Source organism: Papilio polytes, unplaced genomic scaffold, assembly GCF_000836215.1.
Source record: "Papilio polytes unplaced genomic scaffold, Ppol_1.0 DF823510.1, whole genome shotgun sequence".
Classification (NCBI taxonomy): Eukaryota; Metazoa; Arthropoda; class Insecta; order Lepidoptera; family Papilionidae; genus Papilio; species Papilio polytes.
Genome location: NW_013525694.1, coordinates 1,293,212 through 1,437,390, shown reverse-complemented (window position 1 = coordinate 1,437,390; position 144,179 = coordinate 1,293,212). Strand labels below are relative to the sequence as shown.

General features: G+C 33.6%; 14 protein-coding genes, 1 long non-coding RNA gene and 2 other non-coding genes across 18 annotated transcripts; 10 read left to right on the top strand and 7 right to left on the bottom strand.

The window, feature by feature from the left end:
- Positions 1 to 21,530: 21,530 nt before the first annotated feature.
- Positions 21,531 to 21,603, bottom strand: Trnat-ugu. Its single transcript has one exon. It is a non-coding gene; the product is annotated as a tRNA-Thr (tRNA).
- Positions 21,604 to 24,344: 2,741 nt separating this feature from the next.
- On the top strand, positions 24,345 to 24,417 carry Trnat-ugu. The gene has a single exon. It is a non-coding gene; the product is annotated as a tRNA-Thr (tRNA).
- A 10,481-nt stretch (positions 24,418 to 34,898) lies between these two features.
- On the top strand, positions 34,899 to 37,777 carry LOC106104574 (histidine-rich glycoprotein-like). The gene has a single exon (XM_013284649.1). It carries the CDS (start codon positions 35,175 to 35,177, stop codon positions 35,892 to 35,894), a length of 720 nt encoding a protein of 239 aa, XP_013140103.1. The 5' UTR covers positions 34,899 to 35,174; the 3' UTR covers positions 35,895 to 37,777.
- A 3,560-nt stretch (positions 37,778 to 41,337) lies between these two features.
- On the bottom strand, positions 41,338 to 42,658 carry LOC106104687 (putative inactive cysteine synthase 2). The gene has a single exon (XM_013284818.1). The coding sequence runs from the start codon at positions 42,442 to 42,444 to the stop codon at positions 41,437 to 41,439; it is 1,008 nt and encodes a 335-aa protein (XP_013140272.1). The 5' UTR covers positions 42,445 to 42,658; the 3' UTR covers positions 41,338 to 41,436.
- A 741-nt stretch (positions 42,659 to 43,399) lies between these two features.
- Positions 43,400 to 45,178, bottom strand: LOC106104579 (cysteine synthase-like). The gene has a single exon (XM_013284655.1). It carries the CDS (start codon positions 44,993 to 44,995, stop codon positions 43,979 to 43,981), a length of 1,017 nt encoding a protein of 338 aa, XP_013140109.1. The 5' UTR covers positions 44,996 to 45,178; the 3' UTR covers positions 43,400 to 43,978.
- Positions 45,179 to 49,672: 4,494 nt separating this feature from the next.
- LOC106104685 (esterase E4-like) lies at positions 49,673 to 52,284 on the top strand. The gene is made up of 3 exons (XM_013284815.1): positions 49,673 to 49,986; positions 50,412 to 51,709; positions 51,966 to 52,284. The coding sequence occupies exons 1-3, from the start codon at positions 49,717 to 49,719 to the stop codon at positions 52,129 to 52,131; spliced, it is 1,734 nt and encodes a 577-aa protein (XP_013140269.1). The 5' UTR covers positions 49,673 to 49,716; the 3' UTR covers positions 52,132 to 52,284.
- A 522-nt stretch (positions 52,285 to 52,806) lies between these two features.
- LOC106104686 (esterase FE4-like) lies at positions 52,807 to 55,992 on the top strand. Its single transcript, XM_013284816.1, has 3 exons — positions 52,807 to 52,981; positions 54,079 to 55,385; positions 55,604 to 55,992. Exons 1-3 carry the CDS (start codon positions 52,853 to 52,855, stop codon positions 55,767 to 55,769), a joined length of 1,602 nt encoding a protein of 533 aa, XP_013140270.1. The 5' UTR covers positions 52,807 to 52,852; the 3' UTR covers positions 55,770 to 55,992.
- An 89-nt stretch (positions 55,993 to 56,081) lies between these two features.
- Positions 56,082 to 58,695, bottom strand: LOC106104673 (esterase FE4-like). Its single transcript, XM_013284797.1, has 3 exons — positions 58,290 to 58,695; positions 56,891 to 58,179; positions 56,082 to 56,396 (listed from the first exon to the last, which is right to left on the bottom strand). Exons 1-3 carry the CDS (start codon positions 58,422 to 58,424, stop codon positions 56,237 to 56,239), a joined length of 1,584 nt encoding a protein of 527 aa, XP_013140251.1. The 5' UTR covers positions 58,425 to 58,695; the 3' UTR covers positions 56,082 to 56,236.
- Positions 58,696 to 59,063: 368 nt separating this feature from the next.
- On the top strand, positions 59,064 to 62,466 carry LOC106104569 (esterase E4-like). The gene is made up of 3 exons (XM_013284644.1): positions 59,064 to 59,625; positions 59,899 to 61,196; positions 61,330 to 62,466. Exons 1-3 carry the CDS (start codon positions 59,497 to 59,499, stop codon positions 61,493 to 61,495), a joined length of 1,593 nt encoding a protein of 530 aa, XP_013140098.1. The 5' UTR covers positions 59,064 to 59,496; the 3' UTR covers positions 61,496 to 62,466.
- A 2,457-nt stretch (positions 62,467 to 64,923) lies between these two features.
- On the top strand, positions 64,924 to 65,530 carry LOC106104667 (10 kDa heat shock protein, mitochondrial-like). Its single transcript, XM_013284789.1, has one exon. The coding sequence runs from the start codon at positions 65,077 to 65,079 to the stop codon at positions 65,386 to 65,388; it is 312 nt and encodes a 103-aa protein (XP_013140243.1). The 5' UTR covers positions 64,924 to 65,076; the 3' UTR covers positions 65,389 to 65,530.
- Positions 65,531 to 66,026: 496 nt separating this feature from the next.
- LOC106104666 (glucose-fructose oxidoreductase domain-containing protein 2) lies at positions 66,027 to 68,122 on the bottom strand. The gene has a single exon (XM_013284788.1). It carries the CDS (start codon positions 67,918 to 67,920, stop codon positions 66,718 to 66,720), a length of 1,203 nt encoding a protein of 400 aa, XP_013140242.1. The 5' UTR covers positions 67,921 to 68,122; the 3' UTR covers positions 66,027 to 66,717.
- Positions 68,123 to 70,389: 2,267 nt separating this feature from the next.
- On the top strand, positions 70,390 to 75,250 carry LOC106104582. The gene is made up of 4 exons (XM_013284658.1): positions 70,390 to 70,624; positions 71,615 to 71,702; positions 72,886 to 73,030; positions 74,867 to 75,250. The coding sequence occupies exons 1-4, from the start codon at positions 70,525 to 70,527 to the stop codon at positions 75,227 to 75,229; spliced, it is 696 nt and encodes a 231-aa protein (XP_013140112.1). The 5' UTR covers positions 70,390 to 70,524; the 3' UTR covers positions 75,230 to 75,250.
- Positions 75,251 to 81,376: 6,126 nt separating this feature from the next.
- Positions 81,377 to 98,162, bottom strand: LOC106104626 (arf-GAP with dual PH domain-containing protein 1-like). 2 transcript variants are annotated; one of them, XM_013284722.1, is made up of 8 exons: positions 97,489 to 98,162; positions 89,856 to 90,081; positions 88,157 to 88,330; positions 85,972 to 86,064; positions 85,491 to 85,667; positions 84,799 to 85,034; positions 84,133 to 84,327; positions 81,377 to 82,571 (listed from the first exon to the last, which is right to left on the bottom strand). In XM_013284722.1, exons 1-8 carry the CDS (start codon positions 97,568 to 97,570, stop codon positions 82,507 to 82,509), a joined length of 1,248 nt encoding a protein of 415 aa, XP_013140176.1. In that variant the 5' UTR covers positions 97,571 to 98,162; the 3' UTR covers positions 81,377 to 82,506. The 2 variants fall into 2 exon arrangements, with proteins under 2 accessions (XP_013140176.1, XP_013140177.1); XM_013284723.1 differs by lacking the exon at positions 85,972 to 86,064 and having other exon boundaries at positions 97,489 to 98,153.
- LOC106104627 lies at positions 94,798 to 97,141 on the top strand. The gene is made up of 2 exons (XR_001225687.1): positions 94,798 to 95,092; positions 96,916 to 97,141. It is a non-coding gene; the product is annotated as an uncharacterized LOC106104627 (long non-coding RNA).
- A 526-nt stretch (positions 98,163 to 98,688) lies between the features above and the next one.
- Positions 98,689 to 104,668, top strand: LOC106104526 (WW domain-binding protein 11). The gene is made up of 10 exons (XM_013284603.1): positions 98,689 to 99,224; positions 99,311 to 99,436; positions 99,627 to 99,724; positions 99,901 to 100,047; positions 100,842 to 100,952; positions 101,598 to 101,753; positions 102,059 to 102,294; positions 102,754 to 102,914; positions 103,387 to 103,740; positions 104,420 to 104,668. Exons 1-10 carry the CDS (start codon positions 99,161 to 99,163, stop codon positions 104,632 to 104,634), a joined length of 1,668 nt encoding a protein of 555 aa, XP_013140057.1. The 5' UTR covers positions 98,689 to 99,160; the 3' UTR covers positions 104,635 to 104,668.
- Positions 104,669 to 112,055: 7,387 nt separating this feature from the next.
- LOC106104628 (ATP-binding cassette sub-family G member 1) lies at positions 112,056 to 139,850 on the top strand. The gene is made up of 10 exons (XM_013284725.1): positions 112,056 to 112,292; positions 124,997 to 125,061; positions 130,610 to 130,730; positions 131,442 to 131,699; positions 133,025 to 133,211; positions 134,791 to 134,905; positions 135,709 to 136,089; positions 136,590 to 136,754; positions 137,754 to 138,010; positions 138,573 to 139,850. Exons 2-10 carry the CDS (start codon positions 125,007 to 125,009, stop codon positions 138,912 to 138,914), a joined length of 1,881 nt encoding a protein of 626 aa, XP_013140179.1. The 5' UTR covers positions 112,056 to 112,292; positions 124,997 to 125,006; the 3' UTR covers positions 138,915 to 139,850.
- LOC106104629 (serine/threonine-protein kinase RIO1) lies at positions 139,846 to 142,554 on the bottom strand. The gene is made up of 4 exons (XM_013284726.1): positions 142,394 to 142,554; positions 140,923 to 142,077; positions 140,376 to 140,571; positions 139,846 to 140,064 (listed from the first exon to the last, which is right to left on the bottom strand). Exons 1-4 carry the CDS (start codon positions 142,457 to 142,459, stop codon positions 139,907 to 139,909), a joined length of 1,575 nt encoding a protein of 524 aa, XP_013140180.1. The 5' UTR covers positions 142,460 to 142,554; the 3' UTR covers positions 139,846 to 139,906.
- Between the last annotated feature and the right edge of the window lie 1,625 nt (positions 142,555 to 144,179).

Here is a 144,179-nt window from a genome sequence, read left to right as displayed (position 1 = left end):
CACAGATATAAAACAAAGTCTGGAGTACACATGGGATAAGCTTCATTCCCGAGAAATGTCCGGTTCCCGAGGGATACGTAACTTTTTGTAATTTATATAGTTTGTATGTTTTCTAATACCACGCGGCCGAAGTCGCGGGCAACAGCTCATACATATAAAAATACGAATCTTTCCCCTTTATAATATTAGTATAGATGTAGATAACTGTAAAGTAATCTAAATTCTAAAGCATTTAGACACAAAAACACAATTTTGCTAAATACATTATCTGTGCGAACACGTGCACTCGTATAAGTAAACAATTTGTTTGTAGGTCGTACCGCGTCGGTCGCTGCGCGCCCTACTTGACCGCCGACCGTCTCAGTCGCATTATCCTCGCCGTCAATTAGACCTCACATTTAATCAACGTAGATTGAATCTTTGTTTTGGTTTATTTATAATCTTGTAGACGTTTTATAGTTAATCTTTGTGTTACTTTTAAGGTAAAAATTACGTGTTTCTTTTTGATTACTTAATTTGTAATCAGATGATTGTACAGCGCTATTTATCGAGTGGTGTACCGTATCATATTTGAAGTGCACGTTGAAGAAAAATGAGGCAATTGGCACGAGTAGCGGTGGCGGTGGCTGACTTAGGGTTGGCGACTGCGGTTCGCATGTCTACCGTCGCTGCATCGCCTTCCTTGAAAAGCTCGTCTTCATTTATTAAATTGCGAAATTTTCAACTATGTGTAAGGATTGTAATTAATGAAAATTGTAATATAACTTAAAATCTACCAAGCCACACTTGCTTCTGTCTAGTTACGTTACAGTGTTTAATTATCTATTTAAAATATTACTTAAACATTAATATTCATCCTAACAGCTATCCCTTGTGTGATATAAAATATAGTGATGACATAGTAATACAAAGTTGTGGCACGTGTACGACTAAACGCTACAGACGCGTAAGCATTATAGGAAAGGCGTTTACAGAAATAGGTACAATACTATTCAAATTATATAGCAGTTCCACGCAATACAGTTTTAGATAACAGCGATACGTGGGACAGCCCTGTGCCAGCTTTGCTCCACACGCATTGAGCTTTCTTGACACCTAGCTGTAAAAACTTGAGCTCGGAACTAACCACGAGCCGCAATAAATTTTGAATAGTATAATACACAGGTGCGTAGCTGCTGCGGCGCCAGCGGCTGTGGGAACTTGACCCGCTATCTTTTCCGCTGACCGCTGTACTCTTACAGTTGCTGTCGCCAACTTAAACGCACAGTTACAATCATTAAGTACAACTTGACACTTTAATAGCGGTTCGATTCCCGGCTGAAGCGAAGTTTGCGCAATATAATTCTATGGTCTACCAGTGGATTAGACTTGTAGTAGGTACTACATTGATTAAGTATCGTTTTTAAAAGGTTGAAATTCAATTAATTGGCTTGCGTCAACTATATTGGAAGGTATTGTGGAAGGGCTATGTCCAATAGTGGACAAAGAACTACAGAAAAATTAAACAAGAAGTGAAAAATTTTGATCTTTTATTGTCTTATTGATGAAAGCACAGTACGTCAAAAGACTAGAAAATATAACTGACTTTATCTCATTTCGCTGCTGCAAGCACCTGGCTTTAAAACTAACAATGTGGCGGATAACCATCAATACGTAAGTTAGGAGCATTTCCTAGTATTAACTCAAGATCAGGAATACATAAATGGGGTATTGTACATTATGTAAATGTATGTTAAACCAGCTGTTGGTCATTGCAGTCTCTCTTGACACTAAGTACTAGTTTCAAGCCCTCAATGTTCAGTATACATGGGGCTAAGCTCGCTCGCAGGCGGTTGTTGCGATACCTAGAGACATTCAAATGCCATAAGAACGATTTATTTTATAACTATTGTAATGTAAATTTGACTGCCGGTGGTTTGACATACTTTCATCGCGAGAATTACACGGTAATACAGAACGAAATTATAAAACACTAGCTTTTACTCGCGACGTCGACCGCGTGGATTTAAAACAAAAATGTCATCAACAATGCCTATGTTACTCAGTGTTACCTTTCTTATTCTGAAAGAATTTTCTAAATCAACCTAGTTGTTATTTCAATATAAAAATACAAATCATCATCATCATCATCATCATCATCATCTCCTTATCCTACTCCCGTAGGGTCGGCGCGACAGGTTTTTGTCCTCCACATAACTCTATCATACGTCATCTCAGTCATCACTCCCTTTTTGATCATGTCACCTTTTACACAATCCATCCATCTCTTTCTAGGTCTACCTCTACCGATGTACCCTTCCACACTCATAACTAACGTTCTCCTTGTAACATGCGATTCATCCCTCCTCATAACATGCCCATACCATGCTAACCTTTTACTCCTAACCTTCTCTACTATGGGGGCTACTCTCAAACTTCCTCTAATATACTCATTTCGTATCTTATCCATTCGTGTTACCCCACACATCCATCTTAACATTCGCATTTCTGTCACATGTAGTTTTCTTTCATCCGTCCCTTTTACTGCCCAACATTCAGAACCATACATCATGACAGGTCTTACGACGGCCTTGTAAATTTTCCCCTTTAATTTAAGTGGAATTTGAGGGTCGCATATTACTCCTGTGACCTGTCGCCATTTCATCCATCCCGCTTTTATTCTATTTGTCACGTCACGGTCAATGTAGCCGTCGCTTTGGATTAATGAGCCGAGGTACCGGAAGTCGGAGCAAACTGGGAGATAAGCGCTATCTAAGGCAATCGGGATAAAACTGGATAAGCCCCCGAAGTCACAGAATAACTGCTCCGTTTTTGCTCTACTTATCTTTAGTCCGGCTGTCTCCAGTTTATCCCGCCATCTCTCCAGTCTGCTCTGGACCTCAAGCGCATCTTCCCCAACAAGAACAATATCGTCGGCGAACAGCATACACCAGGGTGCTTCCTCCTGGATCTCCACGGTTAACGCGTCGATAACCAGGAGGAACAGATAAGGGCTTAAAGCCGATCCCTGGTGCAGGCCCACAGCCACACTGAATCATTCCTTATAATATTGGATTGAAATGAGAAAACTAAGGCCCTATTGCAGACAATTTCCAACGGAAGGCACGTTTTATTTAATTTTTCGAATGATTAAAAAAAAACAAACAACAATAAGCGCTTAAATTTCTCAACTGCCAGTATTAGACAATTAAAACCTTCTTTTGTCTGTGGTCAGATTTAATATGTGGCGTCGTGTTACATTCTGTGCGGCCAGCGATGGCGCCGCGACTTGACCCGCGACTGTAACGTGACACTGGCAACACATCGCTTATTGCCTGCCCTGACTGCATACAATACGCTCCTCAAGTTTATGTTATGCCGTCAAGATCGTATTGCGCGTTTGAATAACAAATACGTACGGAGAACCCATAATATTCGTATCAACACCAGTTCCCATTAGCGTTACACACTTAAACGTATTTTCTATAAGAAAAATATGACATCGGCTATAGAAAAACCCACTGGTATATAATTTATAAAATCGATTTTCTAGAATGTACTCCCATATGTAATCTTTGGAAGTCAAGTTTCAAGTCAATAAACAAAGATAATATGTTTACAATTATGAATGATATACCACATATTGTTAATTTTATATAAGTCTTCATTATTAGAATTTGAGACAATTCATAGTAGAGATGTTCTTATCTTAATGCTAATTTGTCGATAAAAAATGTAACAAAATAATTAGTATATATCTAACAGAGATACTTGTCAAATTAACAAAATATGAATGAATGAAATCCGATCATCAACATCTCATGTGTACATTTGTATGTTTACGTTATGTAGCTATATTTTAGGACAGTATCTCAGTTAATTAGACAACTTAGAATAGTAACATTTTGTAGTCTTTACAACATTACAGTCATAGACAGGAATTTTGAAGTATGACCATAAACAATCGATACTAATAAATTCCTTGGATAGTTTATGGTCATATCGATAAGATGTGGATTGTCCCCGGCCTAGCGTCTCGGCGGCTGACCTACGATAACCCGCGAGGCGCCAGCGTCCTCGGCGCAGCTCCATTCATCGCTTTATTGCAATATAACAGCTGTTTGTGTCGCGCAACGATTACCACTAATTGCTCACTTTATCTCTCTTGCTCTTTTATTACGTCTGTATCTATGTACTCATAGAATATAATCGATTTGAACGCATTCTAGCAAACATCATTTTGACTTATTTCTACATGCATTCAAGGCAGCGTACAAAAAACTTTAATAATTTCTAACCTTTAAAAACAATTATCAGCATTCTAACTTATAGGTAATAAGTAGTAAGCTATAGTAATAGGTAGTAAGTAGCTGATATTTTTACAATTGGTAGCCATTCCTACAGTTGCGAAATGTAAAATAGTCTCTTGTATGGAATTTATATACGAGGAAGTATCCTCGACAATCATACGACATTAATGGTCAACTACTCGCCTGACATTGGTGCAGTGACCTCCGCATAGGTCGTATATAAGACAACTTCAATACGATCCGAAACCACTACCATATATGGCGAAACATAATGTAATATTGGAAGGATACCAAGAGTAAAAACGTTATCGTGGTTTATTTTGGAGTTTGTTAGTTACTGCTGTGTACTAAAGTTAACCCCTTCTTAAATTATAAAGGTTATAAACCGAGATTTTTGTTTATTTAAACTTAAATTCGCTGTATGCCGTGAATATTTTTATAGCGACGAGAGTCTGAAAACCAATGGCCTTTGCATAAAAAGAGACCTAATCAGATTTCTGTAAACAATGAGCGTTTCGATTAGTTATAGAATAGTAACCCTACACTGCGAAGCCGAGGCTCGTACGTGGAACCCAACAAAGGCTTTTGTTTCCACTTACAGTCTCGGGGCCGCTTTTTAGCTCATTTATTTTATTCTTATTGCATTCCCAAAGTGCTGACCAACAGTCAGCGGTGACTTCGAAAACTGGTTTCCAACCTTAACGTGCCTTGATAACTATAATTTAGTATGCATAAAACATTTGTATGGGTACTTCAGTTGTTAAATTATTGCAAATTTAACATTAGCTAACAATGTCATTAATAAGGCTATGAAATCGATTATGTTTTAAAAATGTGAATAGTAACCGAAAGACACACTATTATTTATAGATAAAAGATTTGTATTTTGTATGTACATACTATATACATTTTGAACACAAAAAACTACCTTTTTAGATTCCGCGCAAATGAAGTCGCAAGTAAATGCTATCACATTATAACGTTCAAGCAAACAAAGACTTTTCTATAATTTTAAACACTAACGTCAACGAAAATTGACACGTTTAATTGGTGTTCTACATTTTGTGCATACGCTCATCAGTAAACAGTAGTTTCGCAACGATATTGTGCTGAACAACATCGGATATATAAAACAACTATAATGTTAGAGAAATTAATTTTGTATGATGTAATTGTGGTGATCGTCGTGGTTGTGTTATTATCATTAGGCGTGATCATTCTTAAACAATTGCAAAGAGATTTCAAGAATTACATTCAGAGGAAAGTGAAGAAAGAAATTGACATCGCTGTCATCGACGGAAGAGTTGTGTAAATTGCTATGTAAATACATGTGTTTATGATAATGCTATTGTTAAAAGTAGAAATGAATAAAAAATAAAAATATCTACAAATGTCATTTGTTTATTTTAATATTCGCTTTAGTTTATATAAAAAAACTTTCAATTTCACCTCAGTTTAAATGATTTATTTATTAGTGCGTTTTTGTGACCTTATTTATCATTTTCACAAAGATATATTTAATGTTTAATTATTAGTAAAGTAATTTTACAGCAATAAGTTAATTCTACAAATTCTGTTCTATACGAAACAAGAAATACACAGGTGCGTGAAGCTAACCATTTGTGGTTTTAGAACAACATTTTATTAGGCTATCAAATTTTAAGTTGGTATTTATACGAGTATCTAGTGTTACCGCAACTCTATGTTGTCTATAACAAACTTCCTTTCTATCTGTTGCAATCGCAGATCGCTTGCAATGTCCGGCACAATGGCTGGGTTTCTTGCGTCGGTTGCTTCACTGCCAAATGCGATTATAATGACGGGTATTGGCTGCAATAAACAAACACGACTAAAGACAAAACAGACAACGTTTACGAGCAAAGCGTCATGTTTTCTACAACCACTAATAATAGTAATTTCAAATGCAATAAACTATTTGCTATTGTAATCATCAATACATGCGAATATTTTTTTTGCAATATTCTTCATAAATATGTACTCTTTTTTTGTTATTGAATTATCACCAGGCATAAATACAATTACCAAGTGATTAATTCCTTAAAAATACATGTTTTTTTTTAAGTTTTGCTTGATTTTATTACCATTATTAAAATAGAAATGATAACGTACTTTTAATACTTGCAATTGAATGTTGATTGTCATTTTACATACCCAAACGGTAGGCGTTGCGTTGGGTTTCTGAACGTAATTACGCGCCAACGATCCGCGCTGGCTCCCTGCACAGATAATACCCAGATAAACCATACCCGGTCTGCGTTATAATCTACGCACCTTATTGAGATAATGATTTGATATTATTGCACATTTTAAGTTAACATTAAATGTAATTTGTGTTTTAATTGTCCACAATCTAGTCTTTAATTTAACATCAAAGAGCAATGTCGTGAAATATCATTCTACAGAACAATACGTAAATAGTTTGTGCCTTTTATTTGCAAAATTATCTTCACTGCTATAGATTATATTATCTTGTTTACTTCGAAAAGATGAGTAAACATTACCGTTTATAGTCATTAGTTTTATCTTAAAAAATTCTGATTCTTCCTTTACGACACAAAATGATTTTTAAATTAAAAGTGCCGACTCTTATAAAAAGTAAAAGTATCTTCATAGAATGAATTATCCTTTGAATGGTAGGTACTAAATGCGTTATAATAGTGGACATTATGCCCACTAAGATATTATGATAATCGAACTTGATTGCAGCAATCAGTCGACTAAGACATCCTGTTAGGGTGGGCACACACCAGAGTTCCTTCCCCAACGTCTTAACAACTCTCTGGTCGTTATGCGAATCATTTTCTTTGACTAAAGGGTGTCTACACACCGTGATTCCTCGCCACACCTTTTTTATTCATACACCTCCGATACGCTCCGGTACTTTTTGGTGAATGACCGCCGAGAGTTGGTGCGGGAATGGCAGGATTCATGGTGCTTAGGCACGGGACGGTCGACAGATTTTCTTTGACCGGTGATGTTCTATATGATATCGTTTTAATAGCACCTGTGGAAAACATCTTGTGAAACGTGACGGTTGCTTAATTTTTATACTTCTCTTCAGTAAAGCAACGTTTAAAAAACGTAAAGATGTATCGTTTTATAATTTTTTTATTATTAAGAGAATACATAAACTGTTTAATTTCAAATGGCTTATTAATTGGCGTGTCACGTGACTTATAAACATTCAATCATCGTATAATTTCCACAAATGAGGTCCGATTACGCGAAGGCGTCTCGGCCGTCAATTAGTCGTCGTCGGGCAACTGGCGCGGGGGAAGTGGTCACGAACTGAGGTCCTTACTAGGCAAGATACAAGCTATTACCACTGATCTATCGGGGTCAATTGCGATATTTCGCAGCGCCCACATTAAGCTTCTGTTATAGTTCTTATCTTAGTTTATGAGCTTATTGTATGAATCTTTCCTCTCGTTAATTTGACTTATATATCTGATAGACGATTGCTATTGTTATATTTTAACCCTTTACTATGGACCCACGGTTTCGTTTAAATAAAAGGCATGTAAACGCTTATATTTGTTTACGTAGTATAAAAGAATTTATTTATAGTTTTTTTTTTAATTCACGTGTCTTATAGGCTCTATTACTTGTGGGTATTACTATTGTGTCACCACTCAAGTGTAGTTACCACTTAATTTAAGACAGCACAATATTTTTTTTAAACATATGAGAGACAATCCATACATTTCTCAGTCTATATTAATTGTAATGATGTGGGGTGAACATTGAGTGTCCGGGCAACCGGAAGCGGGCTAATGAGGAAGTAGTTACTGCGATGTCCTGCTTCAACAGCTATTATGAACGTCGCCTTCGCGGGATATGTTCTAGGTAAACTTGTGTACTGTAAGAACTACGAGTATGACGCGATTGTTCTCTCAATGTTCACAATGATTTTTTTTGTAAAGAAAATTTAATAGACACATTGAATTAATTTGACCGCTAAGGGGCTAATGTATTAACAACGTATTCTGTAAACCATAACATCCATAATGCCGTGATGAAACAGAGATAAATCCTGAAAACAGACCTACATGTTGTCTGATAAATCTGTTCCAGAGATGTAGGTATCTCTAAAATTCCGAAGTCGGCTAGAACCAAGCTTAATGATAACCCTGCAAGTTATAGGCGTGAGAGAATTCTTTAAATTTCCGTTACATCATTAAATGATTAGTAGAAGATTGTATTAATATGCATATTTTTTCTAAGGCAACGGTCATCCATGGTCTGTCGAGTGCGGAACTTTGTAGACGTAGCCATTGACCCATTGCACTGGGACTTTCTTGACCTTAATCAGGGACCACCTGTTTAGGGGAACTACGGAGTTCCTTGGGGAATCTTAATCATGGGAATAAATTTTATTATGAGGGGACACCGCGAATGTTTAGTCAACTGAACTATGAACACTCATATGTGAATATTGTTTTGTTATAGTTTCTTAAAATGTCTATCGAGTTTACAATATTTTCACTGAAGTAATAAAAGATTGGGAACTTATTTGCACGTAAACGGTACTTTCTCCGGGAAATATTATGATTGATGATGATTATGATTTCCGGTATTTACAATCAATTACAACGGGGACAAGGATGTACTTAGATGTTTAAGTGTAGATGATTTAATTTTTAATTAACACTTAAACAACCGGTTAATATAATAAGAAAACCAGTGTTTGGTCACAAATTCTTATGCGCCAAATTAAAGGTATGAAATGAATAGTCTATGCAATTCTTCCTGATTATGTGCTACTGATGGCAAATTTCATTTACATTCTTTAGAAGTTTTTGAGATACTTTCAACATCCATCCAGCATTAGATGTATTAAAATTTTATTAAGACAATCTTAATAAAATCTAAAGATTAGTATAGAGCTGTAATTACTTGAGGAATATGATAAAATTAATTATAACTAAAAATTGTCCCGCCAAATTTTTCGCGGCAATTTTTTCCCGCCAAATGGCTCGCAGTTGTCAATGGATGCGGCAACAAAGACTTCATTCATGCGGCGGACACCTGTAGGGGGGTTCCCCACACGTGGCAACATATGTGTTGCCTCTCACCTGGCAGAGGAAATCTCGCCCTTCGCCCCTCGAGCATGAGGGGTAGGTTTTGTTTTACTCGCACATGTCACCAGCGGCTGCTACCGACAGATGCTAAAATACGTTGCCGCTGACATCGATTTCATTGTTATCGTTTTGATTTTATTCTTTATCGATTATGTTAAAAATAACTCGCGAAACATTAATTAGTTACAGTAATTTAAAACATTTTTAATTATGGCAATGAACTCACGTTTGCATTGTTTTTACAAGCTTTAACCATAATTAAAAATATACAAAAAAATTGGCAAACTGTTAGGTTAACTTGGTGATTTTGACATCTTAATTCACGTAACAGCATTGACAGTAACAGAGTTTATTAACATATTCAAACTCTCGATTGATTCAAATGTTCTGCTAATTCATCGAAAGTGATTTAATACAGTTATGTAAATATTCCTATCACATTAAGAGACTTTTATTGGTTATCATATATAAGAATATTTTGTTAGAGTAATAATTATGTTAATCAAAACTTAATGTCGCTGCTAAAACTTAACTTGTGATTAAATATTTTTAGCTAATTTCACTTTGAAATATTTTGTACTAGCTTTCGCCCGCGACTCCGTCCGCGTGAAATTAAAAAAAAAAACAAAAGTAAGTAGCCTATGTGTTCTTCCAGACTATCCTTTACATGTATACCAAATTTCATTGAAATCCGTTCAGCCGTTTAGGCTACAAACTCTAACAAACATCCATCCATCCATCTAAACTTTCGCATTTATAATATTAGTATGATTTTCATACATTTAGTACAGATTGACGAAACAATTAATGATGTCGAACTCTAAATATGGCAGCTGTGTGCGTACGCGTAACATCTGGGAGCGCAGTATTGTTGCGTCCGACGTTACTTTGTTTACATTGTGTAACGCTACACCCTTTCTAAATGTCCGTTTTAACAGAACATTAGTCAAAGTAACAGTAATAAGCTGGACTTATCTAATTCGACAGCGTGGTTGAGCACTATAAAAGATTTTTACTATGATTAAGTGCTCGAGAACAAATATTTACATTAAGTTGCGTGCTAATTGTAGTTTGGATTCGTGTTGGTGTTTAGATCTAACTAAGTAGGAAACAAACGAAGTTGCTCACTTTTGTAAGTAGGAGCAGATACAGCTTAAATAAAAACAAAACTAAACCTAGACAGTTCTATAGAAATTAAGTTGTTTAAATTTCTGGAAGATATGATATAATTTAAACTTCTCAGGAAAACAGTGCGTGGTGCAGTTGTTCTATGGTTTGGGATGACTTCACAATTCTTTCATTTAGGTTATCTTCTGCGTAAACTTATCATCCAATCTTTAGTTTTACTTTTGCAAAGTTTGAGTGTGGGATGTTTGTTAACAAGCCAACTAGTTCACTATCTAGAGCACGCCTACGCTTGATTAAGTATAAATAACATCATTGTTGTGTTATTTCAAACAGTCAAATTTTCTCACGTTGTTTTTGTTTGGCGCGGGAGAGGATGTCCGCGGCCGGACGACCGACTCATTGCCTCCGGTCGGGACCACGGTCTAATGACGTCACCATTCAACCGCGTAATTGCCTCGTTCACAATAAATTACCAATAAATTGGCTACCTGCTGTTTTTATTAAGTTCATTTCTTACTTCTTAATTCATGTGAGACCCCGTGAAGAACGAGATTTCGAATCTTCTTATTGGAAAACATTGACGGGCACCCAATTGCTTTAAACTCAGTCTGATCCGGATCCGGAACACGGTGAAGGTATAGAAACCAAGTGTCCTGATGCTAGAAATCGCACCGATTTGGGATGAAACAGTCAGCAGATCCTGGTGCGTATGACCTTCAATTACCCCGCCAATCTGGTCAATGCAATTTTGTCTAGACTCATCTAATAATTTCTTTATTCCTACGCATTATCTTTCTACACATTTCAACAAACTTATGTTGCCTCTAACATTACAATATTTATTTAACTCGTCGCTTTTCAAATGGTACAAAAGCTGCAGTAACCATATTGTTTGTGCGTGTAACAATCAGACCACATGTAACAGTACATAAATGGGAATGTTTTACCATTGTACGCGTAGTGTTATTTTTTCAACTCCATTAAAGCGTTTAAATCGAACATCTTGTAACGTAAATGTATTTTCAGTACTAACAGTTTAACAGTGTTAGGGTGTATAGATAGTGAAGAAAATTGCGAAGAGAATTGTAGGTTAGGATATTAATTAAATAAGTGAGTAAGGTAAATACCTAAAAGCCGCTAGTGTTCCAGCAAGTCATAGTTAAAGTATACTCCACTTTATTAATGATTCAGATTTTAAATCCTAATTCAATCAAGTCATTACTAATGCTTCACTACAAGAGTTATGTAACTACACTAATGAGTATAAAAAAATATCATACCACTATCATAGCTCCGAAACACTCTAATTTTAAATGATAAAATTTTCTAGTAGCATTCACGTATGGTAACAGTGAACACTCACCTTTAGCGTGGAAATTAAGCGCGGACGCACACCGCGCTGTGGCGTGGAAATCTGCTGTGAAGTGAGGTATTTATAGTATAGGAAACAAAAGTCGAATGCATTGCCCCAGTCCGAGCAGTTTGTGCGTGCTCATGCAATGCGTGTGGCCGAGACTTGCTGCCCAATGATGTACAATCAACAAAATCAATGAGTACTTGAAACACTAATGATACCGGTCCATAATAATACACCTTACTTAAATCATTAATGATCTACAAATCAATGATACACTGAGCAACTTAAGAAAATAAATCAAGAAGGTCGTATCATTTCTTCGTGTAATTGTATGTAACGTTTTCTACAATTTCAAAAAAATTAAGGACCTATTCTACCACTGGCTGATAGAGGCTCAGATAGCTTAAAAATGATGTCAATGTAAGGTAATTAAATCCGATATTTACATCGTATATTTTAAACGTTCGATTTTTATCAGACAATTTACAAAACCGGGGATTAATACCCCTCATGTGTTCAACATTTTGATTTTCCACTACGGAGTTTTCGCACAAAAATAACTTTTTAAACCTTCCAGTATCTCCATTGTAATATACTAATAGATCTTAACATAATGGTAATGAAAGTCCGGGGTTATTTCTGACAGTATTTTCAAGACAATGGTTGTATCAAGTTCGCGAAACGTAATGTATAAAAACGAGCAGTTCCATTATAAAACGTTATAACGTAAAACGCATTCCGCGCCATACCGTTATTTGCAAGTCTAATTGTAAATACGGCACGTAACGTGTCGATAAATGTTACCTAGCGCATTTACAATTAGGTTAGTTTACATCCCGCGACCGTTGCGTTGGCAGGGCAAATGTAATCGACTCACTATTGACGTCAAATAACTCGAACAACGATATCACTGCTATAAACAACCTGCAGATATTCGAAGACCAATTTTGATGACTTGACTTCCTTAAATGCGATTACAATTGACTAAAAAGACTTGACGCAAAAACTACTTAGCCGAACTTCAAAATTATTTCACCTCTAGCTTTCGCCCGCGTCTCCATCCTCTTGGAATTAATACAAAACAAAAGTAAGTACCCTATATGTTCTTTCAGTATATCCTCTACATCTATACCAAATTTCATGGAAATCCGTTTATCCGTTTAGGCTACAAACTCTAACATACATCCATCCATCTATACTTTCGCATTTATAATATTAGTATGATTACAAAGGTAATTTATCTGTGAGTAATATAGGCTCTGTTTTATATTATTATTAATTTTACGTGGGCGAAGTCGCGAACAACATCTAATACCGATACAATACATAAAGGCATCTCCTTATTTTCTTAATTTTATATATTAAAAACGTCGTTAAATTGACAACGTTAGTCATGTTATCGTCTTTAAATTGACATCGTTATATTTAAACTATTTCATTGTGTTAAGTATTGATTTGTCTTAATAATATTAAAATAATAAATATTTATATAACACTAATATTCGAAACGGGTAGCATTTTATGTATTTTCGTATCACAATTAGTGAAAGGATAACACGAATCAACAGATCCGGTTACATAAATTAAAATCTTTTATTAGTCTTGTGTTGCCGGAGTGAATAATTAATATTTGTTTAAAACAAAATCATTTAACATATACACGTGTATTATTTTTCGTTTCATGTCTTACAAAATAAGATAAAAGCAGGAACTGAATCAAGGGATAAATTAAATACAGAGGTTAATGTATACAAATACTATAAAGTGGAAAGATTTGTAATTTTGTATTTTTGAATGTATTGAAATAACTCAAAAAAATTTCAAAATTCTTTCCCTATTAGGAAGAAAGAAGGTAATTTATCTGTGAGCAACATAGGCTACATATTTTATTACTTTTTAATTTCACGAGGATGAAGTCACGAGCAACAGCTAGTAAAATTAAGAAAGAAAGGAGCTTTCTTATGTACAGGTATGTTAATTAGGGTTATAAAGCTTAAGAATAGATTGCTATTAAAATTAAGTAACTATTAAGAACTACGCACATGACTCAGTATTGAGTAATACGGTGGTAAGAATACGAAGTTATTAAACGCCATTATCTTACCACAAAACATTCTCAGGGCGCACAATTACATTCTAAGATTATCCTTGTTTTCATTAAAATACCTATATAAGAATGAGAAATGAACAAGACGCGAAACAATAAAACATAGCCATTCCGACTTGTAATGTTAGGTACTGTAATAATGTTAATTACGACTTTAACGATTAAATTTATACTCTATGAGTAAATCATAAGGTGCACGGTTTGATATGCACTGTACATGGTGTGCGCAGGCGCCGTCACCTGCGCCCCTTCCCACGCTGATTCACTTTATACATAGATATGGAGGCGCTACGGATCTCTTTATTACTGAGATGACTGATTTATATACTTTACCTGTTTAATCCATATAGTTTCCTTTTACGATTAATGTGTCATTTCTGTTGTCTTTTGATAGTAATTGTTAAAACAGCATTTCTTCGAAATGTATTTAGAAATTTCATCTAAATTATTATAGAATAAGGACGTAAAATAAGTAAGATGTTAAATAAGACGTAAAATAATTTACGTTATTTAATAATTAACGACGTTAACAATTTTATTTCTCTCAGTCTTATACATGTCTATTCAAGTTTGCAATTCTATGGGACTGTCCCACCACTGCCTGATAAAGGCTCAGATAGCATAAAAATAACGTCACTGTCAGATAACGTAACAAAATCCGATATTTCCATCACACATTTTACATATTGGATTGTTTTTAGACAGTTTACAATTTGGTGGGACAGACCCTTATTGTTGAGATTGATAATCTTGATTCTTGATTGACAATTACTAATCAGCGCCTTTTTAATATTTCACCTAACTATATATAATTTGTTGCGAATTGAAACGATTTGATAACTTCTTAACTATATTTATTAATTCCAGTTCTGACTTTACAAATCAAAATAACCATAGCAACCTATTCTATGTAACAATCAAAGAGTATCAAAATCATAAAACCTGTCATAAATTAAAAAGCTTATTATCAAAGAACATTCTACATAACACTACATTCATCTTTTCTGACGAGTTGTTAGTGCATTTAAGTCAGTTAAAGTATAAGATTAAATAAATAAAATAAAACAGTATAATTTCGATGTGTAACACCGGCTGGCATTAACCTGCGACGTTGAGAATAAATAAAAACGGTTAACATTATCTAGAAGTTGTCTGCGCGCACCTGCCATTTGTTCTCACGATTTATTCTCTTTTGTAACTGTTAAATGATAATTATGGGAATCAAAGATTTCTCTCACATCAAATGTAAACAAACCATTAGGAAATCGATATGTTATGAATTGTTCGCGCGTTTTGATGTTTCACCATTCCTGTCCTCATGACATACAAAGAACGGCAAAGAAACAACAATTGTAGGGGGGAAACAATAATTAGAATATCTACATTTTGTACATGAATACGTAAAACTAAAGGTATATCAGTCTCTATAGCGCAGCGCAGCGATTGGAATCTTAAAGTTTTGAATATCCCGCTGAAATGAAACCATTTCACTAAACGCGTGAATAATATTCATTACTAGCTGTTGCTCGCAACTTCGCCCGCGTATAATTGAAAAACATTTAATAAAAAATAAAGCCTTTGTTACTCACAGATAAATGACCTTTCTAATGGTAAAAGAATTTTTAAAATCTGCCTAGTAGTTTTTGCGTGAATCAAATACATATAATACAAAGAATACAAATCTTTCTCATATAATATTGGTATAGATAAACCTAATGGTTTGATATTTCATAATATTCAAAATTTCAAAGACTTTTGAATCCAAAAAGGAAAATATCGCCACAAGGTATCAAAACACCAATCAAAAGTATATTGCTGATTCGATCAAACAGAAATAAAATATTAAACGTAAAGCTTAAAATTCTTGAGTTTATTGAACATTATCAACATCCTGGCGGAGGCTCTAATGTATTGGCAATGAATAAAAAACACATATATTGTGTAACAAACGTGTGGGAACGCGAGACAGGTGCGCCGCCGCTAGCGCCTCCACGCCGCCACTTCGCAAATCACAACCAGCTTCTGTTCGCGGACTCAACTCATTTGCTCTATGATTTATTTATAATCCGACACTTCGTTATTGATTCATATTCCTTGTAAGTCCTTCTTTTTCTATGTTTTTTCGGGAACAACGAAATGAATATCGACGACCATAGACATCCGCAATACCAAAGGAACTGCATATGCTATCCCGGACTTTGTATGTAACTAGTTGTTACTTTCTACCTCGCCCGCGAGTGTTAAAAAAATAATTAAAAAACACAAATGTTACTCACTGATAACGTAGCTTTTATTGGTGAAAGAATTTTTGAAATCGACTCCATAGTTTTTGAGTTATTTCAATAATTACAAAATTACAAATTAATCGTCTTTATTATATTTGTATAGATTATTCTATGCGACTGCAATTGATTTTCAACCGACTTTAAAAAGCAGTAGACTTTCAATTCGTCTGTATGTTTTTTTTTTAACTTTGAATCATGGCAACTTATAGATGCTGCTGCTGGTAGCGCTTTTTGTGGGCAATTTATGATTGTTTCCCAAAATCCAGTCGATAGTTAATTAGAATGGTTCAATAACATACAGATTTTTGTCACATATATTTTAAGACATAAAATGAAGGCCTCAAATATATTAATTAAAATTCTCTTATTACATATTAAAGCGATAACAGATCAAGTTCCGTCTTAAGGTGGTCTTATTAATGCGTACGGCCGTTAAAATAACGCGGTAATGTATTTAATGTGGACGATCGGCGCGGATTCGAATCCGGCACACCTGCGCGATGTTCCCACGCCGGTCAGCGGCCACTGAGCACCCGGGTGTCAGTACAACGCTCTGTTGACATCCGCCTTCCTTACTTTGGTTCTTTTTGCTTAAGTTTTTATAAGCAGATTTTTATGAAAAAGTCATAACGAAGTAAGACTCTTTTTTACTTTTTCGCTAATCAAAAAGATATATTTTACCTTACCATACGTATTGCTTTTAAATAAATAAACGAACAATTACAGCCACAATATCAATTACTGGTTTATACGCCATTATCGCTGCTTTGGAATTCGCTATACAGAAAAAATTACGCAAAAACAGTCGCAAGACGTGTTTTTTCAATTATTTAGCATACACGTACTTTAATGCTATTTTTTTTATTCTCTCGTATCCGTTAACTTGTACCGTAAACGCGGACTGGTTTATCGAGTATTCATATTTTTTAAAAGAAATAAATGTAATTAGCTACCGTACTCTTCGAGTTGCTGTACGGTTTTTTTAGGACAATAAGTGAAGAAGGCGACTTTAATTAAGTGGTTAGAATACACAGACTTTAAGGTCTTAAAATAAGAAACAATAATTAGATTGTAAAGGGATACTTGGAGGACTTTATTATGACACTATGCAAATTATTAGCACAAATATGACAGTATCTAAAATTTTAATTTAGCGTAATTTTCTTTCAACCATAGTAATTGTGAATCCGTGGTTTCTTACATTTCCTGCAATTAGTTTCTTCTGTGGTCCGAAAATGAGTTTACAAGACATTTCAGATAACAACTGATGTAATGACACGCTTCATGAAATTACTAAGTAAGGTTATGTTTTACAAAAGTGTTCATGATTATTCTGTGCCCTGCAATACTACGTTGGGGTGTAATTTGCTCTTACTTGTGCTTGCAACAATGTAACAGGATTAATGAGATAAGACAAGCCCAATCGATTTTTTGTCTTTGTTTTAATTTTATCAAGACTTATATTAAGAGACAGCCCATAATAACGTGTTTAACACTAGTGAAGCTGTACGTGCTAATTAGGAACGAGCTCTCGATTGTCTAGATTGTTCTTGTCTTCATATTAAGAGAATTTGTATAATAATGGTTTACAAAGCAATTTGATGTTAAGTTTAACAGATCATCAGTTCATCAATCTGCATATGCGGTAAAAGGAGAAACCTTGAGATCGGAACTTGTCTGGACATGTAAACCGCATTGGACCACTTCGGCGACATCGTCCTTTTGTATGTTTCGATGCAGGTGCGTGCTGACGTCACTCATGAGAATATCCCAACAGTCGCCCTTCTCACGCCTCCACGACAATCGCAAACCAGTTCCCCACCAGAACGACCGCGTAAATGCCGTTAATGCAACTCTGTACAAAAAATACAGACATCTTAACAGGTTTAAATACAACAAGTAGACTAAGATCTAGGAGACTGAAATAGATACTGATTGATGCCGTCAATATTGATTTTGATAAGCGCCATCTGGTAATATACACCTTAAACACAGGGTGTAGTCAAGAACTGCGGATAGAGGGATATAACCCGTAAGGGTATTCATAAAGGGGCAAGAAACTTAGCGCTATTTTTTTAAATATTATAAAGACAATATTTAGGACTAAATGTTGTCTTTGAAATACATTACATTTACTCCATGTACGACTTATTTAAAGTGTTTATTTTTCTCAGTTAACAGCGAAATCTCATGGTTGTTCTGTAATCAGGAATCATATGTCTCTGTAATTTCAAACGAAATATCGATAAAACTCTCACGGTTTTTCAAAACGGAAACTTGTGCTCCATTGTGACACACAAACAAATAAAATTTTGTAATGAATTAAATTCACCCTGATTTACAAATTACCATAAAATCAGTCCCATGACTCGCCATAAGCGGGGGTGCCCTCTATCGGCGCACCCGCGGAAGTGTCAGTGATGCGTGTAATTTATTCTAACTTTGACGCAAGCGGTGTTAATTGAAGTTAAATATACCATGATTATAAAGTTAATGCGAAATTCCCGTAAACTCAGATCATGATCATCAGTTACTTTGTGCGTTTAGTTAATCATACTTCTTATAATGTCGTATAAATGCGAAAATTTAGATAGATGGATGGATATTTGTTAGCTTGCAGCCTACACTGCTAAACATATCTCGATAAAATTTAGCATAGATGTAGAGCATACTGTGGAAAAACACATAGGCTACTTTTTCTTAATTCCGCGTGAACCTAGTCGCGGGCTAAAATTAGTAATTACATCCGATTATTTTGCTCGCTTCCCGTTGGTTGAAATTGTTTGGATTCATTCATTTTCTTTATGTGCAGAAGTGACTTTTTTAATGATATTTATAGGTACAATATTCCATTGTTGTTAATATTTATAAGATGATTAAGATAAATTATCCCTGTATGCGTATATGGCTATTTTTTTATTTAATGAATAATGTTTTTTTATATAATTATAACGATATAAATAATACATTAATCAGTAACATAACTAATGACCGCTTGGCGGCGCTGCGTTGCTCGTGACCGCAAGATGCAATTAGTGTGACAATTACAATTTATATAAACAATGCAACCATGATTCATAATTGATTACAACACTCGAAGGACGTGTATTTGCTATGTATTTTATGTATTTTATCATACGTAATACAAAGTATGGTATTTACTTTAAATGGCTAACTAGTGTATGTTTTTAAATTTGTAATTAATTGTGTATAGATAGAATTCATCATCATCATTTCCCCTGCCTTATCCTACTCCTGTGGGGTCGGCGCACCGAGTTTTCGTGCTCCGAATAACTCTATCATCCGTCATCTCAGTCATCACTCCCTTCTTGATCATGTCACCTTTCACACAAACCATCCATCTCTTTCTAGGTCTACCTCTACCGGTGTACCCCTCCACATTCATAACTAACGTCCTTCTCGTTACATACTATTCATCCCTTCTCATAACAAAACAAATAAATAAAATTGTTTGTGTCTTTTTGAATGTTGAAAACATCCCTTCTCTTTTTACCATTTCATTTCACTGTGTGACTACGTAACTTACCTTTCGTGTTTTTAGTAAAGTTTACCTCAAGAACTTGATCGCTTTACGAACCTCGTATTTAATTAAATAAAAAATTATAATTATATTTTCAACTAAAACACTTTTACCTTTATTTAACAATGCAGATTTGTGTTAAACCTCCAGAAGAAATGAAGGATGAAATTAGGACGTGTACACACGCAATATGCCGCTCTTTGATCGGTCACATGCGAGGCGTGGACATCGGATACGACGTCAGCTGAACCCCGCGCGGCCTCGCTCACGGCGCACTGGCTGCGCTTGGCTGAGCACATGCCGAGCTCGTGACAAGCCTATGAAAAAATATTTATCTTTACCTTAAAGCGAGGAAAACGCTGATTTAGATTAATACCAGAAACTAAATAGTTCCCACATAAACATCACTAATAGACAATAAAAAAAGTTAGCAAAAACAGTCGTCTTAAAAGTGTATATGTAACATACATAATACTGGCTACACCGGCTTAACCAGATAAAGATCAGTAGCACAAAAAATGAAAAAGACAAAAACGACCAATCGCCCATACTTTTATAATGCAAAAGCTATTATCTGTATCGATAGTGCTGCCAGTAGCAAAATGAGGTATGGTCAAAGTCGAGTTAAATTAATTGCAAGTCAGAACTGGCTATCGGGCCTGTCAGTTATACGCGCTGATATAGCGACGCTGCAACTGGAGCGTGGTGTGCACTATGCTTTATGACTGAAAGATTAGCGTGGGACAGGCTGCGTTATGTGGATATTGTTCCCTGAAATATGTCCTAGCTATTTAATGTACCTTCGGGCCTACGCACTTGTGAATTGTGAATCACATCTGTGGTATGTGGTACTTGAACAAAAAGTAAAGTTAACGAAGGAATGTTTGTACTTTTAACTCTAGTTACTTTCTCGCTGAATAATGATGTAAAAGAAATAATGTCATGCAAAGTGGACACGAGTCGTTCGTTGAAACCCACTCGTCTGTACAGAGTACCGCCAGCAGACAAAACGTTACTAATTGCTTCCTCATTAACTGGACTGTCTTCTTCCTGTGCCACTGCAATGACCACTATAATTAGATGCAACAACTTAATAAAACGTTTGACAAAACAATTTTTCAATTTAGAATTTATTTAATTAGTTACAGTAATATACGAACAAAAATATGTTGTTTATTTCAAGACTTTAATATAAAACTATTAAAAAGAAAAAATAACACTGGCCAGTATAATTTTATGCAGATAATAAATACGAAGCCGCGAAACAGCTAGGTAAATTAAAAAAAAAAACTGGGTACAGTTACAGTTACAGTTACGTATGCGGGTAGCGCGTGACGTACCAATCGCCCACATGCTGTACCAATTAAGGCCGGTCGATCGGCCTTAAAATAAATTTAAAAAGGTAACAAGAACATTACCGGTACGGTAAATTATCGGTTTGCAGTATAGAGCGCCGGCGGCGCTGTACCGGCGCCATAACTGGTGCCGTACCAGTAATCATCGATAATTTCGGACATGCATAGATGTTGAGATCAATGTATGGTAATTCTGCCAACAGAACAACGATCTTATCCTGAATTTACCTCGCTTTGGAAGCGAATTCTTCTTTATTGGTATTTTTGAAAATGAGAATATACGCGTAGTTCTTGTTACCTATTGCCTCAAAAGAATAAAACTAATTTGTTGACGTGCAAAAGTATTTAAACAATTAAGATTCGATTTGCCTCCAGAGAGATTTGAACTCTCGACCCCTGGTTTACAAGACCAGTGCTCTAACCCCTGAGCTATGAAGGCTACGTTGTGTACTAAAAAATAGACCGATTAGCCAAAAAGCATTATTGAATATAGAAACAATTGAATACTTGTCATTACAAGGAAAGAGATCGCAAATAAGAGACGCACAAATAACAAAGACTAATTTTTGCCCGCGACTCTGTCCGCATGACATATAAAAATAAAGAAATGAAAAAACATAGTCCATGTTACGCACAGATAAATTTCCTTTTTAAAGGTGAAAGAATTTTTGAAATCGGCCCAGTACTTTGTGAGCCTATTTATAACAATCAAACAAACTTTTCCTCTTTATAATATTAGTATAGATATATTACTATTCAAGCAAACTTGCGCAAAGTGGGGAAAGTAGCAAGCTGTCTTAGTACGTTTTGATTACAAAACGTACCAACGTCCGTATTAACGGACCATATCTCAGGGGAAATCATTTAACATTTTTGTTATAGTTACGCTGTCGGAAGTAAATACGCAATAACGAAATATCCACTTCAATAACGGTAGACGCTCGTAATTGCTGGTAACTGAATTAAATCCATTACAATTATTTCTATTTTATAGTCGATTTACGATTGCGATCGTAATTTTAATAGCTACCGTTAACATTTAAATGTTTTTTCATCTATCAAATGTTTCATTTACAACTATTATCAATGATACATTATTTTAAAGACAAATTGTGTTTAATGTTCATCGCATAAAAAGTTCCGTTAAAACATTAAACTAGAGTAGAAGCAAACTACACTCATCATACATGTTTTATTATCAACATAGATAAAAGTATGCTTTACTCTTTTTTTGGAGATCAATGATTTTTTAAAATGTTCATTAGAAGAAGGGGAATTTTGTCTTTGAAAAGATATGTTTATCCAATGTTCATGCTACTCTTATTGTTTAAGAAAGAGAGAAAAGAGCTGGCATAATCTTACAGCCGCGTAAAGTTTAAAGATACGAGATTAGAACATTCCCACAACAACACAGTAAACTGGCGATAAACCATAATGGTAACCTCCGAAAGTTCAACTTTTAAAATGAACAAATCAATTTCAAAGTTATATGCAATGTCCGTATTGAACTCTCTCAATATCGATTATGTCAACCCACGAACACCCTATATAGCTGTGCTTGGGTTTGGCGCTTGGTTCCCATTTTGGGTTGAGGCATGCAAAATAGCGCCAGTCTACGCTTTTGGGCCGTGTCCAGTCGACATCTGTCTTGGCCCATGCGCCATGTTACTTAATATCCTATACTTTATCGTAACATGATCCAAACTTGTTTTAGTAATATCGTTTTGGATAAACTAATCCGGTTTTACGCAAGCTACTGATAAATGATATAGAAAAAACAATGAAGTATTCTTCTATATAACATAATCTAAAATTCACACCTATTATTACGATTACTAACACAACTTAAACTTAATATTTAAGGACAACACATTAAAGCACCAGATTATCCTCGAGAATGGAATACGAATGTAAAACCCGTGTTACATATCCTATATGTGATTCCAGCGTTCATTCATACCCATTCAGTTTAGAGTTTGCAATAAAACATGTTGTCACTAGTGGACATTAGCATGTTGTACAACAACTTGTTAGTCAACATTACGTGCGTATTTTACTGAAGGAGCGCTGCACATCTGGCCATGTTGCGTAAGCGCATCAGGATTACGTTATACTAGATTTATCACCAACACCAATCGTGTGGCGAATATTAAGTTAGTTATACTTTCTGGAATAGTCTTATTTACCTAAAGTTTGTGGCGATGTATCTGGCAGGCGAAAACCTCGACCCGCGTGTCAGTTGTCGAGGAGAAAAGAAATGTCATTAGGACGAGACGAGTTAGTAAGAGAAACGTATGTAAATAAAGTATTATAAACATATGTGTCTTTAAGTTTTTTTTTACAAAATTACATAAACGAAGTTAGTAGATTTTAGCTTATTCCAATGATATAATTGTTCCAATTTCATTCCGATCCTTCCAGTCGTTAACCATGTAACCATCCAAACATTCGAATACATTAAGATAAGAATTATTTAAGTCCTTGGCGACACTAAAACTAGTTTTAAAAGAAATTTAAACTTATACATTCATGTCACATTGGGTTTCCCCAAGATGTCGTCATTTCGTAGCATGTTTTTATTCGGCATTATTTTCGCAGACTTATTAGCATAGCTATAATAAACTTTGTTAGAGATAACGCTTATCAATAAATTATTCAAATTAAAGCATAGCAACATTGATCACAGTAAAAAGCATTACTCACGTTACGTTTAAAATGTACTCCAAAGTATGGCATCGGTTTACTATTTGACTAACTGTTCCCGTGCGGCTTCATCCGCATGAAACTATAAAGACTTTATTTCATTTGTCAAATTTTCAATTGAAAATTTCAAATGCACAAATGACAACGATGGCAATTTTCTTCCTTGATATTGGCAGCTTGTAATTTATGGTCCCATTCCCACATGAAGATTTTTTCTGATTTGTTTAGCCCCTAATAGCGTAAAATATATAGCCTAAAGAGTGTCGTAATTGTTTGGGTTTTGTTTTCTTATTAAAGATAGAATTATTCAAAAATATACTGTGATTGCTGACATCCTACGCCACAAAGTAGTGTGTGTGTACGCTTTATTATTATTAGTATAGATATAACAATTTAAATCGCTTATTTAAGTAAGTCTACTACTCATACTATGACTATCAACTATTTGAACTATATTTTCTGACGTTGCTAAGCGTGGCCTCCATAGCTCAGGGGTTAGAGCACTGGTCTTGTAAACCAGGGGTCGAGAGTTCAAATCTCTCTGGGGGCAATTTCAAACATGTTTTTTGTTTCTTTTTTTCCATGTTTACTAATTAAAAATAATATTTACGTCCTTACGAATGAAAACTTATTTTAAAATTCGATTACTTTGATTTGTATTTGAAACAATTTTTTTTAATTGTAATTTAGAACAATAGATAAAAAGAAATCGTAATAAATGCAAACGAGTCGTAATGTAAAAGTAATTTTATGTCTGTTAATATTAAAGTAATAAAATGTCATAAATTTAATTAAATTTTTAACAAAAAAAAGAAAGGTTCCAACCGAGTGAGCCCCATTTTGTTAAGATTTTGAATCTCTAACAACATCTTCTTTGCTCTGAGCAACGCTTAGGGTCGATACCAAACAGGTCGAAAACCTCCCCTATGGCACCGAACCCGGCCTAAATCCATCACAATACGACGCTTTCCGTCCTATCTCCGGGGACTTTCCACAGGATGAAGGAACCATGAAGGTTCTGCATGTAATCCCGATAATTGTACTGGTCGGAACCCAATAAACACTTTGTCCTAACCGTCGTATATATGCTTGACTGTAACAAAAACTTTAATATCGTGATTTAGAACCATTATCAAGTTTTAATATATTTTTGTTTTTAACATTAACAACTATTTGTTTATTTTAGGCCTTAAATATTTTAAATTACACTGAAATTAAAAAATAAATATGACATAATTGTGTGTTTTAAATATCGTGAGTTTTTGAGAATGTTATGAATCAGAATATTACAGCGCCATCTCTTAAAGCAACACTAAAACTCAATAAAAAATGATTCGTCACGATGTACTTCGCGTTGGATTAATTTTTTAGTATGAATTTGAAACTAATAATGTTTTTTTTATTTACATTTTTATATTCATGTCATATTGTTTATGTATTACGATAAAATAATTGCAAGTAAAATTAGAAAATCAGTTTGAATTTCGTACAAAGATGTTCTTAGGTTTCCATCTCGTTGCGATGTATTTCTAAATAACTTTTAAGACAACGGAGCAAGATTAATAAACTAAAAAAAATTATTGATAAAAACAATTTGTAAATGAACATTTCTTGTAGAAGATAATTTAATATGTGAGTTGCAAAATACAAAAAGTCTACTTAATTATGATTCAAGTAACGTTGTTATATTTATTTACATTTGAAGACTTTTTTTAATTATAAAAATAATGCTCAAATGGAATGCAATTGTCGTGTGATTTAAATAATGAAAAGTCACTTCATCTTTATCGTAAGGTCATTGGTCACGGTAAATAAAAGTTAAAAAAACAACAGCGAAACCTTCTTGTGTTTATTTTATACAATTTCTTGTTTGCTTTTACCTGACGAATAAGAAAAACATAAAAAGTAACAATAAAGGCCATAACTCTCCCGTCTAAGGAATCTCAGCGGCCGTGACAAGCGTAAAACCCAACTTTGCTGTTCAAGGTACAGAGTTTTGAATAGTTTGTTTGTTACATCCGTGATCAGTAATGAGAATGTTATTTAAAACACAAGTGATTTACAACCTTACGTCATTACAATAAAGTGTATTTTAGCTTGTTTGTATCGAGATGCGCAGACGCAGGTGTTCGGCCGCCAGATCGTCGCCGCAGCTCTACTCTCGGATATGGTATTCATTTATTAATTTGCTTGCGCCGAGCGAGACACCGCTATCCGCGCGACACCGATGACGCCAATATCAGTGCAAATCTTTCGTATTCTCATTCACCTCACTTTGTACGGTGAAAGGCGAAGTAGTCTCGGAACTGATTATCTCTTATGGCTATTATTTTTTTATGTACTTCAAATTTAAGTTGCGTAACACGGTTACTATTACATGGTTTACTGTATAGCAAATTTATAAGCTAACAAAGCTATATCTTGATGTTAAAAACATAACGCCGGATTTAAAAATATTAAATCATCTGCTATTAAGGAGTTCTTACAGTTTTCCGTTTCCTGTTTCTGTCACCAGTTTTCATCACAACGATACCAACGCCATCTATAACAACATCAACACGAGTTTGCAGTTATTCATTTCATAATCACAAAGCCATAAATTATGATGAGGACTGTTAACTGTGAATGAGGTATATGCAAAAAAAGGTCAAATAAAATTAATAAACAAAACTGTAGGCTGTTAGTGTGTTCCTTTTTTTTAATTTTCTTTACAGTAAACCTGTTCACTTATCTCCTAGATAACGCACAGTCACATCCTTTCTATAGATCAAATCATTTTTTATGTTAAAACTAGTAACGCTTTACAGTTGTGTTACAGTCGACCAAGAAAGTCAAGTAAAAAGTGTTTCCATTCTTAGTGATTAAATTATTGCTATTAATTTTTGACAGGCGTTATATCATTTATTAGTTTAGTAATAGAAATCTAGTAAGTTAAGTAACAAAGGGTCTATAGTAAAAAAGGTTAGAATGACTTAAAAGATTTGCATATATTATTTATGACATTATTAATTTGGATAACACTGAGTTTATTGTTTTGTTTCCACTATATGCTGAATTGAAATAAGATGTAATAAAATAAATATATTTAATTTTTATAATAAACTAGAAAATTAAATACCGTTAATAAAATATGAAGCTTATATATCGCTTTGATCCAATTAACATAAATATCTGACGAAATAATGGCTCATTAAAATATAGAAAGATAAAATGTCTCGAACAGCGGAGAGCATTAAAATTATCATTCGATGAACGCGGTGGACGAACCTTCCAGATCATTTTGTTTTGTTCAGGCATTTTGAGACCACCCACGTTGCCGAAGAGATAGCTTCAATTTCAAATTAACATTAAATTAAGGATAAGTGAATGACATCCTGGGTATTAAATTATTTCAATGATTCGTACCTCTTGTCGTCATTAACTGTTTTCTGGTTGAATTTTTTTTACCGAAACATACGTGCAAAAATACCATCATTCATTTTTCTTTTAAAAGTCAAAGATGTAAGATATAAAAAAAATGTTTTTTTTCAATAGGTCACATTTCACGGTCATTGAAATCCGTATAAATAAATACTATCATAAATAATTTTTATAAAAAAGATAATGCCATATGATAAAACTGACAACATTAACGTGGTGGATTAGTTTGTCTGTAATGATAGTGAATTTTGATATAAATGCATAATATGGCAGTAGTATGAAATCGTATTCAAAGATTTAAATGTTGTCACACGGCTCATATAATTAATCTACATTATACATAGATTTCTATAATTTTTTTCATTAGTTTTTTAAGTTTGCTTAATAATAACAAAGAAGAAATAAAGATCAATACAAAATTCTTCCAAAGATTTTTATACAATTGTATATTTCAATTGAAAATATTTTTTATGCCCATTTATCAATTATTTAAATAAGATGTACATTGTGATAAAACCTTATCGTAATTATAATCTATTTATTAATTAGATTACGTTATCAGTTTGTTCTTTAATTAAAATACAGATAAACAAATATAATGTACAAAAGTGCAATTAGACAAAAATAACTCATAGGTATAATCTTAAACATTTATACTAAAATATTTCAATACTCTGTTTGCGAACTAAACATTTTTTAAAGATTTGCATCGATGCATTATAAATTGCCAGTTCCTTATAAATGAGTAACGGCCTTCTAACTTTACCATTTTTAGGTTAGTTTTAATTAATGATTGCGTTAATTTACTATTTATATTTAACTGGTCGATGTTTGTATTTAAAAATTGTAGTTAATTTTTATCGTGACGGAAATGATATGAGAGCGTCGGTGGCTCAGTGGTTTAAGCACTTGACCTGTAATCTACAGGTCTTGGGTTCGAATCCCGCCATGTACCAATGTGATTTTCGATTTTTCGAATTTTCATATGTACATAAATTAACCGACGTTCTTACGGTGAAGGAAAACATCGTGATGCAACCTGCACATATCGGCGAAGAAATTCAAAGATATGTGTGAAGTCGACCAACCGGCACTTGGCCAGCGTGGTTGACTATGGCCTAGTCACCCTTACTTAGGGTAGGCTCCGAGCCCCTCGGTGGGGACGTATAGTGAGCTGGTGATGATGATGATGAGTGACGGAAATGGTCGTTGACACCTATCTAATCTTACTAAATGCGAAAGTTTAGATGGATAGATGGATGTTAGAGTTTGAAGCCTAAACTGCTGAATGGATCATGATGAAATTTGGCATAGATGTAGAGGATATTTTGGATCACATATATTACTTTCTTTTGTTTCTTTAAATTCTATGCGAGTGGAGTCCAGGGCGAAAGTTAGTAATCTATAAGATAAACAAGTTTTTTGTGATGTCACACATATACGCAGTTTCAAAAGAAAATCTGAAATTTATTTTGTTTATACAAAAAGGACGTCTTATGTCTGAAATGATACCTTAATTTTTAATAATAATTTTCACATCTAATAAATAACTCATTTCATATTTCAACCGAAAATCTATCAGAACTAACGTCAGTCGAATATGGACGTCCAAATTCTTTAATGATTTGCACATTTAGATAGGTTTTTACGCTAATATGATTATTTCTTTAGATAACATACGTCAATACAATTTACACTTATATACATGTTCAAGAATAATACCATATTTGTTCATTTGATATTCACAACGTACATTAAAAGAACAAATAGATAAGAAAATATGCATTTACTATGCATCGCAAATGAATTCCTGTATTTACTTCTACTCTTATCAAGTTGAGGCAAACTGTAATATTTAGTAGCAACGCACATATTAGTGAACAGATATGAAATGTCTATGTCCACGCTGAGGGGCTAATTGCAAAGTTAGGGGTATCTAGGACATAGATAACCACGCTGGACTAGAGCGAGTCGATTTCACACATATCTTTGAATTACTTCGTCGATATAAGCAGGTTGTGACGATGTTTTCTTCAACTATACGTGATTACGTCGGATAAATGTGCATACGAAATTCAATAATCGAATACAAGGGGGAAATCAAACGTGGACGTATAGATTTTGATCCAGTCCGGTGAAGCTCCCACAACACTATTTATTTGTGTGTTCAAATAAAATTCATGATTTAAAAAAACTCACCAATAAAAATACACGGTTAATTTTGCAGGAATATGGGGAGCAATAATTTTGTATTTTTTATCTACTAAATGTCTATATACTAAGGTTGTGATTTTACATAAATAGAAATCAGCTGCATAATAAACACGGCAATAAAGTACATTCATTGGAAGCATTCGCCTCGACCGGGCCCTTGCCCTTTGACACGACGAATCCAAAAAATACGTGGGCGGCCATCTTGGAATGTGTAAACAGTGATTAAGTTAAAAAACATGTCTCCTGGAAGCGACTAAATTGTCCATAAATAACGTCTTAATGCTTTAGTACGTGGCAACAGGCTTCACCGGATTGTTGCTGTTGCCACAGACTAGTCTCAATTAAACAGAACTGGAGAGTGCGGATGTCGGTGTTTAGCGCAAACGCCGTTGACATCGTCACGATGAATATTCAAATGAAGGTATAATTACGCTTTACATAGAATTACGTGAGTGAAATCAAGTATAGAAAGAAATCAATACAGAGTTGATATTACCACCGATAATGTTAATTCCAAATAAGTCCCTAAATTAGTTTATTCGACGGATAACGGATCTTAATAGAAATATTTAGAAGTGTTTTCTTTAACCTGTATTTTCTACATGTTTAATAAATCTTCCTTTTTTACGGCTTGCTTCAGCAGAAATATATGCACAGTCAAATATTCAGCTCTATATTACTTCAAACCTAAAGTGTTCGTTTAAAATTCAGTTTGCAAGATTACGCGTCGACCGGCGTCAGGATGTGGCGCAGTCGAGTACCACTCGACAGAGGTAGTTGCCATCACTGCAACCTGAGTACCAACTCTGTAATGACAATCTATTGATATCAAATTATGCAATAATTACACAACAAAATGTGACCTAGAGGAAGATCGCCTATGAGATGGACCGACCTGATTAGAACGGCTATGGACGTACCCTTGCATCAATGTGCGAAAAAAGCAGCATACAGGGAGGAGTGGCGGCGTCTTGTGAAGCGGGTCATTGATACGTGATAACCACGACGAGTCTGTAAAGACTCAAGCGACAAAGAAGAAGTTTACACTTTTTACAAGGAATGGTATTTTAGAGCCTGTCCCACCACTGACTGATAGAGGCTCAGATAGCTTAAAAATGACATCACTGTCATAAGAGGTAACAAAAGACGATACTTACCTCACATATTTTAAACGTTGGATTGTTATCAGACAATTTATAATTTGGTGAGACAGGCCCTTAGCCTTAAGATTTTCAGTCTTGTCTATGAGTCGCCTCCTGGTGTTTTGCCAGCGTTACCAAAAAAATATGTGCCAAAAAAGAACCTGGAAAATGTTATAGATAAAGAAAACTGTAAAAAAAGTGTTTTAATGTTTACAAGTGCGGCAGACTGGCATAAAATAAAATGTTGAGTAGTATATGTTTGTGTGACGATTAGATACGGCTTGCTTATTCTACTTTCACCATTATCTAAATAAAACCCATCCTTTGTCTAACTTAAAAACCGCAAATAAAGTTGTAACTTACGCCATCATTACATAACCCGATTTCTTATACTTTAAAAAATAGTTCTATTATCGGTCAATAACTCGTTAGAACGTTCATTTTTAAGGTTAAAGATTATCGTTTGCTAAAGAGTTAAATGTTATCGCGACAACGGATAGATACAATTGGTTAATTGTCGAACGGTTAGAGACAAAGGTCAATATAACCATAGAGACCTTTGTCGTGTATCGCACAGAGATATAATTATGGAAAGAGCGGACGCACCTTTGACTAAATGATTGTTGTGCGATTGTCAATTGTTTCGTAGCAAATTCAACTGTTTAGTTGTACAACTAAAAGTCGAGTAATTTCCACACCTCTATACATGATCATAGGAATCAAAGCGAGAATAAATAGTTGAGCAATAGGTTAGTTTCAGGTGTGCGCGCGCTCTAAGAGTAACAGACACTAACTACCCTTTGTCCGCGAATTCGTCAGCACATTTTTTTTAGTAATTTAATAGCCTGTCGTACTCAATGATAATGTAGCTTTTTGGCTAAAAACTTCTCGGCGTATTTACAACATTTTTTGCTATACCTACAATATTATAAAGTTTTCAGTAAAATACTAAAATAGAGTAATCGCCACTAACGTATTAAATAGTGTTTACTTAATATAAAATGTAGATTTTATATCTTAATAAATACAATAAATGTGATATCTTAGATGGACGGATGGATGGATGTTTAGTGGAGTTTTTGTGGCCTAAACTGAAGTCATCTTGATTAAATTGGTCATTGAGTGTAGTCTGGAACACATAAACTACTTCTTTTGTTTTTTTTTTTAATTCTACGCGTAAGGAGTCGCGCGCGAAAGAAAATTAAAAAAAATTATAACAACTGTTCATCGAATATCAATAAGTAAAATCAAGATAATTAGTATAATTCCTAGATAAGTCGATGTTTGACGAAACCTGACACCTGAAAAAAAAACATATTAGCGATTTTATGTAGCTCTTGAAATACTTATCAGGTAATATCTGTTTTTGTATGTTACGAGCATTTTTCCAAAATATAGATAACATGATAGTAAGGAAAATCAAGACGCAACCGCAATAAGTTGTTTAATTTTAAATTAAATATCTTGTCACATATTTAAAGCCTTTGCTTAATTACAGAAAGTCGCATATAAAAGTGGGGAAACAAAAAAAGAAATATTAAAGTAATGGCATTCCTAAAGTTAACTAAAGTGTGTTATTCCAGACTATTCTCTACGTCCATGACAACATTCATTGAGATCCGTTCAGCAGTTTAGACTACAAACTCTAACAATGCATCCATCTTAACTTTCGCAATTATAATACATATTAGTAAGATATGTGTTGCCCTTGTTTCCTGAATTTAATAGTTTCTTTTATGTAGTGTAGTGTGCCTTCCAGAGACACTTAGGGGAGAGTATTTATTAAAGTAATAATTATATCCTTTCTCCGCCTCCATGCCTTAGAAGACATCCGGTATACGAACCGAAATGCAATTACTGATGACGTGTAATAAAATTTATAACGCGGCATCGTTTCACTTCGATAAAAGTCGTAGCAAACATTCATTACATCCTCGATGCGATAGCAGGAGATGCACAGGTGTGGCAATCACGGCCAGGAATGCAGCAGGTGAGGTAGGAACAAGCTTTGCCTCAGAACGTTCAAATCACTTCTAACCGCAGGACTATGACCGACCATAGACTTAAGAAGGTCACGAATGACCATTCAATTGATTTTGTAAAATGTTGCTAGCAGAAAATAATAAATACAACCTTGTATTTATGACAATTAACTTGCTTTTTGGCAATTTAATTTATTGTATTGATATAATTTCGAGTGAATCGCGAATCTGAAATTGAATCGATCAATGAATGGACAAAAAAGGGAAAGTCTAAACGTTACGTCTTCGAAGGACGAGTTGCAATAATACTGTCACATTGCATTTAAATGCTGGTGAAATGACATGAATACTATTAAAAATGCATACGTAGATTCTTCCAGATCTTAAAAACCGGCTTATCGGTATCGTATCAAATTAAAAAAATATTTCATTTTATAAAATATGCAACAATCCTATTCACACTTGTGTAACGAATCAATTTCATACCTGATAAAAATGTAGTACACTTACAACAAAGGAATGTGAGGAAATTAAAACTATATTTCACAATAAATAGAATATAAATATAACTTTATTGATCTCAATTGCACTTACATAGTATCTTTTTACGTGTCCGTTAAACAAACCCTACTTTTACCACCGGATACACCTGACATTTGGTAAGTGTGTAATCTAAAATACACAGATCAGTTCAAAAAAACAAAAAGAAGAAATAACACAACTAAAATTATTGCTTAAATGTCTGTTAAGCGACAGGAGAGAAGTGTGGAACCTTTGCCTCCTGACTTGAAATGGTAGTGCGTCAAAATTAAACTAAATGTCTACTTAAATTAATAATTACTACTTAAATTAATACTTAAAATTATCTGTCTGTAACTTTCTACAATCTATGGTGTTCAACGTAATTCTAGACGGCTACGTATATGGTATGGTAAGTAAGACGATTAAAAAGTGCCGCGACAGGTGGCCGGCTGTTAGAAAAGCGTTAGGCTTAGCGAACTGGCTTCGTTGGGCTCGCTCTAGGATTTGTATTGAATTAGTGATGCATTAGAAGCCATCCATACGTGTTCAGGAGCCGATAATAACTATTATATTGAGTTAAAGGCGTCTAAGTTTAACTCGTACTACCAACACCTATTTATCTATTACTGTTTTATTTCCTTTCTACATGCAACCATGTTAATGAACTCTCCTTTGACGTATAAAGCTCGTACCAGGTTAAATTTGTTATCTGTGATTTCCCTGGTCCGTATGTTATCTGCTTCTGGAGAAAATAAACTACCAACAAGACACACCCCCCGAACAAGCCATATCAACACCACGGTTTAAATATTCTGATACAAATATTTATTCCATATCAAATATTATCTATTCCAATCCATTTTATTTAATCAGTCACAACTATTTTCTATTTTACTTAATTAGTTAGATTAAATTCTAAGCTTCTGATACTTAAATTTCAACTAATACGATAAAGCCCTTGACCACTTGTATGTACTTATCATATCTTATTAAAGTTAGAAATCTCAGCACGACTCGATAACAACGAAAAAATAATTAAAACTGATAAAAACTACAATCACTAATTTGCATAGATAAAAAATGGAACTTTTCTGCTAAAGACATATTCAAATAAATTATTAATTTAAAATCTCATTGTGTATTCCGTTCGATAGTGTATTTAACACAACAAGCATCTACAAATTCCCTATCTCTGAACATTCGGTGGTACAAAGCGTTCTTGGCCCGTTAGTTGCGTGTCAATAGATAAATGTACTTATACGTGGGCGCCTCGCACCTGCCAGCCTCTAATGATCACGGAATGGACTCTCTAACAAGATTCTAATAGGAAACGCGCGGCGCAGGCCACCTGCCCGACTCCTCCAATCACGCACCGACTCTGATACAACACCTACAGTTTAAATGAAGCTCCATTGTTACACTGTCACTAACGAATTTATTATTAAACCACGTACCAACTTGCTTTATGGCGTAACAAAAAATTGTATCTACGAAGAACAAATTGATGTTTCATAAATTGCTTTCTTAGTAGCAAATATTGCCTATTAAGAACTAAAAAACTAATTTAAGTAAGTCGTAATGTATTCGGTGAAAAGATTGTTGATTGGCGGAGATTGTTATCGAGAGAGATTTTTAAACATGTTTACATAGTAAGCTATAATCGTAATAACACCGCAAGGTTAAAGAAATATATCTGAATAAGTACAATGTAACTAAATACTTTAGATCAAAGCCTAAATAACTTATGTGTTAACTGTTCAAATAATAGAAATCATTACAAACGACGGTAACTACAAAAGTACAACAAAGCAAAAGTGAAACATTTTGGAAACATCAACTTGTAATGCAACGATACTGAGACTTTTTGTTAACTGTCCGTGAACTGGTGCAGGCGTCCATTGCGGCATTATATTTCTACATCGCCTGAAAATCTATCAACTAACTAATATAAATTAGACAATTTTCAAGCTGAAGTCAGTCACAACCGGACTTCCGATTGTAAACAACCAAGGAAGTCTACTCACAAAATGAGGGGTTTGTTGGTGTTAGGAGTTGTCTGCCTCGTGGCGGCTTGCTATGCTGAGCAAGCTGAGTCCGACATGGCCGTGGCCGAGACCAAGGGCCACCACCACGAAGAGGGTGGTGGACATCACCACCACGCGCATCATCACCACGAGCACGGTGGTAAAGGGGGAAAAGGCCACCACGGCCACCACCACCACCACAAGGGAGACGCCGGTCACCACGGCAAACATCACCACGAAGGACACCATCACGAGCATGGTGGCGGCCACAAGAAGCACTGGGACGAGCACGACCACCACGGTGAGCACCACGAGCACGGACATCACCACAAGGGTGGCAAGCACGGTCACCACGAACATCACGACAAGGGTGAGCACACCGACGGCTACCACAAGAAGTACCACAAGGACCACTTCCACAAGGACCATCACTTCCATGACGGACACCACGATGAAGGCAAACACCACAAGCACGGTCACCACCACGGACACCACGAAGATCATGGCGGTCACCACAAGAAGGGTGGTCACCATCACTCCGGACACCACGAGGGTCACCATGGCAAACATGGCCATCATGATAAGCATCATTACGGCGAAGATCATCATGACCATAAGGGCCATCACGGTCATGAAGGTCATGGACACCATCATGAAGGTCATGGCAAGAAAGGAGGTCATGAGGACCATAAGCACTGGGGATTCCATCATGGAAAACATTAAGAAACATATATTTGTAAACAAAACCTCTTCACAATCGTATAACTCTAATGGGGTAGTTAGATGTGAAGGTAATATCAGACGTCTAAAGCCAAATTTAAGCAAAACCAATGAGAAATGCATGACACGTGGTAACCATTTTAATGTTTTTGGTGACACCAAAGATGTTTTATCGTGCGACATTAAGAAGGATCATCTTACGCAGAGAAAACCACTCCTTTATTTTAATTTTAATTTTATAACTTTTACAATGTGACTTGATGTAATGATTTTGTATTGTTTTTATACTGTTTTTATACAAAAATATACGACTGTTGAAATGTTGTGTTACATACAGTATTTCTTTTATTGACTCATTTATGATGATAATTATTATTAGATGAATCCATTATGAACATCATTTTTACTATTACATGTTTTGTGCACTTCACAATCTACGCATTTAACATATCACGAACAATCAAATTCATAAAATAAGTTTGGTTTAACCAGGAAATCATTGAATGACGTTGCAAAAACTAATGCAAAATGAACACAGTACGTCGCTCGGTCGACAGCTGTTCGTATCACAGACAGAAAATGCCCACCGAACACCTGCCTATGTCAGGAAAATGACAATTTTCTCGGCGCGGAGAAATGCCCGCAGCCTGCGGCTTAGATCGAGAGAAATATAATTCAAGTGCGTCTGACGCATTAAAACCGACGTGAATATCGGTGTAACGAGAAAAAAATTATTGCTTGTGATCCCTACACAGATTACAGAATAAACCAATTTCTTTCAAAGAATAGATAGACCTGTGACTATCAGTAGCAGATAAAAATGTCAGGGATCAGAGAAATGTATCGTCTCCGTAATACCTAATAGTCCATTTAATGCCATTTCATTTCTTCTCTTATTTAGCTTTTCATATTACTAGAAAGTGAAGTGAAATATCTGTAAACATAATTTTTGAAGACTTATTTAAAGCCATTTATCTGATTATTTGGTGAGCCACCCACTTCATCTATCAGATCAACACATGTTTATTGTACTTAAAAATAGTTTAGGGCAATATAAAAATAATAACACAGAGAAATGTAGTTGAAGCATCGATAAAAGCGTTAAATTGTATGCAACCAAAGCTCGCGGCTTCAATTACCATGAGGTATGCAAGTTGCATACATTAAAATAATACGATAGCAGCGCAACGTGAGATATTAAAACCCGCGGGCGATACGTGACCATTAACAATGAAAGTTGGAGAGATTGATACAGATCGATGCTCGATTACAAAATGTGGAGGAGTGACACGCGCGGCGCCGCGGGGCGTATCTAGTTGAATTATAAACTACAAAGTAAAGTACCGTACGCGTGGGATAACAATGATGAAATTGTTAAATCGTATTCGTAATTAAGCCCCCGTAGCCAAGGGCTAAGAATATCTTACAACACAGGCGTTTGGTCTACGTTGGAAAAGTAGGATATGACTTGTATTAATTCAAGATGATTGTTTTGTTAAATGAGGGAACTCTATTAAGGTCAGTGTCTAAAGAAAAACCTGTCTAATCAAAGAACTTCATGAGGCTTGAATGCAAGTTTGTTAATAGGATCGAATTCTAGAAGCACATCTCTTCACGACCGATTATCCTTAGTAAAAACCTTCTTCTCAGTAGGGGTAACAATGATGGATAAATATGTTAAGCGCAAAACTCTAATTGATTTTTCGCATTCCGGAAAGCAAATCTAACAATAGTCCGTCAGTTTAATGGGAGATTTGTCACAAACACATTAGGTACAAGTGTTTGCAGGTGTTCCTTGTAAGTGGCCAATAAACTTTCGTGTGCGTTACATATTTATTTTAGTTTTAAACTTTTAAACGGCCACCATATACAGGTTGCTCGTTAGTTTACATGATTTTGAAAATAATAACTATTATTAATTCACATTCTATTAAATAATATTTTTATTTTCGTTTGCGAAATGAAATTTTGTGAACTGTGCTGAGCAGTATATCATATCATATTTTAATGAAATTATTTTAACAAAATATCTTATACATAGGGATATCTAAGTTTATTGACACGCGGTGGATCGATTTATTAATAGTGTTGAGTAACTGCCAATTATTTCTGACGATTCATTGGCAAGGTCTACTTTCAGCGTCACGTGAAGGTAATCAATTTCACTAATGATATATATACAAAAAATAGATGTTAGTAAAAACATTTTTGCGATTAAAACAAAACACAATGGAATTACAGATCATGCTCTATATGAGAAGAAGTCAGGGGCCACCTGTGCACACTTTGTGATTCCCACAACGCCTCCGCGTCAATATTGACACAGATTAAATCAATTCCATGGATGCTCGCTATCTCACGTCACAGACCTGTCCGAGGAGGAAGCGCACCGTTAACGCGCCCACGCACAGATTATCGAAAACCAAATAAAAAACTAAACTAGGCACAGGTGTCCATTGTGACATTCTTAAATCAATAATACTATTCTTGTTTAAATACCTTTAAAACCGATTTTAAAAGTTTCAACTCGACTGCATGTTTTTAAATACCCAAATTAAATAATTGATTGATGTTTGTTAGTTTGCCTAAATCGCTGAACGGATCTCGATGAAATTTAGCATAGATGTAGAGGATAGTATGGAAGAACACAAAGACTACTTACTTATGTTTTTTTTATTCCACGCGGACGAAATCTCGGACGAAAGCTTGTATTATATAAAATAGTTCGTAATACTACACTTAACATGATTAGTGCTATACTTATCCTAAATAATAATTATACATAGAGCCCTTGTCGATCATCCTGGGACCTAGGAAGAGTTAATTTCGAAAAGTTTTCTTCACCCTTTTATCAAGTCCTATTTTATACATCATAATAAAATTAAACAAAAATAAATTTTACGACATACTGATATGCATTACCGTCATAATTGAGATAGTGTTTTACACTCCTGAAACTATAAAAAAATTGTTTTCTTGATAAAATCGATAGTACTTTAATAGCCCTAGTGTTTATTGTTCTTTTAATAATAGTGAATATTATGGTTCATTAAACAATAAATAAATATAAGTTAAGCGAAGGTGAAAAACATATATTTTAGTTTTTCCTTATTGAAATAAGATAACGGCATGCTTTACAATTTAAGGATCACTATCTATCTAATCTATACTTCTATACCATAATATAATAAAGCGTAAACACACACTTCTTTGTTCCCTAAGATGTCAGCAATCACAGCATATTTCTGAATAATTATTTTTTTAATAAAAAGCCCTACACTTAGGTCACGCTTTAGGCTATACATTTTCACACCATTAAACTTAGGAGTAAATATTTTGGATAAAAACCATAATGTAGGAAAGAGACCATAAGTTGTTGCCAACATCAAGGAAGCAAGGTTGCCAAGGTCTGACGTCATGTCATGTCATTTTGACATTTGCAATGATAATTTGACAAATGTGAACATTAAAATGAAATATTTACAATTCTATGCGGATGAAGTCGCATGGAACCAGCTAGTACCACATAATTGTATTTTAATAAAAAATAAGTTCCATTTCTATTTTGTTATAGACTAAGGAATTAAAATAACGTTACCAGTCCCTTGTAACATATTAGTTATACGATAATATGAACGTCTGTATGTGATTTACTCTAAACGTATGGGATTCAACGCCAATAATCGTAAGTAGAAAATCAAATAGATTATCAAAGATTGGTTTCACTAACCTCCCCAAAGAGTCTCGAGGCACGAGCTCGCAAATATCGATGGAAGGACGATCTGTTCAAATACAAGGAATTATACTTATTATGTATTTCGTAAATGAATGTGTACATTCTATTAGTTTTAATTTTGTTAACGAATTTATTTAATCAATGTAACATTAAGATAAGGATTGATAAAATTCATAAAAACCTCTTTCTTAATGAGTCATGAATTATGAAAGTTCAGTGTGTATTTCTTGATTTTACTTCTATCACAATTTTCACGTTTTTTAATAAACAGCGCCTGAAATATTGACCTTACCACAATTAAATATTGTGAACTATTTCACAATTAATTCAACATGATAACAATTCAACACCAACCCTTAGAATATTAATAAAAATGGCGAAGATTTAAAATTGGCATCGTTTACTAAAATATCTTTAGGTCGTAAATTTTTTAAAGGAACGCCCAACTAACAAGCGGATATCGTTTAGTGAACAGCTGCGAATAGATCGGTTTTTTACGATTCCGCATGGACATCTCTAATGGCTTGTTGTGAAATCAATGTTGCTAAATTACATATCGGAACCACTTTAGTCTCTGTCGGAATCCTTTTCAAACGTCCGGCTCGTTCGCATTGTGTTTAGAGTGTATAATTTTAGGCACGTTAGTTATTTCTATCTAATTTTTAATATATTTGTTTTATTTCAAACCCAATTTATATGGTATGCTTAGGGTTGTCACACTATGAATAATAAATAGCAAAAAAAAACTACTCCAAATAATTTTCTTTTTTTTTCGTTAAAAAAAATTAACATTTGTCCTGCTGATAACTATTATATCTCTTTAAAGGGGGAATCAAACCTAAAAAAACTAATTGAAACAATTCTCAATTCGATTAATTCAACAACTACACCGCGATGCCAAGGTCGTTTTCGACAACCGTGGCCCAGATTTACCTGTCGATCCGTCACTTTTTTTGTCGCGCTAAAAAAAATTAACTTAACCCTGAGTTTTCACTGCCTAAAATAATACAAAACGTATTAATAATACTCAAAATATAACAAAAAATACTTATCGCTTATTGAAATGGATTCATCACTTGTCAATTTTGATCTTTAATAGGTTCCTAATATAAAAATAATCACATGATACGAATCACATACTCGTAATTGGCATTATAATACTCTAATTATCCCATTTAAATAAACCGTCGTGAAACCTTCTTATGTCGGGAATTGACTGACGCGATGAGATCGCAACAAATATAGGCAGGTGTGGGATGTTTTCTTAATTAGATTTCTGCGAAAAGCATTAGAACCTTAGAACTTTTTAACCCAACAAAAGTTTTTAAATCGCCTTTTGATGTAAGTGGTTATTTATTTGTAGTTTGCAACTGAGCCGTTGAGGTTAATTCAGAACTTGTTATCGTATTATAGAATTAACATAAATTGACACCTTTGTGTATGTAAGTCCAATATTGTCTACACCACACATATATCGGTTATTACAGAAATGTATACAATCTTTTCAGACGTATATATCATATCGTATGATAAATTTGATGTATTCTACATATCTTAGTCAACTTTAAATCACTCTTCAAAATGATTATTGCACATTGCAATTATAATCAGGGTAAAATAAGATACAAATAGATATTATAAAAAAAAATAAGTATTAGATAACAACATTTAAATAACATTAATTAAACATTAAAAAAATGAATAGTCTAAAAACATTACTGGAATAATAATAAATAACATTTTATAATTATAATAATATACTCTATTGATTAAATTAGTATTAAACCGTATAATCTGTCCTTCAAACCTCTATACACATTCAGCGGGTACAGGGGTATATTTTAATCCTGTGTCGTTTAACGTAGTCACCACCCACGCGTCTTTTGGTACCTTTCCTGACTGCAGAAGATGCACAGCGGCGGCCACGTTAGCACCACTCGTGTAACCGACGTACAAACCTTCTTTCTCACCAATTAAGTTCTTGTACTTTATGACCTCTTCGTCTGTAACGCTAACTGTGCCATCCATATAGTCAAATTTAAAGAGATTTGGTACACACCCGTAACCAGATCCTTGAAGTAAATGCAATGGTTTCGTGATTTCCTTTCCTTTGATAGGCTCCGAGCCGGCTGGTTCCACTACAAAAGATAGTAAATTTGGATTCTTTTCTTTCAAATACTTTGAGGTGCCCGTGAATGTACCGGCGGTTCCTACGGTAGCTACGAAAACATCTACGTGGTGTCCTGTTTGCCGCCAAATTTCAGGTCCCGTCGTCGCGTAATGTGCATCTGCATTAGCTTCATTATTAAACTGGTTTACAAAGTAGGCTCCGAGCTCATCGACTAGCCTCATCCCCTCTGCTTCGGCTTGTTTGACATCAGCTAAAGTGACATTACCGTATGTGCCTTCCACTTGAGGAACCCGGACGCACTTTGCGCCCAAGGCTTCCATATGTATCGCTCGTTGAGCACTGTTACCTTTGGACATGGTGAGTGTAAGAGGATGACCGAGCACAGCGCATACTACCGCAAGTCCGCAGCCTTGGTTACCAGAAGTCACTTCCAGGACGGATCCGCCGGGTTTTAGCTGTCCGCTTTCTAGCGCCTTCCGTATCATGTACAATGATGAGCGGCATTTAATTGACGCGCCCGGATTCATAAACTCGCATTTTGCCAGAATACGACCAGGACCCGGGTACAATCTGTCAAGAGCGACAATCGGAGTTTCGCCGATGAGGTCTAGGGCTGATGCTTTGATTTCGTTAGTGACACCGTTTTCACTGATCACTCCATTAACACCGTTAACAGCTGCCATCATTTGTAAGACTGTATATAATAAATTGTTTAGTAATAGTAAATTACTCGAACGTGTCTCAAATCAAACTGATAGTTGCTAACACATGTGTTTGTTTAAATCAAAACGGGCCACGAAGGTCGACGAGAGTGCACACGGTTCCGTGGAGTCGTAACTACACTCGGGCGCAAAATAAGCTGAAGCAATACTGAGCCAATTTAAAGCGGAGTGTACAATGGATATATTTTATGACTCCGATAAGAATAGTGGCGATTACGGCAATACAAAACAATTTGTTAATTAATATACATACTCATAATATTATCTCGTCGTCATTACGTACGTTCGCGACGTAACCGTTTCACATCTATTCTTGATAACAATTAAAAACAAACTCTTAGCCAGTCCGAACGAACAAGCTGCCAACTGAATTTTACGAAATGTCAAAGCGATCGATGCCTATAGATGCGTTGCCTACCTTTAATCTAAGTGGCCCAGATATACCTATCGATCCGTCAGTTTTTTGTCACGCAATAAAAAGTACTAGTAAGTAGTTTTAAGTACTAAGTACTACTAGTAAGTACTAGTAATTAGTAAATTGGAATATTATTTAACCAAGGGTTTTTCACTGCCTAAAATATGTTGTTTCTGTCCAAATTAACATAAATAATGTTTTCCACTTGTGACGGATTCATTACTTGTCAAGTTTTACATCTAATAGGTTTTAAATAATAAAATAATTACATAATACGAATCACAAAGCCATATTGGACCGTTAATTATCCCTTTTAAATACTGTCGTTATATTTATGGCCGGAATAGGGAATATGGACATGTCTTTTGGCATATATTATTGCTATAAAACATATAAGATTTACACTTTTTTCTAAATATTATTACGATTAAATAATGAAATTTAATTATTATAAGTATCTGTTTTATTTTTTTTACTTTTGGTGGCCATGTGCTAAAACATAAAGCTATTAGTGGAAGGTCCACGTTGTCCTTTTGACGCTGTGTTGCCAATACAAAGTACATATCTACTGTAATTATTTTTTTTTTGATAAATTCACTATTGAAATGTTTCGTTTATTTATTACATAGGTCATCACCAATCAAACACTGATGTTCACACCGAAGTGACATGAGCGGATACGGTTGTCAATGACGTCACAGAAGCCGGCCGCGCTTAAGTGGCACGAAAATGATAAAATTTTTTTTACATTTAAATATACCACATACTTTATTAAATCGATATATAGTTAATTCCTTTTTCTGACGTATAATTCTAATTGCATTGTTTTAATTCTTTTTTAAAAATCTACGCGTATTGTTCAATTTTAAATCACTTTCAAAATAATAACTCTACCTTGAAAAATTGTAAATTAGAGTTAAACAACCTCGATAAATCGATATTAAAAATCAGTTATGAATAACAATTTATACAACATTTAAAAAAAATAAGAATATCAAGAAAAAAATTAGCCCAATCACTACTTTTACAAGAATAATATTACAATGCATTATACAAGGATCACATTATAACCTATTATCTGGATTACGCAGTTTCCTCGGGTACAGGGGAGTATTTTAGTCCCGTGTCGTTCAATGTAGTCACCACCCACGCGTCTTTTGGCACCTTTCCTGACTGCAGGAGGTGTACAGCGGCGGCCACGTTAGCTCCACTCGTGTACCCCACGTACAAACCTTCTTTCTCACCAATTAATTTTTTGTACTTTATGGCCTCTTCGTCTGTGATACTAACTGTGCCATCCATATACTCAAATTCAAATAGATTCGGTACACATCCATATCCAGATCCTTGAAGTAAATGCAATGGCTTCGTGATCTCCTTTCCTTTGATAGGCTCGGACCCATCTGGTTCCACTACAAAAGATAGTAAGTTTGGATTCATTTCTTTCAAATACTTTGAGGTTCCCGTGAATGTACCGGCCGTTCCTACGGTAGCTACGAAAACATCTACGTGGTGTCCTGTTTGCCGCCAAATTTCAGGTCCCGTCGTCTCGTAATGAGCCTCCACGTTTGCTTCATTACAAAGCTGGTTTACATAGTATGCTCCCAGCTCATCAACTAGCCGCGTTCCCTCCGCTATGACTTCCATAACATCAGCGAATGTTACTTTACCATATGTGCCTTCGACTTGAGGAACCCGGACGCATTTAGCGCCCAAGGCTTCCATATGTATCGCTCGTTGAGCACTGTTACCTTCGGACATGGCAAGTGTGAGTGGATGACCGAGCACAGCGCATACTACCGCGAGACCGCAGCCTTGGTTGCCAGAAGTCACTTCCAGGACGGGTCCGCCAGGTTTTAGCTGTCCGTTTTCGAGCGCCTTCCGTATCATGTACAATGATGAGCGGCATTTAATTGACGCGCCTGGATTCATGAACTCACACTTTGCCAGAATACGACCAGGACCCGTGTACAATCTGTCAAGGGCGACAATCGGAGTTTCACCAATGAGGTCTAGGGCTGATGCTTTGATTTCGTTTGTGACACCGTTTTCACTGATCCCTCTGTTAACACCATTCGCACCGTTAATAGCTGCCATCATATATAAAACGTTTTTAATACTTTTAGTAATAGTAAAGTTAGTCGTGTGTCAAATCAAACTGATGCATGTCAACACCTATGTTTCTTTAAATTAATGCAGCCCACGAACGACGATGAGAGTGCACGTAAATCCGTGGAGTCGCCAAAAACTTTAAAGGCGCAAAATAAATAGAAGTAATGCTGAGACAAATTTAAAGCGGAGTGTACTGGGTTTGTTTGAGTATTTTATATATGTCTCCGATAAGATTATCTATAGTTAATCTTCAATATTCATGCTATCTATAGCTATAGCTTGCATATTACTATTACATAAATGATTGATTGAATATTGATAGTATTTCGAATCTTGTATATGGATTTCTGTGTACGTGGGGAAGCAATAAGAAAGGAATTCACAAGTTCATACACTAACGGTCCAAACGGTGGTATGTTATTTCTTCAGCAGAATTATTTGAAAATTGACACGAAAACTTTTAGGTGTATCGGTAACTACATGTTTTAATATTTTTAAACACCAAAAGTTGCGGGAAACAGGTAGTACCTATACATAAAATATCGCGTAGTCATTATGATCGTATGCTACGTGACCAACGTATAGTATGTATGTGTGATAGGAACATCAAGAATTGTTTATTAGATCGTGCGTTTCATTTCTAAACTAAAGACATACATGTCAACAAATTACATTATGTTTGCACCAACTGGCAAAACACACAAAAAGTGCAAATGTCTGGCCACCCCTCGGCAGCGGGCGATTATGTCACAAGTGGCAATTCAGAGATGTTTGACATTCTGCTATTTTGATTCAGACATTCAAGTACATTTACATAGCTAAAATGTGTTTTATTGCAACGAGAACACGGTTTATTTTTATTCATATCCCTGCCAAATTCAATTCTTATAGACTCAAACAAAAATAAACTCTCTGCAATTTTGTTAAAGTGCAATTTTTAAGAATCAGACAAATAGATTTGTTCTAGTAGCCTTGTTAATGTGCACAGAAGACCCACCAGATGTCAATACGAAGCCGGTCTATTGTTAACAAATATGGGTACAATTGTGAACAATGCTTTACATTATTGTATTTAGCGACGGTGAGGAGGCTGAACAGGCCAAATGTCAGCTATTTGATAATTGGGGTGTTCATCGGTGAAAAGCACCAATATGATGTTTAAAATATAATTGTAACATACCAATTTCAACTACTTATTGGTTTTTACATTTTTTACTTACAAACAAATCGAATTAAATGCAACCAAATATACCTGACGAAAGTTTTCGTGACTGCTTCTTAGATATACTTACTAGTTTTAAAAGTTTAATGTTTGACGACCATTAATGTCGAGTTTCCTACATTATAATTATTGAAATGGTATCTACCACCCAGTAGCTTTAACGCCTTATCTATTGTGAAGTTTTATGCTCTTATTCTCCTCGTATATTATTGGTTGTGTTATCATTAGATATCTATACTAATACACCTTACAAACAATTAAGAAACTTAACATACAATCTTACAATTTTTTTGACAAAACTTAATCTTAATAGAAAAGTTTAAATACATGAATAAAAATAACTTAATAAACACTCCAATTCCTTTGTAAATTCTTCTTCGTTAGAACTGAGAAGTGTTAATTAAATAACAATCTATACTTATTGACTTTGGAGTTATGATAATAAAAAACAAACATATTTAGAAAACCATGCAATGGGAAAACTCCACGGATATTGCAAATATTGTAATGTAATAAATAAACATGGCGGTTGAAAACCGTGTGCAAAATCGACGAGCATGGCAAATATTGAATCTATTGTAAATAAGAAGACTCTACTCGGCACTAGCTAATCTACATAAACTTTTCAGTACTAATTGCAACATTTTTAAGCATGATTTACTCATATTTTTGTGGCAAATAGAAACGAAATACGTATGTGTCGGTGTTGAATTACATTAAATTAATCAGATAAAATTCGTTCTTAGTATCGGAAACTAGCAACCAAAACATGTAAAACCAATACAAAAAAAATATAACTAATAGGTAATTACCATAAATCGTTGTTAGCTTAAGTTGTATTCCATGTCGTACATACATTGTGTCAAATAATTCATTGTAAAAAGGATAATTTGTTGAAATGCGAGCCATTACCGCGCGGGCGTAGGTACGGAACAAGTAACAGAGAAGACAATCCGAGCATCATTCCCACGGGCACGCACCTGCGCGGACACATTCTACGGTACAACACCGATATATTGTACAGTGACCATTACGTACTCAAAAACAGGACCTGTGTTCAGAAATTAATTAGCAATGTGTCATAGCAAATTTTAAAACGTTAACACAATCACGCTCCCCTTAACAAACTATAACATACTAGCTTTCGCCCGCGACTCCATCCGCGTGGAATTATAAAAAACAAAAGTGAGTAGCTTATGTGTTCTTCGAGACCATCCTGTAAGGCTATGCCAAATTTCATTGAGATCCGTTCAGCCGTTTAGGCTACAAACTTTAACAAACATCCATCCATCTAAACTTTGCATTTATAATATTAGTATGATATTGTAATTTATTTCTTAAATGTAAGAAGCGCTTTACGTTAAAACAGAAACAATATGCAAATAATTGAAGAAGTGGAAAACAAAAGATAAAATCGCAAGTTTTTTATACTTCGAGTCTGGCTGTCCTAGTAATTGGGACCGCTAATCCTTGACATTTTTAGAACTTAACCGTGGACTCTTAAGTTTGTCTTCGAAGGGGATAAAGTCTTATATTTGTATGGTCATCCTAGTATAAGCCCGCATTCCTCGTCGCCTACACAGCGTCAGATGAGCGCGGCCGGCCCGGCGGGGCATTCAGCATCGGATCTCACGCCGCACAATCACTTGCTTTGGAACGCCGACGTAATTTGGGATACGTTTTCATTAAGCTAAGACTAAGACTTCTCACGATCTTTTTTGCCAAAATGAATATGAATTGTGCTGAAAAGGGATGAACTCCATTCATTATTAAATTAGGATCGATTATCATATTTACGTTTTATAATTATTCTTATATTTATATCTTGCGCATTTCAAAGCTATGTTTATTGAATGCATGAACTTTATTATATTAAAATATCGATTCGTAATTAAAACATACAGCTTTGAATAAAATATCAATTTTAGCAAGAAACATTCTTAGCTAATTAAAAACACAATAAAACTTAATTTATTTAAATGAAATGATTAACAATAAAAATTTTACATTATACATTACTAGCTTTGGCTCGCGACTCCGTCCGCGTGGGATTAAAAAAAATAAAAGTGCCTATGTGTTCTTACATCTCTATCAAATTTCATCGAAATCCGATTAATCGTTTCGGCTACAAACTCTAACAAACATCGATCTATCCATCCATCCATCCATCCATCCATCCATCCATCCATCCATCCATCCATCCATCTAAACTTTCGCATTTATAATATTAGAGTAAAGTATGATAGAAATATTTATTTTCCACCTTTGATTACTCTGTGTTATTAACGTCGAGCGCCTTGCAAATATTGGAAAACAAATTTGCCAGTATCTTTTAAGCAGGGACAGATAGACGAAAATACTTAGAGTAGATAACAGTAAAAAAATACTTTCAAATTGTATAGTACACGATATATTATAGTTTTTTCGATATTCAAATGAGCTGTGATTCGAAGCGAATTTTTCTATAATGACATGGAAGTTATTCTGGTTTTATCTTCTTACAACATTTACAAATGATTGTTTCATAATAATAGATTTTAAAAGTACTTAAAAATAGCAGTATATCACAGGAAGTCCAATTGACGTCAGTTGTCCAGTCAATCTATACAAACGAGCGTATTCCTGTGTCACATTGTTACTCCAAATTACATCAATTTATAACTAAGGGGATCCCTATTATTTCATATCTTGTAACATTCTATACAAATAGACACATTATTCGTTAGATTGCCAATAAAAAGTAAACATTCAACATTTACGATACCTTGATTGATACGATTCTTTGTCTTTGCAACGATCAAATAGTTTTACAATAAGAGATTAGAAAAGAGAAAGAAAGAGTGGTGTGAAATACGTATCGCAACGTATCTCAAAGATTACAAATAGAATGATATCAAAGTGTAAATACTATGATAACAATGTCCTGCCACAATAGTTATTACAATTACTACAAATAAAATAGCCTTAAAAATATCTATCTTACATAATTTAATTCCAATATTTTCTTGCCTAGAGATTTTATGTAATCTCTGTTTAATAGATCAGTTAAAAAACATCCATCGCTACATTTAAACGTTCTTATTTATAGTAGAAATCAAATCTTCTTTGTAAAGAAACAATAGCAATCTGACCTTCCTTAAAGCGAATGGTTTTTATAGTTAAACATTTCCATTCGTATAATGGAACGCACTGTATAAATCCGTAGGCAGGTTAGGATGCACCTGAGTATTTCACGGAGCGACTCGCCGGCGCCGTACGCCCTACAGCTTGACCCCAAGCCGCCCACAGACCTCAACATCTCGTCATTAGACATGACATACTTAAAATATGCAAGAAAACTTTAAAAATTATCACATCTTTACACCGACTTGAACAGCGAGCATAATTACAGCTAATTATACTCGTAAATGGTTGGCTCAATTAACTTATAATTCAAAGTCATGATGATTGTCAAGTTTCTGAGTCAATTGATATTAAACGAGTATATATGTTTTGTTACATGTATATTGTTGCACTCTCATTCCAGCTTGGAATAACTACGTACTCACGAACAGTTAATAAAACTTTATTGTCTAAAACTTTGTATCGTCAAAAAAAAAATAGTGGTTTATTTGCAAATAAGTCAAGGATGGCGACAGTTTTAATACATCAAGGCAAACTTCGAGGAAAGAAATCACAGAATAACAATGGATTTGAGTATTATGAGTTTTTGGGAATACCCTATGCAAAACCACCAGTAGGAGAACTCAGATTTAAGGTAATGAAAATTTTGTATAATTTTATTATGTTAATATGCACATATGCAAATCAACTCATACTATGAAGTTTATGAATTACAATTTCGACTTGATCGAGCGACTATAAAGATTCATAACACTCGTATTATACAATATCTGTGGGACGCATCATACCTATCTGTTTACAATAACTATTCAAATTAAACATGAACATATTTGTTATTTGTTTATATAATAAATATTTCTATAGCTTCATATCATTTATTTTCCAAATAAGCAGTCGATAAATACAAGAAGCAGTGAGGTAAATTAATATTTTACAAAAACCAATGCTACGAGATAACAAAAAATGCATTTCATGCTTACGATTCAATTCTCAATATAATATACTAGAAGCTAAATACATAATTACAAACACAATTTAACTTTACTTTTTTTATTTAAGAGTCCACAATCTCCCGAAAAATGGGTCGGAGAAAGAGACGCTACAGTGGTTAATGAAAACAACATATCACTGCAACTTGATATGAGCAACAATAAGATTGTCGGAAGCGAAGACTGTCTGTATCTTAACGTATATACTCCCAAGATACCTGATGGAGAATCCGAATTACTCCCCGTAATGGTATACATACATGGTGGGGGTTTCGTAGTTGGAAATGGTATTTTAGATAATGTAAATGGACCAGATTTTCTTATAGAACACAATACAGTCATAGTTACAATCAACTACAGATTGTCCGTTTTAGGCTTTTTGTGTTTAGATATACCTGAAGCAGCTGGTAATATGGGATTGAAAGATCAAGTCAAAGCTCTCGAATGGGTGAAAGATAACATAGTAAATTTTGGAGGCAACAAAGATAACGTTACTATATTTGGAATAAGCGCTGGTGCTGCATCTGTTGAATATCATATGGTGTCACCCAAAGCCAAAGGTCTATTCCATAAAGAGATTTTACATTCTGGCTCCAGCCTTAATCATTGGGCAGTTAATTATGAACCAAAGAAGCTAGCAAATCAACTGGCCGCAAATCTAGGTTACAAAGATACTTCAGAAGATGCGAAAGCTTTAAAAGAATTTCTAATGACTATCCCAGGACCAGATCTAACAGCATCTGCGACACAAGTGTACGAAAATGCAGAAACAGGCGGGATTTTCTTCGGTTTTGTACCAACTGTCGAAAAAGATTTTGCGAACGGAGATGCATTTCTTACAGATCATCCGTATCGCTTACTAAAACAAGGTAATTTTATTAAAGTTCCCGTTATCAAAGGATTCTGTAACAGAGAGGGTTATTTAACCTATGTGCTTAAGCCTAAAGCAATATCAGATATCCAAGAGAATAAAAACTTTACTGACTATTGGTCATTTGAATTAGATTTAGATGACAAAATTAAATATAAAGAACAGATGAAGAAGAGTTATTTGAAGAGCATTAAACCTGGAGACGACGAAGACAAAATTGGAATAGATTTCTTCAGTGATTTTGATTTTGTATCTGGAATTTGGACCAGTGGCAAGCTAATGGCTCGACAAGGGGTGCCGGTGCGATTTTATGAATTTTCTTATGAAGGAAAAATTAACTTTTTCAAACTACTCTTTAATATAGAAAGATCTGGAACAGCCCACGGCGATGACCATACATACGTCTTGTGTCATGAGATCGCAAAGGAAGCACACGAAAGTGATTTAGTTATACGAAACGCTATGTGCCGGATGTGGACTAATTTTGCTAAATCTAGGTATTTTTTTTAATTTTAAAAACTCCTTTGTAATAATTATTGCATTGATTATTCATTACTACATACATTGATTGCATACTACCTGGCTATTACATTCATTATTTATTTTTTATGACTATAAATATGTTCCATATTATAAAGATTCAAACCGAGGCAGAGGGAAAAAAAACAGCTATAGATACTAAAGTGGTTTCTAGCATAACTAAATATTTAGTTCTGGATTTTAGAAAGTATATAATAACGTTTTAATTTTCAGTTGTCCTACACTGGCTGACAATGTGGGAGAGCTAGTCGAATGGCCCATGTACAAGGAAGATCAGCCTGCATATCTGTCAATTGATAAAAACATCGAAGTACTAAGAAACTACGACCCGATTAAAATGTCAATATTTGAAGAAATTTACGGAAAATATGAAAAATAACCTATAACAATTATATGTAATGCAGTAATCACATTATAATGGCGGGATAGAAAAAAATATAAATGTTTATTACAGCATCTTTACGTAATGATAAAATGTGTAACAAACTATTGTTATTGGTTTTTCTATGCCTATATGTATGTATATTAATAATGATTACAGTATTTTTATTTTAAGATAATCATGAAATCGCTTAACATTTTAACGGAATGGTTTGAATAAAACTCACAAGGATGCCTCATTGAGAAAATATTAACAAAAAATAAGTTAATGGTGTCATTATTAATGAAAAAAATTGTGCAACCATCTTAAGACAACCTATTCGGAATGTCACGGTTATATGCTAGATTCTTGAATTTACAAAAATAAGTTCCATATCAATGAACAAGAGTTATTTGTTCGGCCTATATCCATGCCTAAACTCAGATTGTACTGAAACATGGACACAGCTCTAAGAACGCCGCAGAAGGTTTACGAAACACAATCTATTCGTACAAAACTAAAAATTCTGGATTTTTACTAAAATTTTTACACATAGTCTAGTATGACATTTTTATTTTTTTAAGTCGAGTTTAGCATTACACGGTAATTACATAGAGATAATAAAATTATCAACAACTTTAGATTGAAATGAAAATAGCAAATTATAATTTTATCGGTGTATAAAAAATTATATACGATAATGTGCACGGTGTCAGTCGGTTAAGGAAGCTCATTGAAGATGGCCACATTGTCCATAGAACAAGGTTTACTAAGAGGCGGCAAATCAACAACAAACAATGGATTTGAGTATTTTGAGTTTTTGGGAATACCATACGCAAAGCCGCCTGTTGGAGACTTAAGATTTAAGGTACGATTTAGAGCGGGCACACACCTTTGATTGAATTATCGCAGAACTGTTGTATCGTTTTTTTTTGTTTTGTGTCTGAATGGCCACTGTTTGCCTTCAAGAGGCATTTACAGATTCACCGGGCTTGAGGTGGCCGAGCGCAGATGACCCTTAGCCTATACCTCGTTTATGAGTAACTAAGCTTGAGAGCTCCCTCAGGAGCCTTGGCTCGGGTCGTTACTCTGCTAGCCCATTGTCTCGCTTTGATTCCTATGAGCTTATATCGAGGTGCGGAAATTACTCGATTTTTAGTTGTGCAACTAAAAAGTTGGATTGGCTGCGAAAAAATTGACTATAGTTGTGCTATAGTTTATTCAAACTTGTACGCCCGCTCTTAGTATTATATGTTTTAACACTATTTGATGACTATGTATTAATCGTTATTTATTATCATATATGATTTACAAAACGATATAAAAACCTTTTATCTTTGTACTATATCCTGTTGACAGATACTGAATATTTAATGTTGAAACTCAATACAATTGGAGTAGAAACATCGAGTTATCGACATTAGTATTTAAAGGTTTTTGACCTAATATGCACTGACAAGTTTTAACCGTATTAATGCTAGCATGGAAATAATATATATTCTTTTGAATTTTGTTCTTAACCTTGCACCTTGGATTTAATGTTTCTATTTAGCTCGAAGCACTTGTCACAAACAATAATTAATCGAATATTTAGGGCATGTCCCCCACTGGCTGATATAGGCACAGATAGCTTAAAAATTATGTCACTGTCAGATAAGGGAACAAAATCCGGTATTTCCATCACATAATTTACACGTTGGATTGTTATCAGATAATTTACAATTTGGTGGGTCAGGCACTTAGCCTTCTACTGCTATTAGTCGTCGGAAAAGGAAAGATTTAAAATGCATGATAAGATCTAATAACAATAATCATGCTTAAAACGAAAGGAATTGTCAAAGTTCTGTGGCTATCTACCAGATACGTTAGGAGATAGTCGCCGATGAATGTGTCAATTGTTTTTGTACGACAAAGATTTCCATATCCAAATGACTTTTACCTCCAACTACATAACAATCCTTTCAGAGTCCTCAACCGGCAGAAAAATGGGACGGTGAAAGAGATGCGACAATCTCAAGCAAAGAAAATACAGCGTTACAAATGGATTTGATCGAGAGTTCTGGAATTGGGGGAAGTGAAGACTGTCTCTACCTCAACGTTTATACTCCAAAAATAACTGAAAACGAGTCAGAATTGCTTCCAGTAATGTTCTTTATACATGGAGGTGGATTTGTGCATGGAAATGGCATCCTAAAGAAAGACAATGGTCCAGATTATCTCATCGAACACAATACGGTTATAGTCGTAATCAATTATAGAGTATCCATTTTAGGATTTCTGTCTTTAGACATCCCAGAAGTAGCTGGAAATATGGGTTTGAAAGATCAGGTCAAAGCTCTTGAGTGGGTGCAAAATAACATAATACATTTTGGTGGTGACAAAAATAATGTCACCATATTTGGCACAAGCGCCGGTGCTGCGTCCGTAGACTATCTTATCGTTTCACCAAAAGCGAAAGGACTTTTTCATAAAGCCATCCTCCATTCAGGCTCTTGCTTAAATCATTGGGCCGTTAACTATGAGCCGAAGAAGTTAGCGTATAAAGTAGCCGAAAAATTGGGATACAAAGGATCTTTAGAAGATGTCAATGCTTTAAAAGAATTTCTGTTAAGTATTCCAGGATCGGATCTAACAGAGACTGCCTATAATATTTGTCAAACATGTACAGATAAACATCTTTTATTTGGATTTGTTCCAACAATTGAAAAAGATTTCGGCAATGGAGAAGCTTTCCTAACAGACCATCCATATCGCTTACTGAAAGAAGGTATTTTCAATCAAGTACCAGTTATTAAAGGATTCTGTAACAAGGAGGGTTACTTAATGAACGCTGTTAATCCCAAGGGAATATTAGATGTGTTACAGAATAAAAACTTTGTTGATCATTGGCCATTTGAACTGGACACAGATGATAAAATCAAATACAGCAGGAAAACGAAGACGTTACTCGCTTATACAAGGAATATACAACCTGGAGATGACCATGATAAAATAGCAATTGACTTCTTTAGTGACTTAGACTTTGTATCAGGTATTTGGATAAGTGGAAAGCTAATGGCTCGAAAAGGAGTGCCTGTTCGCTTTTATGAATTCTCTTATGATGGTAAAATAAACTACCTTAAAATGTTATTTGGTATCAAGAGGAATGGTGCAGGTCACGCTGATGACCATTCTTACATTATATGTGAAGATTCAACAAAAAAAGCTCATGGCCTTGACCTCATTATACGAAATACAATGAGTCAAATGTGGACCAATTTTGCCAAAACGAGGTACGTAACTTTTCTTAGTAAATAACTATAACTTATGACTGAAACTTCGGGATCAAAAATAATTCTTTTATAATAACCATATTGCATAGTAATGCTAGATTAAAAAAAAAATCTAATGAGCATAACAAAATTAAAAAGCCATTTATTCAAAACGTCCGTTTAAAAATATATAATATTTACTATTACGTTTATGTAATTTACTGTTTTTAATTTTTCAGTTGCCCAACTCCGCAAGACAGTTTAAATAATTTAGTGGAATGGCCTGTGTATACGGAAAACAATCCCGTATATTTAAGGATTGACAAAAAAATTGAGGTACACAGAAACTATGAACCACAAAGAATGGCTATTTTTGAAGATATTTATGAGAAGTATGAAAAATAATCAGCGCGATAGCTGAATTTCCAGATATTAAGCAAGATTTTTTATTATAAAAACCATACCCAAAGCAGTGTTACATTAGAATGGAAAATGTGAACACAATCTTTTTATTTGTAAATAACTGAAAGCTAGTGCTAAAAATTTCATCAGTGTACAATTTAAAAAATCTAGTAAAAAATATAGTCTATGCATTATGTAGTATTCTAATGATGAAAGAATTTTTGAAATCCGCCAAATAGTTTTTGAATTTATCACTTACATGAGTAAATCTTTCATCTTTATATTAGTAGGTTTCAGAAATAAATTATACCAAAATAAACATTTCATAAACATATCTTTATTATATTTAAATTTTTCATAAAAAAATGATGTACACAGTAACTATGAACATAACATGTGTATAATTTCTATCCATATATTAATTTCATCCACATAGAATTTTGAGTACAAAATTATAAATTAGGTACTTATTAATAGTACTTCTTGTATAATTCTTCATATAATTTAGTTCTTTTCGGGTAAGGATTCTCTTTCATAGTCAGTTTATCATCAATGAATAAGTAATTCATTTTATCAGTAACAGGTTCCCACTTCATAGTGATAATGTCATCCACTTTTGGTGTTGGATCGCTAAAATAAAGGTAAATAAATTAAATTGTATGTACATAAATTGCTCAGTAGTTAGTTTAGGATGTCGTAATAGGCTGTAGTAATAGGATGTAGTAATAATCAGTAATAATAATAAAGTAGTAAAAATATGTGCTAGATGTGGAGTTGGGGAAACTGTAGCCCCTAAAACTACTACTACTTAGGATGTAGTATTAGGGGAAACTGTAGCCCCTAATACTACTACTACTTAGGATGTAGTAACCCTGCAGGACTTAAAATATACATGTTCGATATAAAATTATATATCAATGGCCTTGATCTGACATCTCAAATGACCTTTTGAGAAAAACCTATTTGAAATGAGCACTTGAGGATTCAGAAGCTAATGTAACACATCCTCCACCTACCCTATAAGATAGAAGTACTTCCCTTGACACATTTTGGTGCAAAAATTCATTTAAGTACTCAGTGTCAAGTAATGTCATAGCATAAAGAAATGGGAATGTGAAACTTACCCGAATTTAGCGAAATTCGTCCACATAGTGCACATTCTATTGCGTACCAATTTATCAGTTTCAGTAATTTCATCTTCCTTAAAAATATCACATTTAATCAAATAACCACCATCATCGCCATGACAAGCTCCTTCTCTATCAATGTTTCTAGTCTTCTTAAAGTAATTCAAATTACCATCGTAGGAAAACTCATAGAAATACACAGGGGAATTATTCTTAGCAATCAATGAAGTCGCAACATACACACCCCCAAGAAAATCTACATCAGTTAAAAAATCTATAGCATAATAATCAACATCTTTGTGTGTTTTTTCATCTTCTAAATATACTTGCTTTAGCTTCTTATCAACCTCATCCTGCTCCATACTATCAAAGTTGAAAGGCAGTTCCGATACAAATGATTTAGTATTTGATATATTTTCTATTTTCTGAGGATTAAATGGAATCATTACAAGTCCTTCACGTGTACAGAATCCACTCATAAAGGGGACTTTAGCAAACTCACTATTGGATAACATATCATAAGTGGATTTATTTACAAACTGTTCCCAGTCTTCGGATTTTTCTATAGTGGGTACAAAGCCAAAGGTAATTCCTCCACGGTGACTACCCATTGCAAGAGCGATCATAGAAGATTGTATTAATTCTTTTATGGGCATTTCCTTTAAACATTTCAACAAATCATCATTGTTTTGTGGAAACATCTTCTTAATCATTGGTATTTTGTAGGCCAATTTTTCAATTGCATTATTTTGTGCCCAGGGCAGAAGAGTTGAACCAGATTGGGCAATAGCTTTGTGGAATAAACCCTTGGTTGTAGGAGACAAAAGCAGATATTCAACAGATGCTCCACCAGCACTTACTCCAAATATAGTCACATTTTTTGGATCACCACCAAACTGAGCTATATTATTTTGTACCCATTTAAGTGCTAATACCTGATCTTTTAAGCCCATATTACCACTAGCACATTTTTGGCCCAAGGATAAGAATCCCAGTATGCCTAATCTATAATTCAAACTGACTACAACAACTTCTTTTTCAATCAAATAGTCTGGACCATGTAATGAATCATCAGTACCATTACCAAATAGAAATCCACCTCCGTGTATGAACACCATCACTGGGAGCTTGGGACCTTCCTCAGGAAGATGCGGTGTGTACACATTCAAGTAAAGACAATCTTCATCACCAATAACTGTTCCAGTGGCCCTATCATATTGTGCACAAATGTTACAGTCCTTTGTTGCATCTTTCACACCTTCCCAAGGCTCTGGTGGTTCGGGAATCTAAAAGAAAACAATGTTTAATGTAATAATAAATGTAAAGAAAACAATGAAAATCTATAAAAAAATAATGTCATGAATTTAATGAATATAAAATACAACTTTATACTCACACAAAACCTTAACTCGCCTACAGGTGGTTTAGCGTAAGGTATTCCCTTATATGTATAAAACTTTACTCCATTTAAACTTTGACAAACTTTTCCCCTCAATTTACCGTCGGTCACCGTAACTTCTGGTGCAGACATTTTAAATACCTAAATGTCAATGTATTTTTAATTTCCTTTTACTTTTGTAATATATTTTAAGGATGACAAAAATATTTTTTTCTGGAACTCAGATTGTTTTTCCGTTTTCGTGATCGAATAAATTAGACGAATATTATAATTGTAAATTTTATGCTTCTATGATATGACGAAAATCTTAATTTAATTGTTTGTTCCCAAATTATCCTTGTATGTGTGAAATAGAAGATATGTAAAGCCTAGAAATCACTGGAAATGGAATGTCTATTTGTCCTTGTCAAGCAAGTGTCAAGTGTCAACTTGTCATTTTTTATATTTACGTTCCTTTCCACGGTACACTATCGCCTTTAAAAAATCGACTTTCCAAGGAGTGTTAAAGTAATCTAAACACAGTTATGTACATAATATTTAAGATAAATGTTTGAAAAGGCATTGCTATCTATTGATGAGAAAAAGTAAAATACAAAACAATTATTTAAGAATTGTGGATATTTTGCCGGCTACAATTTTTTTTGCTGGATGACAATCCTACTTTGTCGCAATTTTCAAATGCAAAAAAAGGGAAATAATAAAGGACTAATGAAGGTGTTATGAAAGTGAACATTCTATTACATACACTATTCACAAACACGTCTTCGTATTTTTGAGTCCTGGTTAAACTGAATCCTATTTAATTTTATTACTCAGACAAATCTGAGATCAAATTGCATTTATTTCCTTGTTCTCAAGCCAAAACATAATAGCTTGTGATGTTTTCGCATTAAAGTCTATAGATTAAGTGCATAAATGATTTTTATCGATGCAGCGCTAAAATTAATCAGCAAGGTTGTTCTTTTACAATAATCAGCGAACTGTGACTTTAGAGGACGTAAATTCTCACACGTGACGAGACATTAACTTTGTTAAAATACTCGTAATTTTCACACTATTGTCGACCTGTAACAAAAAACACACCCATTTCATATTTATATTTACAAGAAGAATGAATATCAAGTTACAATATACGTGACTCTGTTAGGTGGTACTAAAGAACAACTATAGGTTAAAATTTGCCATTATCATTAAAAATTTGAATATGCCTACGGTTTCCACGGAGCAAGGGATGCTGCGAGGCATAAAATCAAAAACTGACAATGGATTTGTGTTCTATGAGTTTTTGGGTATTCCATATGCCAAGCCGCCGCTGGGTCAACTGAGATTTAAGGTATGATATTGATTTAAAAAGTTTTTTTTTTAGTTTTAGTCGATTATATAAGAGATTTTAGTGAAAGATACGATCATTCAATGATGCTCGTTGTAAAGGTGGCATAAGAAAAGGATTTTTTTTTAAATGTTGAACTCCAAATTAAATCTTTAACACGTAATTTAATTTTTCTTTCTTTACTCTAATCCTGTTCAACAAATTTAATGACGACTCTATTTAATCTCATTTGTAAACCAATTTACTTTTCAAATTAAATACATAGTTCCGTTTTAGAGTCCTCAATCTCCAGAAAATTGGAATGGCGTGAGAGATGCAATAGTGGTTGACAAGAACAAAGTGTCAATTCAATTAGACTTAATTACTGGTCGAGTTGTGGGAAGCGAAGACTGTCTCTACTTGAACGTCTATACTCCTAAAATACCAGTGGACAAATCTGGAACATTACCAGTAATGGTCTATATACACGGTGGTGGTTTTATCCGAGGCAATGGAATTTTAAAAACACAATATGGACCTGAATTTCTCATCGAACATAATGTAGTTATTGTCACAATCAACTATAGGCTTTCTGTCCTAGGATTTTTATCCTTGGATATTCCTGAAGCAGCCGGTAATATGGGTTTAAAAGATCAAGTTAAGGCTCTTGAGTGGGTCCAAAATAACATAATAAATTTTGGTGGTAACAAAAATAACATTACTTTATTTGGGATGAGTGCAGGCTCAGCTTGTGTTGATTATCATATTTTATCACCAAAATCTAAGGGTCTATTCCATAAAGCTATTCTTCAATCGGGCTCCTGTCTTAATTACTGGACGCTTAATAACGATTCAATGAAATTAGTAAATCTGCTCGCCGAAAATTTGGGATATAAAGGATCACTGGAAAATAAAATCGATCTCAATAACTTCCTTTTAAATATTCCTGGAACAGCGCTGACCACGTCGGCTACTCTGATAGCCGAAAATTGGACGGCTGATGGGCTTTTCTTTGGATTTGTTCCTATTATCGAAAAAGATTTTGGCAATGGTGATGCTTTTTTAACTGAAAAACCATATCGATTATTAAAACAAGGTAATTTCAACCGAGTACCTGTTATCAAAGGTTTTTGCCAAAAAGAGGGTTATTTAATGCGTATTGTGAGTCAAGAAACAATAACACGGCTTCTGGAAAAGAAAATGTTTACTGATCGTTGGTCAATCGATATTGATGTTGAGGAAAGAATTAAATACAACGCTCAGCTGACTCAAGCTTATTTAGAAGACATTACACCAGAAGATGATTATGATACACTTGCAATTGATTTCATATCTGATTCCGAATTCATCTCTGGCATTTGGATTAGTGGAAAACTGATAGCTGGTCATGGTGTACCTGTACGTTTCTATGAGTTTTGTTATGATGGAAAGATCAACTATTTCAAACGACTTTGTAATATAAAGAGTAAAGGTGCGACACATACTGACGATGAAAGTTACTTGTTTTGTCATCAATTCTTGGAAGCAGCTACCGGACAGGATTTAATTATGCAAAACGTCATGACCAAGATGTGGACTAATTTTGCTAAATCGTCGTAAGTACTTCAATAGAAGTTCTCACACCACAAAATTAAAAGGCAGGCGGAGTTTTCCCGCGATGTTTTTTTAGGTTTTTTTTTTAAACTTTACACATGTTAACATGACTTCTAATATTATTTTTATTTTCAGTTCCCCTACTCCAGAAGATAGATTGAATACTTTGACTGAATGGCCCGTGTTCACAATAAGTAATCCTGTTTCGTTGAAAATCGATAAGAAAATTAAATTACTGAATAATTATGAACCAAAAAGAATGAAGATTTTTGAAGAAATTTTTGAAAAATATGAAAAATAATTCGATGTAACTTTTTAACTTATTTTATTTCATAATTCTTATTTTTATTTAGGTTCGCGTATTAATTATAATTTACAATTTACACGCACAATGTTCATATATTGTGTGTGTTTGTACTCGACTACTGTTTTGACTGGCGCTGAATTAAAACGACAAAATTCATTAAAATTAAGTCATTTACAGTTCAGAAAGACAACTTTCAAAAAAATAAGAAGTCAGCAGAAAATAATTAAAAACTAAACCATAACTTGTTTAAATTAGCGAAAGAAATATAACGTAAACTAAGTTTTTATAGCAATAGGTTGCAAAGAGCAAGGTATTGAATAACTTTTCATCCGAATACCATGGACATCACCAAAGGAACAGCAGCAACATGTAAAAAAAATCATAATTTTACAGGGTAAAATATTCACAATTTTTCGTTGTTTTTATCGACACAATGAGAGCGTACCGAGTTCCATCAAACCGATTCAAACTCAGCAATGAGATAGCCGGATGCACACCTGTGCGCGCCGCGAGCTGCGACCCGCCATGCCGTGAGAACCGACATCTCTGACAGCCTCCGCGTCATCGACAGATCGCGAAAACAATCAGTTTGTAATCTTACTAATATTTACAACACAATTATAAAATGAGAAAAGCAATCGCCAATTTTAAATTACACTTCTCATTACCAATAATAGATTTAATTCCAAAATACACATGGCTAGTAAAACTTGACACAGGCGAAATGTATAATTTAGAAGTGAATTAGCAGCTTAAGGCAATCAGAAATGAATAGTTCATCTAATTGTCGACTTAAACACCACTTCATAAGATGTAATATAATTTATTTGTCATCAAAACTGAATTTGCACTGTATTAAAGCTTTACAAAGTGAGGTCTGTTGTTATTTTGTACGCTTCGAACATCCGCGTAGGACAATTACCGCAACTTTTTGTTATTCGATATGTAACCACGTTAATTAAATATTCAAGATATTTTGTACACAAAACTCGATAATAAAATAAAGAAAATGTTTAGATTCCAAATAGCTTGTAAGGATAAAATATATAAAAAGTACTATACAGTATATAGTATTGTTTGAATTTAAAATGTTTTCCAAATAATAAAAGGAAATTCTTTTTTAATGTACCTTTTTATTATCATTAATAAAATATTAAACAATACTCATTCACATGTTTTTGTTAAATTTTTCGTATAATCATGAAAAGGTTTTAAATGTTTTATAATTACCGCTTGCCGTAAATAAAATCAAAAATTCACTGTTAGTAGAGTAGATAAGGTTTTTTATTTCATCTTCTTTAGGATTTTATTTCTTGTAATATTAAAATCACTAGAAGCTAAATCCGGTAAATACTTAATCTTTGGTCACCCTATGAACACACGTGAGTCGTTTGCAAAATTCGTTTCGCATTTGTCCGTGTGAACCTGTGGGCTGAGATCCCTTTAACATTTTTCCACTTTAAAGTTGAATTCTTTTTATGAGAATTGCAAAATGCTTTGAAGGTAACAAAAATGGAGGACCCTTTTAGTAGAAAAAAAAATATTGTTTGACGTAATAGTAAAACCTATTAGCCAATTTTTTTTAGATATCTTGATTGATTGTATGAATTATGCCTATATATTAGTTTTTATTTTTTTATAACATAAGGTGGCAAACGAGCAAGCGGCCACCTGAATCCGCCAAAATGGCGAAGCGACCGCTGCCCATAGACATCCGCGATCGCAGATGCGTTGCCTACCTTTATTCGACGGAGGAGGAGACGCACATAAAGAGGATTGCCCCTTCCTATGCATCTCCTCCACCGTCAAATCCACTTCCCTTCCCATCCTCTGCTTATAAGAAAAGGATGGTAGAGAGAAAGGAACTTAAATTAGGCCTCCGGCACCACACTCATCAGACGAAACACGGAATTGCTTCCAGTTCACGCCTGTCTTCTGTGTGGTCGTGGTATAACACCGGGCGTGCCGGCCCATTCGTGCTAAGATGTTAAAGCGGGCACTACCACTGTAAAGTGCCTATATTAGTGCTTAAAATATGTTAAAAGATAGTACTTTAGTTCAGAAACTCGTGCTTAATCTATCCTAAAGGACGCACTAAACGTGATTGACTATGAATTTAGCAGTAAGGGTAAATTCTTGCTACGATTATTACCACTTTAATGTCTTACTATTATAGCCGTAGTAAAGCTCGGACTCATGAATATAGAAAACATAGAATGTATTTAAATCGATAAACATGGTCTGTCAGTAGATTGATGAAAGAAATAATGGCGTAACATCCCTCGAGTGATGTGGCTGGGACGTTTGGACCGACGCCCATATGTTGATAGCCAATTATATCGCTGAATGCATATATTTTAACTTTGCATATGCCAATCTAAAGAGCTGTACTCGTTATATCAATAAGTATTAACGAAATAACAATAAACGATTATAAAGAAACCGTATATTCCACTTAAACGAACCATACAACTAATTAGGTAGAATAAATAATTACATTCTTAATATATTATTGAGGTTTTGGGGATTCATTGCCAAATATATATGTGCAATATCTCAGTTTTCTGGCATATTTCTATTCTCTCTACGCTTATACATTTTATATTGAAATATAAAGCGCTGCATGAAACCATGATGTACCCTCTAGTAACAAAATGAACGTGATTTGGCGCTAGTGGGCGGCGTGCGTGTTCGCAATTCGCATTGTTCGCGCTGCGCAGACGCAGGTGTGCCCGAGACTGGCTGGCGCCAATCGCATTCCTCCGGCGGTCACAGCGTCGAGTATTCCGCGTGCTTGCTGCAGACAAACCTAAAAGGAATACCATACAACTGCCAAAACATTCCTAAATAGATACTGCGTTTTTATTCAAACTGTAAAAGTATTTGCTTTTCTAATTTTTCTGTGTGATCAGTAGGTATTATTAAATACCAAAAGCAGTAGGAATTATTGTTGTACTAATTGAATCTCCAGTTCCAAGTGGCATAGTTTTCAAGCACAGCTGGACTACTGCCCATGACTAGGCAGAAGGGCCCTCATAGATCTGCTTATTGCACAATAAAGTCTTATAGTGATAATTTCTGACAACAAGTCTATAATACATTACAAAATTGAGTGTTGATAATATTGTAATTGTTCTGGTAGATTACATTTTTAATTACCATTTTGTACGGAAATCTGTAAAAGTAACGCCATCTATTATCATGTATTTAAAAATCTCCAATTTTAAAATCAAAACTACTCAACGCTAGATGTCGCAACATCGGTACCTTAATTTTATTTAAAAATAATTTTGATGTAGAAAATGTAGTTTTTATATGCCTTCCTAGAATTATTGTTTAATTAAGTTACATCAATATCTTTTGAAAAAAATCGAAACTGGTACATTATATTTCTACACTTCTCAGGTACAAAATGGCAACACAGATAACGCATGGATTTTGTTCGCCAATTTCATCTCCCGGCATCGTCGAAATTTGAATTACGAATATTCTAGACTGTACGAAAGGAGTTTCTTGAACGTCGGACTTATTTTCAATCTGTCGTTACGCAGTTGTTTATCTAAAAAGAGAAAATAATGGCAAACGCGTTAAAAAACCTAATTCCCCTGCTCGACAGAGTTTTAATTAAACGAGCTGAAGCTATAACCAAAACTGCTGGAGGAATCGTTATTCCAGAAAAGGCTCAATCCAAGGTGCTACATGGTGAAGTAATTGCAGTTGGCCCTGGAGCAAGAAAGGAAAATGGCGAGTTCATTCCCGTACTAGTGAAGGTTGGAGATAAAGTTCTTCTTCCAGAATACGGCGGCACCAAAGTCTCCCTTGATAATGATGATAAGGAGTATCACCTCTTCAGGGAATCGGATATTTTAGCAAAGATTCAGAATTAATTTTAGTGCTAGTTTTAGTTTTGCGGGATTCGAATTGGTTCAGACTTTAGAAGTAGTTATGTATGTCAATGTGATTGTGTAATTGCCGCTGCTGTGGGGTATAAAGTTATGTTATTTCCATTTATTATAATATTGTTATAAATGTTGTTTATCATTTACAGTCCCCAATAAATTACCCTTATCCGGTTCATTATCAAGTGAACATAACCTCAAAGTTGTACTTTGTTACGTAAAATATATTTTTCTGAAATTGTAATTTGTATTTGTTGGATTTTGTGGCAGTTTTATTAATGACTGGCAAAATAAAAAAGTGTAAGCTATTTTTATCAGCTAATTTACATGTTTTATTACATAGATGTCTTGAATTCACTTTGTAAGATGTCAGGCGACGCATTAGAGTAATAAATTATACCAATAGTTTGGTAATCTTGTTGCTTTGCTTTCATCTTCTGAATGAGAATTGTGTTATTCATAGATCAATTTCTAAAAGACAGGTGGAGGAAGCCAGTCTATATTCATAGATTACAAGTATACAGAACATAGAAGTAATCATCTTTAGGTGTAAAACTTAAAACATTGTTTTGCCTATGTTATAAGGTAAAAACATTTAAATTGACTTTGAAATTAAAACTGCAGAACACAAGCATAAGTTTTTATAATTGTTGCATCATCTTAACACATCTATGGTTTAATGGCCATTCATGTTGGTGAAATATTTTTCATTAAAGGTTCTGTTTGTTACTGTGCATATAAAAAATGTTAGTTTAAAAACAATAATTTTCATCTGAAATGTTTTAAATTACATGGCAAGCAAATTTTTTAACAATTTATATTACTGGTAGATAAAGCAAGCAACATATATAACTTAGAATGCATATACATATACACTTATTTTAATTTATTCAACAGATCTGTAAAATACTTCTTATTCTTAACATAAGTTTATCAATAATGCAATATTTTTCATTAAAATAAAATACATTTCAAAATACAATTATTTTCTTTATGGCAAACTATAGGTACATATTGAAAAACGAATACTGTGTTAAAATACTTCATAATACAAACTTTATTCATTTGAAAGAATTAACTCAAATATTGAGAGTAATGTGTCTTTTTAGCCATATTTAAAGAATGTGAAACTTGTGTGCCTTCATAACAAATATGTAGGTACCTCTAAACTTTTTTTTAATAGCTCGTAAATAATCTCAGTGTCTAAATAACTAAGTTATGGATAAAGATAAAAAATACTTTAGTCAGGCTATAAATCCAATAAAAGTATTTAAAGTAAATTACGGAATAATTAAGTAAAAATATGTTGAGAACAAATTACTGTAAAGATATTGCAGTACGTCTGACAGCAGCTGATAATGCAGGGTTTGGATCAGGTGGTTCTGTCAAAAGTTGCACAGTGGTCCAACAACCATCCTCGCTAGACTTTCTCAATGCTTCCATAGTGGCTTGCACTCTTTGACCATCTTCAAATGTAGCTGCTGCCCTCACCGGTTCTTTAATCCAATCCATTTGCTCCTTTACAGGGAGAAATGCTTCTTTGAGAGCACTTATCATTTTACACAAACCTTTTACATACGGTTTAGGAATAATACTTGATGTACAACTCAAGTCTTCAACATCAACATATATTACTTCTTCTTTATCTTGTACCCTCTTATTTTCTTCTTCAGGAATGGTCTTATGGATTCTATGCAGTTTCCCATGTAAATCTCCACCCCTTACAACCAAATATCCCTTTTTACTACAAACATATATTTCTTGGTTGAAGCAAGGACCGGGTAAGTGGTTATTCAATGTTGCTGTCACTAATAAACCTTTATCCATCTGCAATTGGAATGTGCAAAAGTCTGGTGCGGTGATTTTTCGTATTCCATTTACTTTAGCAGTCTCTTCTACAAATGTTCTTAGAACACCATGTACTTTGACAACTTTCTGACCTGTCAAATAAGTAACCAGATCTATGACATGACTTCCAACAAGTGTCAAAGTTCCTCCACCCATTGTATCATCACACAACCAGTTATAAGTGTCACTGAGTAAAGAGCCCATTTGAACACGAACATCAATTAGGGTTAACTCTTCTGGATTACCTAAATAACCATCTACAATAGACTTTCTCATATAGCTGAAAGCCGGTAAGAATCGTAAAGAATGGTTTATAATTGAAATAAGTGTTGGGTAGTATTGTGCGGCTCGTACCATTTTAAGAGCTTCAGCTTGGCACAGCCCTGCAGGCTTGTCACACACAACATGTTTTCCGATACCAAGAGCCTTTACTGAGATCTGAGCATGAAGATTTGGCGCACAAACTATAAAAACTAAGTTGACGTTTTTCTTTAACAAAACGTCATCAATTTTGTTAGTAAAAAACGGTATCTTTAGCTCCTTTGCAGTTGCTTCGGCTTCTTGCAGTGTTGTGCCCCATATCGCTTCCACAGAAAATCCTTTTTCTCTTAGAAAAGGGACTAGTACTTTAGCTACTGATCCAGTACCAAATACACCTATTCCGGGAAGCATATTGTCTACTTACAACATAATATTGGATTGATACTTTATGATCGCCTAGAAACTAGTCGGAATCTTCATAAGAAGGCTGGTTTGTTAGATAACGTTACAAAACATGTTAGTGACTTGAATATAATTCATAACATTGATATAATCAATATTTTCACGATTGTTTCATGTACACAAATATAATCTGTAACAGTGACAATGACACGTGAGTTTGACAGATCAGAGTTTCGAAATACACATTCGTTTAAAAACCTACAAATGCAGAAATGATTCAATTATTTTGTTTCTGAAGTTTAAAAATATCAGAGCTTCACTTCATTTAGTTGTAAATAAAAATGATCTTTAAATAGTACAGTCATTATGATTAATGTACTTTACTAACTGACAATACTCGTTCTTCTTCTAGTTCTACAGGCCTTCGCGAGCCTTGGTTTGGTACGGTTCTTTCCAGATCAGTCTACATATACTATCTGGCCTCGCTCTTGTAATTTCCTATGCGAACGTTTTTCGAATGTGAATGTCTTTGCCAATGTACTCTCCTCCTTTCGCATCCTTTTTTATTTGTGTTTCCTGGAATATCATGTCAATTCACAACCCAATATTATTTTCGTGCAATTCTTTTTATTTTTCTATCAAGTTTTGAGATATGATTATGAATTTTTAAAATAGGTAGTCCTAGATCGTAAAATTAGTCAATGGCTTGTTGTTATTTCATCAATCAAAATCGTAGTTTTGGAATTTGTAACATTAAGTACAGTACTAGATTAAATTGTATATGAATAGCTCAAAATAAATATCATTATGACTACTTACGTAAAGATTAGTTATTTTCAATATGGAATTCGTGTAAGTGGGAAAAAGAATAATATTTGTTGAGAAAACAACCGGCACCATGCCGTAAGTCACAGTAGATGGCGCTTAAAACGAAGCTCTTCGTCAGCGGCTAAACTGAACGCGGTGATATTCGCCACCTGGATGAGATAGGGCTGTCACAATAATTAATACACTAAAATAATCAGCTAGTTGAACATTATAAATAAGAATTATATAGCAAACACAATGCTTTTCAAGAGCCTTTGTCTCAATTTTTATACTTGGTTAAAGTACCATTGCAGAATTATTTTTATAGTATCTGATACAATGATATACTGTCAGGTTATACATAAAAATAAAACATAAAAAAGCCTTCAGGTTTACTTTCGGTCATTTTCAATGTTTGTCACTAACATTGGAAGATCTGGTTGCAATCGCAACACATTAATTAGTCATATTAAAAACAGGAAAGTCTTGTATTTTTGTATGTATTGAAGTCAAAAACTACAGGACCGATTTCAACATAGGCTATTAAAATTCTAAGAAAGTTGTGGCAACCCTAAACGTATCCTATTTGCAGCAATCTCTCCGATACCTCATGGTTGGGATCCGCCGCAGTTGATCACTTCCACAATTAGGCGCAAGCGAGTTCAAACAAAAGTTTAGCTGACATGAAATATATTAATATTTGCTTAATTTTTCTAAAATAATAATGTATATTTGTGGCAATTTGTTAAAACTAAGCTTACATATCATGTAATGATAACGTAGCAATAACATGAAATACAAAATTAATGTAAATGCAACAAATAGCTGTTACTCGTGACTTCGTCTGCGGGAAATTAAAATAATATTAATAATAAAATATAGCTTACGTTTCTCATTGATATCGTAGCTTTTTAATGGAGAAAACATTTTTGTTATCGGTCCAGTAGTTTTTGAGTTATTTCAATATATCCAAAACTACAAATATTTCCTCTTTACAACATTACTTTACATAAAATAACAATCCTACTTAGATGTGAAGTTTTGTCATGTTTTGGCTATTTCGTAGCTGAGAAGTTTCCTTACCTAAGTATAAAGACATCTTATTGGTCTGAAAGAACACATAGGCTACTAAGTTATTTATTCCTCAGGGACGAAGTCGCGGGCGAAAGTATAATATAATATAATAACCGAGTGGGTGTAAGTTTGTGAGTGCATAGCACGTGTAGTGCCACAGATAAATAAAATATTAAATGACAACGGAAGCGCGACCCGAGCTGTCAGTCTTTTTGTTTCATCCTGACATCCCTAATTGCTTCTCATCTATTGAAGGAAAAAAAACATCTCAGACACGTTTTTTAATTGCAATTTGTGCAACGAAGTAAATTCTTCAAATGAAATAAAATTGACTAGAACACAGTTTTTTTTAATTTAATTAATGGATAAGCATGAGTTTAATTCAATTTTTGTTGAGTGTTACAACATTTAAAAAATAATCTTACACAATCATAATTAAAAAAAATCAAATATTTACCTATCTGTATTGCCTGTTCAAATATTCGTCTAAAAGATTTGTTAAACAAACAAAATGGATAAAGCCTTATAAATCTGAGCACGAATCTCATTTGCGGAGGGATAATTCTGTAATCCGGGTGGGGCGTTTCGTAGCGCCGCCCAACTTACGCCGCCCGCCTTGCGCGCGCGCAGCCCAAATGATAGACGTCGTACAGACAGACAAGAGGGCAAACAACCCTCCGGTAATAGCCGGTTTGATATGGACAGTGAAGTGGAAAGTTAAAGTGCAGTGCAATGCCTAGAAAACGCGTCAATAGATCACCACCCGTTGACAAAAGGTCTGATGAACAAGATGATGATGATTTCTTGTTCGACGATACGCAATCTAGCTCTGGTAATAAATTAATCTTAATTTACTTACTAAAGTACTAAATTTAAGAGTTAAATTTAAATAAAAAAATAACTATAATTCGTTTTAGTATAATATATATATATATATATATATATATATATATATTTTTTTAATTAATTTCAAATGAAAACAATTTTCTGACATGGGTAAACTATCCGGAGATAGTATGAAAACAAAACGATTTAAAAATGTTGAATTGGAAAATCACATATTTTACTAATATTATAAATGAAAAATTAGTTACATCGGTCGATGGATGTTTGTTATAAAACGAGTGAACCGATTTCCAATAAATTTAACATAGAATTAGAGCTTAGGCTGGAAGAACACCCAGGTTCCCCATTTTTTATTAAATTCCACACAGACGGAGTCACGGGCGACAGCTAACATCTAGTATCTATTTAATCAAGTCGTTCTTGCTTAAATTAAAGTATTGTCGAAATTAAATTAATAATTAGTTAATTGATAAGCAACAAGCCGACTGACTGCACCCTGACATTACAGAGTTTACTGTTTAAAATTAGTCTACATAGCACAATGAAACGACCGTTCCTTTAAGACATACGGCCTTACAAATATTAGTAAAATTTTTGCCTAAACTTAGTTTAATCCTAAGACTAACTTTATACCGCGTTTATTTGTAAGGCTGTTAATCTATTAAATGCTGTCTATTTACTTAATCTTACTAATAATACAAATGCGAAAGTTGGGATGGATGGATGTTTTTTTTTAACCTAATTAGATCAAAAAGGTGTGGAGTGTATCACTGATCCTTTTTTTGGGCGACATTCGGCTATTTGATACGGAATGTCGTCCATTTGTGATGGATGTTTGTTAGAGTTTGTAGCCTAAACTGCCAAACGGATTTGAATGAAATTTGGCATAGATGTGTTATTACCAGTACCATTGTTTTCTTTTTAATTCGACGCGGGCAAAAACCAGTGTTTAAATATTAATATAAAAAATATACAGGACGGAGTTCACACGAGCCTCAACATAGGAACGCGGCTAACGCCCGGGAACGGGCCAGAATGAGAGTCCTCTCTAAAGCATTTTGCAGGTATTGCTATATTTATATATGCTATATTCTATTCATCATTTTTATTATTAACTTAATATACTTTTAAACCATCTGAGAATGAAATAAGGAACTTAGTTCCGCAAATTATTTTAGGAATGTTGGTTTTATCACTCACGCTCGAAGCCTCGAGTTAACAATTTAGAAAATGTCACTCACTTTAGTGAGATTTTCTCTTTATTCGACCTTTTTAAATTACTAGGATTATTAATTAATAATCATCATCACCAGCTCACTATACGTCCCCACCGAGGGGCTCGGAGCCCACCCTAAAGTAAGGGTGACTAGGCCATAGTCAACCACGCTGGCCCAGCGGGTTGGTTGACTTCACATATATCTTTGAATTTCTTCGCCGATATGTGCAGGTTGCGATGTTTTCCTTCACCGTAAGAACGACGGGTAAATTATGTACATATGAAAATTCGAAAAAATCGAAAATCACATTGGTACATGGCGGGATTCGAACCCAAGAACTGTAGATTACAAGTCAAGTGCTTAAACCACTGAGCCACCGACGCTCTAATAATAGTGGAATTAAAGATAATCTGGCGCCAAATTATTTTAGACTTTCAGGGTACTGAAATAGAGATAAATAATGTATTTACCTAAGTATTTAATATTACAATCGTTTATAAATCGGAGTGCGTTCTGAGAGAAACATCGTACAGCTGGTTCCATATCCGTCTATACTTTGTTATTCTAGGCCGGTCTGTACGCTCCGTGTCCGGCTATGACGCCGTTCTGTGAGTTACAAAGGTAGAATCACTAGTCTAAAAATCATTCTAGAAAAGAGTTAGTAATAGTCATTGGTTGTCAATTTTTATGGAAACCAATGTAAGAATTTTTAAATCGAGCAAGTTTATCATCGGTCTGTCAATCAATAGTTACCGATTATTGTCCATGACTTTATTGCTAATACTAACGAAGAAAAGTAACCGAGATAGAAAAGAAAAGTTGCTTGGAACCATTTGAATCATCAGAAATGGGCCTTCCTAAATTTCTTCTAAAGGACGCCAACCTTCTTTCTACAATAGACACTGACCCAGTTAGCAATGGGAGACTTATAGCCAAGCATTTAAAAAGACTTCCCATCAGTGTTCCGTAGCCTCGTCTTGTAGTTAGCATCGTAATGTAAAAGTATGATTCATGTTATTGATGGTTACAGGTTAAAGACGACGTTGCCGTGGGTGCCTGCGGACACGAAGCTATCAAAGTTGGATACGCTTCGTCTAGCTGCCTCGTACATCGCGCACTTACGCGCGTTGCTCGCGCCGCGCTCTGCGCACGCGCCGCCGCACCCACTCAGCCTGGTTAGTACAACTAATATATATAGAAAGAAGAGAGAAATAAACTACTTAATTTAACACTAGATTCATTACTACTGTACAACACTTTCTTATTAAACCAGTCCCGATTTTCTTTCTAAATATAAAAAACGTAAAGATCTTAGTAAGCTCAGCCATTTTAACAAATACCTTCAAAGTTTCATTTACAATTCTATAGAATGTATGTTACTCGTAACTTCACCAAAAAAAAATCATGCAGAGAAAAAAGTAAGAGATCAATCGCGACGTTATTAACACAAACAGAAAAACATGAGACCGCTGACACATTGTCGGTAACGCCCACGGGCGCGGTTAAGATAATTGCTCACAAATTTATCACCTGTCACACTTGTCATCCCCTTAATACTTTGGGTTAGGCACGAGCCCGCTCAGGACATTTGCCAAACGCCACGACTAAATGCTGTCGTCGACGGATTAGAAGCCACGTTCCGCGAAGGCCCGACTTTGTGATCTATGGCACAGGATTAGTACGAGTTAAAAACTGAACTTGCTATAGACGATTCTTTCCTTTTTGAATGTGCAACATATATTATATTTGATTCTATATTATATTTAGCATCTTTTAAGAAGAATTTAAAAGGCTACTCACAAGTATTACTCATAGGTGTTGTAAAGTTGTCTCTTGTTTTGAGGCACTCGAGTTATCAATTTACCAAATTAACTGACGAAACTTATATAGTTACAAAAATATGTGAACGTCCCTGAGAAAAACAAAGATCAAGGCCTCGTTTCAATAACTTAAATCAATGTAAATTTAGACTTTTGGTTACTAAACTTTTTGGTTATTTTTTATCCGTCATCGTGTGTGTTCTATGACCGTTCGCAAAAAAGTAATCCTTTTTTGTCGGAATTATGCAAGAGCATACTTCGCCTAAGCGTTTCTGGATCTTTAATAAACAAAAGTCATCAGTGCGCTAAAGCGATAGAAACAAAAAGGTTACAACAATAAACAGCACCGGTTTTACTGCCGAAGCGCGCGTTGACCAAAAGTTTGCAGCTGTTGAGTGTGTATAAATAAAATTTATCCCCGGACGTTAAAGAGATGCTCCGGTTTATTGTTTCCACGATTCCTTTGTTTTAATGTTTAATTAAGAGCTCAGTGCGTAGGCTGTAATGTTAAATGCAAACGTTATCCTTCTCTTATTAAATAAAATCATGACAAATTCACTTCGACAATATCATTTTCAGATATCTTAATTTGTTTGTTTTTTAAAAAAGGTAACTTAAAAAAGTCTACTGGTTCATAGAACTAGATTTTATATATTCAAATCTACACACATAAAACTTTATGTGATGTGTATGTGTTTTTTTAGGGCACATGGGTGGTCACAATATTGGGATATTCAAAATGTTTTCTGATAACATAAACATAGGTCAAGAACATAATTGCTTGTTCAGAATCTGCGGTAAAAAAAATCATTGTGGGCGGTCTTCCTAATCAATAACAAAACTTAGGCAATTTTGACATACCTAATCTGTTTTACTTTTATTTTATTTAGGAATATTATCAGGATATTTTACTTGTGATGAGATAAAAGAACGATAAAGAAGTAGGTAAAAAGGGTAACCATTTTGTGCTAGCTGTTGCTTGCAACTTTCCCCGCGCGGAATTACAAAATCAAGTAATATATTGCCTATGAATCACAGTGGTGGTGCTTGCGAATGGGGAATGAATTTTAAATATCCGCCTAGTAATTTTTAGTATATTCTTTACAAACAGAAATACAAATATTTCCTCATTATATTAGTATTAATACAGTTTTTATTCACTTTTTTGTTAATTGTATTTTCTTTCAACAGGCGTGGCCATTTGCATTTCAACATGGTGGCACTCTAAGTTGTGCTATATCACAAAGATGGAGTATAAATACACAGTCTAACGACGGAGCCGGCGATAGTCATCGAAATAATAACCTGCAAGTTCAGGAGAATCTTACTAACGTTAATAATGATAACTATAATCAAGATTACTCAGAGAATGACTACGACGAAAGAGGTTATGACGAAAGAGGTTACGACGAAAGAGGTTACGAAGAAAGATGTTACGACGAAGTAAATGAACCTTCAACGACCACGATGCAATATTGTAATTACGGATATAAAGAAAGTTATTACGAAATGAGAAATTCGCATAATTGTGATACTCTTATGAATAACGCGTAATTGAGAACAGATTATATATAGTTTTACTAACACGGCCATTGTAATTCCAAAGGATATATTAATAAATATTTTACTGACCTATTTGTGTTTTTTTTTTCAAAATTACCGGTTTATGGTCGACTGGTTTAACATAACCTTGAGTGGCGGAATCCAGAAATCCCTCTCTGCATATAGCCTAAGAGTCCAAAAGCAGTTTTATATCTTGAAAATATGAAAAAAATACAAGAAATAGAGCCAAAAGTACCTTTATTTAATTACACGCCTCTTTGATGTAGGTTTTAAGAAAGTTGCATCTCATATGTTTGTGTAAAATAAGATGTGAAAGATTTTAAACTCCGTTCAATGTGAGTGTCGGTCGGTAACCGGATCGTTTGACAAAGTCGAGAACCGCTTTGACACTCCGCGGAATCTGACAAAACAAACATATTTGCCAACAAAAAATAACGTGCTAAAAGTCAACGGCACACTTAAAATGATTAATCTTATTTATATTTCTGACTGTAAAATTTACAATATCAAATTTACTACACTGTGCAGTCAAATTCTATTAAATCTATCTTTTTTAAACATTTATAGCTTTAGAAGACTCTAATAGAAGACTAACGGCCACGTTTAATCATTAACTTATAATTATATCAAAGACTAACTGTTGACCGTGACTTCGTCTACGCAATATTAATATAAAAAAGTAGCCTGTAATATGCCCGTCTATGTCAGCTACTCTCCGATGACAGTCTGGTCAAAATTGGTCCACCGTTTCGGAGATTACGCGGAACAAACTCTTACGCAGACAGACAAATAAAATTAAATGGGATTTTGATTACCAGCATCGCAAATACGAATCTTCCCAAAATCTGGAATTTTTCTTATGAAAACATTCAGATACCCCAATTTTATTAGTAGACTAGCTGTTCCCGTGCGATTTCATCCGAATGAAGTTATAAAATATTTATTTTATTGTTTACATTTGTCAAATTATCAATTGCAAATGTTAAAATGACACGACATGATGACAACCTTGCTTCCTTGATGTTGGCAGCAAATTGTGGTCTCTTTCCCACATTAGGGTTTTTATCCAAAATATTTACCCCTAAGTTTGATAGCGTGAAAATATGTAGTCTAAAGCGTGACGTAAGTGTAGGGCTTTTTATAAAAAAAAGGATTATTCAAAAATATGCTGTGATTGCTGACATCTTAGGCAACAAAGAAGTGTGTGTTTACGCTTTATTATATTAGTATAGATGAGAAATGACATCACCAGCCAGTGACACGTGTTGATGTTTTCTAATTTCCATTGAATTTTATTAAATTGACATTTTTAATTTTGTCATTTATTTATTTTTACAGGGGCTTTGTCGCGAAGCGACGTTAACGCCCCATAAGTCTAAAACTTACAAAACTGAGTTATCCATTTTTAAATTTTCAGACTGTAGTGTGTCGTTTGAAGATTCTACTTTTGAGGTTTTGAATAAAATATAGAAACAGCTGTTGAAAACTTTATTACGCATATATAAATATCAAATTGTAGGTATGTATTATGCCAGAGCACACTAAAAAGTCATTCTTTCGTTTATTTACAACAAATTATAATTAAACTTAAGCGAGGCAACGTTTTGGTAAAATTTGATTTAAATAATTAATTACACTTATAATTAAAAACTAAAGCAATGGTGATAATTGTGAACTTATTTTTATTGACTTTCTAATGTGGCAGTATTATACTTAGGTATAAAAGAAAAAAAACATACTTGTACACACCATAGGAAACGTAAATTGATTTTTGTGAATAATCGAATATTACACTGTTTATTAAACTAAGTTTATAAAATTATAGCTAAAATAGCATTTTGCTGTACATTCGCTTCAGGTTTGGACAATAGCATAGACCAGTGATTTTCAACAACTGTGCTGCACTTTTGTGTGCCGCCAAATTTTGCATATTTTTGTCATAAACTACTTATGCAGTGTGTTGTAAGTAAATATTTTTTATCTTTTTCCTTGTGTGCCGCCAAATTTTGAAATCGTTAAATATGGGCCGCAACAAAAAAAAAGGTTGAGAATCACTGGCGTAGACTATCGTGTCTGCATTACTGAAATTAAAATGAAATAATTTTATTCTAATACTAAATCGTTTGATTTTACTCACACATACAGACAGACGAATCAAATTCATTCCGCCCTAATGACACATTTTCCTACGAGTGATTGATAAATTATATCGATATCGATAAATCTAATCAAATTAATCGAAAAAAAAAATCGATTACAAAATGTAAAAAAACTGTATGGTAATATTGGTAAAAAAAATGTGTATATACTTCGTTTATTGCTAAGAGATGAATACAAGATTGATGGTAGAAATCGCGTTTGTTTAGAGAACTTTGATCGTATTCAATACGTTGCAATTTATTGTTAAACTAGCTGTTGCCCGCGACTTCGTCTGCGCAATATTAAGATAAAAAATAGCCTATAATATGCCTGTCTATGTCAGCTACCATTCAGAGTATGTTCGGACGAAATCGCCCCAGCCGTTTATTACCCGGAACAAACGCGGCTTGCGGACAAACAGACAGACAATATATATTAAATGCGATTTTCGTTACCGGCAACACAAACACATCATCTTAACAAAATCTGGAATTTTTCTTTTGATATTACAGACAGACACTCCAATTTTATTATACGTATACAGATAATGTGTTTGGTTTTAACACGGACAGTGATAGGTTTTTTTATAATTTCTGTAATAAATCACGTTTAGCTAAAAAAAAAAATTCTTAAGGCGAAAAATATCTCACTTATTTATAAATATCATTCACAGATAAGAAAAAGTGCCATTTTTCAATCTTATATTTCCGAAATCCTGTAATTTAATATCCAGTATACATTATAATAAAATATTATCTACCATGTTTTTGGTAGTTTCCTAGCTTCTTATAAATTAACTTATATTTAAGCTACAATTCATTCATGCGTGTACAAAATAATCTTCGATCAACAATTACTAGCAACAGACACAAATAACGTGAAAAATATTTAATAGTATATCAGTAGTTTAAAAGTTTAATAATAATAACATACTCGATGTTAAGATGGATATGTGGTGTGACAAGAATGGATAAAGTTAAGATACATTAGGGGAAGTTTGAAAGTAGCGCCAGTGGTGAAATCGAGAAGCAAAAGGTTAGCGTGGTATGGACATGTTATGCGACGAACCGATGGGGACATAAACCAGAAAGTGTTAAGATTGAATGTGGATGGCTACAAAGGAAGAGGAAGACCGAAGAAAGTATGGATGGATTGTGTGAAAGAGGATATGCTTAAGAAAGGAGTGGATTCAGATATGACGGCTGATAGAGATGTATGGAAGAGCAGCACATACTGTGCTGACCCTCCATAAGGGATAAGGGAAAGTGAATGATGATGAGCAGTAGTTTAATAGTAGTGCAAGAAAAGTTTCTAGAAACTTCTCTTCATATGATAATAGATAAGAGAAGGTCCTACCTCCTAATTCACAGCTGTTATAATTAGTTCAGGAGACAGAGATTCAACGAATTTTGTTAAAATGTTTCTTTGATGAAATTTGAATTGGATGAAATTCTTGAAAACCGTTATTTATAAGCATCCCAATACAACCATTTGATTAAACATTTAAAACTATAAAAAGATACAAAAATGTAGCTAAGTTTACTTTATACTAGCTTTTGCCCGCGACTCCGTCCGCGTGAAATTTAAAAATCATAATAAAGAAATGAAAAAATATATCCTATTTTACTCACATATGACCATTCTAAAGGCAAAAGAATTTTTTAAATCGGCAAAGTAGTTTTTAAGCTTATTCATTACAATCAAACAAAGTTTTCCTCTTTATAACATTAGTACAGATTATAAAGTTCTCTATGATTTCATTTCTCTATATTTCTGCGACTGTTTTCATACATTTTCTGTTGGTTAACTAGTTACTGACTCGTCTAGTTCATTATTGATCGAAGTTATGATACAAAGCAAACCATCACTAAAACTAAATTGCATATTTATTGTGTTAAATAAGAGACACTACATAATTATTAAATATTGACAGTTATAGTTTAATGAAATTCCTTTCTGTTTGTTTAGAGTTATTTAGTAAATTGTGTTTGATACAAAGAAAAGCATGAAGTTACTATTTCTTTGTTCCATATTTAAAAATTCAGTTAGACATATTACGCATACTCTATATTGAATTTAGAGGACAAAAGTGAAGAGAAAAAAATACGTCCTAAGGCCTATTTTGGGATTATTTTGCTTACTGCTGTCATTTACAATACTTACAAAATGTAATTTAGAAAATCGTGCCCCAGTCACGTCTCTTGGCTTTTTGAAACACATACTATCATTACCTCAGTATTTCCGTGCTGTGGTAAAAATAATGTTTTTTTTTACCACGAGAAATTGTGCTAGATAATTGAATAATTTGATTTATAATGCGATATGCAAGTGATATACATACTGCTATTCTAAGATCGTTTACATTATACTAAAATAATCCATTACATAATAAATATTAAAAATTAAAGCTCATTATCTACTTGTATTAAATAGCATGATTAAATTCTACAATACCAGTAAAAATCATTAAAAATGTGATCTGTTTTTCATACAAATTAGCCATTATTTTGGCGCCATTACATGACTTCTAGGGATGTTCTTTGTTGCTAATTTTCAAAGTTATATCGATTTATCTTTTAGTTATCGATATATACAAATATATCGATAATTAAAAGAATATTGACGAGCAAAAGAAGTATTTACTTAATTTTTACGTTTGAAATTCTAATCCATATTTATTTATTTGTTTTTTGTAATTTTATTTTTTGCCATTAGTGTTTAGCAACCATCCCTGTATCTTCTAAAAATTACCAATTCAAATTAGAATACATATTTTGCAAATAATTATTGCTCCACATACATACCATAAACTAGCATTACGTAAGAAAAATTACTCGTATAAAATATTACCGCAAATAACGTTACAAAATATATTTGGCAGCTACATAAGTCCATTACATGGATATTGATGAATTCAATTATTTTTACTACGATCTTTCTTTTCTTTTTTATCTGTTAAGTCAGATATATTTGTCTATGATAGAGTAACATAGAAATGTCATGTCATTGCGTCAAACCATTGTTATAGAGTAATGCTGAATCAGCGAATGTATAACAAATAATACTAGCGTCCTCCTCGAGGGAAATTGTGATTAATAGATCACACAGTCCAAATACTTTTGAACCCATCAGACTGGACATTATTCGTATTTAATCTTTACTAGCAAGATATTTTCATGCATTTATAAAAACGCATATTGTTAATTTGTATTTACCAATCTTGATAGATTGTTTTAGACGTTATGTTAAATTGCTAACGCCATATAAATGTTGATGCGACTGTCATTCTAAGAAACTGTAAAGTTTTTTCAATACCATATCTTCACGTTCACATAATGAGCTAAATTATTGCGTTATTTGTATTCCCTTATTTTAAAAAGCATACAATTTTTAAATCCATTCACTCTTTGACTAACTCAGCCTGTTTAACTTAATATAAAGCTACAATACCTTTAAATCGCTACGTGAATAAATATAGATTGGACTTGTCCTAGCGAGATAATATAAAAAAGTTACATTTTCTACGTAATACAAAATTACAAAGTATCTAAACTTTAATAATATATCAAGTGTACAATATAAGACAATTATATGTCTTTAATGTTACATTTATGTTGATTATATGACTCGTGTTAAAAAGTTTTTGTAATTTTTTTAAATGGCAACTTTACATAAAGGGATGTATCAATGTAGTTAATGTTTCAAAAAACATTCGATTTTGTTGCTTTATTCAAAAAATGGATTTTTAACTGTTTTCACATTATCGATAAATTAATAATTGGACATCCCTATTGAAATGATTTTGTATGGTCTGTTATTAGCTATGATAATTTTGAACATCATTAAATCTTTTTTGTTTATATTCAAATCTATGTAATATGAGAATTCCCTGTAGAATGTCTTTATGTGAATGAGAGAGCATATTTTTGTTGTATGATGCCATAATCTATATACTGATAAATATGACTGGATACAATTCTGTAATATGACTGGATACAATAAATATTACATAACAATGGACATAACGTTCAAAGTAGAAAGAAAAATACCATGTCTTGTTTTTTTTTTTATATTTGTGGTTAAATCTTACTGTAGACGAATGAATAATTAAAATTTTTTGAAATATTCCGATAAAAATTCTACGTTTTGTCCACTATTAGTAAAAGAACAGATTTGTGCTATCGACAACATAACAGGACTCAATAATCGATCGATCTTGAACCATTTTATTTTATTTTCTTCAATTCTATAATAAAAATGGATAAGTGAAAACGTAATTTAATCCCCGGATCTTTAATCTTCAGATCGGTTATTGGGTTCAGTTGTAAATTACAATTCAGTACTGAAACTTACATCAAATAAATCATACCACTAACATCCAAACAATTCAATTAAAAAAATAATAATTTACTCACATAAATTATAGATTCAGTCCCTTTCACTACAACACTACGTTTGTATAAGTTAGAGAAAACATTTTTAAATAATTTAAATATTAAATTATCACTTATTTAATTTTTTTTTCTCATCTGGCAAAACTTGAAGCAATCATCGAATCGATTCGAAATTATATGTAACATTTTATTTGTGAGAAATTTTATAAAAATATAAGACGGGGCATGTATTGGGGAAGACGGGTCTTGATTTGTTACAACTTTTTTTTCTTGGCTTTCACACTTAAGTGTATTTAGCCATGTTAGAACTTTGAACTGTTAATGTCTTGTTAACAAAGAGCGTAAAAATATTTAGAGGAGACATAGTCGACACACTTGAAACATTTTTCACATAATCTCATTAACGCTATCTTTTATATGTTCATATTTTTACAACGCTGTTAGTTTATTTTTTAATAAAAGATGGAGCTTAATGTTATTTTATAAAACGTTTTATTACGCGTAAATGTTATAGATGGGGCACTAAACTTGACAACTTATATAGTACCTTTCAGAGATAGTACCGATGAGAAGATGTTAACTATGTCTGGTCTATATATTGTTCAAATGTCTGTGGTTATTAAATATTTTTTTTAATCGGATATCGGTATTACTTGTATTCGAAAAGATTCGATAACGTAAAGCGATATTGAATACAGACTACAGAATAAAAAACGTCTCAGAGCCGCTTCAGAACTACCTCCCGGAGAATATGCTGATGGAATTAGATGACGTTCTTTTACGTACGAGGGTGGCTTCAACTGAAAATAAAACAATTTGTAACAATTAATACTTGTTTTATGGACACTGATCTCTATAAATAGATAGGTTGCTTGGATATGACAGTTTTTACTTCCTAACGTGCTCGTTGAAGTTCCTAATTAAATACTTCTAACTGCACCAGTCAGCGCCAAAATGGAAAACCACATAGGTACAAAATATTACGGTTTATCCTGTCTATTTATAGAATTCAGTGGCTGCAACACATTAAACATTATTGGTGAAACATTCTGTATGACATAAAATTTAGTTACGCCCTATTTGGGTAAACAATTGTTTTTCATTCTGACTTTATGTTTCTTTTTTTCATGAAAAGGTGGCAAACATGCTAGCAGCCTGAATTCGCTGAAAAAGCGAAGACACACACACATTCAGTAAACGTTAATCTTACTAATTTCGTTGGATGGATGGATGTTTGTTATAATCTGTAGCTTAAACTGCTCAACGGACCTCGATGAAATTTGGCATAGATGTAGAGGATAGTGTGGAAGAACACAAAGGCATTTTTTATACTAGGCGGGCGTATCGCGGGCGAAAACTAGTATATAATATTATACCTTTCATTATAAAGTAGTAACTTACTCTTTACATATGATAATAGATAAGAGAAGGCCCTGTCTCCCTAAACAAAGTAATTATTTCAGGAGAGTCTCTATGAATTATATCAAAGTGTTTTGTCCTATATGTCCTAAACGTATATTAACCACAATTTGTAATTATCTTTTAGTTGGTATAACTGTTGTGATTGTTAATCTCTTGTTTTGCAATAAAATTATTTCTATTCTATTCTATTCTAGAGTTTTTTTATGTGTAAAACTAGCTGTTCCCATGCGACTTCATCCGCAGGTAATTATAAAAACTTTATTTTATCGTTTACATTTGTCAATTTATCAATTGCAAATGTCAAGATGACATAACGATGACAAAACTTTGGCAACCTTGCGTCCTTGATGTTGGCAGCAACTTATGGTCTCTTTCCCACATTAGGGTTTTTATTCAAAATATTTACCCCCTAAGTTTAATGGCGTGAAAATATATAGCCTAAAGCGTGACGTAAGTGTAAGTCTTTTTATTAAAAAAAAGAATCATTTAAACATGTGCTGTAATTGCTGACATGTTAGGTAATACAGAAGTGTGTGTTTACGCTTTATTATAATAGTACGAGCTGTTGCCCGCGACTTCGTCCGCGTGATATTAGAAAACATACGTATCCCTCGGGAACCGGACATTTCTCGGGGATGAACCTCGTCCCATGTGTACTCCAGAATTTGTTTTATATCTGTGCCAAATTACAAAAGGATATGTTGAACCGTTGCAGAATGATCGAGTAAACATTAAAAAACTAAATTAATGAATCCCACAGGAACCGTAACTATTCCCGGGATAAAAAGTACCCTTTTCTTCCAGACTATGCTCTAAACCTGTGCCAAATTTCATGAAGATCCGTTCAGCCGTTTAGGCCACAAACGCTAACAAACATCCATCCATGTAAACTTTGGCATTTATAATATTAGTAAGATAGAAGTATAGATATGGAGTTACTGGTGGAGTCCTGCGGCGAGAGGGGCCGCTTGATGGCGTGCTGTATGACGGCGAGCCAGGCGGCGCGCTCCTCGTGCGAGCTGGCGGCCAGCGAGTACGTGCGCTCCGGCGTCACCACGTGGAAGGGGAAGCGCGCCTCCTTGCACCCGTTGCCGGTGTTCGACACTTTGATGCAGTAACCGTTGGACTCGTGACCTGGAAACCCACCATAATTAACTCTAAGCATTGAGAATGTTGAGAAACACATTCTGAGGTAGAAATTTAACAGTTTTTTACTAAACTTTACTATAAAATTTTAGAGGTGGTAAACGAGTAAGCGACCACCTATATCCGACAAAATGGCGAATTGCAGATGCGTTAGCTAACTTTAACCGACACAAGAGAAGCCGCACTTTAGAACAATAATATCCCGTCCTATGCTTGTCCACAATTAAATCTATTTTACTTCCCATCTTTTCCTTATAATAGGAAAAGGGTTGAAAGAGGGACTAAATTTAGGCCTCCGGTGTCACAGTCATCAGACGAAACGCAGCATTGCTCCCATTTGCCTGTCTTCTGTGTGGTCGTGGTATTTCCCGGGCAAGTCGTCCTATTTGTGCGAAGATATTAAAGCGGACTCTACCACTGTTAAAAGCTTTATCATTGATATAAAAGACATTGACTTACCAATGAATATCTCTCCTTTGGGGTAAGCATCGAGCGGTTCATCGTGGTACATGAGTTTCCTGTTGTCGAGAGTGAACCAGCGGCGGCGGTGCGCGTCGGAGGACCTTGGTCCTGTCTTCCACAGCCAGCCTTCGCGGGCGAAGTCCTTCGGTAGCCGCAGGATGAGATCTGACTGAGGTGTTGATGGAAACGCCACTTGAAGCAGGTGCAGTTTAGCGCAACGGATCGCCATATACCTAAATGTATGTTATGAGATGTAGTTAGAAAAAGTTCGTTGAAAATTATTAATCTTACCTCTTAATAATACGACTTATTACTAATATTATAATGAATGGATGAATGTTTGTTAGAGTTTGTAGCCTAAACGGCTGAACGGATTTCGATGACATTTGGTATAGATGTGGAGGTTAGTGTGTAAGAGCACATAGGCTGCTCACTTTTGTTTTTTATTATTCTACGCGGACGGAGTAGCGGTCGAAAGCTTGTCTCACAACATTATAAATGCGAAATTTTATCATAGATGGATGGATGTTTGTTAGTAACCTAAACCATTGAACGGATCTCGATGGAATTTGGCATAGATGCAGAGTATAGCCTGGAAGGACACATAGGCTACTCCCTATTATTTTTTTTTATTATATGCGGACGAAGTCGCAGGCGAAAGATGGTATCTCTATATTGTAAAGACTTACCAGTAGTTAATGACTTCTGGGTCCTCATGATACACGTAGATGTGCCTCGTTGAGCCGTCTTTCATGAAGGTTAGCTGCATGGAGTTCATATGTCCGATCTTGGCCGGCGCGAACGCGACGTTCAACTCCGACAGTCTAAGCACCCCCTTAGGTTCTTTATTCTCTTTAACGTGGTACCTATGACATACAATGTTATGTATATTTAAGATTTTTGTTTGTACATATTATCGATGACGTCATATATGAGGATAATGATCAATGAGCGTTGATGGAATTTAAAAAGCGTCAATGTAATGATGCGTCAGCACTCGCCAAATACATTTTAACAAAACATGTTTATTTCAATACGCGACAATAACAAGATTAAAAACCGATAAGAGTTATTACCTATTCAGTCTATTTTGTAACCGAACCGGAATGCATTTATTGTATAATTGAATACACATTTGGGCTAAACCGTAGTTTGAATTTACGCTCTTACCTCCAATGAGAAAAGTTTTTGAGATGGAGACGATCGATTAAGCGACGGATAGGACCCGTGGCTCGGCCACAGTCCTCACAAGGATGGTGGTACCTAAAGACCAGGTCGATAACATTTAAGCCAAACTAAGGACAATTTAATTTTGACTTTATAACGAAATTTTTGACAAGGGCACGTAAACTGCAGATTAATTTTTCTATCCGTATTACATAGTTAACAAATAACGGAATACTTTTATTATGTTTTTTATTTCTTTACATTCATATAATATGACAGGGATAATCTTTTTAATACGTTGTTTACATTCAATGCGTATTTCTATAATCGCGTTGACTGATACGATTTACTAACACATCAAACCTACTTAAGCTCTACGCCGCATATTAAAAGTAGACTAAATAGTCTGTCATACATTGCAGAATTACTTCTTGACCGATTAACAACAGCTGTAACCAAAACTTTTTCTGGAATAAATATAAAATAGACAATTTTTTAATTAAACACTCGTCATCACCCCTACTTCCGTAGGGTCGGCGAACCAGGATTTCGTCCTCCAAATAACTATCATCCGTCATCTCAGTCATCACTGCCTTTTTAATTAAACACTATTTAAAAATGATGTCCACGAAGTGTGTAACTAAACGTTTTGCTTCATCAGACAACGTGACATGGTAACCGTTTTACAAATTACCGTAATAGTACGTCACAGTAATAATTTACAATACATAATTTTCGCGAGAAATCGTTAACTCCACATTGGGTGTTTGTTATAATCATTAAGATGTACTGTATACGTGAATCAATAAAAAATAAATGCATATATATGAAAAATCGGATTGTATAAGTATACAAACCTCTATTAGTCATTTTGGATTACGTCATCAATGACGTCTCAACCGAAAAGGAAAATACGTGGATTCATATAAAACAAGGATATCGGTGCCGAGGAAAAAGTCGCTGATATTCTCCTATCTATCGCGCTTGATACACGGTTTACACTTTGCCAGTACAGTTGGTCAACAGCGCTCTGATTGGACTGTCATTAACTGGCAGAATGTGAACGCTTACAGGCGCCAAGGGGTGTCGCTTGCAGTCGCAACTGTACAACTGTGCTGGCCAAGTGTGAACCGCGTGGAAAATTACAGTTGTAAGACTTTTTTGGCATTGTCAAGGGCGCTAGTGACCTGTCACAATTTAATTTGACTTATAGTCACCGCTTCAGATATGCCCGTCGGTCTATACCAGTGAAAAACTTTTACCTTCCTATCGGATAATGGCAAAAGAAATTATTGGGAGACTAATGACGCAATCATTTATACAAGTAAAGATTTCCTTAAGCATGTTAAGTATTTATAATCTTTGCGTCAAACGATTTGTTAATTTTATATTGACGTCGCTAGTCAATATTTGTATGAGCTTGACGTAGTGCTTCAATTCAATACGAAGGTGTGGAAGTTTTCGTGGAGAATACGTCACTCGCCGAACAGACGCTTACTTTCGCGCCAAAATGTCAATCTTTTTCATAATATTTTTAATCGCTTCTGTACATCGAAATTTAATCAAGATATACTTTTAAACAGTTGAGTACAGTCTGATACTATTTTAAACAGTAGAAACAATCATTTATTTCTATATTAATATTTGTTGTTGCTAAATATAGACGTGTATAACAGGCGAGGCATTATGCTTCTGTAATATTTAACGAGGCAGGTGTACGGATTATCCAACATTACAAAAACATAATTACAGGCAAATGCGTAATTAAAATTAATGACGACAGGATAATATGCGGTTTCATTTTGTCTCGACAAGAATATGAGAATAGCAGTTACGTTTAATTACCGAAAATAATTAGAACTTTGTTTTTCTTCTAATTTAACAAATGGTTGGGTTTAGATAGAACATTACAGTTAACTTTACAACAATAAAGTTAATGGTAGCATAATGTTAGCTTAATAATGATATTATAAGCATTTAATGTTATTTTGAAATATAAAAAAGCTAAAATGCAGTAAAAGGTTTAAACATTTGCTTCTATTTCACTATTATTACGGATGAATGAAAAACCCTTGCTTAACGGAAGGATAGCAAAAAAAATTACCAGCATCGTAATGGATGTACTGTTACACTGAACACTGTTAAAAGATATGTGCCTTAGTTGTTTGTTCACATAATCAATACTCACTTCAAAGTATCCTCGTTTTCATTTAAAACGAACTTCCTTCGCTGGTAACGGCTGTCCTCTTTGCCACGCTTCATCAGGAATCCCTCCATGTAGCCCGACAGGTAAGTCTGTCGTTCAGGATGACAGAACTCTTCGCGCTCGTATTTAGCACGTATCCATTGCTCGATTAATACTCTGAAATTATTTAATTATTTCATCTATACATGAAATGTATAAAGATTATCTAGAAGTGTTTAGTAGAACAATAATTGATTGATAATGGCTCTTGTATATTTTAAATTATAACATCGATTATTCTTATGTTTTTGACACGGACAGAAAATTTGTTAAGTTAAAATTCACGCAATTTGAACTTTCTCACTCATATTGTTATAAAAAAAATAAGAAAAGCATCATAATAATATGTAGTATATATATATAAGAATGTTAAAAAGGTAGAGATATTTACTCAATTGAATATTTTATTGTTTACATTATACGAGTGATGTAATATATAGCGTGTTTACAAATCAAATTACTTAGAAGAATGTGTAACAAATGCTATTATGTAGTAATTATAAAATTCTATTAAGCATTTATTTATAAATAATGAAAAACGTAATCCACAAATTTTAAATGCATAGATATAGATATTATAGAATAAATGTGTGTCAAGTTCGCGACAATATTCGTGTCTCTAAAAAACAGTTATTCGGTAAAGATAGTAACAAAAATTAAGTTTTGCATATTCATGTATTACATTACTCTAACTTTATATTGCAACTGACGAAAATAAGTTGTCAAAAAAAATTAGCTGACTTTTTTCTTTCTCTCATTGTATAAAAACTGTTCCACATTATTCACATTCCGAAGTAAATGGTATAAAAAATATTACTCCTTTATAACACGCCAAACTCTCTCTTGTGAATCATGAATGAAGCAGTCCGAAAGTAAAATAAAAGTAAGAATGAAAAAATCTAGTCCAACAAGGTGTGAAACTATTTAAAATATTTAATAGACTAACCGGTTTTTTAGTATATCCCTATTATACATATTTACGGTTCATAAAGCATTAATTTATTCGATGATTTGTAAACATTTTTAAAACTGACAACTTCAAATACTTTTGTCTGCTTTTAGTCTAACTAACAACAGTAAACATTTCTGGTTTTTTAATTAGACCTTGTATTGGACAAATTAGTATTTCCATTGGTGTCAAATTATTGCCTTAAACTTCTTAAAACTAGCTTTTGGCCGCGACTTAATCCGCGCGGAAATAAACATAAACATAAAGTGACAAATATAGCCTGTTAGTGATCATTTATCTCCTCTCTCTCCTATGTACAGTCTCGGAAATCCGCAGTGTTCCACTTTAAGAAAAAATCCTTGTTCATTGCAACAAGACAAACTCCGCCTCTTCCTACAAATCATTAGGTAGTAGAGGTTGATTCAAACGAAGGGGTATTAACAAAAAAAAACTAGCTGTGTTGACACACGACTAGTTTATTTTTATAATAGTAAGAGACTGGTAGTGATCTACCAGTCTTTTTTTCGGACAGATACATTTATAAGCTGCATTGTATTGATTTTCGTTCCGCGTCTCGTTTCAAATTGTTCAAACGATTGTATCTTTTGAGTTGGGACAGCGCCAGTGTCCCCTACTGTACAGAATAAATACTTTATAACAGTTGTATATGCTAACTAATTTCTGTTTACTTACTGTGGGTCGTTCTTCGTAGGTCTTCGATAACAGGGTGGGACTCTCTCTTCGTATTTGTTCTTTGCAGCTGTGTTCCCGACTTCCTTCATACGCTGTACCTGCGAATCCTCCCAGCGGTCGAGTTCAAGATGTTTTACTTTACTGATATGCGCTCCCATACTGCGGTGGATACTGGCACATCGCATGCAGATGAAAATGCCCAAGTTGTACGACGCCCAGTCCGGGTCTGGAAAAAGATAAAGTTCTTACCGATTTCGTATTCACCTTTTAGATATATTAAGAGAACACATTAAAGGACTTATTACGGTTTAAGATAGTTACATAAAAAATTGTTGGTTAATAATCACAAGCGACTATCCTGAAATTGTGACATAAAAGATACTGCTACGATTTCACTACACTTGAGTGCTGTGCTGTATAAAGACGGTCACTATGTAAACCTAGGTAATTTTTACACTATACATTGCAGAGGGACACAATGTTAATGTTTTATTTTTAAATAGATGTTAAAAATGAGATTTATTTTCTTAATCACTTTTGCTTGGTACTTTAATGAATGCATTTTCATATACCTACAAAACATCGTTAAGTGTAAATAATATGTACCCACATTTGAAATTATCAACTAATATCCATAATTGGACTACATTAAAAAAACAACATTAGATTTGAAGCGCTTATCTATACTATCTATATCTACACTATTATAATAAAGCGTAAACACACACTTCTTTGTTGCCTAAGATGTCAGCAATCACAGCATATTTTCGAACAACTCTTTTTTTAATAAAAAGCCCTATACTTACGTCACGCTTTAGACTATATATTTTCACGCCGTTAAACTTAGGGCTAAATGTTTTGGATAAAAACCCTAATGTGGGAAAGAGACCATAAGTTGTTGCCCACATCAAGGAAGCAAGGTTGCCATGGTTTGACATCATGACATCATTTTGAAATTTGCAATTGATAATTTGACAAATGTTGAACGATAAAATGATTTTTTTATAATTTCATGCGGATGAAGTCGCATGGGAACAGCTAGTTTATCATAATGTTTAAAATAAGAAGTTATGTTAAAGTAAATATTTATCAACACACTCATGATAAGGGGAAATTAAGTTATTGAAAAAAAAAAATCTAAGAGATTTGTGTTTTTTTATACATTTTAATTATGTTCAGTTATTTTAATTGTTACACCGAGTTAAGTATTTCAAAGTCGTAAAGTAATTGACGATAACAAGTAGTTTGTGAGTGAGCGAGTAGGGTCTATCTATGCTTATCTAGACGCGATAACGGGCGCCGCATTTTGTCAACAGAACAGGAAATTTTGATGACGTCACTCCGCAAACAGATGACGCGTCTAAAATAACAATATAAAAAAACATCGCTAATGTCGACCAATATTGATATGGGTGTGGGCATTGCGTATAACTAAAATGTGAATGAAATATACACGCCCAACTCGGAGCAAGAAATGATAAAACTGCTCGTTGCGATGGTCCGAATCAAAATAGAATAAGCTCTCAGCTCCCGCGAAGTTCTATAAGGAAACCTAACGCTGTTAAAATAAATAATTCGACCATCAGAAGTTTATTATGATAATTAATAAAGAAATAATGTGCGTTCAGGAGATTGTGGAAAGAAACAAAATAAATGACAGGCATCTTTGCATAATTTTTTATGTGGGTTTGCCATTTGCAGAGCAAACCCACTATAATAAATAACATGTACAAATCAACAAGAATCACTTTATCGGTTAATGTATCAGGTTTTTTTTTTATTGAAAACGGAAACCATTTGAATATTTTAGTTTTTAATTGCGTAAAAAATCTCTTAACATTTCGTCGAATTCGCACAATCGTCTTGTGAAAGTAAAGCGAGGCGCACAGTGTACCTCGTGACGCAAGTAGAACATAATATTATCTTATCAAAACAACCTATGTTACTTTATTTTTCATGATACGTTCGGAATAACAAATATCGCGAAAGAAAACACATTTAATAAATTTAAATAGTTTTCGTGGACTCGGTGACACAAATTATGTAGGTTTTTAACAATTTTGGAGAAAAAATAAATATGTCGAAAGTCGATTGAAGATCATTTAGAATACCTGAACAAAATATAGGTGCTTGCATCACTTCGTTTCATGTTTACAAGCGTTTGCATGTGTGTACACACCGACACGACGTCACATGCACACATACACAGAGCGGCCTCTCGACGTTCGTAAATAACACACGGTATGTTTTGGTCATAGTTGCGGGTGGATCTTCGCGTATGTTCCTAAACAGGTTTCGATGAGAAACGTTTCAATCAAAACGATTTGAGCAACAAAGAGTGTTTCGCGGATAACTAAACAACCAATGAGCTACTCCTTCTTTTGTGTGGTGGACCTGACTTCAGTTATTGTACGTCATATTTATTGAACCACTTGACCGTCGTAGCGGATGGTTATTGTTGTGCATTAACGACGCAAATACCCGGGTTCGCGGTCACCGGATATCGCCACGAATTTTAACACCAGCTTTGAGATGTTGATTCTTAAAAAAGTGACTCTCATCACGTATAACGAGTCTTGATAACATCGGCGTGAAAATAACTCTCGGTACAGATCAACTACGAGTCGCATCTCCAAGTTACAAGAAAGTACAGATGGAGAGAAGAAGAGATGGACACCTCTGTCCTGTTAAAGTCCAAGTTAGGAATGGTACCAAACAGTTGTTAAAATATCTCACAATGATGTAGAGTTAAAAAAGGGTATCCAGTACTACGATATGTCCCCGATTTTGTTACAAAATGTTTATATTACGGAATTTTATTATAGGTTCGAGTAGCGCTAAGCATTGCTGAGGTTTCGCATCATAAATAAATGAATAATACAATTACTAATCGTCTATTTATATATAATAAATTAAATTATGAAACTTTATATGACAAAATATTGTTATATTCACCTTTTATACGGGCTGAGCTTCCGAAATGTATATGATTAGCTCGTAACATAGTCCCCTTACCCTAAATTAGGCACCCTAACTTATATAAGCACTGAGCCCCCAGATGGGGACAATCATGAGCTGATGACAAACTCTTAGCTAAACAACCTGGCTCTATGCGATATATTTCAATGTTATTTGTAATGTATTACAATTTTTAGCAAATATGCGTATTATATTTGGGCGTTTTTGATTTTTGTCTATATAATTGCGATTTGTAATTTGCACATATAAAGACTCCGTTCTAGTATCGTAATTTAGCGGACATTTCGTTATCAGTCATTATACTTGTGGAAACGACCTTCATTATACGTCAATGACTAACTTTACCTAATAAGATAAGATACTTTTTTAATTCAACAAAATGCTTGATAAATTAACAGTAAACTTTTTTTAAATAAGACATAACTAATTACGGATTTTGACTTTTCTCTTTCAACCACGAGTTTGCACTACATGAACACGTTTACAAGCAATAATGCCATCCCTTTTACTGTGTTCAAGAAAATAGAGACGCCTATATATTGTTATACAGGTGTACAGGAAAGCGATAACGTGTATTCAACATAAAAAAACAGTAATTATCAATGTATGGTAAATACGACATTTAATGATAGCAGCGATATTTAAGGTCATTGAACTTTATGCACGATAATCGTAATAAAATAAACATAGAATACCTCATAGCAGATATAACAACATAGTATAAATTATTAGATAAGTACTCTCGATAAACATATTTTTAAAACTCTTCGTTCTGGACACATTCCGTACCTAGTTTGCCTTTATGATGAAAAAACCTCAATCCCCTAATTGTCAATCTTACGGTGTTAAGACGTGCAACACGTGTTGGCGGAGTCCAGAACAAGAATGAGAGAGAAGCACTATTTAAGAAGCACAATCTGCTGAGACACCATGTTGGTGGATTCTTATCGGCATTGGCCGAGCCACTTACGGATCGGATTTTATTTAATATCTATCAAGGTTAAGTCACCCTTCTTGTGTAAGTACCTGTGTGTAAAGGTGCCAGCTAAAAACCAGCGCAGAAGCGACCTGAGCCGTCTCTGCATTAGCTGAGCTTGTCAACTTTTACCACATTTCTTCTTTACTAGCTTTAAGGTTGATGTACGTAAGATCTCATTTGTAGCTTCTTTTTGTGGCAATAAAAGTACTATTTTTTTTTATTTATCCTCGCTATCAGCATGGTATTAAAGGCATTATAATAATTTGTAAATATGAAGTCTTTATTGTTTCTCATTTTCTTTTTTTGTATGTCTTGTATAAGGCATTATGGGACTGACATGTTCCAAGGAACCAAAGTCCCTATAAAAAATAAAGAGAAAAAAAATGTTTTTAACATGGTCACTGCAACGCAATTATTTGATGTAAATAAAAGTTAGATTGTTCCATTACAATATACTATTGTTAGTAATTCTAATATTCATTACAATATCAAGAAGCCTCAGAATACCTGCATGGAGGTATGTATTTCTTTTAACTATTATCCAAATTGTCTTTTGTCAAAGATTAGGTGAGAGGGGAAGAAGTTATATGGTCCTGTTACTTAACAAGAAGTACCTACAAAGATTAAAACAAGGCTTTTGTTTTGTTTTAAAACATTAATAAAGACAAAAGTATATTATTGTATATAACGGCAGTTTACTTTTGAGGGATTACTTTGAAGAGGAAAAAAAAATAATTGTTTTCATACTAATGTCTAGTAAAACTTTCTCCTGAAATATTTTGGTATTAGCAAATTTTAGTATAGAATTGTCAGCAAGAAAATAATAACCTTTCATCGAAATAAATATTACTTTTAAGTGATTTACAGAAATATCGGTAATGAATTGTAATTAAAAAAAAATATTAATTGGTTGTTGTGGCTTCATAATTGGCGATTAAAAGTAAAAAGTGAAAATGTAATTAACGTCAGTCAGTTCGGATAATCGCAACAGATTCAACATCAGTCATTGAAAAAAGTTGTTTTAAAAATTAAATCCGAATTTCGAAAGCAACAGAGCGAACAATCAATACCGTTAATTAGAATATGGTACGTGTTAAAAAAGCAAATATTAAATTAATTACATAACGAATGGCAGAATAATAAATAACAGACTTTTTTTAAGGTCAATGTCCGAATAAAGAAGGCGGGAACTTCAAATACATAAATAGGGTTCTCCAGCAAAGCATCTTTTTATAACATTAAAACAAGAAATGAGCTAAAAGTGGACGTAATCCAAAGCGTAAATTATTTATCTTATGTTAAGACAAACAACGACTTTCCCGACCTGGGTTAAAAACTTAGGGACTGTCCCACCAAATTGTAGATTGTCTGATAACAATTCAACGTATAAAATATGTGAGGGAAATATCGGATTTTGTACCCTTATCTGACAGTGACGTCATTTTTAAGATATCTGAGCTCTATCAGACAGTGGTGGGACAGTTGTAGTTTACCATGTTACCAAATGTAAATGAGTAGATGATCTATTTACTAAAAAAGTGTTACTTTCAATGGATTCAAGGATAAGCATTGATAATCTATGGATGGCTTTGTCATACTTAGGTACCTAATCTATATTTATACTAATAGTCGTATTACAAAGATGAAAGATTTGTATTTTTGGATTATTGTATGTATTTCATTTTGGTAATAACTACCGGGGCCGAGTTTGATATTCTTTTATCGTTAGAAAGGTAACTTATCTGTGAGTGTTATTTTAAATTTAACGCGGACGAAGTCGCGAGCAACAGCTAGTATTTAATATTACTGATATTTTATTAGTGTTATTGTGATTTAGGTAAAATTAATTCGATTTACCTCTTACATTTACAGAGTAAATGTATATTTTACAAAATGCTTTATATAGAAAACGTATTTTGTAACATTTTACGTTTTGACAAAATGAGAGGTTAACAATATGGCAATATGATATTTGAATCCAATGCTATAAGATAATATCAAACCACAAAAACCGCAAACATCGCAAACAAATGACGTATCTAAATAAAATTAGCAATTTCTAATAAATCATTTGACATGTCATCAGGAAGGAAGGATACTAAAATTATTTAATTGCGCATACCAGCTCTACCATCACAAATATAACTAGAAAGTAAATTGAAAAAAAAAAACAATCAAGGCAATGAAGTAGACAATATTTGTTTTTTTTTCGAGAAAGGACATAAGTAAGTAATAGAAATATTTCAAATTTCTCGCGACTTCGCCCGCGTGAAATTAAAAAAAAAACATAGCCTAGTTCAGTAGTTTTTGAGTTTTTTATACATACAAAAATCCAAAAATACACATCTCTCTCTCTCTCTTTATTACATTAGTATAGATGAAAGTACAAAAGCACCTATTTTATCACATATTTAAGTATGTATTTAGTATTTACTAATCTTAATTCACTAATTAAGAATATAAATACAAGTTTTATAAACAAGCTAATTAAGTTAATAAACAAGTTAATTATTGTTCAGAAATTATCATAAAATCCATAAAAACATCACTTGTATGTCCATCAGAATTGTGAAATAACAAATTATAACGACTGATAAATCAATAACGGCAATTATCTTACTTCTTACTTTATAAATGCGAAAGTTTAGATTTGTATGGATGGAAGTTTGTTTGAGTTTACCGCCTAAACAGCTCAACGGATTTCAATGAAATTTGGTGTAAAGCAGTCTACAGCAGACATTATAAAAAAATGCCGAAAACATTGAAATACTTTTTATTAAAGCTAATGAACACTATTCACGCAATGGTAATTTTAAAAGTGGGAACAAACTATTGATAAAAATAGAAAAAGTTAAAAATTCTAAACATCACATACATATCTATAGTTTCCATGACGCAATTACAAAAAAAAAAACACAATTCTAAATTTAAAAAGTCATCAATGATTAAAGCTATTGATATATAGAGCAAGGGAAACAATATTTTCGCGGGTTTTTACAAATAATCAATATTATAATGTTAAATCTTTTAATACTTTTGACAAATTGATTCAGTTTATAGCTTAGAGACTTCATATTGTATTAGTTATGTTTGTATTTACAGATGCCTGGAAGTACAGAGGACGCAAGCTAAGGAACTTGCGACGTGACTCATATGTTGTACAGACATTGATTGTTCCGTACCAGGCCCCACAACTAGATTACATTCACATCTTACTTCGAAGAACGTAATGTATATCGAAAAAACAAATTTAAGAGCAGTCTTAGTAATTAATAACACATCTCGTATTAAGAAAAAAACAGAGCAGTAGACTTGTAATTTTAGTCAGGGTCGTTGTTTTCTTGAAAAATATAGCACTGATATTTCAAAATTTCCATAGCATGCTTTCGGTCAAAGAAAATCAATCCTCAATTAGCTCCTGCCTATTTAGGCTCTGTAAACAGAGACCTTAAACCGATATATTTATAAGATATACGACTCTACATGACGGAATTGTCAATTCAATGTTATTATGCTCAATGTTGATTATTTGTTTTGATTGAATGCATTTTACGTCGAGGTCACTGAACTCCAGAGCATGGACGCACTTACGCCCCCCCGCCTGTTCACTACCCCATAGAAATACCACGTTTTACGAGTTAAGATAAATCACAAGTTAAAAACACTGTAACATACCCTCGCTTCCACAATCGGCACAAACATTATTTCCACTTTTCTTTAGCAACTCCTGTAACAATTTCTCGTTATGATCTACCATCGTGGAACTTTTGCATCAATAATGAAGACACACGCTACTAGCGTACGTCGCCGCCCGAAAGTCGAACGCACGTTTCGAACGCGACGAGCGATCTCTACTGCGCGCGGGCGAGGGAGCGAGCGAGACTTCGACCCCACGAACGACGCGAACGCTCGGTTCAACGAGACGACGAACACCGAACATACGTGAAAATTTCGCTATTTCACCCACTCGTATTCAAAAACGATTAGGATGAATGAGATAGAAAGAGAGGTCTAGTTTCGGTACATGAATGAAATCTGTGAGTAGTAAAATATACGATATAGGTATTGTGTAGAATGTATAGTGATGCCTCGTAAAACTTTTATTTGTGTGCGCATGGCGTAGTACGTGCAGCGACGTAATACAAGTGCCGCCGGTCGTCGCCGTCTCGCGTAAATACTAAATAGACTTATGTATAGTCTCAAGAATACTTACCTATCTACGTCTACCAATACATACCTGATTCTGTCTGAACATTCTGATTAAGAACAACATGAGCTTTATTTTGCATTGACGTAGTTCTAGTTAACGAAGTTAAAAATCTAGTTGACAATTTAGGATTTTTACGTTTAAATTATAATCCTGTCATAAGTATTCAATAACCTTAGTTTTCACAACCCAAAAACCCGACTGTATATTTCAAAGACATCAGAAAAGATTTACAATAAAACAATTATAGCGAACGAGATTTGAAGTAGTTTTCTATTTTATGTCTCTTGTGCATTATACTGGTTTTGTGTCCATATAATATACCCTATGACATTCCGGGGAAGAAGATGGATTAAATCATTTAATTATTGAGGTGTTCAATGGTCAAAATTCGTTCAGCCGTATTAGTTCTAGGCGTTACAATAGATTTCGTAAATTCATTCAAATTCTCCATTCCTACATAAATCTTACATATGCCCGAAAAACGTTAGTAGGGTAACTTGTTATAAAAATACGCATAATCTTTAAGATTATATTTTAAAAAAAATAGCTTAATAACAAGTTTTTGTAGCTATCTACAGACAAGTGTAATTAATTACTTTACAATGCCTTTACTTCCAATATAAATTATTTTTTTGATTTCCCATGCTATCAAATATGTGTCCTGGTTGGCGATGTTACAGTTGAAAAAAGTCACCTTGTGTATTCTACTTGATTTTTCCACGGGCCTTTTACCTAGCATCTATGACCTTTCGGGCCTAGTACTGACTGACCACTTTAAATATGCTTTAAGCTATACAATGTTATCCAAAAATGATGAAAGAGAAAAGCAAATTATGTAGACACTAACTCAAAGCAACGAATAAACTCTTTACGTCTTTACTTATATAAGAGGAAAAGTACATTTTTTCTACATTAATCATCCTTAAATACAATCTATACTCAAAACTGTCAAATACCTGGCTACTCTTTGAAAACACCCTTTGGCTGTCACTGTCAGAGTTGTCACAGTTGTCAATTGTAAATCAAGCAGCAATATAAAATGCTATGGTTAGGCAAATGTATTAAATAAAAATAAGTTTAAACTATACAATAAAAATAACTTTGATATTAAGAATTAGCTAAAATAAAGAAGTAAAAATGGGGCGACGGTCAATAAATACCACTAAAAGTGGTAAATACATGAATCCTACTGATCAAGCACGTAAGTATTGGTTGCAATTTCTTTTATATTTAAATGATATAATTTTTCTCTTTATCAATAATTGAATTTTACGAATCATGAACTAGGTAAGGAAGCCAGAAAGAAAGAGTTGAAGAAGAATAAGAAGCAAAGACAATTGGTTAGAGCGGCCGTGCTTAAAATGAAAGATCCAACACAGATTCTTGAAGAGTTGCAGAAAATTGATGAAATGGGTATGGAATCTTATTTTCTTTATTATGTTGAGCCTTTATTCCACTCCTTTGGTCATATATTTATGATGAGAGAACATTCTTGTATCACTTAATAAGTTGCAGTGTTTATAATAAACCTATCTAAGGATGATATTATTTTACTTCTTATTCTAATGTAGTACTGATTCCATTAATTGCTGATTATTTTAAGAATACAATGTGCTGCAGCCGTCACCACTAAATGAAAAAGTTTTAAAAGAGAAAAGGAAAAAATTAAAAGAAACATTTGATCGAGTTCTCAAGATGTATGTAAGTATTAAATCTTGATTTGTAATTATATACATATTAATTACATATCACATGGATAAAATTCCATACAAAATTTTGTATATCTCTCTATTTGTATTCTTTCTAAAAATAAGATTTACATACATTTTAAACTGTTAATTTTTTTTTGTAAAACTTTCATATTGATGTTCTTTCAGGATAAAGATGATCCGGAAAAATGGGTAGAACTAAAAAGACAGGAGATGGAGTATGAAAAGAGAAGGGCACATTTAATATCATATTATGAGTCTGTGAAACATGCACAATCTGTACAAGTGGATGATATTCCACTACCTACACTACAGGTAAACAAATTAATCTAAAGTAATTGGTAATGAGCATACTATAATTTAAATATAACATATTTTGTAATTTTAATTAGTTTGTACAGTGGAAGAGTCCGCTTTATCATCTTAGCATGAATGGGCCGGCACGCCCGGTGTAATGCCACAACCACACAGAAGACAGGCGTGAAATGGAAACAATTCCGTGTTTCATCTGATGAGTGTGGTGCCGGAGGCCTAATTTAAGTCCCTGGCTCTTTACCACCCTATTCTTATAAGGACAGGATGGGAAGGAAAGTGGATTTGACGGAGGAGGACATAGGAAGGGGAAATGTCCTCTTTATGTGCATCACCTCATCTGTCGGATAAGGGTAGGCAACGCATTTGCAATTGCGGATGTCTATGGGCAGCGGTTGCTTCGCCATTTTGACGGATTCAGGTGGCCGCTTGCTCGTTTGCCACCTTTTGTTATAAAAAAAAAAGTAGCTTTATGGATTTTTCCATATTACCTTTGACTGTGTTAAATTTAATAAAAGTATCTGTTTGCACAATTTCCTGTTAGGATGGTAAAAAATGTTGCTTTGTATTAATATTTATGTGAGTTTTGGTAAAAAGACTTTTGCTACTAGCTATCTCCTAAACTGCTTAATGAATCTCAATTATATTTGGCACAGATGTAGAACACAGTCTGGAAGAACAGATAATTTACTTGCACAGACTAGTGTCTGCTTGGACAAAAGATAGTAATATTTATATTTATGTGTTTGTAAGTACATATATCTTAGATTTTATAATAAAAACACTGTCTTCTACAGGTTCCTGACAATTTAATATACGGTAATGTTCCATCACAAATCCCATTACCACTGGATACTGTTCACCCGGCATTGCCAAAGCCAATTTTGAAGAAGGATTCAGTTTATAGAGTAAGTACTACTTATTACTATTATTTATTTATTTATTATATTATTATATTTAACATCATAAAGAGTATCATCATCATTTCCCCTACCTTATCCTACACCCGTAGGGTCGGTGGACCGGGTGTTCGACCTCCAAAGTATGTTTCATAAAGAGCAATGATTTGTTTTTTTGTATGTATTGAAATACCTCAAAAACTACTGGGCCGGTTTCAAAATTCTTTCACTATTAAAAAGCTATATATAAGTAACATAGGCTATATGTTTTAATTTCTCATGCGCGAAGTGGGCATTATGAAAAACCTTCATATATAACACATTTAATATGTATTTTATTTTTAATATTAAATATTTAATTGGCAAAAGAGCAAGCGGCCACTTGAATTCGTCGAAATAGCGAATCGACTTCTAATAAGCATTGTAAATGCAAATGCCTTTTATACAACAGAGGGGCACAGTAAGAGAAAATTTCCCCATCCTCTATTCAAATCCACTTCTCTCAACCATTGCTGCTTTATAACAAGGGTGGAAAAGGAAAGTGGAATATGATGCCTTTGACATGCAATTTTTTTAATTTGGTTCTATAGGGCCTCAAATTAGGATTATATATGTTTCTAGTATAATGGTATACTATACTATAATGGTTTACAGGAAAGACCAGTGGGTATAGAGCCCCCCGGAGTGCCGCCAGGTCCCCCGCCAGACTACTCACTGTTAATATTCGATGCAATGAAACATGACTCGCACAAGGAAAAGAAGAGCTTACGTTTCTCAGATTTCCCTGATGAAGGACCGCCCGGAGAGACTGTATGTATTGTTTACATTATTTATGTTTAGAAGTAGGGTTTATTATTAAAAAAGGTTTATTCAAAAATATGCTGTGATTGTTAACATCCTACATAACTAAGTAGTGTATTTATTATATTATTAAAGAAGATAATTGTCATTCTTCTGTTTTATTATACTTTTGGATTTTCTCTTATAATTAAACATTTCATAGTAGAACAATTTGTACGATTGCCGCTTTATTATATCCAGGCGCTCCAAACGTTGCAAACAATTTGTGCTTTGTTCAATTTGGGGATAATTTAATATTTATAATTTTTTCTTAGAACACCGCGGTCACTTTAGAAGCTAAAGTGAGCAAATCCGCGCACGAAGACTTAGACGGAGAGGCCATAGACGAGGAGCATCCCGCGTCGCCGTCCGCGGCGCAGGCGCACAAACCTACCTCCTTGCAGAAGAGAATGCTGGCCCTCTCCGGACAGAATATTGACGACTTCATGAAAGAGATGGAAGAGGTCCACAAGAAGAGGGAAAGGGATAGAGCTGCCGATTTGAATGCGAGGTATTTTATAGTAGAGGGTAGTTTTTACAAATTGCTATAATTATTTTGTAAATTTGTTAATTTGCAATGATTAGTACTAAATTATGTGTTTTTTTTTCACTTTTTAAACATGTCCCCTACCTTATCCTACTCCTCCGAGTTTTCGCCCTCCTTATAACTATCATCCGTCATCTCAATCATCACTCCCTCATAATGTCACCTTACATGCAATTCATTCATCTCTTTGTACGTTTACCTCTACCGGTGTACCCCCACACTCATAACTAACGTCCTCCTTGTTGGATGCGATTCATCCCTCATACTATGTTAACCTTTCACTTTTTAGTTTTGTGGGCCAGTCCCACCACTATCTGATAGAGGCAAACAATATCAGATATTTTCATTACATATTTTACACGTTGTTATAAGACAATTTACTATTTGGTGGGACATGTCCTTAATCTATTTAAATGATTTCAGACTAAGCGCGTTGAAGCGTGCTGGGGGGCGGGATAGTGACTCTGACAGCGACACGGACGCGCACCACGCGCACGCGCACGCGCACGCGCACCACGCGGACCTCGCGCTGGAGCCGCCCGGCGCCGAGCTGCGCCACATGCCGCCGCCGCTGCTGCCGCCCGGTATATGTTCCTATACTGTTTTTTTTACAGAAAAATGATAGCTTTTAAGTACAGTCGTGGAAATCCGCGATGTTTCCTTCAGGAATTGCCTTATTCAATTAACGAAATTTTCTACAAATGACTAATTAGATGCAAATGAAAGGACGTATAATGATAAAAGGAAAACGTGTATAACTTAGACTTTTTTCTCGTACTGATATATTTAAACGATTTTAGCTAGAAAAGTTGAACACCCTCAGTTTCTTCGATTGTACTTGCATACTCTCTCAAATGATTTTTTTCCGAAATCTTAAATGTAAGCTTTTTATACAAGTTGTTTTTTTACACGCGGATTCCTACGAGACTACCTTCGGAATGTAACAGCCGCGAATAGTGAGATCTTATTAATGTAGTACATTTAAATATATTTATTGTGTCTTTTTCCTGTTTGTTTTTTATTGGGAGTATTGTAATTTAATTAATTTAATGTCAGGTATGAGACCGGCAATCCGTATGCCGGCGGCCCCGCCCGGGCTGCCCCCCGGCGCGGCGGTGCTGGGCCTGACGGGCGCTCCCCCGGGCCCGCCGCCCGGCCTGCCGCCGCGCGGGGCGCTGCGCCCGCCCGGCCCCCCGCCCGGCGCCCCGCCACGCCTGCTGCGCCCGCTCGCCCCACACGCCCCGCATCCCCCGCATGCCCCACACGCCCCACATCACCCGCACGCTCCACCTCCCCCTCACGCCCCACACGGCCCCCTCGCCCCACACGCCCCGCACGGCCCGCCCCCGCCCCAGCTCTCCGTGCTCAGCGCCGCGCCACAACTTATACAGAAGAAAGATACTCCTCAAGGTAAATACATATTTTGCTTTACATCTAACTTAAATTTATATTATTACTGACTTCTTTTAAAAAGCATATAAAATATCAAGACACTTCGTATCTGGTTTCCACTTGTATAAAATATGTATAATACTGATGTTTTTATATCGATATTTCAAATATTAAAATGAAACACTTTGAGATTAATCAATAGAGTTTGAACACCGATGGCAATACATTTTAATAATTAACTCATTAAAACTTTCTTGAGATATACTACTAGTGAATTCATCCTGACGAATGATCCCCGACGGGTCGGAAACTGGTCGGTGCTATCGAATTTCACATTAAACCATGTTATAATAAATCTATTTGTAGGCTTACTCTATGCCCATGGTGAACACCGAGCACTGGTAGGGCGGCCATTTTGTCATTCGTCAGTTCGATTTGAGTCGCGATGGAGTGCGTACGCGACCATGTGCTCGATGGACGTCAATACAATTTAGACGTCAATTCAATATCTTAATCGAAACATATCGTTACGATCTATATTTATTTAGTGGAAATATGAATTGTGAAATTACCAGTACACCAACTATTAAGACAACTATTTTGTTTAAATTTGTACCACGCCTACAAGAAAATGTCATAAATCACCCGATATTACCTGATGTTAGTCGAAAGACTTTATATTTAATTTCGACTTTAGGAGCAACAATAAGTGCGAAGCCTCAGATCCGCAATTTATCTGCGGATGTGACGCGGTTCGTGCCGTCCGCGTTGCGCGTGAAGCGGGAGGACCGCCGCGGGCGCGCCGCCCGGCCCGCGCGGCCCGGCGCGCTGCGCCAGCCCGACATACCCAAGGCTCCTACCAAAGATGACGCTTATATGCAATTCATGAAGGAAATGGAAGGCCTTTTATAATACGTTAATGTATAACAACTTTTAATATAAGTAACAATGTGTTTTATTTTACTCCCTTATCGTAACATATTTGACACTAATCGTACTTATTAAGAGCGTCGGTGGCTCAGTGGTTTGAACACTTGACTTGTAATCTACAGATCTTGGGTTCGAATCCCGCCATGTACCAATGTGATTTTCGATTTTTCAAATTTTCATATATACATAATTTACCCGACGTTCTTACGGTGAAGGAAAACATAGTGATGCAACCTGCACATATCGGCGAAGAAATTCAAAGATATGTGTGAAGTCAACCAACCCGCACTTGGCCAGCGTGGTTGACTATGGCTTAGTCACCCCGTATTAGGGTAGGCTCAGAGCCACTCGGTGGGGACGTATAGTGAGCTGGTGATGATAATGTACTTAACGTAAATGCGAAAGTTTATATGGATGTTTATTAGAGTTTGTAGTCTAAACTGCGGATGGAATCTCGATTAAATTTGGCATAGATGCAGAGAACAGTCTGGAAGAACACAGGCTTTTTTTAATGCCAGGCGGACGGTGTCGAGGGCGAAAGTTAATACATTTATAAATTGAATCTGGTTAACTGTTTTTGAGATCAGATGGAATATGTACAGTCAGTTGCATAAATATATAGGCCTACTATCTCAAAATACGTATACACCGTATTCGTTATTAGTACATATTCGTAGTCAGAAGCATATGAAATAAATCGTGCATCCAAATTTTTGAAACTAAAGTCAAATACCAGAATCTGAAACTTTGTTGTTTTATATCTATAGTGACTGTACAATATTTTTGTTATATCACATTAAAGAAATTAACCAACTTATAATGTTAGTTAAAACTTCTATGTTACATAGTTGATAAATCAATTAAAAATCCTCTTATGTTTTGTTCACTGGTTTTGGACACTATTCCTGAGGTCAGCCTCTTTTACCTGAGTCGGTCGTTCTTGATAAATTATTGTAAATACACATACAACTTAAATGTAAATTAAACGCCTACATAAAATTAAGAAAAACAAAAACGTCAAAAAAATAGTTGTAGTGATGTTCAAAAAGTGTAGCAAAAGGTTTAATTAAAATTCAGTTTTATTTTTAACGTCTCCAAAATATTGAGTCGGATACCTTTTCGACCTCAGAAAATCCTTTCCAGCCAATGTTTAATTGTTATGTTGTTATTAATGGATTTGGAACTCTTAGGGAACAAATGCAACAGAGTACTATAGAATAGAAACGAACAGATCGCAGTAGAAGAAGCGAAGCCAAGAAAGAAGAGGACAGTTGTGCAAACTTATTTATTTTACAACATTCGGCAGTGTTCAATAATCGTGGGCTTACACTGTCTAAATATTTAACCCATCATTATCAGCCCTTGTCACGCTTTTTATAGTATACTGTGAAAGGCGTTGGAGTTTCATAACTCTATGAACGAAATGTTTTATACCTCTTCCTGTCTGATGAATAAAATGGCCGTGTTTATTTAAATGCATCAGTCAGTGACATTACAATGATCAATGTTTATTTACTTTTGTCGAAAACAAGTGACGCTGCTGTAATTATCGGAAATACCTTCCCTGTAAGGTTGCTTAAGCTACCGAAACTTTCATTTTACGTTTAATTAGTACATTTAAGTTCTTTTTAATATTGAATTTTATATTTTCACACCATTAAATAAGTAAATTCAGATATGTGCAAGAAATGGACAAAACATTCAATTTTCAGTTAAAAGTTTTACAGAATGTAAATAAAAATAAGGTTTTTATAGTCCCGATTAAGCTGCACAGAAACAGCTTGTTTTAACAATAAAACTATTCCTTTTCGTACAAGTTACAAGGGTATCCTTTTCGTACAAGTTTATGGAATTAAATTCCTTAACAAGAATCGATTTACATCCTAAGAGCATTAAAAGATCAAGGACAATCAAAACAATGAATCATGAACAAGTTCTAGCAAACAATTCTTTGTAAACCTTTAAAAAATATTAAAGCAGTGTTCACACAATGGTACATCTTGGTATTAAAATGTGTTCAATTCATGTCATGATGTTTATGGTATTCGATCTCACCAAATCCTTGTCTTTGCTTTTACCTACATCCTAATACACTCATCAACACATCTATTCATTTATGATCTCAAGGCAAACATTCATTTTTATATAGCTGCCAGTAATAGCAATTAAGAAGAATGTGTACTACCCTTTATAGCAAAATACATTTTCCGTGGCAATTACAGTCATATTTAAAGTGCAGTTTCGCTAATTGACTTTTTTATTCGCTACCTTAAGCGTGAAGTTCAACAGTGAAGCCCTGAGTTGTCAATTAGGGTTGCCAACTATCTATAAATAAGAACCAAAGAATAGTGGCGATAAAAGGCTTTTGAAAAAAAAAATATCTGGCTCTAGTCTTACGGATGACGCAAAAAATAATTAAATCCAATGACATGTTTCTTACCACTCCGAAGATATCAATTCTGAACTCATAGCGTGAATATGCACCGTGCAACTTGAAGATTTGGCAACCCTGGCAAAAGTAATGAGAGATATGTGACAATTGACTGGGGTTATAGCAAAATGTCGCTTCGTGTCTGAAAATTTCTTTAAATATTTCCTGTATCAGTAAATCGCAATTTCAATGGTCATAATATGGTTTAATGTAAATAAAATACAGAAATATAAAAAATAATTATCATATAATCATCAATATTGAACCACCGCGAGTAATCTTCGGTGGGATAAAAGAAAAGTAAATTTGAGAACCCGCATCTTTTTAAAAGTCGGTTAATAATACCATTTATTAATAATAAACATGTCCAAAAATAAACTTTAAAAATACAAAAAAAAAAAATAATTTTGTCTCTAAAAATAAACGCGCTTCTCATAAGGCAATTAGATTAACATCATCCTAAAATGTTGTTCACGTTCATAAAATATTAAATCATAATTAAAAAACAAATTCAAGCAAAAAGAGGGATATATACTAAATTTTATAGAGTCCATAAAAAATAATCCATCGGTAATCGAACCAATGGGAAAACAATTTCTAATAGGTCCCTCGATCATACGGGAAACACCCATTTTCACCTGTCAAATCGACTGAGTCCTTATAGTTACAGAAAAGAATACGCCTTATCTATACTATTACAATAAAGCGTAAACACACACTGCTTTATTGTCTAAGATGTCAGCAATTACAGCATATTTTCGAATAAATCTTTTTTTTATAAAAATCCCTATATTTACGTCACGCTTTAGGCTATATATTTTCACTCCGTCAAACTTAGAGGTAAATATTTTGGATAAAACCCTAATGTGGGAAAGAAACCATAAGTTGTTGCCAACATCAAGGTAACAAGGTTACCATGGTTTGTCGTATGTCATGTCATTTTGACATTTGCAATTGATAATTTGACAAATGTGAACAATAAAATAAAAGTTTTATAATTATATGCGGATGAAGTCGCATGGGAACTGCTAGTTGCTTATTAAAGATGCCCTACCATGTTTAATTTAGTCTACGCCGTATTTTGTTTTAACCACGGTCAAGACAAAATGAACACAGTTTTTCATTTTCCTCTTGCTTTATAGAATTATCGATATAGAAAAAACTCGTCTATAAGACATTTCCTCGATCATTTGACTTCGAAAACAATATTGTCGATAATTTGAATTTGTGTTCTAAACTTAAAAAATACATTATGAATTTAACGGTCACTGGTTATTACCTGTTTTTAACTGGAAATTAGTTACGAGTATTGTCGTTTAATGCCAGTTTTTGACGGTACCATGAGCAGTGTTTTTCCCTTCGCACATTATGGCACAAGACCAATAGATCGTAACAAATATTCGAAATACAATATGCCTACTCCTGTGCCATTGTATTCAAAACATCAACAATCGCAGATGCGTTGCGTACCCTAAATCGACGGAGGAGGAGATGCACATAAAGAGGATATTTGCCCTTCCTATTCACCGTCAAATCCAGTTTCCCATCTAAACCTTTCCTTATAAGAAAAGGGTGGAACGGGAAAGAAACTAAAATTGGGCCTCCGGAACCACATTCATCAGATGAAACGCGGAATTGTTCCCACTTCACTTCAGTTTTCTGTGTGGTCGTGGTATTTCACCGGGCGAGCCGACCCATTCGTGCAAAGATGTTAAAGCGGGCTCTACCACTGTAAATATTGTTAATGATTATGCAAATGTAGTTTCGTATTTCTGTATTTAGATTTGAAACTCTTGTGGTTTTATATTTCTATTAAAAATAAACTGTTTACGACCCCGATAAACCCTAAATTTAATCGTCTTCTAACATCATTATTAAAATACAAACAAAACAAATGCTTGTCTGGTTAGAAACAAAAGTTCAATAACATATAAACGTGTCAAAGAATTTTATCTGTAAATAAATGCTTTTATTTCCACCTTTTTCTTAATAAGTTGTTAGGTATGTACATTTTAATGAAGTCTAGTTTCCTCACCTCTTTGGTCTTTAACCTTTTCCTTTAGTTTTAAATTCAATATGTTAAGTTTTAAAAATTAATTATAAATGTAATGAAACTTGTATAATACTTTAAAAATGACGATATTATTATTATTATTTCGGTATTGCAATAACTAAAAATAAAATAAACATGAATAAACAATGCGTCTTCGATATGAAATATGCAGCCCATTGCTACAGATGCTCAAATTCTGACAGATTTAACTAGAAAGAGAGTAAATGTGTCTATGGTCTCAATTTAAATTCAAAATATAAAGTTAAAACAAACAAGTTGTTAAATAAAACTACAACTGTATAGTCCGGTACATAATGGGGCTTTACGTGTCTTTTAACATTACTTCTATCGTGATTGGATATAATTAATATAAAAACGTAAGGATTGGAATAAAAATAACCTACCTTTTTTATTTTCATTGAATTGTTAACCTTTACTTTTTTCCAGACCTTACTCTATTCTATTCTACTGCTGTAGTGTCGATATAAGTACTAGTATAGTATTATTATATTTCTAGTATTATTATACCTAGTAATAGTATTGTATTAATCAATGGCTATCTATAAACAAAGAGTATGTACAATCAATGTTATTGCTTATTTTAATGATGACGAATGTTTCTATTAACAATTCTTGTGACTTGCGAAAGTGTGATAGGTTACAAATTAATTTATTGTTGTTTTATTATTAGCCGAAATGCAATATAAAATTAATGAAACATTCCGATTTAGCATCTGTGGAGAGAAAATAATGTATAGAACATAACCTATGTTTGGATGGATATCATGGATCGAAATTGTACATTGTAGTTACGAGAATTCCAGTTGTGTTTGGTAGACTGGTTGTTCCCCGGATTTAGTAATGCATGACACGAGGTTTTTAATTTTTATAAAAATTGGTATGCACTAAACAAGGCCTTGTAATGCAATGATCCATACTGCATGCGCACAATGCATGCTTCCTAGAACAATGGCAGCGTCACTATTTAATACAATCAATTGTAGTCGATATGCATAACGATTTTACGATAGAACGATTGTAATGTCAGTGTATATACATTTAAATCCACACAAACGATACATCTTGACTTCGCATGGGAACCAACACATGTTAGAGACTTATAAATGTTTCAATTTGCAAGTTAATAATAAGATAAAAAACATTCCATCTCTAAGTTGAACCAAATTATACACATTTTCTATGATTGGTTTAGTAGTGGTGATATGATCAAGAAAAGAGTGATGAATGAGGACGGATAATATAGTTATTTGGAGGACGAAAACCCGGTGCGCTGACCCTACGAGAGTAGGATAAGGTAGGGGAGATGATGATGATTTGGTAGTTTCCGGTTTATACTGAACATATATTATACCGTTTTTAATCACAGAGACAGACTATGTAACATTTTTGCAACAAATACATAGGTATACATGTGATAGCGAGTCATCTCTAACGTAAGGAAAAAGTAAAAGAAATGAAACCACATTTTTCATTTATTACACCTGGACGAAGCCGCGGGAGAACTAAGATCGAAAAATAAGATTTTACCGTTAAGTAAAGATATAAACTGCGTCGAAAAGAATGTAAAGTGGTTGTAACGTTGAGGTCATTGAGAGATAAGAAACATCTAATTTACAAATTATGTTCAAATTGCAGACAAAGTAAAAGGTATGCTTTTATCGAAATGTAAAGAAATAAAAATGTAAAGGGTTTGTGATGATAAATAATTGTAATCAATTGAAGGCTATTGTTTACAACATCGTTGATATGTCCATGTATGCCACGGTCAGAAATCGTGACTTTTATTGTATTTTTTGAAGATTCAATAAATCTCATGAATGTTATTCCAAGAAAGGAGATAAACTCAATTAATATACTCAGGTGTTCAAATGAGAGGATTAAAGTAAAGTTTGATTGTAGAGAGCATAAATACAAAATTTTAGAATACTACATTACGTGATAGGGTCTTTAACGGGACTCTTTATGATTTCAGAAGCGCTTTTGACATACTTCAGTGAGAATGCTGGCTTGATACCACCACATCTATCTTTAAGTTATATGGATACTTGTATGCGGAGAGCGGCGGTAGAGCCCAAAACACTGAAAAAACAAGAAACGAGGACTAAATAAAAAATTATAATTTACGCTAATGTGCCAATCTCAATTGGTAAAGTAGTAAGGAAACTCGCATTAGGTTTATATGCAAATATTTTAGGATAATTGAACAATCACGTTTATCTGGTTTTAAAATATTTCCGGAATTTATAATCATTACCCGTTAAAATGCCTGTTTTTTGTAGTTTGTTATACATTCAGTAGTAGTAAACCAGCCTCTAAGCGATCATCAACGGATACTTATCATAATTTGTTGACAAAATATCGCATTCTCAAATATTTAATTACATTCTGTTATGTTAAAACAATAAACCACCGTTTAATGATAACAAAGATCGTTATTTTAAAATAATAATATTTATGTTTGTCTTAAAATGCTTATTTTATACAATTTTAATGGTTATATTTTAAAATTTTGTTTTGAGATGCGTTACAAATGACGTTATTTTCTAATGAACCAATAAAACTTAAAAGTGACATAGTTTCGTACGTCTGACTTTCAGTATTATTTATAAATGCACTTTCCACAAATAAAACAGTTGTTCATTCTTCCATTGAATGTACACCATTTTGATATGACTGACGATAGGCAAAGAGGTCTGTTCGTTTCTATCATGTGCTGCATTCATTTAAGTGTCTCTAAATGTAACATTAAAATCCAAACTCTCCCGTTAAAAAGGATAACAAAACGTTGTCCAGCCGCCTTATTACTTTCCCGGAAATGCATGCATGAACTTCGTTGCGTTTTTGTACGCGTGTGCAAAGTCTTGACATCTGGTGTTGGCACCGTTCGTAGTTCGTAGCGCCAGTACGTCGCTGCGCGCCAGCCACGCTGGGTTGTGCGCGATAACGAGCTGGCCATTTAAAATTACCACGACACCTGATTTAAAAAAATACGAATGACATCGCGCTTTTCGAAATTCAATTTTTAGTTCGAAATTTAAAATTTAGTGCAAATTGTGCATAAACATATGCAAGATTTTGTGACTTTTAAATGAGATCGTTATTCGTGTTTCTTTGAAATATTTTCAGGAAAAGAAGGTAAGAAGTACTTATTTTGTTTTTTTTATTTAACTTATCACAATATAATTTTAAATGTAAAATTATGAACGACATTAAAAAAAGTACTTGAAAGTTTGTTTTAATTTCAGGAGCATTGCACTTTTTTAGCATAAAAATATTTTGTTACTATATTTAAATTAAAACTAAAAGTAAATAACTTGAATTACTATTAGTAACTGATTTTTTTAAATTAGTTATTTGATTTCCTAAAAGTGATGTTTTCTACTACCACTGTTTATCTTTCATCAGAAAATTGATACCTTGATTTCCACGAAGAGTTTTTACTTCAACCCACTTTAGTACCCACTTAGTACAAATCTTTGCTTAAGGTTTATAATTCTGTTTCTGAGTAACATGGAATCAAAATTATAGTTATTAATGTTGTATTTTGCATTCAGACATTTTACGTGACCTAATGACATACTCGTATGTAGTTTTCTTTTACGAACACGATATTGTAATGAAGCTTCGCCGAAGTTGTTATTTTGCATTCTTTTTTAACCGACATTTTTATTTCACTTATGCTGGGTTGCTGAAGTTTCCATTTATTTTATTATTGTCTAATGATTCTTTAGTGACCTAAGTTTCAACAGAGTTAAACTCAAGTTATATACTTCGGAAAGACATTTCATAAATTTATCGAACTAATAACAGTATTAAATGGTTAAATGTAGCTGGGAAACCGGTCATCAATATTTTTGTTATTCTATTTTTAAATTTTGTTTCGAATTATACGGATTGTAGAATACAATCTTACTTTTAATATTTATCCTCAATATCCAAATCACCATGTAAAATGATTTAAAACAAAGTATTATTTCGATCATCTTGAATATCCGAAAACATCTATCCTGGAAATAGAGAGATCTTAGTCCCGATAATTTTATGTTGCCACATAGAAACTTTTTGCAGAATTCGCTTAATGTTCTGCACAAAGTGATTTTGTTATTTCTTATGGTTCGTTGAGTGAACTCTTAGCTCCGTTAATGAGGCATGACATGTTAACTCTTTTAATTATACTACGTCACAATAGCGTCGGGAACGCAGATGTCAATCGCTTGAACGTATTGGAACACAATCTGTTCAGGTTCGATGTCCGCCATATACATTTGAGTTTTCCATTTGAATTATGCAATCCAACGTTCTTACGGTGAAGGAAAACATTGCGATCAATCTGCTATTATCAGCGAAGAAATCCAAAGATTTGCATGAAGTAAACTCCCTTTACTAATTTAGAGTAAATTAATGACAAACATAAGTTTTAACTAATTAATACTAATACATCTCATAAGAATTTTAAAAAGTTATTTACTGTTTTTGTTGAATGGGTGGATAATATTATCTTTTTTGCAACCATATAACCAACTGCTGGGCACAGGTTTCCCTACAAGATTACCACGATAAACAGCCTCTCGCATCTAAGATACTCCCACAACTTTGACCAGATAATAAATCCATCTCGTGGGAGGCCTAACAACGCAGCATCTACCTGTCCATGGCCGACATTTTAGAACTTTGCGGCCCTATTTGCCGTCTGTACGTTATGGTAGGCTCCGAGCCCCTCAGTGGTGAAGAACAGTGAGCTGGTGGTGTGAAGTAAAAATAGTACCCAAAAATTGATACTTGATTTTTCTACTTCGTTATTAATTCATAAAATATTAATTATGTGTGTCTAAACTTATTATTGGTTTTAACATTTATTCATATAACGTTATTAATACCTTCTCACAAATATTATTCTTTTGCCATTTTCTAAATATGATTTAAGCGTTGTGTTAATTAACATAAGATTGACTAAACAGATAAATTAAATTAAAGCGTCTAAGAAATAAAATAAATTATTCACATTAAATGCGTGACATGTCAAATGACCTATAAAATATTAGGATTAACAATACAAAGATCTATGTTATTTTTATCAATACCTAAATAATTGCATATCTGATTAGGGCACGATTAAAATCGATAACGAAAACGAAATATTTATTATAATAAACAAAAAACAATTGTTTTATGAGTAACATTTGAAAAAGGGTCTAATGTACATTAAGGGCCGATCGAATCTGTAAATCCGACCCTGGCGTTTCGACTCTGTCAACCTCTAATCGTTCTACGGTATAAGAATCTGCTAAAGGAGAAAACGATGGCCGTGGAATGTGATTGGGTGCTCACCACCGGAGGAAATGCCGGAATGCACATCTGCATTGCGCATAGTCTAAGGTCATTGTACTATACTGCGGAGTGGTTCAACGCCTTATCCTCGCCTTTTGCATCACTTTCCATCGCTGGAAAATATTGTTATCTGCATTTTTTTCAAAGAATAAGTGCCTGTCCCTCGACTGGTTGATCGAGGCTCAGATAGCTTGAAAATGATGCCACTGTCAGATAAGGTAAGAAAATCCGACATTTCATCGCATATTTTACACGTTGGATTGTTATCAGACAATTTACAATTTGGTGGGACAGACCCTTAGTAGTGCAATTATACTATTGTATACTGTAACACATCTGCATGATTCTAAATTATTGCAATCCTGGGAATTGTAAAAAAAAGCTATAAACAAATCCTTACTCGTATCGGATATCTTCTTCTTCGTATGTTCATTGCTGAAGGTCGTGTTTGCCCTGGTAATCCTTTACCGTTTCATCTACCAGCTGCCTCCACGCCGCCCTGTCTTCGGCTTGTCTCAGGGCAGCCGGGATGTTGAGTCTCAGTATGGACTGCACCTGATCAGTCCATCGAGTAGGTGAATGCCCCGGTGACCTTTCAAGTAACCCGTATCACATATAGTAACATTTTTTTTACAAATATGTTTAACGTTTTATAATTTAAATGAAATGCATAAATGGACAACAGTCTCTTACAGATAGGAGCGAATATGGAGTGAGTTTTTTTTAAATAAATCTTTGTTTATTCCCTAAAAGGACTCTGTTGTCGGACGCTCAGAAACGTTACTATGCCAAATATCATCTAAACTTTCGCATTTATAATGTTAGTAAGATTGTTGAATCGTGTATCAAAACAAAAACTGTTCGCGTCCTTTTTATTCAATATTATCACAATTTAATTTGTAAGAATTGGTTATTAATTTTAATTGCCAAACATGTTTAGCATTTTGACAGGTCAAGTTCTCACCAATTTTTCTAAATAAAATAAATAATTTCAGTTAATAATTTATTTTAATTAATTTAATTAGTCTTATTGCCCGATTGTTTTTTTTTACTTTTTGCTTAGGTGAATACTTAATTGACGACTGTGGGTTTCCGGGTCGCAACAGTTGCAAAACAAAAAGAATATTGTCGTTGATCCCTTTGAAAAAAATGACCCTTAGAATATTAATATTTTAATACAATGTTAGGTAATAAATAATATAAAATGACATATTGATATATTTGACTTGTTAGCTCTTTGTTGTTATATCTTTAAAAATCATTATCTTTTGTAGATAACTAGGACACTTTTTCGTTCTGATCTGTTTATCAAAAATGCATTCACTTGAAAAGAATTGTGTCACGGTGCACATTAAACCACTCTTACATGAAATATCTTATTTATTTTATTAAAATAAAATAAAGAATTTTACAAGGTGTCGCCGTTCACCCAGTTTAAATTGAGATTGTAATTAAAAATTTAAACAGTACGCGAAGCGATTTGAAGATTTCGTCATGTAAGTACGATTTAACATATTTTTTGTATTTGTTTTAATTTTTAATTTATGCAACATGATTACAAATATTCCCTTTGTTAGTGTCCAGTGAGATTTGTCCTGTAACAACTTTGCAAATCTGTATAAATACTTTTGATGTAGATTTTACCACCGATTCGATAGTTTTTGATGTCAATTGTATTGTAATACACATTTAAAACCGTCGGATTTTTTTTACTGGGGTCAATAAAAATAGGTACATACAACATTGTTATATGTAAATAGAACAGGTGACATAAGAGAATTTAAAAATTAATAATGACTACACAAACGACTACGCATGTCTTAAATGTTTAGAAATAAAACGCCTTACTGAATAAATTATGAAGGAATATATTTTTGCAAATAAATAATATTGTATCCTTAATGAAATTTAAAGTCAAAAAATTACCAAAATTGTTTGCATTTGTGTGTAACAAAGTAAAAAAAAAAAACATAAAAACTTTTTGATATTTATTTAAAGAAATAACGATAAAAAGGGAAATTGATTATAAAATAACATAGGAATTTCAATAAATTACTTTTCCTGGACCACTAATGGACAGTCTTTAATATCATGGTGTCTTGATGTTTTTTGTATAATCGCATAAGGTAAACGCAACAGAAGATGACCACTTAAGTACTCAGATTTTTTTTAATGTTCTATTTTAATTACGATCTTATTGCAAAGATCTGTCTTATTTTGTAAGCTTTGTAGAAGTCTTTTAAAGAATTAACCTGTATTTTACTTGAGCAATGGATGAATAAAAAACAAAATAAAATCCGATTTTAGAGATTTAGTAGCTGACATCAGTAGATGACCATTCAGATGCATGAGTTTTAACCGGGTTGGTTGTTAATTAAGAAACAAAATAAGATAAAACCACGCTTTATTTGAAATATGTAACATATAAAAGAATGCATCTTAGGTACATCGAATACGTTTCTAGTACTACTCGTCTTCTTGGGCTTGTTCGTAAGATACGGGTTTCCCAAGGATACACGGGCACAGCTATATGTTCAGGCTACTTCCATAATGGACCATTCGCTTTCATAGATGATATTGTTTCTGTGTTTTTCCTAGCTTTAAGTACCTTCTCTAGATAAAAGTTATCATTGTACTTAGATACGACAAATTCGCCATTGACTTTTCGCGGCGGTTTTAAATCCACAGTGTCAGATTCTTGATTCATCTCATTGTCTGTCTCATTAACACTTTCACCTGAAGACCTGAAGAGTTTTTTTTACCTGTTTAGTTTGGGTTGAATTTTTTTTTGAGAGTCTTTATTCTCTCTATTTAGTACGTAATTTTGAAATGTTAAGCTGAGTATTCGTATTAGTTTTTAAAAGTGTACACTAATGGCCGCAATTGAAAAATCTAAGGCTCTGTTAATGTTATAAAAAAAAAATATTAGTTCAAATATCAATTTAGGATTAAACAATGTTGCTATTCAAGTTTTTTGCAACTGCTAACTCGTTCAACGAATTTAAAAATAGGATTTTAGTTTTTATCATAATAATTAATTCCGGGTCATTTGTATAGTACATTGTAATTAAAAGTTAGCATACACGCTATTATGGTAGTTACATGCATTTTTTTTTATCTTAAAGATTGATATATCCATTTAAGACCAGATATAAAGCCAGCTACACACCTTCAGTTTGAACTCAACAGTCGGAATGTTAGTGTACGATTTACTCAAATTAAATACTTACAACCAATTACAGTCAGATATATTAAGCTTTATTAATTTTATCTGATATTTAACAAGAAGGAAATCAAATAATTTATTTAATTTTACCATACGTCATTTTATTCCATTAATTTAAATAGGTTTTTAAAATTAATCGTTTTTCAATTCCACTGTCCGATAAAAAACTAAAACAAGACGCGCACATGCAATAAAATAAAAAAAAGTAATTGATTGTCTATTCTCGTAATAGTTGTGTTGCCAATGGATTATGATCTTAACCGATTTGTAATCTGTCTACGTATATACTACGAAATATTTTGACGTACTATTTTACATGGATTCGAGAATATATTGATGATCGAAGCTGTCATTATATCTATAATAGTCAATAATTGTATTATCTCATTGAGTACTGCGTGGTAAATATTTTTTAAAAGTATAAGGAAATCCTGAAGGAAAATAGAGTCTGTGCCTATTACAGTTTGTTGCATAAAACATCGTGTTGCGACGGTGCCCAAATCGTAATGTGGATTTATTAAGAAACTGTCAAATAACTAGTCACTTTATGAATTCGTTTGATCAGAAATTTGTCTAGGCAAAACACAAACGGACGGCATTGCCTATAGACCGGTCACGGCTACTTCGCGCTCGGGCTGCATAGGGTTTTGTAGCGGTCATTGCCTTGTTCGCGGCCAAGGCTACGATTGGAATTATTTTATATGGCAGTTATGATGTGCTTTAATTCGTTTTTTATTATCATTAGCTTTTTCAACTGAAAAACTAAATTTGATTATATTTAACACCTTTTTAGTATTCATTATATTTTAGTATTTTGTATTATAAGTCAATAATATCTTTATTACTTTTTAAATGTCATGTATAAAATATCACAGACTAGCTGTTGCTCCCAACTTTGTCCGTGCGAAATTAAAAAATAAAACGGTAGCCCATATTACTCACTGATAACGTAGCTTTTAAAGTATGAAAGAATATTTGAAATCGGCCCAGTTGTTTTTGAGTAACTTCAATACCTACAAAAATATTAACCTTACCTCTTTATAATATTAGTTTAGATTATGATTATTTATTTACTATTATTATTATATTATTATTATATTTTTTTACTCGACGCAGGTATAAAAGTGATGTCAAATCGGGATTGATGCGTAGGTGCTCTTTTTTGCACCTACTCAACAATCTATACTACGTAATATTTTGAAGAGGAAAGATTTGTATTTTTATTTTTTTTTGTATTGAAATAACTTAAAAACTGCTGGGCCGATTTTAAAAATTCTTTTACCATTACAAGGCGTTATCAGTGAAATACGCTATGTTTTTAACTATTTATTAATTCAACTTGAAAGAAGTCGCGGGCAACAACAAGTATATTATTAACATTAATAAATCGCTGTCGAGCGGTTAGCCGCTTAATGGGAGACATCACTAAGGGTTATAAGTACTATACCATCCGTTTATAAATAGAACATCTTATAGGACCCTTTGAAAGGGCACTTGTTCTACTCTATAGTGTTTCTCGTGCGTGTGACAGGGTAGGTAGAAACGAGTTAGCAACCGGTCTGTCGTGCGAATATTATAGTAACCGTCCTTGATATTTTAATTAAATAAAAATAGATAATTAAAGTATAACCACATTGTATATTTAATATTAAAAGTTGTAAAGTTACGTATTTTTTTATATATATATATATTCGTTTATAGGTAAATGCATTTTCTAATGGTAGAAATAATTCTGAATTTGTAAATGTTGGATAATGATTTGAAAAGAGTTTATTTACTTACAGAATCTTTGTAGCCATGCTATTTTTTGGGGTGGTGATTTGGAGTTATACAGGCGATTTATTACAGAATATACAGGCATAGGTAACTACAGGTTTTCTTAAGGGATTTTATATGCATATTAGGTTTTCCTGCCGTCATGTAGCTGAATTCTGAGCTCAACTGAACTATAATTTACAATATAACTCACAAATCCCGATATATATTTTGAAAACATAAATATCCTATACCATCACCATCCTTACCTTATCCTTCTCCCGTAGAGTCGGCGCACCGGGTTTTCGTCCTCACTCTTCTTAAATACACTTTACCGCAATATACTATACTAGCTGTTGCTCGCGACTTCGCCCGCGTGAAATTAAAATATATAGCCTATGTTACTCACAGATAAATTACCATTGTAACGGTGAAAGAATTTTTAAAATCGACCTAGTAGCTTTAGAGTTTTTTCGATACATACAAAAATACAAATCTTTCCTCTTTATAATATTAATATAGATTAATCCACAATTTCTTTATGTGGTTTCAATTTAAATTGTAATAAGTTTGTTTTATTCTATTTCTTTCGATCATACGTACGCGGCAGAAGATTGGTGATAAAAAACGATTTATTTCACAGTTCCGTATCTATTTTTTTCAATCCAAAATCAGGTTTACATGTACACCTAATGATCGTTTTTAAAACTGGACTTGTGCGACGCTTAAATTATTTTGTACTAGTTTGCAAATTAGGTCTATCAGGATGCGAACGTAATAATTTAATAATGCGTTGAACTTTTTATATTCCTATTAATTTACATAAAAATCAGACCTAGACATTAGATCATTTTGAGCTTTTTGATGATAACGATTCCCCGATATTTTGGGTTTACTAAAATATAATGCAATATTTAGTCGATTTTGAAGTCATTCGATTATTCGACATCCAAAAAACAATAAATAAACAATTCATTGAAATACAAGATATTATTGTTACTTTGCAATGCATTGTATTTCAGAATGTTATGCTTGTAATTCGAATGTTTTAAATTATGTTAAGTCTTAAATTAGTGGAATAACAGCATATAACTAGTTATATTTGGAAGTCTAACGAAAAATGATTAAAAAGGTTGCTTCTACGTTTAAATGAATTGCTTTAAATACATTGTGTTTATGTGTTTTTTGGTTTTTAATTTGTATCCCAGTAAAAGTCCCGTTAAAATCTGTCCAGCACTTTTGAAGATTACCCGAAACTAACCAGGACATGCTGATGTGAATGCAAATGCTTGTTGACGTTAATAATTTTTTTTATTGCTTTTTCGATAGTTTGCTTTGTCCCGAGGGCCAAATTGCATATGTTGAAGAAATAATTTGTTTTGACAAAATTGGTACATAGCTTATGTAATTCAGACACATAAGGTCAAATGCTATTCAATGTACTTCAAAATCTTACATTGCTTTTTAATGATGTTTAAATTTCACAAGCTTTATATGACATTGAAGACGTCTATACAAGTATAGTAATAGTTTGTGAATATGTTGGCAGATGACGATAGCTATGTGGGCTATAGTGGGGAAGGAGGTAGTTGCCCCTTATTTAAATAATAGTTAGATGTTTAAACGATTTAGGCCATTTTGGCTCATGGCTAGCCAAAATCATCCTGCGACGCTCAATACTACGTAGATATTTAATATATTACTTACCAAGGTTATGCTTAAAATAATCTTTATAAAAAAATTGTGTGAATAATTGAAAAAAAAAACCATACAGACGAATTGAGTACCTCCTTTTGGGAAGTCGTTCAAAAATGGAAATTAATACGAATAAAGTTAAACTGGCGTAGATGTGCATAAAGCGTGAGTGTTCGAGAAATATGTTAAATTAAATAAAATTAACATTGACCTCACTACTTTTTGAATGACAACTTAACTGTAGTTTGAATTATCATCATCTCCCCTGCCTTTTCCTACTCCTGTAGGGTCGGCGCTCCGGGTTTTGGTCCTCCAAATAAATCTATCATCCGTCATCTCAGTCATCACTCCCTTCTTGATCATGTCACCTTTCACGCAATCCATCCATCTCTTTCTAGATCTACCTCTATCGGTGTACCCGTCCACAATTATGAATTATGAATACTTAAAAACAAAATATAGTCGAATCTCGACGAATGTGCGACCTTTAATATTATTAATAAGACAAATTATGATTTCTTATTTTACGTTTTTTTATTTTATAAATAAATAATATAGAATTTATATTTCTTATCTTAATTTTCAGTATACCCATGTTAAGATTTGTTATCTGGTCACCAGAGAACCTTACTGTGAACCTACGTTATGTAGCGGTAAATGCAAGTCGGTGCAATGCACTGTAATCGACACTTCGTATTATGAAAAGGATACCTAACACGAAAATTTACGAGAAATTTTATATCGAGTTCAGTAATTTATCATTTACTAGCTTTCGCCCGCGACTCAGTCCCGTGAAATAAAAAATATCGACGAGTAGCCTATGTGTTTTTTTCAGATTATTCTCTACATCTATACCAAATTTCTTGAAATCCGTTCAGCCGTTCTAAACTTTCGTATTTATAATCTACTATGGTGTATTGTTTGATTGTTTAAAATCAAATAAAAAAGTCGCCATTGGAACTTTATCAGAAGGCCTTTGTTTTGTAAAGTTTTTAATTTTTTTTTAATACTGCACAAAAAACTTGTTCCAAAAACAATGATATCCACACATCTTTTTATTTGCATATGGCTACATTTAAATGCAATAACCATTTGTTACACCTAAATACTTAAAATAAGTATAAAAAGACTATGGCCTAGTCACCCTATCTTAGGGTAGGCTCCTAGCCCCTCGGTGGGGACGTATAGTGAGCTGGTGATGATGATGAAGTGTTAAAAGATCAACTTTGAAGGTCATCTAAAAACCCTTTAGCATTCAAAAATTAGCAACTAGTTATTGAAGTGACAAATTCTAGATTCTAATTAAATTATCTATGTCTATATCTATATCTATACTAATATTATAAAGAGGAAAGATTTGTATTTTTGTATTTTTGTATGTATTGAAATAACTCAAAAACTACTGGGTCCATTTTAAAAATTCTTTCACCATCAGAAAGGTAATTTGTCTGTGAGTAATTTAGGCTATATTTTGTTATTACTAATCTTACTAATATTATAAATGCGAAAGTTTAGATAGATGGATGGATGGATGGATGTTTGTTAGCGTTTGTAGCCTAAACGGCTAAACGGATCGCCATGAAATTTTGGCACAGGTTTAGAGTATAGTCTGGAAGAACACATAGACTAATTTTTATCCCTGGAATAGTTACGGTTCCCGTGGGATTCATTCATTTAATTTTTCAATGTTTACTCGATCATTCTGCAACGGTTCAACATATCTTATTGAAATTCGGCACAGATATAAAACAAAGTCTGGAGTACACATGGGATAAGCTTCATTTCCGAGAAATGTCCGGTTCCCGAGGGATACGTAGCTTTTTGTAATTCATATAGTTTGTATGTTTTCTAATACCACGCGTACGAAGTTGCGGGCAACAGCTCGTGTTTTGATAAATATAATTGCAATGACTTTATGATTGACTAACTGATGCTCCCTACTTCAGCCACGTGAAATTAAAAATTGTAAAAAACGAAGCTAACGTTACTCAGGGATATCGTAGCTTTTTAATAGTGAAAGAATTTTTGAAATCGGCCTAGTTTTTAATTTATTCCACTACATACAAAAATTAAAATCTATCCTCTTTATGACAGGTATAGTTAATATACATATGACAAATTATTGGAGTGCAGTTAGCTTCTATACAGTCATATTATTTAGTACCTTAACATCATAATTTGCTTGCACATTGCCAAATGCAATGCCCGTGACAAAATTAGATTTTCTCAAGGCCCAAGTATTTAACACGTGTGAGTATTGCTGATTTCTACACCGCGCCTTGCTAGCCGAGTCGAGCTTGTGAAAGTGCACATTTCGAGAAAGATCCGAGCTATGTGGAAGCGGTCAACGCTTTTACTACACCGTAATGACCGTAACACTAATAAACGGCCTTGGTTATATAATTTTATGAGATGTTGTGAGATATTGGAATGCAAATTATCTTTTAGAACAATCGATCTGTAAATCAGATATGATAGCTATTTACTCTGAGAGTAATTGCGTGCTATAAACTATTATGAATATTGATTATTAAATAGATGAGTACAAATTAATAATTAATACTATACTACGAGTACAACATTATAAATGCGAAAGTTTGGATGGATGTTTGTTAGAATTTGTAGCCTAAACGGCTGAACGGATTTCAATGAAATTTGGTACAGATGTAGAGGATAGTCTGGAAGAACACATAGGCTATTCACTTTATTTTTTTTTAATTATATACGTACGTAGTCGGGGGCGATAGCTAGTAGTGAATAAAAAGTAAAAAGCAAGTCCAATGTTTCGATTTCATAATTTAGGGACCGTTATTTTAAAAGCAATATTTTTCAATTTTAAATTGACGAAATAACAATTTGTTCTAGAGACAGACTATTAATAATAATAACACTCAGGAGGCGCAATCAAATTAATAATATAAAACGAAATGTGAATGTCAACCCTAATAAGAAAATAAAGAGAAATAGGTGCCTTACAGAGCATTAAGTTTGTTGAAAAATCCAATAAATATGAGTAATAGTTTTATTGTTACAAAGCATAAATGTTATTTATTAAATAAAAGCATATTTAAACGTACAGTGAAAGCAGTAGGACCGGTAAACTAAGAGAAAGCCATGCTGTTGATTCACGTTGAGGTAGTTGCGACGAATTTAGCACAAGATTGCAAGAATAAAAATGCAATCTAACGTTTAATTCCCATAAAATCAAAACAGTTTCGTCTATATTGATGCAGTTTGAAATATCACATCTGAATAGTGTCAATGACACTATTATATTCTTCAAATACTTTTTACGACACATGGATGACGCTAAAAACTTACAAAAAGGACAAAAAGGTGGATACCGGTGTCTGGTGATTGAATATCTATACTAATATAATAAAGGGTAAACCCACACCACTTTGTGGCGTAGGATGTCAGCAATCACAGCATATTTTTTAATAATTCTTTCTTTAATAAAAAGCCCTACATTGACGACACGCTTTAGGCTTTATATTTTTACGCTATTAAACTTAAGGGGTAAATAAATTGGAAAAATTCCTTCATGTGGAAAAGGTAACAACTACAAATTTCCAACATTAGGAAGCAAGGTTATTTATGGTAACGGTATTTGGACATTTGCAATTGAGAATTTGACAAGTATGTATAAGTAATAAAATAAAGGTTTTTATAATTTCATGCGGATGAAGCCGCACGGGAACACCAAGTATAACTATATATATGTATATGTAACGAAGTTAAAATTGCGACATATATGCCATACTAATTTCTATGTATATAACGGTATGATAAAGGTAAGAAGGTGACTTAATTAAAATTATTTGTTTTGTTTCAGCCTATCCACAATGGATTTGGAGTTCAGAAACCTCACCTATACTGTGTACAGTCGCATAACTAAAGGTAATTACATTCAAATTACTTCAATACAATACAATTCTCATCCTATAAAGCTATTATTTCTTGCGTTAACTCTAATTAAAGTTAATATATCTTACAAGTTAGTTAGATATGTAGAATTTGGTATGGGAATTACTAATTAAAATCTTACTACTTTAAGAGCAGAATTGATGTTCGAAATCTTTGAATAAATTAAATACGTGCATCGGAGCATAACATAATAACCATATTCTGGCACAGCTGAATGTGGTAATCCTTTCTTGGAAATAAACACAAATTCATTAGCTTTCTTAACGGAGTCCAGTTTTAATAAAATATCAATGCAATATCGTAACAAATCATTCAAGGAAGTACCGAATGTGTTTCTAGGGTTTTCCGTATTTAAAATTGTTTTTTTCTTTTGATCTCTCCATTTTTACCTTCACTTATTTTTCCTTCAAAAACGCAAACTGACAGTCATTATGTCAACATTTAGTAGCGGTTCACATTGAACATTATACAAATTTGTTTATTTACTCTACCAAGTGTAAATAATGAAGTAAATTACAGAAATTTAAAAATGTAATCAAACTCGCTGTTACTCGCCACTTTATCTGCGTATAAATAAAAAAAAATATTAAAAACGTATATGTTACTCACTGTTAACGTAGCTTTTTATTTTAATGCATACAAAATTACAAAAATACAGAAATTTCCTCTTTATAACATTAGTAGAGATTTCTTACACTCTTAACAATCGGTTTAGAATTATTTGTTTTTAGTATTGCTTCCACATTCAGTTTAATATCTATATAGAGTTTACATCAAGATCAGTCAATGCCGAATACCGCATTGAATTTGTTCACTTTGCCAAGATTCTTTATAAATAGCAACGAGACAAAGTAACACATACACGACTTTGTACATATATAGCTTATAATTATAATGAATTTTATCTTGACGCTGTTCCAATTTTCATGTATTTCGGGACTGATCGAGAAAAATAATTACAAGAAATTTAGATTATTACTAAGAAAATCTTCTAAGTTCACCAGAAAAAAATTGTACATTATATTCTTACGTACTTCGTAAACTAAAATCATTTTACGATATAGGAATTGTATGCTTCTATATATCTATGGATTGATTTTATGAAATTACTACCAGTTCCTGTGCGGCTTCATCCGCTTAACTCCACATTTTCAGGGTTTCCCAAAGTATTCATCCTCTGAATTAAATGGCGTGAAAATGTAGCCTATAGCGGGCCTTTATTTAAAAAAGAATAATTAAAAATATACTGCGATTGCTTACAACTTACATAGGACAATGTTTACGCTTTATTATATTAGTATAGATAGACAGATAATGAATTCACTAATAAAATGTAAGTAGGTGTATTATATGCGTATTCAAAATATATGAATTTTTGAAAATGTTATGTATGTAAATAATTTTAGATGATAAAGTCACAAGTCATACGCCTATATAGATCGTGCTTCTTTATCTTTTATTCCGCGCTCTCGTTTGCGGATAGACTGAACATGACAATGATTCATGCTTTTTCGTAAATACAGTTTTTGTTTTTCAATTTATAAGACACTAGCTTTCGGCCGCGACTCCGTCCGCGCCGGATGACAAAAAACAAAAGTAAATAGCCAATGTGTTCTTTTTAGTATCCTCTACATCTATGCCAAATTTCATCGAGATCCGTTTAGTAGTTAAGACTACAAACTCTAACAAACATCCATCCATCTAATCTTTCGCATTTATAATATTAGTAAGATTATATCAAAAACTTTTTAACTGTGGCCAAATTTAAATACCAGTCTTATCTGGGATTTAAGTCAAGTTTAAACAATCATAATTACGCCGTCAGATATTTATTAATGAAGTCAATAGGTCGTAATGTGAGTACTAACAAGCTGCAAGCACAATTATTGCATTTATCCATGTAATTGATTGTCTGTCTATTTTCACGCTTATTAGGCGAGTGTCATTTTAAACTGTCAGAAATAACTAACGTAAATAGTTAATCTGACATATTATATTGATATCTAAAAAGATATATTCCATGGGCTACTAGTTGACCTGAATAAGGCAATAAATATTATTGCAATATATAATAAAGTTTCCTTAACTGTTTATATAAAATATCTATGAGTCTAATTGCCAGTTTCCCAGCTAAGTTTAACCATTCGTTAGTAATTTTGGTTAGTTAATTTAATGATATGCGTTTCCAAAATAGGTAACTTTTTACTCTGTTGAATCTATCAACCTAACGCTAATCATTCGCTGGGTAAGGACAAAATAAGCGGGAACTTCAGAAACCGACCATAAACATGTTAATTTTTTTTAAACGTTCTAAGAATGTTTCAGCAGTTAAAAGTTGGATTTATAAAAGGTATACTTCAATTTAATTATACTGCACTGTAAATATAAAAAACAAACAAGCAATTATACCCTATCAATTGTTCCAAGGACAATTCGTTTGAATATGGATCGCTAGGTCAAACACAACGATAAAAGTTTGTTATAGGTAAACAAAAAATATTTGTTTTCTCAGAATCACAATTCGACACAAATAAATATTAATGTCGTTGTCTAGACATTGAACTATCCTGTTTAAGGGAGCAGCACGTCTTAGTCCAAGACTTCCAGACTTTTTCTATTAAAATTAATAAAAAGTACAAACACAAACTACTTTTTCTACATCTTTCATTATAATTTTCTGTGGATGTTTAATTAAATTCTTAGTTTTTTACAAAGTATAGATGGATGGATTAATGTTTGAGTTTGCAGCCTAAACCGCTGAACTTATCTTGATGAAATTTGGCATACTTGTAACGGATATACTGAGAGAACTGATAGGCTACTTACTTTTGTGTTTATTATTTTCACGCGGACGGAGTCGCGAGCGAAATTCATTAAAAAAACTAGTGCGTATAATACATGGGGGCGCTTGAATGTTGAGTAATAGAACTGCATAATGCATTGCACATTGTAATGCGTATTTAGTCGTTTACGTTGCAAGTTTATCTTCGATGTTGTCATAAATATGATTCAGTAGACTGAAGTATCGTTGGAACAATGTTTCGTTCTGAAACTAGATTCTTATAATTTGACAAATTCGGATGAATTTTTGTTAGGGTAGTTTTAAAAAGTCCGAGTTTTGAGCATCTTGAGATTATTAAAACTACAATGTTTTGTAAAACGTTTTGCTCATGGAATATTTGGTATTGTTTTTATATATTGTACGTTTTACATTGTCTTGACTTCGGTTTTTCAAAGCACAGCGGGTTACTAGTTGTTAATGGAAATATAATATTTAATCACAAAGGTTCAATCGAGGCGTTGAATACAAATTTAAAATGAATATTTATATAACTTTGAACATACATTATAAACTAATTGTAGTTGCCCAGTTGTTATAATTCCATCATAATTGAATTCAGCATGCGGTGTAGTATCAAGGATTGCCAAAAATATTATATTTTTTAGGCCAAAAACATTCTCTGGAGTCTTTTGAGCACAGTTAATGTTTCATTACCATATGTGTGGTTTAGAAAAAAATACATATGTTATTTTTTCTTTACTTTGATATACATATTTTAGTCAATATATTTTGTATATTGGTAACAAAGTTTACGTTTATGACGTCTCTTGTACGCAGTAACTTGCAGTTATAATCAGTCGAGTTTATTGTTGTTTTTTTTTACATTAGTGTCTGGCATTTATAAATCGTATAGTTTCCTTTATTACTGTGGCTTTCAACTGCTGTGACTCTTGTCTTTGTTTTTTTATAGACAACGTAAGGGAAGTCAATAAGTGTCAATACAAGTAAAGTGCCAGGGGACTCCAAATTCAAAGTTAAGAAGGTTATGAGTTTTAAAGAATATAATATACTAGCTTTCGCCCGCAACTCCGTCCGCGTGGAATTATAAAAAACAAAAGATAGTAGCCTATGTGTTCTTCCAGACGATCCTCTACGTCTATCCCAAATTTCATCGAGATCCGTTTAAACTACAAACTCTAACAAACATCCATCCATCCATCTAAACTTACGCATTTATAATATTTGTAAGATGTATAATTATGGTCGTGTTTTTATACGATTAAATACCAAAGGTCTATCAAGAAGTGCGAAAATGGATACGGTAAAAAACTAAATAGATTTACCAGTTTTCAACTGCATGTAACTTATATTGCTATGATTCTGATTCTGACCTTCGTGTGCTTGTAGTATTATGATGCAAAAGGTTTTACTTGTTTTCTTTTATTTATTATTTCCAACAAATAAAATACGGTAGTACTTGGCGAACTTGTCTACCATATTTTCAACCTCAAACATAATTATTAGCAGTATATTTGCAAATTATTTTGTACACGTTTTGTATGCATACTGTTGATTTTGTAAAAATATATGTTATCAGATTATACACCTACGTTTAATTGAATTTTACTTGTTAACATATCAAACCGTTTGTTGAATATTTAGTTTCATAGATTTCGTTTATTTACTTAGTACTGTCGGTAAATTAGTATTCTAGAAAATACATTTGCTTTTCACTAATTTAAACTATCGATGTATTAAATTATTTATGTTATTTGCTTTTTATTATTCACCTACTCAGTTAAATCCAGCGTGTTTACATTTTTCCAGTAGTAATCCAGCGCTGGATTCGAATAATATGAATTAGAATTAATGATAAATTAATTAGCGGCCGACAAGAAGGCAATAGGGCTGTCATGGCCCGAGACAAAACGCAGAGCCCAGTATAGAGTGAGCTGGCGGCGCACTGTGGACGCCCTCTGCCTCACTTTCGATAGGACAACAACAATAACACACACACACACACACACACTTAATAGATAAAAATAATCATTACGAGAAATTGATAATTAAGATCAGAGTCATAATTGTACTAAAAACATTTAGTAACGGCAAAATGGGACTTTGTACATATAATGACATCATACAAAAAACAAATGAAACAAATAGGTCATGATAAAATTGAACTTGTCCAATATATTTATCGCATTTGCGTGCGTTAGTAATAGGTTATTCGTGTAACCGGATATTGCAATCGGGTTGACATACTGAGCTATTGTCTGCTCTGTGTCATTGCAAAGCCCTTCGCATACTAAATCGACCGAGCATGTATGTAGGTACATTTAAAAAATAAACTACAGATTTTTATGTGCATACAGATTGATAGCTTTACTTTTTATATTTATTATTTTATTAAGTGCTACGTGTATTGCATTGTCTACATTTTAATGTGGTTATAGCTTGGAACTATGTTAAGACATTTTCAAATATGCCTAAGACTGTCAAATAGAATGAATACAGTGGGCAGTCATAGTCCACCATTTAATGTCCGGTTTCCCATCTATCAAACATTTAACTAATCGTTAGTGATTTTGGTTCGATAATTTCATGAAATGCGTTTCGGTAGTTGGGTTTTACTCCGTTAAAACTTCACATCACTAGGTAATAATATAATTGAAGACTTAAGCAACCTAGCATTTCTGAGATAATTATAACAATGACATGAGATTCTTTTTGTTTTAGGAGATCAGAAACAGATTGTAAAGGGTGTCAGTGGTAGATTCCTGTCGGGACAGCTTGTTGCTATCATGGGTCCCTCGGGTGCCGGCAAAAGTTCACTGCTCAACGCTATATCAGGATACAGGTATGTTATATTTATAGACTAACCAGAAATATAAAATTTTTCACCATATTGCGGAAACATTTGGAACTCATTTGAACAAGACGATTGAGGTGCCCCCAGGCCAGGGTTATTGTTAGGTTATAACAAAAGAAATACGCTAAATCAAGCTTGGAATATCTAGAAAAAAACTATTTAACAAGGTAAAGATTTTGTATGACAGTTTTCCCAAAATTTTAGAGAATTTGCGACAATGGTTGTCACGCGCAACGTTTATTGGTTACTTGGTTATAAAAGCAATGCTTTTAATTTTAATTTCTGTCAAATATGTTACGGAAGTGTGTAGAAGTAATTGCTTATAGAGGCCAGAGTAAATTACTTTTAAAAAATATTGCCAATGACATTGTTAAATGACGCCGAGAAGTGGAAGCATATTATTAAATATTAATGCGGTATATTTTTGCGTTTATGATAATTTTGTGTGTGTTTCATGCAGAAATGTATACAATACCGTGGAGAAAAAAAACAATTTATTGGAGAATAAGTCAGAAATATTAAATTTAATTTTTAAAAGACAATGTATGATGTATTGACGTAAATGTTTTCTATATTCCGTGTCAGGCTATAGTTAAATTTGACAACACTATTTTTAATTAACTGAATGTTTATTCAGTATTGACCAAGATATACGATAGGAATAGATATGTCCTTTATGTTGTATTTTTATTAATTCAGATCAGCTGGCGTCACAGGCGAGCTGCTGGTGAACGGGCAGGTGCGTGACGAGCGACAGTTCCAGAGGTCTTCTTGCTACATCACGCAGGAAGATCTGCTGCAGCCATATCTCTCGGTACGCGAGGCGCTGGACGTGGCCGCCAGTCTTAAGCTATCGAAAGGTGTAAGCGCACCTTGCGAAGAAATACTTCAAGAGTTGGGGCTGTTGGAACATCAGCACACGAAGACTGATCAGTTATCAGGAGGACAGAAGAAAAGGTACGATGTAAGCTCTGGAACATTCTATCTTCTAAATAAAAGTTAAAACGTTTCATACGAATTCTTATCCAGTGATCAGGTATGATAATTGCTACAAGCATCTACAAAAAACAAATTTAGTATTTGCTTATTTCATTCTTATTATTTTCAAGCGAAAAAAAAAATCATTTCCTTAAACAAACACCTTGAAAAAGACTTGATTCCTTTCCAGACTTAAATTAAGCTTTCAAATGACATTCCTGTTGTTAAATAACCAGTAAATAGAATTCAGAAGATACGCGTAAATAAAATAAAATGCATAAATAAATCGATTGTATAAATTTCAATGACGTAAATTCATAATAAACCAGAGATGGAGGGAAAGAACAATGCATCGTCAAACTAAACGACGTCAGTGAAAGGGTTGTGTTACATTGTTTTATTTTTTTATTATGACAATAATTATCATTTTAAAATACTGTTAAATATTAAAAGGAATACATTGACTTTACCTACGTAACAACAGATTCATAAGGTTCTACTGCCAATTCTCGGCAATTAAATTAACTTACACCCTAACTGTTTGACTTTAAACACTTCAAATATTTGCTTTCTTTCCTTCAAGCTTTTTTTATTCATCTTTTCCTGATATTGCTTATATAAAAAACCATTAAGCTATAGTAAACAATACTGATACCGAAAGTACTTTAAGTTACATTAGTTGTTTCGTAATTTTATCTCGATTCCATTCCATTAATGTTGCAATTTGTGAAAAAGTGTTCCAGTTTACCTTTGTAGTTCCTTTGCGACATTATGTTTCTTAATCATAATAATTTGCAATGAAACATAAGCAATAGTTGATGTTTATTGACGTCCCAACGACATTGAGTTAAAATACCCACTGACTGGTCAAAAATAACGCCATTAAGTTTGTATTAATTAAAAATAATATTATTTAACACCAGTATAAAAAGGGACTAAAAGCCGAAGGGTTTGCTCCGGGAGAGATATTATGAGCAAAAAGGGTAAATGTAAAATGTGGATGATTAATCGGTATAAAACCGCGCGCACATCTTTTACTAATCGCACAACTGTTTAGTTGCGCTTTGATTCCTGATCAGCTTATATCAGTGCGCACACTTTGTGATTTTTAGTTGCGCAAATAAAAAGTTGAATTGGTTGCAAAACAATCGACAATCGTACATCACTTGTGCATAGATTAGTCCAAAGTATGCGTCCACTTTAAGACTTCCCTTGTGATTAGCACAATTCGTTTTGTCCTGACCACATTCTGTTGAACATTAAACGTAATGATTATTTATAACACACTCTATATAATTTTACAGATTGTCAATAGCCTTGGAGTTGGTAAATAATCCCCCAGTGTTCTTCTTGGACGAGCCAACTAGCGGGCTAGATACTGTTACTACAGTCCAATGCGTCAAACTATTGCGACAGCTTGCAAGACAGGGTAGAACAGTAGTGTGTACTATACACCAACCTGCTGCCTCGCTTCTAGAACTCTTTGATCAGGTGAGTTGAGAACTTTGGAAGTTTAAATAAGAGAGAAACGATTAATTTATCAGAAAATGTATGACTAATAGTATGCGAATTCGTTCTTTACAGTCGATATCGATTTAACATACAAAATGGTTTGTTATATGTAAAATCGATGTGACTAATCGAATTCCGTCGATTGTAGCAAAGGTTAAAAAAATTTGAACTGCAAATATTGTACAGTTACTCGTTTTCGTGTAATAACATTTACGATAAATTCACTTCTCTTATTGTAATAAACTCGATCTAACTTCAAATTTCACGTTGGCAAAACTTGTATCCAAGAAATAGGTTTTAAAGTGAGTGGAATGTTAGTTCAGGAAGTCATAGACTTGTATCGATAACTAGTAAAAACAATCTTTCCTTTTATGCTACGTATCTTACTATTTATTGTTTACTATACTGTTATATCACTTATCGTATATAAAACTAGCTGTTTCCGTGCGGCTTCTTCCGCATGTAATTATAAAAAAACTTCATTTTATGTTTACATTTGTCAAATGACAAAATTCAAATGCACAAATGACAACGAAAGCATTTGCCATTTAAAAACAATTACCGTTAACATATTAACTTTGCTTACTTAATGTTGGCAGCTTGTAGTTCAGGTTTCCTTTCCCACATGAAGGTTTTTTTTCCAATATATGTACCCCCAGAGTTTAATAGCGTGAAAATATATAGCCTAAAGCGTGTCGAAAGTGTAGGGCATTTTATTAAAGATTGATTTTTTTTAATATGCTGTGATTGCTGACATCCTACGCCATGATGTAGTGTGTTTACGCTTTATTATATTAGTAAAGAAGTATAGATTATTGGAAACCTTGATTCATCGCGACCTGCCTTATCAGTCTGAGTGTTATCAGGGATGAGTTACACTGTCCTACTTATTAGAGGTCATTCTGACAGTATGCATTGATTTAAAACTTGAATTGTAAAAAAGATTTTTTTTATTATGGTAAGGTAAAAATCTTGTAGAACCCTTTTGAAGCACCACTTTTTGCTCGTAAATAAACATTATTATCGTTTAATTGCTTAGGAAATATATCCTTGTTCCGTGTGTGCGTGTATGCATTGCATATTTGCATACGTTAATATTCTGGTTCATTTACATAGTGACTGTAAATGAGCGATTCAATTACAAAATGTATTGTTACGATTGATACATTTTTTATTTTACTTTTAATTATTCTAACCGTTACAGTACAAAAGTAAACAAAGATACGTTGAAATATTGTGAAACAGAAAGTCGTGTTCTAAACAATTGCAAACTAAACGTTGGCAATTGTTTAGAACACGACTTTACATTTTAATGACAGTTTAAAAAGAAAGCAGATGATGCCGTTTATACACGATACTTTTAGTGTTTATGATTTATTAATTCACAGACATATGGCCTTTTCTATCTGTGCCCTAAACCTAGGCGATGATAGTAATGTTTATAATTATTTACTTAGTTTGTTGCCAACATTACGACATGACTGAATAATAATAAAATATTCTATCATAAAAACTGCAATATTTTCTTCTTAATGCAAACTTTTCTATTACTTTCCAGGTATATGTGATAGCTGATGGTCTATGCATATATCAAGGAGACACAGAAGCGATGGTTCCACATTTACAAAGCGTTGGATTACCGTGTCCTAGACATTACAACCCAGCTGACTTCAGTAAGATATTATCTTGTTGCCGTACTTATAGTTCTGTAGTCACTTAATGCTCTTAGTGTAGATTTCTATAACCATAAACTAAGGGTCTGCCATCACTAAAAGACTATAGATGTGGCAGTTACTGCCAGTTTTCATATAATTTAATCTAGAATGTAAGAGACCTAGAGGCGTCTCATTAACTTTATTACATTGCTCTAATGTGTTTTTAATTTTTTTTTTTGTAATTGGTGAAGTTTTTTATATTCCGGGTCAGTCTGCATATAACTTTGATGGGCAGATTATTTGTAAGATGTGCACAATAACATGTGATCCTAGTCCGCTATAATTATCATTACAATGTTTGTACAATGTACCGAAACTGTATTACTTTTATACTTTGTATTTTCCTGTTTAGTTATCTAATGTGTATTTATTGTTTGACTATAAAGTTATCCTAACGCGGAAGTTCATTCGATCAAATGGCTAATCGAATTAATGAAAAAGAAAATGTTTATTCAAAAGAATTAAATCTATTTGCATTTAAAGTTTATTGTTTACCGTTAAAACATTACTGCTGGGTTTCTGAAATTTCCATTTATTTTGTCATTACCTTGATTAATTAGTGTAAGGTTGACCTAAGTTTTAACGGAGTAAAACTCAAGTTACGTAGCTGGGAAACGCATTTCATGAAGGTGTCGGATCAAAAATACTAACAGATAAACGCACCTGAGAAACCGGCCAGTTACATTAAAAAATTGCGAACACGGCAGAACACATCTATAAAATAAAATAAAAAATTAAATTAGTTAAACTATATTTTTCAGTCATCGAAGTAACAGAAAATCCACAAAACATAATTATACTATCAGAACAAATTCATAACGGAAAGTTGTACAAATCGTCAAAATTGGATATCCCACCTATCGAAACGTCTAACAATTTGCAACTAAAAATTTGTTACCAAGCAGAAGATCAAAATAGCGAAACAGAGATCGTATTATCCAACCAAAAGTGTTACAACGCGAATCAATATGAAGTTAGAAACTCTATGACGTCACTATCGAGCCAAGTATCCAGAGACAACTCGTCATTAGCCTGGATGAAAGTACAAAAGTCCGAACTGGGGAGATATCCAACGACATGTTTTGAACAATTCTTGATACTGCTGCGACGGATGTTGAAACAAATATCAAGAAATAGACAAGGTAAGATCTACGAGTATATCTATACTAATCTAACTTTATATTGATATAATAAAGCGTAAACAAACAACTAATTAGTTATTTAGGATGTCATCAATACCAGTATATTTTTAATAAAAATCCCTACACTTACCACACGCTTAATGCAATATATTTTCACGCTATTAAAGTTAAGGAGTAAATATTTAGGTATTTTAATTTTGTTAAAAAAGCCGGAAGCCCAACTTTAGTCCCTTTTCCTTTCTGCCCTTCTCATAAAAAATAGTATGGAAAGGGAACGTGGATTTGACGGTGGAGGAGACGCATAGGAAGGGGAAATATCCTCTTTGTGTGCGTCTCCTCCGTCGATTAAGGGTAGGCAACGCATCCGCTATTGCGAATGGGTATGGGCAGCGGTCGCCATTTTGGCGGATTCAGATGGCCGCTTACTCGTTAACCACCTTTAAATATAAAAAAAAATCTATTTTTCCATTTAAAATTAAATTGAAATTCATAATTTCCAGCTCTATGGATCCAGACGATACACCACACGATGTGCGGCGTGCTGATAGGACTTTGCTTCTTCGACATGGCCAACGACGGCACGCAAATGTTCAATCACTTGAAGATGTGCGTCGGCCTCGTTATATTCTTCGCGTACACTCAAATCATGGTCCCAGTCTTAGTCTGTAAGTATATACGAAAACTAACTAGTTTTAATGTGATTTTATTTGACAAATTTGTACAAAGATATCCAAAATAATCAAGTTATTCCCTTTTTATGGAAGAGCAGAATCTTGGAGAAGCACTTTTTCGCGGAACCATAATTTGTACTTAGTAATTCTTGTCTATATATACCTATACTAATGAAATAGAGGAAAGATTTGTATCTTTGTATGTATTGAAATAACTCAAATACTCCTGGTCCAATATCGAGAAATTCCTGCACTTATAAATACTACGTTATCAGTGAGTAACATAGGCTGTTTTTTACTATTTTCCAATTTTCTCGTAGAAAAAGTCGCGAACAATAGCTAATCGTGAAAACAATGCTTGCTGCTCGAATTATAAACAAAATCGTATAAATGTCTTTACTGCTTCCGATGATGTTATTCGATAATATGGCTTTCTTATACTTCTATTACACTCAGGTCTATTGAGCGAGTCTAATTGATGTCGATTACAGTTCACATCTGACTTCTCTAAGTCTGTACATCTGGGTTAGTGCAACACAGTTGCGTTTATCTGCGTAATTACTATCTTGATGATTTTCACATGTGTTAACTCACTTTGATCTTTATCATGTTTTTTGTAATGATAAGCTAAAATTATACATCGTAAATAATTTCCTATGACGTAAATACATTCGGCAAGACACTTGAATCAGTCGTTAAGCACGACTTTTAATGTTTGTTTTTTTTTTTTAATAAACGAGTGATGAATAACAATGCTATTTTCGGATTATTAAAGCTATATATATCTTGGCGTCTAGAAAATGTTAAAATCATAAATCATACTAATATGCGATTCAAAAATATATTGTAAATGTTAATCATTTTAGAGTAGAACTCAACTGGAATTACAAGTTTTCGTTTGGCTGCTCGATGGTCATGGGTTAATTTAAGACTGATGTTCATAGAACGAAAATAATATAAATAAATGCATAAAATCTCTGGTTCCTTTTTCAGATCCACAGGAAGTGAAACTTGTAAAGAAAGAACATTTTAACGGCTGGTACAGTTTGTGTCCGTACTACGCCGCGTTAACGGTGTCCAAGCTGCCGGTACAAGTTACGTTGAACATTGTCTTCTGTACCATCGTGTACTTCATGGTCGGTGTACCGTTCGGAGTGATGCGGTTCATCTGCTTCTGTCTCATAGCTAACATCGTCTCTCTCGCGTCTGAGGGCATGGGGATGGCTATCGGATCCGTCTTTAACGTTCAAGTACGTTATTTATTTACTAGTTTTCGTTCGCGACTCCATCCGCGTTATATAAACAGAAATAAATATCCTATTTGTTCTTCTACACTATCCTTTACACCTATGACAAATTTCATCGAGATCCGTTTAACAGTTTAGGCTACCAACTGTTACAGAAATCTATACATCTAAACTTTCGCATTTATAATTAGTAAGAAATATCTAACTCTTGATGCACGAACATTACAAAAGTTATAAAATTTAGCTTGTCAACTACAGATTTCTGTACGTTAGTTTTTATAATTTTTACAGGTAGCTAATTGCCGTTTTCAATGCTAAAAATCTTTATGAAAGCATTTTATCACTATTATTCTTTTTACTCTACTTTTTCTTTACTTTTAATCTTTCACCTTTTGTAACTATATTTAAAAGGGCATTCTTTGAATCAACCGAACCGATTGAACGCTCTTAATATGTTTAATAGCTGCGTTTGACGTAAACTCATACTTTCTTTGGATTAAAGATATTACATAAGTGATAACTAAGCTATTTCAATATCTAAAATTTTGACTACGTCATTTTTCAGAATGGCTGTGCTATCGGACCAACGGCGATAGCTCCCTTCCTTGGTCTGGCTATCTACGGCTTCGACTTCGCTCATCGCATCCCTCTGCTGATGAACATCCTCATGAAGACCTCCTTCATCAGGTGCGGCGTTGTCGCCATGGTCCTCACAATATTCGGCTTCGGCAGAACACCACTAGAATGCAAAGACATGTATTGTCACTTCGCGAAACCCGACGTCCTATTAAAATATCTAGATATAGAGAAAACATCAGTCTGGTTTGAAATGAGCTTAATAATTCTGATAATGGTGATTTTTAGGTTATTATGCTTCTTCGGTTTAAAATGGCGATTTGCAACATGATTGTAATTTTTAAATATAGCTTTTTAAAACCAGTACAAACTGATGTGATAAATTAAGACTCTTAAATCTTTAACTCTAAATATAGGTATTTCTAAACCAATACGATTTAGGGTTCTTAATGTAGCGTACCCTTATCGAATTTCTAAAATTGGACGGGTTTTAGCTAAGGGCTAGTTTTAGCCAAAGACGTAGGCTTTGAGACTAGTGACTGATTTTAAATAACAACCAACTATTAAACAATAGGTTTGGAAGACTTTTTTTTCATTATTGTTAAATGCTAATCAAACTTCAGAATATTGAACAACCTTTGTATTTCACTCGGATTTTGTAATGTGAACAATTTATGAGTAGTAATATATATTTTTTAGATATGCAATTTGTAATCTCCGTATTTAAACCATTGCAAAAGTAAGCATTACGGCTAACTCAAATAATTCATTATATCAAAAAAAAAACGTTTTGAAATAAAAGAATACATTTTTTACTATTAGCCTTTTGAGCATTGGCTGGCGATGCTTTTAGTCATAGATATTTTTGTCTGAAACAGTAACTACCAACGTACCTGAATCGATCTGTCGGGTAATAATTCGGCTTTAAAGTATAAAAAAAATATTTATCCATAAATTATTATAATGAGGTGTATAATTTTAAGATATATTTAATTAATTTCTTTACACATTAGGTACTAATTTTTAATTATTTCTTGATTTTAACATGACATAGGAATAAATGATTTCATGGTGATATAATAAAAATGTAAGGGATAACATTTTGTTAAGACGATCTAGTCTTTAAGGTTTTTTTTTTTTAATCCAGGATAAAATTACTCTTTATAACAATAATTATAAAAGCAGACAGTAATTTTTTAGTTCTGTTATGTAGTCAAGAGATGGTAAACTTTCTTTCGTACTTTTTGTAATAAAAACCACAATATTATTGAAGTATTTTATTTCATTAAACAATCTTATAAACTTATTTATTAAATATCAACTTTACTTTCTGCCGGTCCCCTTGTCTCGTCTCTTTTTAATGTGTTTCTTTGTTTTCGTTTTCCTTCTTTCAGCTTTCTCTTCTTTGACAGCCTTTTTTCTAGCTTTTTTACTTTCCAAGGACTCATCCTTCGGACGAGCACTATTTTTAAATTTGCCCTCTGAAATTAATAAACATTTAAAGCATCAATTAATAATAGATAAATATAGGATTTTAAAAAGTAAAGCTTTATAAATCCTCTGTGGAAATAAGGCTTATAAATTGACTAAGTAGAAATCCTATCTTGGTGTCACCTCAAGTGCGTTTTTTTACACCTCTTACAAGCACACAAAGAAATGAGTTGCTATATTTTTCTGCAATTCAAATATAAATAGTAAATTTAGTAGTCTAAAATTTGTGGTACAGATCGAAATACAGTCTGTAACACTACAATTCTCATATAATATTCTGAAATTAAAACTATAGCCTTACTTTTATCATCATCATCACCAGAGGTATCTTCTGACCCAGACTCGGAGTCATCATCATTTACATCATCTTCTTGCAATATTTCAGGTTTATCCACAGTTCCTGTAAGGTCTTCGTTGAATCCGGCTATTTTCTTATATATTAGGTCATCTGTCTCTCCTTTCTTAGCCTTGCTGATATCGCGCTCGAAATTTATTACCTAGACATTACAGAAATTCGTTCGTTTTATAAACATTCAATACTAGCTGTTGCTCACGACTTCATCTGCTTGGAATTAAAAGAAATAATAAAAACATAGACTATATTACTCACTGATATCATATATCTATAAAGATAAGAAGCACCATAAGGTGCAAGAATTATTTAAATCAGACCAGTTTTTGAGTTGTTTCAATACATACAGGAATCCAAAAATACAAATTAGAAAAATCAATTGAACTAGTGCAATCTGTGTTCATTGTAATTTACAAGAAATTAACCAAATTGAATCTTAAAATTTGATTTTCAATGCCTAAACAAGAAAGTTTGTAATAATTGTATAACATTTTACCTCAGTAAGCCTTTTAGGAATGTAGACATTTTTAAAAGCTTCCTCTTCCACTTGCTCTTGTGCAGTCATTTCGTCAAAATTTCTTGAAGCAGCTTTATCTGACAGTTTCTCCAAACATTCTTCTAAATTATTTTCGTTTATTGAGGCATCAGTTATAAAGTCGAACAGTTCTTTAACTGTTAACGTAGCAACACCTCTCTTTCTAAAGAAATCTGATATGTTTGTACAATCTTTGCGTAAAAATTCAAAAGCATGAGGATGGTCATGCTCTACAGATTGTGATACATCAATAACCACAATATTCCCATTATGGTATAGTAAATTATATTCAGACAGATCGGCATGCACCAATTTGCAAATATTAAACATTTTCCACATCATCGTAATACAATCTCTGTATAAAGATCTTGCAGTGGACTGTGATATTTCTACATCCTTCAGTTTCGGTGAGGGCCAGCCCTTCTCACCCATAAATGTCATCACCAATACATGACTACGTAATATTATTGGCTCGGGCACATTTAACTGGGCATTGTACATTCTAACAAGATTCCTCATTTCTTTCTCAGCCCAAGTCCTAACCATTTTGCGAGGATTAGATCTACAATAACCATTTCTGAAACGGTATTCACCTGATACATATTTATCTCTGTCTTTAAATACTAAAATTGATGTTTTATAAATTTTCACTGCATAATCTTTACCATCTTTTGATGTTGCATGATATACATTTGCTTCCTTACCAGTGGATATACAACCATTTATTTCATTTATAATACCACGATTGAGTAGTTTGAATAGGATCATTTTTGTACGAGGATCCATAACCTGTTCCGCTGTGGCTCTATCATGTTTGTCTTTCACTCTTATTCTCTCATTATCAACTTTCCTATCATTTAAATCCATAAACTTCTGTGCATTATCAAAGATATTTGGTTCATATTTATTAACATTTATTTTATTTACATATTTCTTAAATAACTTCTCACTCGGTTGGTATGTGATGATTTTATGTGATGGCGCTTGTGGATTTACATGTTCCTTTTTTTTGTTACCTTGCGTTGGATCATCAGAGTCGTAGAAATAATCATCTGAATCTAAATCATCGTCATCATCATCACTTTGGTCCTTATGGATTACTGGTAGCTCGGCAAACTGAAAATAATAAACATTTCCTATTATAGATTGAAAATAAGATGAAGTAATAGTTCATTGACTTGAACATAATGTTAGAAATACAACGTTTATATTGAAAAAATATTTAGAATAATCCTTATCTCTTTTTTACATTTTTAAACTTAAGCTTAATTTTAAAGTTTTTACACCGTTGTAGATATAACTGATAATTTTATTAGCCACTCTTAAAGCAGTTTTAGTCTCTGTAATGAAGCATGTTGTTTGTTACAGTAAAAACTTATGCTTTCAAAAACAGTCAAGAGATAGTTAACATTAAGGAGATATTAACACTTACACGAACTGATTTAACTTTAACTGACAAATCTTCTTCATAGTCACTAAATTGACCTTCTACTTCCATGTTTTTAAAAGCTTTTATTTAAAAATCTCATAAAATTTTAATTAACACATGTGGTATAAAACACGAAGAACAAAATCGAAATTCTTCTATTTCGACTTTGACATTTGATTTGACTGACGTTGACAACTGACACTTGATTGTCACGCTGAATTTATCGGCAATAACTACTTTGTATTTGAACAATTAAATAAAAACATATGTTCTAATAGGTTTTATGGAAAATATAAAGCGTGCGATATGAAATGTTCTTCGCCATTTCTATACTAATTCAGAATTAAAGAAATAATTAAAATGAGACATTTTTATTTTTGATGTTCGATAAAAGTGCTAAATGAGGTGAAAGAAAAGCTTATTAATTACTTTCCAGTTAATAAATAAAAGCAGGCCTTTGTAGGCTTACAAAACTTACTTACTAATTTTTTTTGTAAACCAGTGTCTTCTCGTTTGGTACGATCGCATTTGATTTAATTACAAATGTTGCAATATAAATGAAGAACTGGGACAAAGTTATTCTAACACATAAATGAATAATAGAAAAACATAGAAATAGTGCTAGTTCAGTCAAAGTCCCAGAATTTTGTTTAAAAGAAAATAATTATGCGAATCTGGGTCAAGAATGTCAGGGTTACGGTTGATAATTACTATGATACGTTGCGAATTGCAAAATCATAGAAGGTGATTAGTTTTTTTTTACTGATTATTGTAAAATTATTGACCTAAAAGAATATGATAATACAATATACAAAGAATTTATTAGATAAGCTTGTATTTTTTTAATATTCCAATTGATTGTCGCGCCTGAAAAAACTTCCGAACTTTACAAACTTTTTGTTTTCAAAGTATTTTTGGGTGTTCTGAAAATGATATATGATTTCGAGACAAAGACCAGTAAAATCAAATTTATTTCGTTTAGTCCCATGGATAAATAAATATACGTGAAAGCTACATTATTTTGTTTGCTTTTTAAATATTTTTGATGTATTCTGTTTTCTTAAAAGTTATTTGTTAATCTGTGCTATTTATTAATACATTTATCTTTATTTAAAACAACAACATTAGAAAACGGAAGTAATAGTGGGGGGTAGTTTTATAAAATATACGGCAATAAGCAAGGAGTGGCCGAGAGTTCACGTAAGTAGACCATGATCTTTAACACCATTTTTAATAAGTCTGGTTGTAAATAATCTAAAAGCAATGATAGTGGGATTTTTTCCCCAAGATACAAAACCATGCATAACTAAATGATCTAAGGTGCTATCACAATTTGTTTTAAGCGAGTGGTTTAAGAACAACGAGATTTAACGATGGTGTTCATAATGAGAAAAAAGTAGACCACTTTTATTTATGACTAATTATTTGTGATACATGAATCTATCACAAGTATAAGAGATTTACTTTATTATCCTTATATTCAAGAACAATATTGGGATTACAAGTGTATATTTTGCTTGTTAATTGTTATTGTCTATTTGTGTTAATGAACAACAAGTGTATCAGAGATTGATGTTTGAGCTTGATGCGCACTTAATAAAAGTACATAAATGAGGTGTTGTACATTTGAGTTAAAGTAATGTTTTCATGGTTGGTATGAGTACATATATTTCGTAGTTGTGGTTTAAGATGTTTATTTCTCTAAGAATATACAATTCACTTAACGAGAAACATTTTTTTTTTACATTTACAATTTACATCAGTACTCTAGTTTGTTATCATTTATATT

Bases quoted from the DNA above. Each gene is read 5' to 3' on its own strand.
- LOC106104579 (XM_013284655.1), bottom strand. From the start codon at position 44,995: ATGATGGCAGCTATTAACGGTGCGAATGGTGTTAACAGAGGGATCAGT.
- LOC106104686 (XM_013284816.1), top strand. From the start codon at position 52,853: ATGGCCACATTGTCCATAGAACAAGGTTTACTAAGAGGCGGCAAATCA. The intron at 52,982-54,078 runs GTACGATTTAGA...CAATCCTTTCAG, and splicing joins TTGGAGACTTAAGATTTAAG to AGTCCTCAACCGGCAGAAAA. The intron at 55,386-55,603 runs GTACGTAACTTT...TTAATTTTTCAG, and splicing joins ACCAATTTTGCCAAAACGAG to TTGCCCAACTCCGCAAGACA.
- LOC106104569 (XM_013284644.1), top strand. From the start codon at position 59,497: ATGCCTACGGTTTCCACGGAGCAAGGGATGCTGCGAGGCATAAAATCA. The intron at 59,626-59,898 runs GTATGATATTGA...GTTCCGTTTTAG, and splicing joins TGGGTCAACTGAGATTTAAG to AGTCCTCAATCTCCAGAAAA. The intron at 61,197-61,329 runs GTAAGTACTTCA...TTTTATTTTCAG, and splicing joins ACTAATTTTGCTAAATCGTC to TTCCCCTACTCCAGAAGATA.
- LOC106104628 (XM_013284725.1), top strand. From the start codon at position 125,007: ATGGATTTGGAGTTCAGAAACCTCACCTATACTGTGTACAGTCGCATA. The intron at 131,700-133,024 runs GTACGATGTAAG...ATAATTTTACAG, and splicing joins TCAGGAGGACAGAAGAAAAG to ATTGTCAATAGCCTTGGAGT. The intron at 133,212-134,790 runs GTGAGTTGAGAA...ATTACTTTCCAG, and splicing joins TTCTAGAACTCTTTGATCAG to GTATATGTGATAGCTGATGG.
- LOC106104526 (XM_013284603.1), top strand. From the start codon at position 99,161: ATGGGGCGACGGTCAATAAATACCACTAAAAGTGGTAAATACATGAAT. The intron at 99,225-99,310 runs GTAAGTATTGGT...ATCATGAACTAG, and splicing joins GAATCCTACTGATCAAGCAC to GTAAGGAAGCCAGAAAGAAA. The intron at 103,741-104,419 runs GTAAATACATAT...TTTCGACTTTAG, and splicing joins GAAGAAAGATACTCCTCAAG to GAGCAACAATAAGTGCGAAG.
- LOC106104685 (XM_013284815.1), top strand. From the start codon at position 49,717: ATGTTTTGTTACATGTATATTGTTGCACTCTCATTCCAGCTTGGAATA. The intron at 49,987-50,411 runs GTAATGAAAATT...TTTTTATTTAAG, and splicing joins TAGGAGAACTCAGATTTAAG to AGTCCACAATCTCCCGAAAA. The intron at 51,710-51,965 runs GTATTTTTTTTA...TTTAATTTTCAG, and splicing joins ACTAATTTTGCTAAATCTAG to TTGTCCTACACTGGCTGACA.
- LOC106104673 (XM_013284797.1), bottom strand. From the start codon at position 58,424: ATGTCTGCACCAGAAGTTACGGTGACCGACGGTAAATTGAGGGGAAAA. The intron at 58,180-58,289 runs GTGAGTATAAAG...GTTTTCTTTTAG, and splicing joins TAGGCGAGTTAAGGTTTTGT to ATTCCCGAACCACCAGAGCC. The intron at 56,397-56,890 runs GTAAGTTTCACA...CCTTTATTTTAG, and splicing joins ACGAATTTCGCTAAATTCGG to CGATCCAACACCAAAAGTGG.
- LOC106104582 (XM_013284658.1), top strand. From the start codon at position 70,525: ATGCCTAGAAAACGCGTCAATAGATCACCACCCGTTGACAAAAGGTCT. The intron at 70,625-71,614 runs GTAATAAATTAA...AAAAATATACAG, and splicing joins CGATACGCAATCTAGCTCTG to GACGGAGTTCACACGAGCCT. The intron at 73,031-74,866 runs GTTAGTACAACT...TTCTTTCAACAG, and splicing joins CGCCGCACCCACTCAGCCTG to GCGTGGCCATTTGCATTTCA.
- LOC106104666 (XM_013284788.1), bottom strand. From the start codon at position 67,920: ATGCTTCCCGGAATAGGTGTATTTGGTACTGGATCAGTAGCTAAAGTA.
- LOC106104626 (XM_013284722.1), bottom strand. From the start codon at position 97,570: ATGGTAGATCATAACGAGAAATTGTTACAGGAGTTGCTAAAGAAAAGT. The intron at 90,082-97,488 runs GTATGTTACAGT...ATCTTTTTCCAG, and splicing joins TGCCGATTGTGGAAGCGAGG to ACCCGGACTGGGCGTCGTAC. The intron at 82,572-84,132 runs GTAACTCCATAT...TTTTATTTTCAG, and splicing joins CTCGCCGCAGGACTCCACCA to TTGAAGCCACCCTCGTACGT.
- LOC106104667 (XM_013284789.1), top strand. From the start codon at position 65,077: ATGGCAAACGCGTTAAAAAACCTAATTCCCCTGCTCGACAGAGTTTTA.
- LOC106104687 (XM_013284818.1), bottom strand. From the start codon at position 42,444: ATGATGGCAGCTGTTAACGGTGTTAATGGAGTGATCAGTGAAAACGGT.
- LOC106104574 (XM_013284649.1), top strand. From the start codon at position 35,175: ATGAGGGGTTTGTTGGTGTTAGGAGTTGTCTGCCTCGTGGCGGCTTGC.
- LOC106104629 (XM_013284726.1), bottom strand. From the start codon at position 142,459: ATGGAAGTAGAAGGTCAATTTAGTGACTATGAAGAAGATTTGTCAGTT. The intron at 142,078-142,393 runs GTAAGTGTTAAT...TATTATTTTCAG, and splicing joins TTAAAGTTAAATCAGTTCGT to TTTGCCGAGCTACCAGTAAT. The intron at 140,572-140,922 runs GTAAAATGTTAT...TGTAATGTCTAG, and splicing joins TTCCTAAAAGGCTTACTGAG to GTAATAAATTTCGAGCGCGA.